Source organism: Ranitomeya imitator, chromosome 3, assembly GCF_032444005.1.
Source record: "Ranitomeya imitator isolate aRanImi1 chromosome 3, aRanImi1.pri, whole genome shotgun sequence".
NCBI lineage: Eukaryota > Metazoa > Chordata > Amphibia > Anura > Dendrobatidae > Ranitomeya > Ranitomeya imitator.
Genome location: NC_091284.1, coordinates 498,025,933 through 498,170,111, shown reverse-complemented (window position 1 = coordinate 498,170,111; position 144,179 = coordinate 498,025,933). Strand labels below are relative to the sequence as shown.

Sequence of the window (144,179 nt, the reverse complement as noted above, 5' to 3'; positions counted from 1 at the left end):
GGGCAACAACTATTGGGGTCTAATTTCTTTTGTTACCCTTGTGAAAATAAAAAATTGCTTGCTAAAACATAATTTTTGAGGAAAGAAAAATTATTTTTTATTTTCATGGCTCTGCGTTACAAACTTCTGTGAAGCACATGGGGGTTGAAAGTGCTCACCACAAATCTAGATAAGTTCCTTGGGGGGACTGGTTTCCAAAATGGGGTCACTTGTGGGGGGTTTCTACTGTTTAGGCACATCAGGGGCTCTGCAAATGCAACGTGACGCCCGCAGACCATTCCATCAAAGTCTGCATGTCAAAACGTCACTACTTCCCTTCCGAGCCCTGACGTGCGCCCAGTGGTTTACCCCCACATATGGAGTATCAGCGTACTCACGACAAACTGGGCAACAAATATTTGGGTCCAAATTCTCCTGTTACCCTTGTGAAAATAAAAAATTGCTTGCTAAAACATCATTTTTGAGGAAAGAAAAATGATTTTTTATTTTCACGGCTCTGCGTTGTAAACTTCTGTGACGCACTTGGGGGTTCAAAGTGCTCACTACATATCTAGATAAGTTCCTTGGGGGGTTTAGTTTCCAAAATGTGGTCACTTGTGGGGGGTTTCTACTGTTTAGGCACATCAGGGGCTCTGCAAACGCAACGTGAGGTCTGCAGACCATTCCATCAAAGTCTGCATTTCAAAAGTCACTACTTCCCTTCTGAGCCCCGACATGTGCCCAAACAGTGGTTCCCCCCCACATATGGGGCATCAGCATACTCAGGACAAACTGGACAACAACTTTCGGAGCCCAATTTCTCCTGTTACTCTTGTGAAAATAAAAAATTGCAGGCTAAAAAATAATTTTTGAGGAAAGAAAAATGATTTTTTATTTTCACGGCTCTGCGTTATAAACTTCTGTGAAGCACTTGGGTGTTTAAAGTGGTCACCGCACATCTAGATTAGTTCCATGGGAGATCTAGTTTCCCAAATGGGGTCACATGTGGTGGAGCTCCAATGTTTAGGCACACAGGGGCTCTCCAAACGCGACATGGTGTCCGCTAACGATTGGAGCGAATTTTTCATTCAAAAAGTCAAATGGCGCTCCTTCCATTCCGAGCCCTGCCATGTGCCCAAACAGTGGATTACCCCCACATGTGAGGTATTGGTGTACTCAGGAGAAATTGCCCAATAATTTTTAGGATCCATTTTATCCTGTTGCCCATTTGGAAATGAATAAATTGAGGCTAAATGAAATTTTTTGTGAAAAAAAAAAGTACTTTTTCATTTTTTCAGATCAATTTGTGCAGCACCTGGGGGTTCAAAGTGCTCACAATGCATCTAGATAAGTTTCTTGGGGGGTCTAGTTTCCAAAATGGGGTCACATGTGGGGGAGCTCCAATGTTTAGGCACACAGGGGCTCTCCAAACGCGACATGGTATCCGTTAATGATTGGAGCTAATTTTTCATTCAAAAGTCAAATGACGCTCCTTCCATTCCGAGCCTTGCCGTGTGCACAAACAGTGGTTTGTGACCACATATAAGGTATCGGTGTACTCAGGAGAAATTGCCCAACACATTTTCATATCCATTTTATCCTGTTGCCTATGTGAAAATGAAAAAATTCAGGCTAAAAGAATTTTTTTGCGAAAAAAAAGTACTTTTTCATTTTTACGGATCAATTTGTGAAGCACCTGGGGATTCAAAGTGCTCACTATGCATCTAGATAAGCTCCTTGGGGGGTCTAGTTTCCCAAATGGGGTCACTTGTGGGGGACCTCCAATGTTTAGGCACACAGGGGCTCTCCAAACGCGACATGGTGTCCGCTAAAGATTTGAGCCAGTTTTTCATTGAAAAAGTCAAATGGCGCTACTTCCCTTCCGAGCCCTGTCGTGCGCCCAGACAGTGGTTCCTCCCCACAAATGAGGTATCAGCGTACTCAGGACAAATTTTACAATAATTTCTGGGGTCCAAATTCTCTTTTTACCCTTGGGAAAATAAAAAAAATTGTTGCTAAAACATAATTTTTGTGACTAAAAAGTTAAATGTTCATTTTTTCCTTCCATGTTGCTTCTGCTGCTGTGAAGTACCTGAAGGGTTAAGAAACTTCTTGAATGTGGTTTTGAGTACCTTGAGGGGTGCAGTTTTTAGAATGGTGTCACTTTTGGGTATTTTCAGCCATATAGACCCCTCAAATTGACTTCAAATGTGAGGTGGTCCCTAAGAAAAATGGTTTTGTAAATTTCGTTGTAAAAATGCGAAATCGCTGGTCAAATTTTAACCCTTATAACTTCCTAGCAAAAAAAATGTTGTTTCCAAAATTGTGCTGATGTAAAGTAGACATGTGGGAAATGTTATTTATTAACTGTTTTGTATCACATAACTCTCTGGTTTAACAGAATAAAAATTAAAAATTTGAAAATTGCGAAATTTTTTAAAATTTTAGCCAAATTTCCATTTTTTTCACAAATAAACGCAAAAATTATTGACCTAAATTTACCACTAACATGAAGCCCAATATGTCATGAAAAAACAATCTCAGAACTGTTAGGATCCGTTGAAGCATTCCCAAGTTATTACCTCATAAAGGGACACTAGTCAGAATTGCAAAAAACGGCCAGGTCATTAAGGTCAAAATAGGCTGGGTCATGAAAGGGTTAATTCATAGTTTTGATGCCTTCCGTGTGAATTGTTATGATCCGGTGACCTTGGAGCAGCATGAGAACTTTCACTGGAGTAGGTGGTAACTATACTGACCGCAATCCTGAACTTAACACCGCAACTAGAAGTAGCCGTGGAGTGTACTTCTGGAGTGTACTTCTGGAGTGACAGAATTTTCTCTCCCAACACAATATGGGCCACAACAGCCACAACTCACAGAATACAAGTTATGCAGCCTGAGAGACCCCAAGTGCCAGCTTCAGAGACAGGAATCAGTCTACCCCACAACTATACCACTCCCTCCCTTACTTGTAATGGACCTACATGGGGTTATACTGTGCCTGTGACATGTGGTCCTCTCAGGAATACAATCTTACACCCACCTCCCGCCTAATTTACAATAGATCACGGGTACCCAGTTTTTCCCAACATATATATATACATATATCACAGTATATACTCAATGTATACGCAGTGCACTGTCTGATTGTTGAGTGCTCAGAGTGTACTCTTTCACAATACAGTATATGCTTCAATTGTAAATAACTGAATTTGTTATACAGATGTCCAGCAGCGGATTAAATAGGTATTTGAGCCACAAAATCTTCTGCTGCAGATCCAGATAAAGTTCACAAATAATTCCAGGAATATCCCATAGCCAGAATCGTGAAGCGCAGGAATCCACACAGTGTCTATTAGTTATCAGGCAATTCTTAATGCAAGACTGTCCTTAACCCCTTCATGACCCAGCCTATTTTGACCTTAAAGACCTTGCCGTTTTTTGCAATTCTGACCAGTGTCCCTTTATGAGGTAATAACTCAGGAACGCTTCAACGGATCCTAGCGGTTCTGAGATTGTTTTTTCGTGACATATTGGGCTTCATGTTAGTGGTAAATTTAGGTCAATAAATTCTGCGTTTATTTGTGATAAAAACGGAAATTTGGCGAAAATTTTGAAAATTTCGCAATTTTCACATTTTGAATTTTTATTCTGTTAAACCAGAGAGATATGTGACACAAAATAGTTAATAAATAACATTTCCCACATGTTTACTTTACATCAGCACAATTTTGGAAACAAAATTTTTTTTTTAGTTAGGAAGTTATAAGGGTTAAAATTTGACCAGCGATTTGTCATTTTTACAACGAAATTTACAAAACCATTTTTTTTAGGGACCACCTCACATTTGAAGTCAGTTTGAGGGGTCTATATGGCTGAAAATATCCAAAAGTGACACCATTCTAAAAACTGCACCCCTCAAGGTACTCAAAACCACATTCAAGAAGTTTATTAACCCTTCAGGTGCTTCACAGCAGCAGAAGCAACAAGGAAGGAAAAAATGAACATTTAACTTTTTAGTCACAAAAATTATCTTTTAGCAACAATTTTTTTATTTTCCCAATGGTAAAAGGAGAAACTGAACGACGAAAGTTGTTGTCCAATTTGTCCTGAGTACGCTGATACCTCATATGTGGGGGTAAACCACTGTTTGGGCGCACGGCAGGGCTTGGAAGGGAAGGAGCGCCATTTGACTTTTTGAATCAAAAATTGGCTCCACTCTTTAGCGGACACCATGTCACGTTTGGAGAGCACCCGTGTGCCTAAAAATTGGAGCTCCCCCACAAGTGACCCCATTTTGGAAACTAGACGCCCCAAGGAACTTATCTAGATGCATAGTGAGCACTTTGAACCCCCAGGTGCTTCACAAATTGATCCGTAAAAATGAAAAAGTACTTTTTTTTCACAAAAAAATTCTTTTAGCCTCAATTTTTTCATTTTCACATGGGCAACAGGATAAAATGGATCCTAAAATGTGTTGAGCAATTTCTCCTGAGTACACCAATACCTCACATGTGGGGGTAAACCACTGTTTGGGCACATGGTAAAGCTCGGAAGGGAAGGAGCGCCATTTGACTTTTTGAATGAAAAATTATTTCCATCGTTAGCGGACACCATGTCGCGTTTGGATAGCTCCTGTGTGCCTAAACATTGGCGCTCCCCCACAAGTGACCCCATTTTGGAAACTAGACCCCCCAAGGAACTTATTTAGATGCCTAGTGAGCACTTTAAACCCTCAGATGCTTCACAAATTGATCTGTAAAAATGAAAAAGTACTTTTTTTTCACAAAAAAATTCTTTTCGCCTCAATTTTTTAATTTTCACATCGGCAGTAGGATAAAATGGATCATAAAATTTGTTGGGCAATTTCTCCCGAAGGGAAGGCGCGCCATTTGACTTTTTGAATGGAAAATTAGCTCCAATTGTTAGCGGACACCATGTCGCGTTTGGAGAGCCCCTGTGTGCCTAAACATTGGAGCTCCCCCACAAGTGACCCCATTTTGGAAACTAGACCCCCCAAGGAACTTATCTAGATGCACATTGAGCACTTTAAACCCCCAGGTGCTTCACAGAAGTTTATAACGCAGAGCCATGAAAATAAAAAATAATTTTTCTTTCCTCAAAAATGATTTTTTAGCCTGGAATTTCCTATTTTGCCAAGGATAATAGGAGAAATTGGACCCCAAATATTGTTGTCCAGTTTGTCCTGAGTACGCTGATACCCCATATGTGGGGGTAAACCACTGTTTGGGCGCACGGCAGGGCTCGGAAGGGATGGCATGCCATTTGGCTTTTTAAATGGAAAATTAGCTCCAATCATTAGCGGACACCATGTCACGTTTGGAGAGCCCCTGTGTGCCTAAACATTGGAGATCCCCCAGAAATGACCCAATTTTGGAAACTAGACCCCCAAAGGAACTAATCTAGATGTGTGGTGAGGACTTTGAACCCCCAAGTGCTTCACAGAAGTTTATAACTCAGAGCCATGAAAATAAAAAAAAAAATTATTTTCTCAAAAATGATATTTTAGCCTGCAATTTTTTATTTTCCCAAGGGTAACAGGAGAAATTTGACCCCAAAAGTTGTTGTCCAGTTTCTCCTGAGTACGCTGATACCCCATATGTGGGGGTAAATCACTGTTTGGGCACATGCCGGGGCTCGGAAGTGAAGTAGTGACGTTTTGAAATGCAGACTTTGATGGAATGCTCTGTGGGCGTCACGTTGCGTTTGCAGAGCCCCGATGTGGCTTAACAGTAGAAACCCCCCACAAGTGACCCCATTTTGGAAACTAGACCCCCAAAGGAACTTATCTAGATGTGTGGTGAGCACTTTGAACCCCCAAGTGCTTCATAGAAGTTTATAATGCAGAGCCGTGAAAATAATAAATACGTTTTCTTTCCTCAAAAATAATTATTTAGCCCAGAATTTTTTATTTTCCCAAGGGTAACAGGAGAAATTGGACCCCAATAGTTGTTGTCCAGTTTCTCCTGAGTACGCTGATACCCCATGTGTGGGGGTAAACCACTGTTTGGGCACACGTCGGGGCTCAGAAGGGAAGTAGTGACTTTTGAAATGCAGACTTTGATGGAATGGTCTGCGGGCGTCACATTGCGTTTGCAGAGCCCCTGGTGTGCCTAAACAGTAGAAACCCCCCACAAGTGACCCCATTTTAGAAACTAGACCCCCCAAGGAACTTATCTAGATATGTGGTGAGCACTTTGAACCCCCAAGTGCTTCACAGACGTTTACAACGCAGAGCCGTGAAAATAAAAAATCATTTTTCTTTCCTCAAAAATGATGTTTTAGCAAGCATTTTTTTAGATTCACAAGGGTAACAGGAGAAATTGGACCCCAGTAATTGTTGCGCAGTTTATCCTGAGTACACTGATACCCCATATGTGGGGGTAAACCACTGTTTGGGCACACTTCAGGGCTCGGAAGTGAGGGAGCACCATTTGACTTTTTGAATACGAGATTGGCTGGAATCAATGGTGGCGCCATGTTGCGTTTGGAGACCCCTGATGTGCCTAAACAGTGGTAACCCCTCAATTCTACCTCCAACGCTAACCCCCCCACACCCCTAACCCTAATCCCAACTGTAGCCATAACCCTAATCACAACCCTAACCACAACCCTAATTCCAACCCTAACCCTAAGGCTATGTGCCCACGTTGCGGATTCGTGTGAGATATTTCCGCACCATTTTTGAAAAATCCGCGGGTAAAAGGCACTGCGTTTTACCTGCGGATTTTCCGCGGATTTCCAGTGTTTTTTGTGCGGATTTCACCTGCGGATTCCTATTGAGGAACAGGTGTAAAAAGCCGCGGAATCCGCACAAAGAATTGACATGCTGCGGAAAATACAACGCAGCGTTTCCGCGCGGTATTTTCTGCACCATGGGCACAGCGGATTTAGTTTTTCATATATTTACATGGTACTGTAAACCTGATGGAATACTGCTGCGAATCCGCAGCGGCCAATCCGCAGCCAAATCCGCACCGTGTGAACATAGCCTAATTCTAAAGGTATGTGCACACGCTGTGGAAAACGCTGCAGATCCACAGCAGTTTCCCATGAGTTTACAGTTCAATGTAAACCTACGGGAAACAAAAATCGCTGTACACATGCTGCGGAAAAACTGCACGGAAACGCAGCGGTTTACATTCCGCAGCATGTCACTTCTTTGTGCGGATTCCGCAGCGGTTTTACAACTGCTCAAATAGAAAATCGCAATTGTAAAACCGCAGTGAAATGCGCAGAAAAAAACGTGGTAAATCCGCCATAAATCCGCAGCGGTTTAGCACTGCGGATTTATCAAATCCGCAGCGTAAAAATCCGCAGAGGACCAGAATACGTGTGCACATACCGAAACCCTAACCCTAGCCCTAACCCTACCCCTAGCCCTACCCCTAACCCTAGCCCTAACCCTAGCCCTAACCCTAGCCCTACCCCTAACCCAACCCCTAGCCCTAACCCTAGCCCTAACCCTAGCCCTAACCCTAACCCTACCCCTAACCTTAACCCTAGCCCTAACCCTAACCCTAACCCTAACCCTACCCCTAACCCTACCCCTAACCCTAACCCTATTCTAACATTAGTGGAAAAAAAATTTTTCTTTATTTTTTTATTGTCCCTACCTATGGGGGTGACAAAGGGGGGGGTCATGTATTATTTTTTTTATTTTGATCACTGAGATATAATCTATCTCAGTGGTCAAAATGCACTTTGGAACGAATCTGCCGGCCGGCAGATTCGGCGGGCGCACTGCGCATGCGCCCGCCATTTTGGAAGATGGCGGCGCCCAGGGAGAAGACGGACGGGACCCCGGCTGGATCGGTAAGTATGATGGGGTGGGGGGGACCACAGGGAGGGGATCGGAGCACGGGGGGGGGGATCGGAGCACGGGGGGGGAATCGGAGCGCGGCAGGCGTGGAACGGAGCACGGGGGGCGTGGAACGGAGCACGGGGGGGCTGGAACGGAGCATGGGGGGGTGGAACGGAGCACGGGGGGGTGGATCTGAATGCAGGGGGGTGATTGGAGCACAGGGGGGTGACTGGAGCACGGGGGGAGCGGACAAGAGCACGGGGGGGAGCGGAGCACTGGATGGAGGGGAGCCGGAGCAGTGTACCGGCCAGATCGGGGGGCTGGGGGGGCGATCGGTGGGGTGGGGTGGGGGCACACTAGTATTTCCAGCCATGGCCGATGATATTGCAGCATCGGCCATGGCTGGATTGTAATATTTCACCCGTTATAATGGGTGAAATATTACAAATCACTCTGATTGGCAGTTTCACTTTCAACAGCCAATCAGAGCGATCGTAGCCACGAGGGGGTGAAGCCACCCCCCCTGGGCTAAACTACCACTCCCCCTGTCCCTGCAGATCGGGTGAAATGGGAGTTAACCCTTTCACCCGATCTGCAGGGACGCGATCTTTCTGTGACACTGCATATGCGTCACAGGTCGGATTGGCACCGACTTTCATGACGCATACGCTGTGTCACAGGTCGGGAAGGGGTTAATTAGGCTGTGATTCCTATTTAGCTATCCCTAGCTAACTACACAGTTGGTGACCGGTCACACTTCTCTGTTTACTCACAAGATTAGCTTTCTTGAAGTCACACAGTCCCAAAACAGGAATGCCTCAAGATCTGGATTGCCCACTCTCCATCACCGCGCTGCTTCTTCTCAAACGCCCAGAAACTCTCTCTGTGGTAACTGTCCTGTTTCCAGAATCTTCTTGTCTTTAAGGCTAGGTTCACATTGCGTTAAGGCAGTCCGTTTAGCGCATAGCGCTACGGACTGCGCTAACGCAGTGTCCCAAAAGGGATCGCGTTTGGTGATCCCGCTAGCGCAGACACCTGATCTGCGCTAGCGAGGAACGGACCTCGCTAGCGCGTGCCGAAAATGGCATGCACTAGCGATGCGCTAGAGATCCGTTAGCACATTGCCGTCAATGGGTGCGCTAACGGATCTGTTGCATGACGTTAATTGCGACAATTTCGCCATGTAACGGAGTCCGCTAGCGTTAACCCATTAACGCAATGTGAACCTAGACTAACGCATGCGTGGCCTCCGGCGGCTGAACACAGTTACTGTATCAACACTGTTTATCATAGAAAAAAGACATCACCACTTTACACTAGGATGTAATTCAGCTCATCCTAGAGTCTTGAATTTATTCATGGTAGCTAACTATTCCCTCACTTGCTATCTGCTGTGAGACAGCGCTTACTGCATGTGTTGGTGCTTGTTGTGTTCCATGGACATTGATGAACTGTTCGGTGTACGGTCACCCATGGTAACTGGACGAAGTGAGAAGTCCGGCATGTTTAGTGACTGTATAAAATGTATATAATGAACTGTGCATAACCTGGTTTAGGCTGCATAAAATAAACCGGATAGACTGTTTTGTGATAAAAACCGTGTCTATGTGCATTTATCCCGTTGCTAAGCTAGTGTCCCCCAACACATGCAGTAAGCGATATCATACATATGGTGCTAGACTGCGGGCAACAGTCCAGAAAGCACATGTGGAGTTACGAAGAGTTGCTGTGGATCGGCGGGTCCACGAAGTCTGCGGTGCAGAGCCTTGTGGAGAGGAGCTGCAGCTGCAGCAAAATGTTCTGCTGCAGTCGAAGCTGCAGTGGCAGCAGCAGTGGCTTGTGATCGGCAGCCAGAGGTGCCAGTGGTTTGTGACTGCAACAGGAGCTGTGGCAGTACCAGCAGGAGCTTGTAAGGTCTCATAAAAACATTGGTGGTCCAGGTTGTACAAACTCTTAAAGGGCCAGTGCAAGCCCAGAGACATATTGGTATACTGTGCGAACTGGGGCCTGAGAGTACTGTGGGGAGTCCACAGGGTGTACCCCAGGGAAGGGGTGGTGTCCCTAAAAGGGGTGGAGTCCCTAAAAGTTGGCAGTAACCCAAACGGGGATGGTTGCCCAAAAAGGTGTAGAGTTCCAAAAGGGGGCAGTGACCCAAACAGGGATGGTTGCCCAAAAAGTGGTGGAGTCCCAAAAGGGGTGGAAACCCGAACAGGGATAGTTGCCCCAAAAGGGAGCGGTAACCCGAACAGAGATAGTTGCCCAAAAAGGGATGGAATCCCAAAAAGGGGCGGTAACCCAAACAGGGATAGTTGCCCAAAAGGGGGTGGAGTCCCAGGGAAAGGTAGTTTCCCAAAAGGGGCGGAGCGTCCTGAAGGGGTGCTGCAGGTGAATTATTGACTGGGGCAAGTGCATTATGTGTTTCCAGTCTGCTATGTGAACTACCCACCTGGCGAGTGTTTATGGGGGTGTGCCCTGCGGATGCATGAGAAGGAAATGTGCGGACTTGTCGATTCTCGGAGCCCATTGACCATAGTGAGGGTTGCACTAAAGGGATTCGAAATACCCAATAGGAAGGTCAGGGTCACCTGCATCCATGGGTGAACTAAGGACTATGCAGTGGCCAGAGTGGTCCTCGAGACAGCCAGGGACAGTGCAATCCATGATGACGCTATAGTTTCAAACTTAACCTGTCCATTGGTAATAGGCTGGGACTCTGGGCTGTTTGCATACTTGTGGGAGAGGGGAGCTTCTCTACAGCAGGAAAATGGAGGGCTCTTGGCTGATGGGGTTGCGTACTTAAAAGAATTAATACCTTCCAAAATTGACGGGTCAGACATCGAGCTAACCAGAAGGAAGGGTGCGTCTGCCCAACTTACAGATATGATGTCACCTGAGGTGTACCAAAAGATGATGGTGGTAGCTATACCAGAACGTATGACCGGACGGAAGTGTAGTTCTGACCAATTCTGGGACTTGGCAGAGATGACCAAAGGTGTGACCGTTGAAGACAGGGAAGCTCTAGGAATGGGATCTGAAATCATTAGAAATGGGGGCTGCTGGTTCCAGGATGACCGATTGGGTGGTGGTGACTCCCATTCAGATAATGGTGTGGTAGATAAACAGAGTGGAGCTGACATCCAGATAGAGAATGACTTGGGGGTTCATCATACTGTGGGGTGTGACACAGACTCCGAGGGTGACTGTGACTCTTAGAACGTAAGGGAGTACAGTAAAGAAGAGCCCACAAGAAGGGCAAGTCTTCCCATCGCTGGAGGAGCAAGGGCCACAAAGAAGTTGTTCAAGTGACTCGGGCTGATCTTAGAAGGTCATGTACTTCTACCTCCTATGTGAGTTCTCTTTCAGACACTGAAGAGATCGGGAAGGAAGGTGACGAGTCGTTGCCCGTAGCAACCGCTAGGGCCAAGTATGGTGAAGGCTCCAGAAAACCTGATGTTGAGGAGCTGGAGTGTGTGATGTACTCTAAAGTCCTAGAGAAACGGGACGAAGCTAAGGATGTCACCACTGAGACCCAAGAGAGGGCTGATTATGACAGTGCTGAGTCCGAGGGTGCAGAAGTGGAGGAGGCTACCAAAGGAGTGGGGCCTGAAGCAGATACCTCTTCGAGTGAAGGAAGCTCAACCAATCCAGAGGTTGGAAGAGGCGAGTTAAGAAGGATCCAGGAGACAGGAGAAGCCCGTATGAAGCAAGAGGAGCTTCGGAGACAGGCTGCTGAGTGCCGAGTGGGTGCCTTGAAGAAAGAGGTGTCTAAGCTCAAAGGTCACTTGGCAATGTGGCAAACCATGACCAAGGCCCTAAGGGAAGATGTGGAAGTGCTCAGAGAAGCATTAAGAGGTCCTCTACAAGAGAAAGGGGTGGTGATCACAGACTTACCGCGGCAGTGCCAGAGTAGTAATGAGGTGGAGCTGCCAATGCCCATCATGCAGAAGATAAAGTAGAGGAAGAGTTGGCACTAAAAGCAGAACAAAACAGTCACCCGGTCGTGGCAGATGCCTTGATGGAAATATCCGAGGCAAAACGGGAGCCATCCATCCGCAAAGAAAGACCTCGCTCTTCAAGTGCATGATAAAGATACCTGAGGATGTGCTGGATGCATGTACTAGTGAGGGTGTGCATGAGGCCTTTAAAAAGGCAGTAGAGGCTGTTGTGAATTCTGTGGTCAAGCTGCCTCCTGTGGTCATGAGCGGTACTTCGGCTGGTTCTGTCTATGAGCTTCCTCTGGTGGATGTGAGTGGGGCTGCGGCTTCTGAGTTTCCTTCCTCAGGTGACGAGGTTAAGTCGTTAGGTGCTGCTCTATTTAACTCCACCTAGTTCTTTGTTCCTGGCCTCCAGTCAATGTTCCAGTATTGGTTTTGCTCTCTCCTGGATCGTTCTTGTGGCCTGTCTGCCCTGCATAAGCTAAGTTCTGCTTGTGTTACTTTTGTTTGCTATTTTTTCTGTCCAGCTTGCTATATTGGTTGGTCTTGCTTGCTGGAAGCTCTGGGACGCAGAGGAAGCACCTCCGTACCGTTAGTCGGTGCGGAGGGTCTTTTTGCGCCCTCTGCGTGGTTGTTTGTAGGTTTTTGTGCTGACCGCAAAGCTATCTTTCCTATCCTCGGTCTATTTAGTAAGTCGGGCCTCACTTTGCTAAAATCTATTTCATCTCTGTGTTTGTGTTTTCATCTTTGCTCACAGTCATTATATGTGGGGGGCTGCCTTTTCCTTTGGGGAATTTCTCTGAGGCAAGGTAGGCTTATTTTTCTATCTTCAGGGCTAGCTAGTTTCTCAGGCTGTGCCGAGTTGCATAGGGAGCGTTAGGAGCAATCCACGGCTACCTCTAGTGTGGTGTGATAGGATTAGGGATTGCGGTCAGCAGAGTTCCCACGTCTCAGAGCTCGTCCTATGTGATTAGCAACTATCAGGTCATTTTCTGTGCTCGTAACCACCAGGTCCATTGGGGTTCTGAATCACCTGTTCATAACAGTACTGGAGGCCCAAAGTACTAATGCTTCTCAATAGAGGGAAAAGAGAAGTTCTGAGACCATTTTTTTTTCTTTGCACTGTGTTTTGTCTTTCTTTTCCCCTTTTTGATAGATAATCTCGCTATAAGTGTACAGAACATTCAAGATTTAGTGGTTCAGAATCCTATGTTAGAACCTAAAATTCCTATTCCTGAGTTATTTTCTGGAGATAGAGCTAAGTTTCTGAATTTCAAAAATAATTGTAAACTATTTCTGGCTTTGAAACCCCGCTCCTCTGGTGACCCAGTTCAACAAGTAAAGATCATTATTTCTTTATTACGTGGCGACCCTCAAGACTGGGCATTTTCCCTTGCGCCAGGAGATCCTGCATTATGTGATATTGATGCGTTTTTTCTGGCGCTCGGGTTGCTTTATGATGAACCTAATTCAGTGGATCAGGCAGAGAAAATCTTGCTGGCTCTGTGTCAGGGTCAGGATGAGGTAGAGATATATTGTCAGAAATTTAGGAAGTGGTCTGTGCTCACTCAATGGAATGAATGTGCTCTGGCAGCAATTTTCAGAAAGGGTCTCTCTGAAGCCCTTAAGGATGTCATGGTGGGATTTCCTATGCCTGCTGGTCTGAATGAGTCTATGTCTTTGGCCATTCAGATCGATCGACGCTTGCGTGAGCGTAAAACTGTGCACCATTTGGCGGTATTACCTGAGCATAAACCTGAGCCTTTGCAATGTAATAGGACTTTGACCAGAGCTGAACGGCAAGAACACAGACGACGGAATGGGCTGTGTTTTTACTATGGTGATTCCACTCATGCTATCTCTGATTGTCCTAAGCGCATTAAGCGTTTCGCTAGGTCTGCCACCATTGGTACGGTACAGTCGAAATTTCTTTTGTCTGTTACTTTGATCTGCTCTTTGTCATCCTTTTCTGTCATGGCATTTGTGGATTCAGGCGCTGTCCTGAATTTGATGGACTTGGAGTTTGCTAGGCGCTGTGGGTTTTTCTTGGAGCCCTTGCAGCATCCTATTCCATTGAGAGGAATTGATGCTACGCCTTTGGCCAAGAATAAGCCTCAGTATTGGACCCAACTGACCATGTGCATGGCTCCTGCGCATCAGGAGGATATTCGCTTTTTGGTGTTGCAGAATCTGCATGATGTGGTCGTGTTGGGGTTGCCATGGCTACAAGTCCATAACCCAGTATTAGATTGGAAATCAATGTCTGTGTCCAGCTGGGGTTGTCAGGGGGTACATGGTAATGTTCCATTTCTGTCTATTTCATCATCCACCCCTTCTGAGGTCCCAGAGTTCTTGTCAGATTACCGGGATGTATTTGATGAGCCCAAGTCCAGTGCCCTACCTCCGCATAGGGATTGCGATTGTGCTATCAATTTGATTCCTGGTAGTAAGTTTCCTAAAGGTCGACTGTTTAATTTGTCTGTACCTGAGCACGCCGCTATGCAGAGTTACGTAAAAGAATCCTTGGAGAAGGGTCATATTCGCCCCTCGTCGTCGCCATTGGGGGCAGGGTTCTTTTTTGTGGCCAAGAAGGATGGTTCGTTGAGACCTTGTATTGATTACCGCCTTCTAAATAAAATCACAGTCAAATTTCAGTACCCCTTGCCGCTGCTGTCTGATTTGTTTGCTCGGATTAAGGGGGCTAGTTGGTTCACCAAGATAGATCTTCGTGGTGCGTATAATCTTGTGCGTATTAACCCCTTAATCCCATATGACGTACTATTCCGTCCAGGTGACCTGGGACTTAATTCCCATGGACGGGATAGTACGTCATATGCGATCGGCCGCGCTCACGGGGGGAGCGCGGCCGATCGCGGCCGGGTGTCAGCTGCCTATCGCAGCTGACATCCGGCACTATGTGCCAGGAGCGGTCACGGACCGCTCCCGGCACATTAACCCCCGGCACACCGCGATCAAAGATGATCGCGGTGTGCCGGCGGTGCAGGGAAGCATCGCGCAGGGAGGGGGCTCCCTGCGGGCTTCCCTGAGACGATCGGTACACGGTGATGTGCTCACCGTGTACCGAGCGTCTTCTCCCTGCAGTCCCCGGATCCAAAATGGCCGCCGGGCTGCATCCGGGTCCTGCAGGGAGCACTTCCGGGTCAGGATCAGGCTGCAGCTGCAGCTCTAATCCTGCCCGGCTGTATGTCAGATCACCGATCTAACAGAGTGCTGTGCACACTGTCAGATCGGTGATCTGTGATGTCCCCCCCTGGGACAAAGTGAAAAAGTAAAAAAAAAAATGTCCACACTTGTAAAAAAAAAAATAAAAAAAAAATTCCTAAATAAAGCAGAAAAAAAAAAATATTATTCCCATAAATACATTTCTTTACATAAAAAAAAAACAAAAAAACAATAAAAGTACACATATTTAGTATCGCCGCGTCCGTAACGACCCGACCTATAAAACTGGCCCACTAGTTAACCCCTTCAGTGAACACCGTAAGAAAAAAAAAAAAAAAACGAGCCAAAAAACAACGCTTTATTATCATAACGCTGAACAAAGAGTGGAATAACACGCGATCAAAAAGACGGATATAAATAACCATGTTACCTCTGAAAACGTCATCTTGTCCCGCAAAAAACGAGCCGCCATATAGCATCATAACCAAAAAAATAAAAAAGTTATAGTCCTCTGAATAAAGCGATGCCAAAATAACTATTTTTTCTATAAAATAGCTTTTATCGTATAAAAGCGCCAAAACATAAAAAAAATGATATAAATGAGGTGTCGCTGTAATCGTACTGACCCGAAGAATAAAACTGCTTCATCAATTTTACCAAACGCGGAACGGTATAAACGCCTCCCCCAAAAGAAATTCATGAATAGCTGGTTTTTGGTCATTCTGCCTCACAAAAAAATCGGAATAAAAAGCGATCAAAAACTGTCACGTGTCCGAAAATGTAACCGATAAAAACGTCAACTCGTCCCGCAAAAAACAAGACCTCACATGACTCTGTGGACCAAAATATGGAAAAATTATAGGTCTCAAAATGTGGAGACGCAAAAACTTTTTTGCTATAAAAAGCGTCTTTTAGTGTGTGACGGCTGCCAATCATAAAAATCCGCTAAAAAACTCGCTATAAAAGTAAATCAAACCCCCCTTCATCACCCCCTTAGTTAGGCTAGGTTCACATTGCGTTAATGGGTTAACGCTAACGGACAGCGTTGCACGGCGAAAATGTCACAATTAACGCCGTGCAACGGGTCCGTTAGCACAACCATTGACAGCAATGTGATTTTCAGGTGTAGCGCATCGCTAGAGCGTGCCATTTTCGGCTCGCGCTAGCAAGGTGCCATTCTTTTGTGGCGCGCCTCAGACGCTGCTTGCAGCGTCCGCGGCGCGCCCGAGGTCCGATCCCCGATCTTCCAGAGCGGGGACGTTAACGCGACCACTAAACACGACACCTAAAAAGACATTGTGTTAGCGCAATCCGCTAGTGCTAAACGGATTTCCCTAACGCAATGTGAACCTAGCCTTAGGGAAAAATAATAAAATTAAAAAAAATGTATTTATTTCCATTTTCCGGTTAGGGTTAGGGTTAGGGTTAGGGCTAGGGTTGGGGCTAGGGTTAGGGTTTGGATTACATTTACGGTTGGGATTAGGGTTGGGATTAGAATTAGGGGTGTGTCTGGGTTAGGTGTGTGGTTAGGGTTACAGTTGGGATTAGGGTTAGTGGTGCGTTTGGATTAGGGTTTCATTTATAATTGGGGGGTTTCCACTGTTTAGACACATCAGGGGCTCTCCAAACGCGACATGGCGTCCGATCTCAATTCCAGCCAATTCTGCATTGAAAAAGTAAAACAGTGCTCCTTCACTTCCGAGCTCTCCCGTGCGCCCAAACAGGGGTTTACCCCAACATATGGGGTATCAGCGTACTCGAGACAAATTGGACAACAACTTTTTGGGTCCAAGTTCTCTTGTTATCCTTGGGAAAATAAAAATTTGGGGGGCTAAAAATCATTTTTGTGGGAAAAAAAAGGATTTTTATTTTCACGGCTCTGCGTTGTAAACTGTAGTGAAACACTTGGGGGTTCAAAGTTTTCACAACACATCTAGATAAGTTCCATGGGAGGTCTAGTTTCCAATATGGGGTCACTTGTGGGTGGTTTCTACTGTTTGGGTACATCAGGGGCTCTGCAAATGCAACGTGACGCCTGCAGACCAATCCATCTAAGTCTGCATTCCAAATGGCGCTCCTTCCCTTCCGAGCTCTGCCATGAGCCCAAACAGTGGTTCCCCCCCACATATGGGGTATCAGCGTACTCAGGACAAATTGAACAACAACTTTTGGGGTCCAATTTATTCTGTTACCCTTGTAAAAATACAAAGCTGGGGGCTAAAAAATCATTTTTGTGAAAAAAAAAAGAATTTTTATTTTCACGGGTCTGCGTTATAAACTGTAGTGAAACACTTAGGGGTTCAAAGTTCTCACAACACATCTAGATAAGTTCCATGGGAGGTCTAGTTTCTAATATGGGGTCACTTGTGGGGGGTTTGTACTGTTTGGGTACATCAGGGGCTCTGCAAATGCAACGTGACTCCTGCAGACCAATCCATCTAAGTCTGCATTCCAAATGGCGCTCCTTCCCTTCCGAGCTCTGCCATGCGCCCAAACAGTGGTTCCCCCCCACATATGGGGTATCAGCGTACTCAGGACAAATTGGACAACAACTTTTGGGGTCCAATTTATTATGTTACCCTTGTGAAAATACAAAACTGGGGGCTAAAAAATTTTTGCGAAAAAAAAATAAATTTATTTTAACGGCTCTGCGTTATAAACTGTAGTGAAACACTTGGGGGTTCAAAGCTCTCAAAACACATCTAGATAAGTTCCTTAGAGGGTCTAGTTTCCAAAATGGTGTCACTTGTGGGGGTTTTTAATGTTTAGGCACATCAGGGGCTCTCCAAACCAACATGGCGTCCCATCTTAATTCCAGTCAATTTTGCATTGAAAAGTCAAATGGCGCTCCTTCCCTTCCGAGCTCTGCTATGCACCCAAAAAGTGGTTTACCCCCACATATGGGGTATCGTCGCACTCAGGACAAATTGCACAACAACTTTTGTGGTCTAATTTCTTCTCTTACCCTTGGGAAAATAAAAAATTGGGGGCGAAAAGATCATTTTTGTGAAAAAATAAGATTTTTTATTTTTACGGCTCTGCATTATAAACTTCTGTGAAGCACTTGTTGGGTCAAAGTGCTCACCACACATCTAGATAAGTTCCTTAAGGGGTCTACTTTTCAAAATGGTGTCACTTGTGAGGGGTTCCAATGTTTAGGCACATCAGGGGCTCTCCAAACGCAACATGGCGTCCCATCTCAATTCCAGTCAATTTTGCATTGAAAAGTCAAATGGCGCTCCTTTCCTTCCGAGCTCTGCCATGCGCCCAAACAGTGGTTTACCCCCACATATGGGGTATCGTCGCACTCAGGACAAATTGCACAACAACTTTTGTGGTCTAATTTCTTCTCTTACCCTTGGGAAAATAAAAAATTGGGGGCGAAAAGATTATTTTTGTGAAAAAATATGATTTTTTATTTTTACGGCTCTGCATTATAAACTTCTGTGAAGCACTTGTTGGGTCAAAGTGCTCACCACACCTCTAGATAAGTTCCTTAAGGGGTCTACTTTCCAAAATGGTGTCACTTGTGGGGATTTCAATGTTTAGGCACATCAGGGGCTCTCCAAACGCAACATGGCATCCCATCTCAATTCCAGTCAATTTTGCATTGAAAAGTAAAATGGCGCTCCTTCCCTTCCGAGCTCTGCCATACGCCCAAACAATGGTTTACACCCATATACGGGGTATCAGCGTACTCAGGACAAATTGGCCAACAATTTTTGAGGTTCAATTTCTTCTCTTACTCTTGGGAAAATAAAAAATTGGGGGCGAAAAGATCATTTTTGTGAAAAAATATGATTTTTTATTTTTACGGCTCTGCATTATAAACTTCTGTGAAGCAATTGGTGGGTCAAAGTGGTCACCACACATCTAGATAAGTTCCTTAGGGTGTCTACTTTCCAAAATGGTGTCACTTGTGGGGGGTTTCAATGTTTAGGCACATCAGTGGCTCTCCAAACGCAACATGGTGTCCCATCTCAATTCCTGTCAATTTTGCATTTAAAAGTCAAATGGCGCTCCTTCCCTTCCGAGCTCTGCCATGCGCCCAAACAGTGGTTTACCCCCACATATGGTGTATCAGCGTACTCAGTACAGATTGTACAACAATGTTTGGCATCCATTTTATCCTGTTACCCTTGGTGAAATAAAACAAATTGGAGCTGAAATAAATTTTGTGTGAAAAAAAGTTAAATATTCATTTTTATTTAAACATTCCAAAAATTCCTGTGAAACCCCTGAAGGGTTAATAAACTTCTTGAATGTGGTTTTGAGCACCTTGAGGGGTGCAGTTTTTAGAATGGTGTCACACTTGGGTATTTTCTATCATATAGACCCCTCAAAATGACATCAAATGAGATGTGGTCCCTAAAAAAAAATGGTGTTGTAAAAATGAGAAATTGCTGGTCAACTTTGAACCCTTATAACTCCCTAACAAAAAAAAATTTTGGTTCCAAAATTGTGCTGATGTAAAGGAGACATGTGGGAAATGTTACTTATTAAGTATTTTGCGTGACATATCTCTGTGATTTAAGGGCATAAAAATTTAAAGTTGGAAAATTGCGCAATTTTCAAAATTTTCGCCAAATTTCCGTTTTTTTCACAAATAAACGCAAGTTATATCGAATAAATGTTACTACTAAAATGAAGTACAATATGTCACGAGAAAACAATGTCAGAATCGCCAAGATCCGTTGAAGCGTTCCAGAGTTATAACCTCATAAAGGGACAGTGGTCAGAATTGTAAAAATTGGCCCGGTCATTAACGTGCAAACCACCCTCGGGGCTTAAGGGGTTAAACAGGGTGATGAATGGAAAACAGCATTTAATACGCCCAAGGGCCATTTTGAGTACCTGGTTATGCCATTCGGGCTTTCTAATGCTCCATCAGTGTTTCAGTCCTTTATGCATGACATCTTCCGAGAGTACCTGGATAAATTCCTGATTGTATACTTGGATGATATTTTGGTCTTCTCGGATGATTGGGAGTCTCACGTGAAGCAGGTCAGAATGGTGTTCCAGGTCCTGCGTGCAAATTCTTTGTTTGTGAAGGGGTCAAAGTGTCTCTTTGGTGTTTAGAAGGTTTCATTTTTGGGTTTCATTTTTTCCTCTTCTACTATCGAGATGGACCCTGTTAAAGTTCAGGCCATTTATGATTGGACTCAGCCGACATCTCTGAAGAGTCTGCAAAAGTTCCTGGGCTTTGCTAATTTTTATCGTTGCTTCATCAATAATTTTTCTAGTATTGCTAAACTGTTGACTGATTTAACCAAGAAGGGTGCTGATGTGGTCAATTGGTCTTCTGCTGCTGTGGAAGCTTTTCAAGAGTTGAAGCGTCGTTTTTCTTCTGCCCCTGTGTTGTGCCAACCAGATGTTTCGCTCCCGTTTCAGGTCGAGGTTGATGCTTCTGAGATTGGAGCAGGGGCTGTTTTGTCGCAAAGAAGTTCTGATGGCTCGGTGATGAAACCATGCGCCTTCTTTTCCAGGAAGTTTTCGCCTGCTGAGCGTAATTATGATGTTGGCAATCGAGAGTTGTTGGCCATGAAGTGGGCATTCGAAGAGTGGCGTCATTGGCTTGAAGGAGCTAAGCATCGCGTGGTGGTCTTGACTGATCACAAGAACTTGACTTATCTCGAGTCTGCCAAACGGTTGAATCCTAGACAGGCTCGTTGGTCGCTGTTTTTCTTCCGTTTTGACTTTGTGGTTTCGTACCTTCCGGGCTCTAAAAATGTGAAGGCGGATGCCCTGTCTAGGAGTTTTGTGCCCGACTCTCCGGGTTTGCCTGAGCCGGCGGGTATTCTCAAGGAGGGGGTAATTTTGTCTGCCATCTCCCCTGATTTGCGGCGGGTGCTGCAAAAATTTCAGGCTAATAGACCTGACCGTTGCCCAGCGGAGAAACTGTTTGTTCCTGATAAATGGATGAGTAGAGTTATCTCTGAGGTTCATTGTTCGGTGTTGGCTGGTCATCCTGGAATCTTTGGTACCAGAGATTTGGTGGCTAGATCCTTTTGGTGGCCGTCTCTGTCACGGGATGTGCGTTCGTTTGTGCAGTCCTGTGGGATTTGTGCTCGGGCTAAGCCCTGCTGTTCTTGTGCCAGTGGGTTGCTTTTGCCCTTGCCAGTCCCGAAGAGGCCCTGGACACATATCTCTATGGATTTTATTTCGGATCTCCCCGTCTCTCAAAAAATGTCGTTCATTTGGGTGGTTTGTGATCGCTTTTCTAAGATGGTCCATTTGGTACCCTTGTCTAAATTGCCTTCCTCCTCTGATTTGGTGCCATTGTTCTTCCAGCATGTGGTTCGTTTGCATGGCATTCCGGAGAACATCGTTTCCGACAGAGGTTCCCAGTTTGTTTCGAGGTTTTGGCGAGCCTTTTGTGCTAGGATGGGCATTGATTTGTCTTTTTCCTCGGCTTTCCATCCTCAGACAAATGGCCAGACTGAACGAACCAATCAGACCTTGGAAACATATCTGAGATGTTTTGTTTCTGCTGATCAGGATGATTGGGTGTCCTTTTTGCCTTTGGCTGAGTTCGCCCTTAATTATCGGGCCAGCTCGGCTACTTTGGTTTCGCCGTTTTTCTGCAATTCTGGTTTCCATCCTCGTTTCTCTTCAGGACAGGTTGAGTCTTCTGACTGTCCTGGTGTGGATACTGTGGTGGATAGGTTGCAGCAGATTTGGACTCATGTAGTGGACAATTTGACATTGTCTCAGGAGAGGGCTCAACGTTTCGCTAACCGCAGGCGCTGTGTGGGTCCCCGACTTCGTGTTGGGGATTTGGTTTGGTTGTCATCTCGTTATATTCCTATGAAAGTATCCTCTCCTAAGTTTAAGCCTTGTTTCATTGGTCCGTATAGGATTTCTTAATCCTGTGTCTTTTCGTTTGACCCTTCCAGATTCTTTTTCCATCCATAACGTATTCCATAGGTCATTGTTGCGGAGATACGTGGCACCTGTGGTTCCATCCGTTGATCCTCCTGCCCCGGTTTTGGTTGAGGGGGAGTTGGAGTATATAGTGGAGAAGATTTTGGATTCTCGTATTTCGAGACGGAAAATCCAGTACCTGGTTAAGTGGAAGGGTTATGGTCAGGAAGATAATTCCTGGGTCTTTGCCTCTGATGTTCATGCTGCCGATCTGGTTCGTGCCTTTCATTTGGCTCATCCTGGTCGGCCTGGGGGCTCTGGTGAGGGTTCGGTGACCCCTCCTCAAAGGGGGGGTACTGTTGTGAATTCTGTGGTCAAGCTCCCTCCTGTGGTCATGAGCGGTACTTTGGCTGGTTCTGTCTATGAGCTTCCTCTGGTGGATGTGAGTGGGGCTGCGGCTTCTGAGTTTCCTTCCTCAGGTGACGAGGTTAAGTCGTTAGGTGCTGCTCTATTTAACTCCACCTAGTTCTTTGTTCCTGGCCTCCAGTCAATGTTCCAGTATTGGTTTTGCTCTCTCCTGGATCGTTCTTGTGGCCTGTCTGCCCTGCATAAGCTAAGTTCTGCTTGTGTTACTTTTGTTTGCTATTTTTTCTGTCCAGCTTGCTATATTGGTTGGTCTTGCTTGCTGGAAGCTCTGGGACGCAGAGGAAGCACCTCCGTACCGTTAGTCGGTGCGGAGGGTCTTTTTGCGCCCTCTGCGTAGTTGTTTGTAGGTTTTTGTGCTGACCGCAAAGCTATCTTTCCTATCCTCGGTCTATTTAGTAAGTCGGGCCTCACTTTGCTAAAATCTATTTCATCTCTGTGTTTGTGTTTTCATCTTTGCTCACAGTCATTATATGTGGGGGGCTGCCTTTTTCTTTGGGGAATTTCTCTGAGGCAAGGTAGGCTTATTTTTCTATCTTCAGGGCTAGCTAGTTTCTCAGGCTGTGCCGAGTTGCATAGGGAGCGTTAGGAGCAATCCACGGCTACCTCTAGTGTGGTGTGATAGGATTAGGGATTGCGGTCAGCAGAGTTCCCACGTCTCAGAGCTCGTCCTATGTGATTAGCAACTATCAGGTCATTTTCTGTGCTCGTAACCACCAGGTCCATTGGGGTTGTGAATCACCTGTTCATAACAAGAGGCATATAGTGTGAACTGGGCACCAGAGACTAAACAGTTGGTGATACTGTCAACTAGGGAAGTCACAGTGAAGCGGGTGGCTATCCTGAAGGATATACACTTATAGTACCTCTGCATAAAACAGATGATCCTGTTGAGAAAAAAGGAAGCCACTCGACGTTTGGAGCAAGCCAGGAAAGCTCAAAGTCTGCTGGGCTTTGTGAAAGACATCATTCTGGTACCCAGAAATTTGGTGAGGAAGGTCAAGGGAAGATTTGGGAAAATGATGCAGGAGATTGTGAATAGATCCGGTGTGAAGAGACTGAGGATTCCGGCTGATGACGAGGCCCAGGTCGTGGGTGAAGATGGGATGATTCCATTCCTTGTTGTCGGGTCCATAGAGAGTCATGGGAATATTCAGAAGCTCCTGGGTTATCGCGTGAATGAAATAGAGCAGCTAACACTGGACCGACTGCAGGTTAATAAACAGCTGCAGAACATAAGGTGGCGGCCGCCTTCAAACAAGGCAAAAGGGAACAAAAGAGGCCCTTCAAATAATGGAATGGCTTACCGCCAAAGACGTTCAGAGAGACAAGGAGATCGAGAATCTAAAAGTTGCAGTACAAAGGGACTCCCAGTACAAAGGGACATGGACAGTAGCATACGTAGAAACGAAGGGTCAGACTCAGATCAGTCACTAGGCTCGACTGGACGGTGGACTCATGATCGCAACAACCGTGAGCGACAGCCAAGATCACATGAAGGGGTGCACTCGGAAAGTGTGGTGACTAAAGGTCTGGTGACGCAGACAGACTGTGACTTAAGGGCCAAAGCTCAAGGCCTACATGTTGACCGCTTAACAAGGGTGTGATGATGTATGATGCTCAAAACCGACTGAGATGGTTCTCTCGACTGGTAGGGCAAGGTAACGTGCGTGACCTGTCTCGAGACCACAGGTGTATGACAGATGTTCAACACCACAAGTTTGAACAAGGGGGGTATGTGATGCAGTGACCCCTGTAACAGCTAGGGGGCGCTGTAGGTGCTCCTCGGGATGTGCATGGAGGTGTATCTGTGATTATGATGATGAAACAGTGACTGGCAGGATTGTAAATGGCCAGTATGTGTCACAGAGGGCGTCTGCGCTGTAAACCTGAAGTAATGTTGTTGTTCTAGGACCTGTAGTCCTACAAGTATTTGTATAGTTTGTAAAGGGAGGCTTGCAGGGTTAGCTGGAGAGCTGGGCGGGTCTGGCTAACTACACACACCACCCATCTATGGGAGTAGTTAGAACTACATAATGTGACCATGGTGTGGTCACATGGTCTGTGATGGAGAGTGTGTAGATCCTGGACGGCTTGTGTGTTGGGAGGTCCTGTGTGTGGACCGGATCCCTGAATAGCGCACTGAGAGGCCATGGGTCTGAAGACTTGTGTGTTGGGAGATCCTGGGAGTAGGATCGGATCCCTGAACAGCGCACTAAGAAACTTGTGTGTTGGGAGATCCTGGGAGTAAGATCGGATCCCTGAATAGCGCAATGAAAAGCCTGTGTTGGAAGATCCTGGGAGTAGGATCAGATCCCTGAATAGGGCACTGAGAGGCCTGTGTTGGAAGATCCTGGAAGTAGGACTTCCTGAAGAGCATGTGGTAAGGCATGTATGCAGAATCTGTGGCACTGCTTTGGGGGAGCTACAACCCATCTGAGGATCTGGACTGTCAGGTGGCCTGGTGAGCAAGGCATTGCCCGGACAGTGATCCCAGTTTGGCAGCTTCCCTGGAAACAAGGACTGATGAGGCGTCAGGGTGTGGAACAGGAGCTCCAGAGTATGGGGAACTGTGTGCACTGACAGGGGGTCAGTTAATGAACTGTGCCCATGGTAACTGAACGGAGTGAGGTCCAGCATGTTTAAAGACTGCAGCCTAATATCATGTGTTGGTGCTTGTTGTGTTCCATGGACATTGATGAACTGTTCGGCGTATGGTCACCCATGGTAACTGGACAAAGGGAGAAGTCCGGCATGTTTAGTGACTGTAAATTGAAGTCGTTTAAAATGTATATAATGAATAGTGCATGACCCGGTTTATGCTGCATAAAATAAACCGGATAGATTGTTTTGTGTTAAAAACCGTGCCCGTGTGCATTTATCCCTTTGCCAAGCGAGTGTCCCCTAAACACATGCAGTAAGCGATATCATAACATGCTTATAGGTAGTGTGGATTCTTCTATACCTTCAATAGTACAGTGAAGATCAGTTGATGTTACATTTTCTTTCTGGGAGTAAACATATGCAAAATAGGAATTCAGACATCGTTTTTTACCACTTCTGTTGTGAATTCTGCTCTTGGGCTCCCTCTGGTGGTTGTTGATGGTAATGCAGTTATTCCTGAGCAGCAGTCTTGGACAGGTGTTTCTGCTAATTGCAATTCTGACTGGGGTATTTAGCTGTGCAGGACTCATTAGTCCTTGCCAGTTGGCCATGTTCCTTTGGAAGTGTTGGTCCTCTGCCTGGCCTCTCCTGCTTGCTGCCAATTCAGCTAAGATAAGTGTTTGCTTCATTTTTTAGACACACTGCTGTGTGTTTATTTTCTGTGCTTATCTTGTTTCTATTTTATTCCTGCTAGACTGTGCCTGATGTTTTTCTCAGTCTAGTTGGACTCGCTGGAGTCGCAGATGTACTCTCCACATCTTTAGTTAGGTGGTGGACTTTTTGTATTTTTCTGCTGTGGATATTTTGTAGTGTTTTATGCTGACCGCATAGTATCCTGTACTCTCCTTTCCTATCTTGGTAGAAGTGGCCTCCTTTGCTTATCCCTGTTTTCTGTCTGCGTGTGTCTTTTCCTCTCCTACTCACAGTCATTATTTGTGGGGGGCTACCTATCCTTTGGGGATCTACTCTGAGGCAAGAGAGTTTTCCTATTTTCATCTTTAGGGATATTTAGTCCTTAGGCTGTGTCGAGGTGTCTAGGTCTGGTTAGGCACATCCCACGGCTACTTCTAGGTGCGGTGATAGGATCAGGGTTTGCGGTCAGTAAAGTTACCACTGCTCCAGCGAAGGTCTTTTCATGCTGCTCCAAGGCTACCTGATCATAACAGTACTACTGGCCAACAATGAGTTAATTGCATCTCAGAAGAAGGGAGGAAAGATCTTGAGCCATTTTTTTTCTCCAGTCTGTTTTGTCTTCTCCTCGCTCTTTATCTCTGGGTGACTGAAGAGCCTTGTGCTAGCATGAATGTTCAGGAATTAGTTTCTTGTATAGACCAGCTTGCTGCTAGAGTACAGGGTATTTCTGATTACATTGTTCAGACTCCTGCTTTAGAACCGAAAATACCTACTCCTGATTTGTTTTTTGGTGACAGGTCCAAATTTTTGAGTTTTAAAAACAACTGTAAACTGTTTTTTGCATTGAAACCTCAATCCTACGGTGAGTCCATTCAACGGGTTAAAATCATAATTTCCCTGCTGCGTGGTGATCCACAGGATTGGGCATTTTCCCTGGAATCTGGGGATCCTGCTTTGCTTAATGTAGACTCCTTCTTTCAGGCGTTAGGATTACTGTATGATGAACCTAATTCGGTGGATCAAGCTGAGAAAACCTTGTTGGCCCTGTCTCAGGGTCAAGAGGCGGCAGAATTGTATTGTCAGAAATTCAGAAAATGGTCTGTATTGACTAAATGGAATAATGATGCTTTGGCGGCAATTTTCAGAAAGGGCCTTTCTGAATCCGTTAAAGATGTTATGGTGGGGTTTCCCACACCCTCCAATCTGAGTGATTCTATGTCTCTGGCCATTCAGATTGATCGGCGCTTGCGGGAGCACAGAACTGTGCGCGCTATGGCGTTATCCTCAGAGCAAATTCCTGAGCCAATGCAATGTGATAGGATTCTGTCTAGAATGGAACGACAAGGTTTTAGACGTCAGAATAGGTTGTGTTATTATTGTGGCGATGCTTCCCATGTCATTTCTGTCTGCCCTAAGTGGACCAAGAGGATCGCCAGTTCATTTACCATCAGTACTGTACAACCTAAATTTCTGTTATCTGTGTCCTTGATCTGTTCATTGTCATCATTTTCTGTCATGGCGTTTGTGGATTCAGGCGCCGCCTTGAACTTAATGGACTTTGAGTTTGCCAGGCGTTGTGGTTTTCCCTTGCAGCCTTTGCAGAACCCTATTCCTTTAAGGGGCATTGATGCTACACCCTTAGCTAAAAATAAGCCCCAGTTTTGGACACAGGTGACCATGCGCATGGCGCCAGCCCATCAGGAAGATTGTCGATTTCTGGTGTTGCATAATTTGCATGATGCTATCGTGTTGGGTTTTCCATGGTTGCAAGTACATAATCCTGTTTTGGATTGGAAGTCCATGTCTGTGACTAGTTGGGGTTGTCAGGGGGTTCATAATGATGTTCCTCTGATGTCTATCGCCCCTTCTCCCTCTTCTGAAATTCCGGAGTTTTTGTCTGATTTTCAGGATGTATTCGATGAGCCCAAGTCCAGTTTCCTTCCACCACACAGGGACTGCGATTGTGCTATTGACTTGATTCCAGGCTGTAAGTTTCCTAAGGGCCGACTTTTCAACCTGTCTCTACCTGAACATACCGCCATGTGGAGCTATATTAAGGAGTCTTTGGAGAAAGGGCATATTCGGCCATCTTATTCACCGTTGGGAGCGGGGTTATTTTTTGTTGCTAAAAAAGATGGTTCCTTAAGACCCTGTATTGATTATCGCCTCTTGAATAAGATCACGGTCAAGTTTCAATATCCTTTACCTTTGCTTTCTGATTTGTTTGCTAGGATTAAGGGAGCTAGTTGGTTTACTAAGATTGACCTTCGGGGGGCTTATAATCTTGTTCGTATTAAGCAGGGTGATGAATGGAAAACTGCGTTTAACACGCCCGAGGGCCATTTTGAATACCTTGTGATGCCATTCGGACTCTCTAATGCTCCATCTGTTTTTCAGTCCTTCATGCATGATATCTTCCGGGATTATCTTGATAAATTCCTGATTGTATATTTGGACGATATTTTGATTTTTTCCGATGATTGGGAGTCTCATGTGCAGCAGGTCAGGATGGTATTTCAGATCCTTCGTGACAATGCCTTGTTTGTGAAAGGGTCTAAGTGTCTTTTTGGGGTGCAGAAGGTTTCCTTTTTGGGCTTTATTTTTTCTCGCTCGTCTATAGAGATGGATACGGTTAAAGTTCAGGCCATTCACGATTGGATTCAGCCCACATCCGTGAAGAGCCTTCAGAAATTTTTGGGTTTTGCTAATTTTTATCGCTGTTTCATTGCTAATTTTTCCAGCGTGGTTAAACCCTTGACTGATTTGACGAAGAAGGGCGCTGATGTGGCGAATTGGTCCCCTGCGGCTGTCTCTGCCTTTCAGGAACTTAAGCATCGTTTTACTTCTGCTCCTGTGTTGCGTCAACCGGATGTTTCTCTTCCGTTTCAGGTTGAGGTTGACGCTTCTGAGATTGGGGCAGGGACTGTTTTGTCTCAGAGGGATCCTGTTGGTTCCTTAATGAAACCGTGTGCCTTCTTTTCCTGTAAGTTTTCGCCTGCTGAACGCAATTATGATGTCGGCAATTGGGAGTTGTTGGCTATGAAGTGGGCGTTTGAGGAGTGGCGACATTGGCTTGAGGGAGCTAAGCACCGTATTGTGGTCTTGACCAATCATAAGAATCTGATTTACCTCGAGTCTGCCAAACGTTTGAATCCTAGACAGGCTCGATGGTCCTTGTTTTTTTCTTGTTTTGATTTCGTGGTCTCGTACCTTCCGGGTTCTAAGAATATTAAGGCTGATGCCCTCTCTAGGAGTTTTTTGCCTGATTCTCCTGAGGTCATGGAACCAGTCGGTATTTTGACGGAAGGGGTGGTCCTTTCTGCCGTTTCTCCTGATTTACGACGGGTTCTTCAGAAATTTCAGGCTGACAAACCTGATCGTTGTCCTGTGGGGAAGCTGTTTGTTCCTGACAGATGGACTAGTAGAGTGATTTCTGAGGTTCACTGTTCTGTGTTGGCTCGTCATCCTGGCATTTTTGGTACCAGAGACTTGGTTGGTAGGTCATTTTGGTGGCCTTTTTTATCGCGTGATGTGCGGTCTTTTGTGCAGTCCTGTGGGACTTGTGCGTGGGCCAAGCCTTGTTGCTCCCGTGCTAGTGGGTTGCTTTTGCCATTGCCGGTCCCTGAGAGGCCCTGGACGCATATTTCTATGGATTTTATTTCCAATCTTCCTGTTTCCCAGAGGATGTCTGTTATCTGGGTTGTTTGTGACCGATTCTCTAAGATGGTTCATTTGGTGCCTTTGCCTAAATTGCCTTCTTCTTCTGATTTGGTTCCATTGTTTTTTCAGCATGTGGTCCGTTTGCATGGTATTCCTAGAGAATATTGTGTCCGACAGAGGTTCCCAGTTTGTTTCTAGGTTTTGGCGGGCCTTTTGTGCTAGGCTGGGCATTGATTTGTCTTTTTCTTCTGCATTTCATCCTCAGACAAATGGCCAGACCGAGCGTACTAATCAGACTTTGGAGACTTATTTGAGATGCTTTGTGTCTGCTGATCAGGATGATTGGGTGGCTTTTTTGCCATTGGCCGAGTTTGCCCTTAATAATCGGGCTAGTTCGGCTACTTTGGTTTCGCCTTTTTTTTGTAATTTTGGTTTTCATCCTCGTTTTTCTTCTGGGCAGGTTGAGTCTTCTGACTTTCCCGGTGTGGATTCTGTGGTTGACAGGTTGCAGCAGATTTGGGCTCAGGTGGTGGACAATTTGGTGTTGTCTCAGGAGGAGGCTCAACGTTTTGCTAACCGACGTCGCTATGTTGGTTCCCGGCTTCGGGTTGGGGATCTGGTTTGGTTATCTTCCCGTCATGTTCCTATGAAGGTTTCTTCTCCTAAGTTTAAGCCTCGGTTTATTGGTCCTTATAGGATTTCTGAGATTATTAATCCTGTGTCTTTTCGTCTGGCGCTTCCGGCCTCTTTTGCTATCCATAATGTCTTCCATAGATCTTTGTTGCGGAAATATGTGGAGCCCGTTGTTCCCTCTGTTGATCCTCCGGCCCCTGTGTTGGTCGATGGGGAGTTGGAATATGTGGTTGAGAAGATTTTGGATTCTCGTTTTTCGAGGCGGAAGCTTCAGTACCTTGTCAAATGGAAGGGTTATGGCCAGGAGGATAATTCTTGGGTTTCGGCCTCTGATGTCCATGCCGCTGATTTGGTTCGTGCCTTTCATCTTGCTCGTCCTGACCGGCCTGGGTGCTCTGGTGAGGGTTCGGTGACCCCTCCTCAAGGGGGGTGCACTGTTGTGAATTCTGCTCTTGGGCTCCCTCCGGTGGTTGTTGATGGTAATGCAGTTATTCCTGAGCAGCAGTCTTGGACAGGTGTTTCTGCTAATTACAATTCTGACTGGGGTATTTAGCTGTGCAGGACTCATTAGTCCTTGCCAGTAGTCAATGTTCCTTTGGAAGTGTTGGTCCTCTGCCTGGCCTCTCCTGCTTGCTGCCAATTCAGCTAAGATAAGTGTTTGCTTCATTTTTTTAGACACACTGCTGTGTGTTTATTTTCTGTGCTTATCTTGTTTCTATTTTATTCCTGCTAGACTGTGCCTGATGTTTTTCTCAGTCTAGTTGGACTCGCTGGAGTCGCAGATATACTCTCCACATCTTTAGTTAGGTGGTGGACTTTTTGTATTTTTCTGCTGTGGATATTTTGTAGTGTTTTATGCTGACCGCATAGTATCCTGTACTTTCCTTTCCTATCTAGGTAGAAGTGGCCTCCTTTGCTTATCCCTGTTTTCTGTCTGCGTGTGTCTTTTCCTCTCCTACTCACAGTCATTATTTGTGGGGGGCTACCTATCCTTTGGGGATCTACTCTGAGGCAAGAGAGTTTTCCTATTTTCATCTTTAGGGATATTTAGTCCTTAGGCTGTATCGAGGTGTCTAGATCTGGTTAGGCACATCCCACGGCTACTTCTAGGTGCGGTGATAGGATCAGGGTTTGCGGTCAGTAAAGTTACCACTGCTCCAGCGAAGGTCTTTTCATGCTGCTCCAAGGCTACCTGATCATAACAGTACTACTGGCCAACAATGAGTTAATTGCATCTCAGAAGAAGGGAGGTCCTGTGTGTGGACCGGATCCCTGAATAGCGCACTGAGAGGCCATGGATCTGAAGACTTGTGTGTTGGGAGATCCTGGGAGTAAGATCGGATCCCTGAATAGCGCAATGAAAAGCCTGTGTTGGAAGATCCTGGGAGTAAGATCAGATCCCTGAATAGGGCACTGAGAGGCCTGTGTTGGAAGATCCTGGAAGTAGGACTTCCTGAAGAGCATGTGGTAAGGCATGTATGCAGAATCTGTGGCACTGCTTTGGGGGAGCTACAACCCATCTGAGGATCTGGACTGTCAGGTGGCCTGGTGAGGAAGGCATTGCCCGGACAGTGATCCCAGTTTGGCAGCTTCCCTGGAAACAAGGACTGATGAGGAGTCAGGGTGTGGAACAGGAGCTCCAGAGTATAGGGAACTGTGTGCACTGACAGGGGGTCAGTTAATGAACTGTGCCCATGGTAACTGAACGGAGTGAGGTCCAGCATGTTTAAAGACTGCAGCCTAATATCATGTGTTGGTGCTTGTTGTGTTCCATGGACATTGATGAACTGTTCGGCGTATGGTCACCCATGGTAACTGGACAAAGGGAGAAGTCCGGCATGTTTAGTGACTGTAAATTGAAGTCGTATAAAATGTATATAATGAACAGTGCATGACCCGGTTTATGCTGCATGAAATAAACCGGATAGATTGTTTTGTGTTAAAAACCGTGCCCGTGTGCATTTATCCCTTTGCCAAGCGAGTGTCCCCTAAACACATGCAGTAAGCGATATCATAACATGCTTATAGGTAGTGTGGATTCTTCTATACCTTCAATAGTACAGTGAAGATCAGTTGATGTTACATTTTCTTTCTGGGAGTAAACATATGCAAAATAGGAATTCAGACATCGTTTTTTACCACTTCTGTTGTGAATTCTGCTCTTGGGCTCCCTCCGGTGGTTGTTGATGGTAATGCAGTTATTCCTGAGCAGCAGTCTTGGACAGGTGTTTCTGCTAATTGCAATTCTGACTGGGGTATTTAGCTGTGCAGGACTCATTAGTCCTTGCCAGTAGTCAATGTTCCTTTGGAAGTGTTGGTCCTCTGCCTGGCCTCTCCTGCTTGCTGCCAATTCAGCTAAGATAAGTGTTTGCTTCATTTTTTAGACACACTGCTGTGTGTTTATTTTCTGTGCTTATCTTGTTTCTATTTTGTTCCTGCTAGACTGCGCCTGATGTTTTTCTCAGTCTAGTTGGACTCGCTGATATACTCTCCACATCTTTAGTTAGGCGGTGGACTTTTTGTATTTTTCTGCTGTGGATATTTTGTAGTGTTTTATGCTGACCGCATAGTATCCTGTACTTTCCTTTCCTATCTAGGTAGAAGTGGCCTCCTTTGCTTATCCCTGTTTTCTGTCTGCGTGTGTCTTTTCCTCTCCTACTCACAGTCATTATTTGTGGGGGGCTACCTATCCTTTGGGGATCTACTCTGAGGCAAGAGAGTTTTCCTATTTTCATCTTTAGGGATATTTAGTCCTTAGGCTGTGTCGAGGTGTCTAGGTCTGGTTAGGCACATCCCACGGCTACTTCTAGTTGCGGTGATAGGATCAGGGTTTGCGGTCAGTAAAGCTACCACTGCTCCAGCGAAGGTCTTTTCATGCTGCTCCAAGGCCACCTGATCATAACACACTTCACCATTTTCATAATGTAAAAATCCTATAGCATTTTTTACTTTTACTTTTGACATACCCCCAAATCCTTTCTTATTACTTTTGATGTCTCTTGCAAGCTTTAGTTCATTATCAGCTCTAGATAATCTGATCCGTGCTATGCAGGTTCTACAGACAACATTATATTCTTCTTTAGATATGCCTCTATCTTCCCATTTGATAAATTTATTTCTTCCTTTTTATCATGTGTTTAAGCTGTATCTTCATTTATCCTTGTTCCCTTAAATTCTTCTTATTCTTCCCTCTTTTAAGGTACCGTCACACATAACGATATCGTTAACGATATCATTGCTTTTTGTGACGTAGCAACGATATCGTTAACGAAATCCCTGCAGGGAGATCGTTGGTCGCTGGGGAAAGTCCAGAACTTTATTTCGTCGCTGGATCTCCCGCTGACATCGCTGAATCGGCGTGTATGACGCCGTTTCAGCGATGTCTTCACTGGTAACCAGGGTAAACATCGGGTTACTAAGCGCAGGGCCGCGCTTAGTTACCCGATGTTTAACCTGGTTACCATTGTAAATGTAAAAAAAACAAACACTACATACTTACATTCCGGTGTCTGGTCACGTCCCTCGCCTTCAGCTTCCCGCACTGACTGAGCGCCGCCGGCCGTAAAGCAAGAGCAGAGCGATAACGTCACCGCTGTGCTTTACGGCCAGCGCTCAGTCAGTGCGGGAAACTGAAGGCGAGGGACGTGACCAGACACCGGAATGTAAGTATGTAGTGTTTGTTTTTTTTACATTTACAATTGTAACCAGGGTAAACATCGGGTTACTAAGCGCGGCCCTGCGCCTAGTAACCCGATGTTTACCCTGGTTACCTGGGGACTTCGGGATCATGTGTGACAGCTCTCCAGCGACCAAACAGCGACGCTGCAGCGATCGGCATCGTTGTCTAGATCGCTGCAGCATCGCTAAATGTGATGGTACCTTTAGGGATTATTAATGATTGTGCTTTGAGAAACACATTTTTCAAAATTTCTCATCTTTCCTGGACATTTCTGTCCTTAAGGACATCCAGCCATTGGATCCCTCCTATCCTCTTTCTGAGTCTCTTAAAATTTGCCTTTCTAAAATCAAACCTTAAAGTCTGAGTATTCACAGGTCTTCTTAGTCTAGTTGTCAAAAATTCAATGATAACATGATCGCTGCCTCCAAAGGTCCCAGATACCCTTACCTTTTCAACCATTTCCTCCCTGTTTATAATGATTAGATCACCATCCCCTGACGAAGGAATATCCGAAACGCGCGTCGGGGTGCGTTGTACTTGGGACATCGGGCATAAAGTTACAGTTGTGGCCAAAAGTATTGACACCCCTGCAATTCTGTCAGATTATACTCAGTTTCTTCCTGAAAATGATTGCAAACACAAATTCTTTGGTATTATTATCTTCATTTAATTTGTCTTAAATGAAAAAAAAACAAGAGAATGAAGCAAAAAGCAAAACATTGATCATTTCACACAAAACTCCAAAAATGGGCCACACAAAAGTATTGGCACCCTCAGCCTAATAACTGCGACCAACCGCTTCCGGTAACCATCAATGAGTTTCTTACAATGCTCTGCTGGAAATTTAGACCATTCTTCTTTGGCAAACTGCTCCAGGTCCCTGATATTTGAAGGGTGCCTTCTCCAAACTGCCATTTTTAGATCTCTCCACAGGTGTTCTATGGGATTCAGGTCTGGACTCATTGCTGGCCACCTTAGAAGTCTCCAGTGCTTTCTCTCAAACCATTTTCTAGTGCTTTTTGAAGTGTGTTTTGGGTCATTGTTCTGCTGGAAGACCCATGATCTCTGAGGGAGACCCAGCTTTCTCACACTGGGCCCTACATTATGCTGCAAAATTTGTTGGTAGTCTACAGACTTCATAATACCATGCACACGGTCAAGCAGTCCAGTGCCAGAGGCAGCAAAGCAACCCCAAAACATCAGGGAACCTCCGCCATGTTTGACTGTAGGGACAGTGTTCTTTTCTTTGAATGCCTCTTTTTTTCTCCTGTAAACTCTATGTTGATGCCTTTGCCCAAAAAGCTCTACTTTTGTCTCATCTGACCAGAGTACATTCTTCCAAAATATTTTAGGCTTTTTCTGGTAAGTTTTGGCAAACTCCGGCCTGGCTTTTTTATATCTCGGGGTAAGAAGTGGGGTCTTCCTGGGTCTCCTACCATACAGTCCCTTTTCATTCAGATGCCGACGGATAGTACGGGTTGATACTGTTGTACCCTCGGACTGCAGGGCAGCTTGAACTTGTTTGGATGTTAGTTGAGGTTCTTTATCCAACATCCGCACAATCTTGCGTTGAAATCTCTTGTCAATTTTTCTTTTCCGTCCACATCTAGGGAGGTTAGCCACAGTGCTATTGGCTTTAAACTTCTTGATGACACTGCGCACGGTAGACACAGGAACATTCAGGACTTTGGAGATGGACTTGTAGTCTTGAGATTGCTCATGCTTCCTCACAATTTTGTTTCTCAAGTCCTCAGACAGTTCTTTGGTCTTCTTTCTTTTTTCCATGCTCAATGTGGTACACACAAGGACACAGGGCAGAGGTTGAGTCAACTTTAATCCATGTCAACTGGCTGCAAGTGTGATTTAGTTATTGCCAACACCTGTTAGGTGCCACAGGTAAGTTACAGGTGCTGTTAATTACACAAATTAGAGAAGCATCACATGATTTTTCGAGCAGTGCCAATACTTTTGTCCACCCCCTTTTAATGTTTGGTGTGGAATTATATCCAATTTGGCTTTAGGACAATTATTTTTGTGTTTTTTCATTTAAGACAAATTAAATAAAGATAATAATAACAAATAATTTGTGTTTGCAATCATTTTCAGGAAGAAACTGAGTATTATCTGACAGAATTGCAGGGGTGTTAATACTTTTGGCCACAACTGTATATACAATCTTTATCCAATTCTTGTATGCATTTGGTGCGTTCACTTGGTACTTAGATGTGATGCATATGTAAGTATATATATATACACATGGTGTTGCTTTCATTTCTTTTTGGCACACTTTAATTATTTCTATATTTTTATATATAACGCACATATATATATTATTGCACTTTTAAGTCCCTCACACTGGCCTTTTTATAGTATCTTTTTATAACACTATGTGTATATATATATATATATATATATATATATATATATATATATATATATATACACACAGTATATATACACATTTCCTACACACTTTTTACTTTTTCTTTTTTGTATGCACATTTTATATATTCACATTATTTATGAATTGATTATATATGCACACTATTGCTATCCTCTTGAGATTGGTTTGTTTCACATTTATTAGTATTAATTTTTATGTTATATACACATAATATATATGCGCACCGTTGCATATTCTTTTCAGATGATTGTATAATACTTTATATTTATTATTCTTGACTTTTTTACCTTTTGTCCATTTTATCATTTTTATATTTATTGGAAAATATATTTTTAACCCTTGTGGTAATACTCCCAAGTACATGAACAGTTGTGCCACTGTCTGCCATAGTATATAATAAAGGCTTTTTTATTATACCCATTCTATATTTTGTTTTATATTCATTTGCATATATTTTTTTTTAATTCCTATATGACGGTTTTCTGTTTGTTGTACAAATTCCGAGTGGTTAGCCACTCTTCTTTTTAGTAACTTTAATTTCCTATGTCTGCTTTTTATGATATATATACATTCTTATTATTATTGGCTGGGAAATAGGGTAACTGTTATAATTTAATGATTAGATCCAAGGCAGCAGATCCCCTTGTTTTCTCCTCTACCTTTTGGAAGATAATTGTCAGCAAGAGAGGATAAGGCTACTTTCACACTAGCGTTTTCTGCAATCCGTCATAATGCGTCGTTTTGCAGAAAAAACGCATCCTGCAAAAGTCCTTGCAGGATGCGTTTTTTCCCCATAGACTTGCATTGACGATGTATTTGCGGCGGATTGCCACACACACACACGGATGCGTCGTGCTTTTGCGGACCGTCGGGAGAAAAAAACGCTACATGTAACGTTTTTTTCTCCTGATGGACCGCATTTTCCGACCGCGCATGCGCGGCCGGAACTCCGCCCCCACCTCCCCGCACCTTACAATGGGGCAGCGGATGTGCCGGAAAAATGCATCCGCTGCCTCTATTGTGCAATGCAGCAAACGCTAGCGTCGGAATCTCTCCCCGACGCATTGCGACGGGGAGATTCCGACGCTAGTGTGAAAGGAGCCTAAGAGTTTGCTGAACCTATTACTTTTGCCTGAGAGAGATTCCCAATAAATATCAGGATAGTTGAAATTCATTTTTTTTTTTTGAGAACTTGGCCATCTGATGCATAAAGAGTTCACACATATCTTCAGCTTGCACAGGCGGCCTGTAGTAAATGACTACAATGGTGTCCTTTCCATTGTTCTCTACTTGTATTATTGCCACAGAACTCCCAGTGTCTGAAGCTTCAATCTCTGTGGAGATACACGTATACGCTTTTCTAAAGGTACCTTCACACATAACGATATTGTTAACGATATCGTTGCTATTTGTGACGTAGCAACGATATCGTTAATGAAATCGTTATGTGTGACAGCGACCAATGATCAGGCCCCTGCTGGGAGATCGTTGGTCGCTGAATAAAGTCCAGAACTTTATTTCGTCGCTGGACTCCCTGGAGACATCGCTGGATCGGCGTGTGTGACACCGATCCAGCGATGTCTTCACTGGTAACCAGGGTAAACATCGGGTAACTAAGCGCAGGGCCGCGCTTAGTAACCCGATGTTTACCCTGGTTACCATGCTAAAAGTAAAAAAAAACAAACAGTACATACTTACCTACAGCTGTCTGTCCTCCAGCGCTGCGCTCTGCACTCCTCCTGTACTGGCTGTGAGCCGGAAAGCAGAGCGGTGACGTCACCGCTCTGCTTTCCGGCTCCCAGACAGTACAGGAGGAGAGCAGAGAAGCAGAGCGCAGCGCTGGAGGACAGACGGCTGTAGGTAAGTATGTACTGTTTGTTTTTTTTTACTTTTAGCATGGTAACCAGGGTAAACATCGGGTTACTAAGCGCGGCCCTGCGCTTAGTTACCCAATGTTTACCCTGGTTACCGGCATCGTTGGTCGCTGGAGAGCGGTCTGTGTGACAGCTCTCCAGCGACCAAACAGCGACGCTGCAGCGATCCGGATCGTTGTCGGTATCGCTGCAGCGTCGCTAAATGTGAAGGGGCCTTTACATGCAAAACGACACCTCCTCCCCGTTTATTAAGTCTGTTTCTTGCAAATAAGTTGCACATTGCAAATAGATCCACCGGATTATTTTTTATAGACTAAATAGTCATATTAATGGTTTGGGAAGAGTTAATGTTTCCGACAGGATCTCTTTAATGTGCTGTCATGATACGTGACTAAGGTAACTAATCATTGGCATTATTGCTCACATGCCATATTTACTGGCATCACTGTATATTACTATAACAGAATGGTGGGAGTGACCCAAGCTGACTTTTTAACTTGGGTCCATAAGCTCCGCTGGTTAGTATTTGTTTCAGAAATACAAATCAGAAGATGATTTTGTATTTTTTTATAAAGATTCAGTGATTCCATTTTTTCCACTAATTAATCCATGCCATTGAATACAATAATGGATTTGTGTGCTTGGTACAAAATATAATGGCTGGAAGAGTATCCTGGGGATTCCAATACTTTGATAGAGATTATTACATAGTAACATAGTAACATAGTTAGTAAGGCCGAAAAAAGACATTTGTCCATCCAGTTCAGCCTATATTCCATCATAATAAATACCCAGATCTACGTCCTTCTACAGAACCTAATAATTGTATGATACAATATTGTTCTGCTCCAGGAAGACATCCAGGCCTCTCTTGAACCCCTCGACTGAGTTCGCCATCACCACCTCCTCAGGCAAGCAATTCCAGATTCTCACTGCCCTAACAGTAAAGAATCCTCTTCTATGTTGGTGGAAAAACCTTCTCTCCTCCAAACGCAAAGAATGCCCCCTTGTGCCCGTCACCTTCCTTGGTATAAACAGATCCTCAGCGAGATATTTGTATTGTCCCCTTATATACTTATACATGGTTATTAGATCGCCCCTCAGTCGTCTTTTTTCTAGACTAAATAATCCTAATTTCGCTAATCTATCTGGGTATTGTAGTTCTCCCATCCCCTTTATTAATTTTGTTGCCCTCCTTTGTACTCTCTCTAGTTCCATTATATCCTTCCTGAGCACCGGTGCCCAAAACTGGACACAGTACTCCATGTGCGGTCTAACTAGGGATTTGTACAGAGGCAGTATAATGCTCTCATCATGTGTATCCAGACCTCTTTTAATGCACCCCATGATCCTGTTTGCCTTGGCAGCTGCTGCCTGGCACTGGCTGCTCCAGGTAAGTTTATCATTAACTAGGATCCCCAAGTCCTTCTCCCTGTCAGATTTACCCAGTGGTTTCCCGTTCAGTGTGTAATGGTGATATTGATTCCCTCTTCCCATGTGTATAACCTTACATTTATCATTGTTAAACCTCATCTGCCACCTTTCAGCCCAAGTTTCCAACTTATCCAGATCCATCTGTAGCAGAATACTATCTTCTCTTGTATTAACTGCTTTACATAGTTTTGTATCATCTGCAAATATCGATATTTTACTGTGTAAACCTTCTACCAGATCATTAATGAATATGTTGAAGAGAACAGGTCCCAATACTGACCCCTGCGGTACCCCACTGGTCACAGCGACCCAGTTAGAGACTATACCATTTATAACCACCCTCTGCTTTCTATCACTAAGCCAGTTACTAACCCATTTACACACATTTTCCCCCAGACCAAGCATTCTCATTTTGTGTACCAACCTCTTGTGCGGCACGGTATCAAACGCTTTGGAAAAATCGAGATATACCACGTCCAATGACTCACCGTGGTCCAGTCTATAGCTTACCTCTTCATAAAAACTGATTAGATTGGTTTGACAGGAGCGATTTCTCATAAACCCATGCTGATATGGAGTTAAACAGTTATTCTCATTGAGATAATCCAGAATAACATCCCTCAGAAACCCTTCAAATATTTTACCAACAATAGAGGTTAGACTTACTGGCCTATAATTTCCAGGTTCACTTTTAGAGCCCTTTTTGAATATTGGCACCACATTTGCTATGCGCCAATCCTGCGGAACAGACCCTGTCTCTATAGAGTCCCTAAAAATAAGAAATAATGGTTTATCTATTACATTACTTAGTTCTCTTAGTACTCGTGGGTGTATGCCATCCGGACCCGGAGATTTATCTATTTTAATCTTATTTAGCCGGTTTCGCACCTCTTCTTGGGTTAGATTGGTGACCCTTAATATAGGGTTTTCATTGTTTCTTGGGATTTCACCTAGCATTTCATTTTCCACCGTGAATACCGTGGAGAAGAAGGTGTTTAATATGTTAGCTTTTTCCTCGTCATCTACAACCATTCTTTCCTCACTATTTTTTAAGGGGCCTACATTTTCAGTTTTTATTCTTTTACTATTGATATAGTTGAAGAACAGTTTGGGATTAGTTTTACTCTCCTTAGCAATGTGCTTCTCTGTTTCCTTTTTGGCAGCTTTAATTAGTTTTTTAGATAAAGTATTTTTCTCCCTATAGTTTTTTAGAGCTTCAATGGTGCCATCCTGCTTTAATAGTGCAAATGCTTTCTTTTTACTGTTAATTGCCTGTCTTACTTCTTTGTTTAGCCACATTGGGTTTTTCCTATTTCTAGTCCTTTTATTCCCACAAGGTATAAACCGCTTACACTGCCTATTTAGGATGTTCTTAAACATTTCCCATTTATTATCTGTATTCTCATTTCTGAGGATATTGTCCCAGTCTACCAGATTAAGGGCATCTCTAAGCTGTTCAAACTTTGCCTTCCTAAAGTTCAATGTTTTTGTGACTCCCTGACAAGTCCCCCTAGTGAAAGACAGGTGAAACTGCACAATATTGTGGTCGCTATTTCCTAAATGCCCGACCACCTGCAGATTTGTTATTCTGTCAGGTCTATTAGATAGTATTAGGTCTAAAAGTGCTGCTCCTCTGGTTGGATTCTGCATCAATTGTGAAAGATAATTTTTCTTGGTTATTAGCAGAAACCTGTTGCCTTTATGGGTTTCACAGGTTTCTGTTTCCCAGTTAATATCCGGGTAGTTAAAGTCCCCCATAACCAGGACCTCATTATGGGTTGCAGCTTCATCTATCTGCTTTAGAAGTAGACTTTCCATGCTTTCTGTTATATTTGGGGGTTTGTAACAGACCCCAATGAGAATTTTGTTACCATTTTTCCCTCCATGAATTTCAACCCATATGGACTCGACATCCTCATTCCCTTCGCTAATATCCTCCCTTAAAGTGGACTTTAGACAAGACTTTACATAGAGACAAACCCCTCCTCCTCTCCGATTTTTACGATCCTTTCTAAACAGACTGTAACCCTGTAAGTTAACTGCCCAGTCATAGCTTTCATCTAACCATGTCTCGGTTATTCCCACTATGTCAAAGTTACCTGTAGATATTTCTGCTTCTAGTTCTTCCATCTTGTTTGTCATCTATTTTCTCTTTTCTGAGAAATTTCATCTTTGGATTCATCAGATCAAAAAAATGTTCCAATCATTTCAATTTCTTCAGTAATATGTGAACAGACTCTATTCTGCACTGTTGAATAAAAGTGCCTAGGGCCCATAGGAAAGATATATATCTTGGTACCGTGTTAGCCAGTGGATAGAAAAATATTTAGAATTGAGAGTCCTCAGTGATTGATACCTTTTAATGGCTAACTGAAAAGATGGTAACAAATTGCAAGCTTTCGAGACTACCCAGGTCTCTTCATCAGGCAAGACTAAAGCAAATTCTGAAGAATCACATACTTATACACAACACAGCACAGAACTGTCATTATGGGAGAGTGATAAGTGATAAACAGTTGTGTCAATAAATATTGGAAAGTTCCTAGATTAGGAGTGAATGTTTTGTTGTCCTCTGACTGGGGTCCGGTTCTGTTATGATGACCCCACATGGTATGAAGTGCAAATTCCTTAATTGATGTAAAAAGACATAAATCCATGCGACACATTCATTCCTGCACTAAGTGTGTCAAAGGTCGTCATAAGTTTATACTCCTAGATTCTCCTGTCTCTCTGAGATTTGAAGCTACAGTACCTTTCAATACAAGTAATTTCAGGTCCATGTCGAAAGCTTGCAATTTATTACAATCTTTTCAGTTAGCCATTAAAAGGTATCAACCAATGAGGACTCTCAATTCTAAATATTTTTTAGGGCCCATAGTAGACTTGATTCTAGTAACCCACACTTCACCCACATGCAAATACTTGTTAGGCATAATCCCCATTTGAGCTGAGCTTTGACTGTAAAATACAGATGGCTCCTGAGCTTCTACTGTGCTCACACCATAAATGTGATGTACACTAACGGTAGTTTACATTAATGTGGTGCACCAGTGAAGACAAGTTATCACCTATCCAAAGAATAGGTCATAACTTATTGGTCAGTGGAGGTCTGATCGCTAGGACATGCACCGATTGGTAGAACACGCATTTTCATCCCCATTTCAAAATTAAGTGGCAGGTTAAATGCCCAACCGCTGCTCCATTCCTTACAGATCCTCTATTTTATTGCCCTCATATAATATAAAATTCCTTATTGTACCCCCCATTCAGTATAATTTTCTACTCTGTTGCCCCAAAAGGTATAATGTCCCACTCTGTAGTCCCCATATAATATAATGTCCCTCTCTGTGCCCAGCATGTAGTATAATATCCCAATCTATAGCCCATATACAAGTATAATGTCACTCTTTTTGTCACTAATACAGTGGAATGTCCCCCACAGTGGCCCCTATACAGTATAATGTCGACCATTATGGCTCACACACAGTATAATTCACCCATCTCTGACCCCCATATATTATGATGTCTCACTTTGAGGCCCTTGTATAGTATATCTCCAATTCTTCCCCCACCCATAAAGTACAATATCTCCTCTGTAGCCCCCATGCAGTATAAAATCCCCCTGTGTGACCTCCATTCAGGAAAATGTCCCCCCCGTGGTCTCATATTATAGTGTCCCCCATTCTCACCCATCCATACGATATAATGTCCCATTGTGGCCTACAAACTATATGATGTCCAATCTGTGGCCCCAGTATAAAATAATGTCCCACAATGAGGCCCTTATATAGTCAAATTTCCTCATTCTGGACTCCATACAGTATAATGTGCCACTCTTTAGCTCCAATATAGTTTAATGTCTCAGTGGCTCATATACAGAATAATATCCTTCTCAACGGCCCTCATATAAAATAATTTCCCCTACTCTGACCCTTATACAGTATATCCCCCATTCTGAGCAGACCATACAGCATAGTGTCCTCCTCTGTAGCCTCTACACAGTATAATGTCCCTCTCTGTGGCCCACACATAATATCATTTTCCCTTCTGTAACATTCTTTACACGGAAATGTGAAGAAAAAAAAACAACAAAAACAATTCTTACCTGTTCCCGTTCACATAATGAGCAGCTCCTTCTTTTTCTATCACGCAGTACAATATAATGATGTCATTGTAAATCCTGAGATGGCCTGATGTCATCTTCTGGTGCTGTCCTCTCATAGGCAGGTGGTGTGTACAGGTGTTGGAGGGCAGGGAGGCAGTGGTTCCCTTCTCTGCAATAATTTTCAAATTTATTGTGCATCCAAGGAAGCACATGCAGCGGAAAATAGCACTGACACGGCAGGCCCCTTGGGACCAAGTGGCATCCTCTCTGACAATGACTGTCAAGCTCCAGCTCAGGCGCCTACCAAGGGATTTGTTCAGTAGGCCAGTATAAACCTGGCATTCTGTATAAAGGAGGCTGTTTGCAGTCGACTTTCTTCATGATAGCGTTAACTATATGAGCATGACTGCGCGACAAACATTGCTTCTGATTGGCAGTAAAATGATTACCGCCGGTCAGACAGCTGTGGTTCCCATGCTGTCAGATGACAGTGCGAGCCCACAGATGTGTTTAGAGGAATAAAGTTTACATCCAGTCCCTGGTGTCGGCTGCTGAGACTACTGCTTCCTTCAACCGTACGCCTGCTACCGTTAATATCAACGGGACCAGGAGTGGCTGATGGGAGTAAATAAGTTAAAACATTTTTGATAACCAGCCAGACAAAACTGATAGCTGGGGCTGCAACCTTGCGCTGTCACTGGTAGCAAGGTTGGTTATCAAGAATGGAGGGGTCCCCATGCATTTTTTTTAATTTAAATAAATAATTTAAAAAAGCGGCATGGGGTCCCCTCATTTTTCACAACCAGCAAAGCTAAAGTAGACATCTGGGGAATAGTATTCTCAGGCTGGTAAGGGGCCATGGATATTCCCCCCCCAGCCTAAAAATAGCAGCCTGCTGCCACCTAGAAAAGATGTTTCTATTAGATGTACCAATTCTGGTGCTTTGTCCGATCCTTCCCACTGGTCCTTTGGCAGAGGTAAGTGGGGTTCATGTCCCCTTTGTATTGTCCAGTGACATCAAGTCCATGGGTTAGTAATAGAGAGGCCTATAGTTGTATGGTAAATAAAAACACATCAAGTATAAAGTATTTTATTTGAAATAAAAACAAAACACATTTAATTTTGTATTTAAATATAACAAACACAGTTATATTCACCTAACACCCATTCCATTGAAGCCCTTGTCTCCTGTAATAATACAAAAATAAAAAAACAAGAATATGCCTCATCTGTCTGTTGTTCTGTCCCACGCCGTAATCCATGGCTGGGGGATAAACAGTTTTCAACCTGGACGATGCCAAGATGCAACCGAGCTGAGAACCACTGGGAGAATGAGCTGCTTCGAGTGCATCATCAGTTCGAGCCCCCCATTCAAGTGAGTGGGGTTCGGGTTCGTATTCGGATACTGTTCTGGTTCCCGAACCCAAACTTTTTTTTAAATGTTCAGCTGAACCTGCCGGATCCAAACATCCAGGGATCCACCCATCTCTAGTCCACACACTGTCCCCAATCATGCTCCTGCGCAGGCATACTTCATGCTACCCTGCTTAGGCCAGGACAAAGTACTGTAATGGGCATGCATTGGGAGAGGCCAAAGAGCACCGATGACTCAGAAGTGAAGCCGACGCAATGTGCATTACAGTACTATGCTCTATCCTCAGGAGGGCAGAGTGACGTACTCTTATGCAGGAGCTAGATTGGTGGCATTGTATAGATGATGAAAGACACACCATTCACATTCACAGGGAAGGAGGATGGCGATTGCAGGGATAGAGGAGTGATACTATTACAATATGTAGCAGATTTTCTGACACAAAAATCTGGTTGGCAACTTTACTGCAGTATAGTATCCATACTATGTAGCTTTTATAACTATTGGATAGCTTTTCACTAATACTTTCAGCAAAATAGGATCATAGGTGGAGGATCACATTATACTTATCTTTCCTCATATAATAACAGTACTTCTTAATTAGTTTCTGCAACCACTCACAAAAAATCTTTCTGGAATAAATGGTAATTGAAAGCTGAAAATCACCAGTAGAAATATTTTTACAAAACAAGCATTTTTTTTAGTAAGGAAAATAATATTTACTATTTGAAATGTTTCTGATACCTGGTCACATATTTGAATTTAGGGCAATTTAAATGTTATTCTGCATTTTGTACTATCCATTCTTCTGCTGGAACTCTGCAGATGCTTCTCGGAGTATAAGGACAGAACAGCTACTTACAGGAACTTATAATCAATAACCAATTAAACCATAGAGTTCAGACAAATGTATACTAAGGCTCAAGGAAAACAAATTCACAGGGTTTCCAACTATTTTGCTTTTCCTTTCCTGCACACATTGATCGAAACTTAGCAGAAGGTCAAAAGCAATAAGAAATCTGGCCTGTTGGTGCACATATAAAAATATAGATCAGGTTATTGAACATTATGAAAGCAGAAACCAGAATATGTTGCTTCATTATAAGGTTAACAGACCATATTCTACTAATTAAATGAAAAAAAAAATGTATTGGCAGGATATTGTCACTTTAATCAATAATCCAGAGTTATTGGGAGTCTTAGAGTCAGTTTATGATTCATCCACCGACTTGTCAATATTACCCTGTGCAGCAGAAATGCCGCTATGGGACGACATGCATATACAGGAATTTCAATAAACTTTTTTTTTTCTTAGAAGTTTATGAATCTAAGCATTAAATAGGCTCCATCTGTGCAGAGTAGAAAAGCAGGTAAATAGCTTAAATATGTCCTAGTTTACAACTACAAACTATAATGTCTTTGAAAGTAATAGATGGTACTGAACTGGATGGACAAATGTCTTTTTTCGGCCTTACTAACTATGTTACTATGTTACTAGGTATAGTTACAACATTTTAGGACACACGGTACCATTGAATGTAGATGCTTGCTAGTTTGTGTTCAAAATGTAACCACCATGTTCTGAGGGTGCACTATGTGGCTGGCACTGGTACAGAGGGCATTTGGGGCTGTATTAGTCCTATTTGTAAAAATATTTAAAGGGAAAAACCTATGCAGTAATAAACCTACTAAATGGATGTGGCAGCAGTGGATTATTGGATTTCTCTTTTCAGATCATCTATTGTACAGAGAGTGTTCTGATATGGAAAACTGTATTTCCGAGTAAAGATCCAGGTGGTTTGAATAGAAGGATAATATATTAAGGCTAAAAGTTACAATGAAAAACAATCGAGATAGATAAAGATAGGGGATTAAAGAAATGGAAGCAAGGAGACTGTATTGATAAAGGTTTTGCATGCCCTACAAAGTGTGTAGAATTTTAGCCAAAATTCTTCCATACAGCCATGAGGTTTCTGCACATGCCCAAGCCAAAATAAAATTGCATATTGCAAAGAATAAGTTTTGTAAAAACAATTACAAGAATTTCAAGGGTCATTATTACACCCAATATATCAAAATCAGTCTTGTTCTTCAGTTAGGCTATGTCCCCACGATCAGGATATAGCAGCGTTTTGGATGCAGCGTATTTTTGCTGGATCCAAAACGCTGCAGTCTAATCACAAAGGTAAATCCGCATGTGTTCATTGAATCATGCAGATTTTCCGCATCTAATGAATGGCTATGGGTGAGTCTGTGCAACTAATTGAGTGAGTCTACGCTGCAAATAATTAACATGCTAGGGCTCATAAAACCTGCCCTGTGGGTGAGTTTACTCACCATCAATTAGAAGCACAGTGGGCATGAGATTTCTATAAATCCCATCCACTGTGCTTGCAACCAAGATCGCAGCGTTTTGGATGCAGCGCAGGTGAGCTGCATCCAAAACACTGCTATTCCGGATTGTGGGCACATACCTGTCACAGAGTTACCACTACAGAACTGAGCCAGAAGACCACAGCATCTGATTACTCCTACTCCAGCACTGAGAAGAAGCACTTCTCCTTCATTTTAATGTGTTTATTTCTTCTGGCAGAACAGGGGTTAAGCGGCCATGTTGGAAATCTCTGTTCTCAGCTGTGCTCGGTTAGCCACTCCTTTTCCCTATATAATCTTGGCTCTGGTATTACGTTAATCCTCATCAGAGCTATCTTTATTGCTGCATGGCTAAAGGAGAGAAAGGAGTTGCTATGAGAATTAGAGTTGGAGAAGTTATTAGCGACTGTTGTTTGGTTTGTATTTGCGGTAATTCCTTATACTTCTCTATTTTGTTTTTTTCCCCCTTCCTGCACACCCCGGTGGATTCCTCTGTTAAATATGAGTGAATATTTTGTGTGTCTGGAGTTTTGCGTTAACCCTTGTCTGTTTCCCTGCTTGTCGAGTTGGTGTACTGCGGTGCACAGTAGCACCCCCTCTCCCCTAGTAGGGGAAGAGAAAAGACGGAGGGATAATTTAGGAGATAAGGCAAGAGCGGAGGCCGTGGCATCTTTGCCATCTGAAGTATCCCGGAGAGCAGGGCAAGCAAGGGCCCCCTAGTGTTAGGGTCACCCGACAGCTGTGTTGTGGCAATACCCTTATAGACCAGAACTCGGTGTGCACAGAAAGACCTGCAACGTAGCATAATATACAGTGAGGAAAATAAGTATTTATTTTATCAAGGATGCACTTCAACTGTGAGAGACAGAATTAAAAAAAAAAAACATCCAGAAAATGATATTGTATGATTTTTACATAATTTTGATTTTATTGTATGAAATAAGTATTTGATACAGTAGAAAAACACAACTTACTATTTGGTACAGAAACCTTTGTTTGCAATTACAGAGGTCAGATGTTTCCTGTAGTTCTTGACCAAATTTGAGAACACTGCATCAGAGATTTTGGCTCACTCCTCCATACAGATCTTCTCCTGCTCTTTCAGATTTTGGAGCTGTCACTAGGCAGAATTGAGTTTCAGATCCCTCCAAAGATTTTCTACTGAGTTCAGGTCTGGACACTATCTAGGCCACTCTAGGACACTGAATGCTTCTTATGGAGCCACTCCTTAGCTACCCTGTGTGTTTCAAGTCATTGTCATGCTGGAAGACCCAGCCATGACCATCTTCAATTTCTTACTGAGGGAACGAGGTTTTTGGCCAAAATCTCACGATACATGACCCCATCCATCTTCCCATCAATACGGTGCAGTCATCCTGTCCCCTTACAGAAAAGTACCCCCAAAGTATGCTTCATGGTTGGAATGGTGTTATTGGGGTTGTAGTCATCTTTCTTCTTCCTCCAAACACGGCGAGTGGAGTTGATACCAAAAAGTTCTACTTTGGTTTCATCTGACCACATGACCTTCTGCCATGTCTCCTCTGGATCATCCAGATGGTCACTGGCGAACTTCAAATGGGTCTGGACATGTGCCTTGCGCGCTATGCAGGATTTTAATCCATGACGGCATAGTGTGTTGCTAAAGGCAATGTTTGAGACTGTGGTCCCAGCTCTCTTAAGGTCATTGACCAGGTCCCCACGTGTAGTTTTGGGCCGATTTCTGACCTCTCTCAGAATCACCCTTTTTTTTTTTTAAATCACATGATTTTTATTCAACACAAATAACAATTACAACTTATACCATATAGCATTTCAAATTTTTTTTTTAATATAACATTATGTTAAAGAATCAATCGCCCCCCCCACCCCTCTCCCTCCTGTAGACAGCAATCGCATTATTCACCTCCCTGTGGGTACCCAAAAACAGACTTTGCAATACCCACTAACAAAAAATAGCAAAAAAGGCAGAGATGCTTACCTGCCTAGGCCTCCGAACAAATGCATTATCAGGATGCAGTGGACCCTGTGGTTAAGATGGCGGCAACACAGGTGCAGAAATACCAATAAGGCTGCCACTCACAACCTACCAAATTAATGGAGGGGGTGGCTGCTTGGCATATGACTGCACATTAGAGACTTGTATGTGGCACTGTTCACACAATGGGAATGCACAGCATCCAGGTTAACAGCCTATTAGTGACGCCCTTCTATTAGCTCAGGCGGGCTGCCCATGACAAATTTCATAAACAAAGGTATCATTTTAATCAGTAGAACGGCACCAACCTGACAATGTACATAGGTCACTAAGCACAATTCTGCTGACAGGTTCCCTTTAATCATGCCCCTCATGGGTAAGCCCGGCCCGTTGCGTAGTTGGTCTACACCCACTAGTGTTATACCTTGTCTTAAGTGGCACAAATTGTAATATTTGTTGATGCTGATTTGATATTTATTATGAACGAATATAAATAAAAGCAATTTTTGGAATTCTTAGAAGGGCTTTACACATGGCAATCATCAAATTAGCATTTATAAGTGTTCTTATTCACAAAGACAGGACTGTGTAAACATGCCTCTGTTCAGCAAAATGGTGTGGATCCAAAAACTTGTAAAATGTGAGTTTGTCAGCTGATTTGATCATTTACGACGGCCAATAAATCAATTTTTGCCAGCTGCATATCTCACTGTGAAAACTGAGGACTGTCTGCCAACAACAACATGCATGTGGTATGGTTGGTGACAGAGTAATAGTGTGAACAAAACTGCTGGACATGTAAGCAGACTTTTGCATAATAAATCCCCAAAATTTGCCAGCTAAAGAGGAAAACATCCTTCAGGAGAGACATACAGTAAGTCATCGCATAGCTGATCTGGATCTGAAAACCAACAGCTCTGATATGTGTCCAATAGAAAAAGCAGCATTACAGATGCGTTTGTTCACCACATAGTGTCTATTGAGTGCTATAAAACTTGGAAAACAGAAGCAGTGATGAATAGCTTCAATCTCTCCTTAGGGTCTCAGGTCTGCTAGATAGCAGAAGTGTTAGTACAAATTGATTCTACAGCACATTGCTCTGTTGAGGACGGGAGGCTGTTGACAAATTTGGCACATCTTCCATCAGGGCTCTGCTGTTTTAGCACTACTGCAGTTGTGCTTTAAAGGGAACCTCTCACCCCCAAAATGGAAGATGAGCTAAGCCCACCAGCATCAGGGGCTTATCTACTGCATTCTTTAATGCTGTAGACAAGCCCCCGATGTATCCTGAAAGATGAGAAAAAGAGGTTAGATTATACTCACCCAGGGGCGGTCCCGCTTCTGTTTGGGTCCGATGGGAGTTGTGGTCCGGTCCAGGGCCTCCCATCTTCATAAGATGACGTCCTCTTCTTGTCTTCACACTGCAGCTCCTGTGCAGGCGTACTTTGTCTGCCCTGTTGAGGGCAGAGCAAACTACTGCAGTACGCAGGCACCAGGAAAGGTCAGAGAGGCCCAGCGACATGTCAATAGCTGTAAACAAAGAGAAACTTATAAATAACTCATGAAAGAATAAAGTTACGTTAAAACCAAGCACACCATTGTTTCTCTTGTGAAATTCTTAATAAGTTTGATGTATCACATGACCCTCTTCCCATTGGAAAAAATAAAGTTGGATCCAAAATGGCCGACTTTTCCCCCTCCCATATACTAATATACAAACAGGAAGTTGATATCTCCAACCATTCCCATTTTAATTAGGTGTATCCATATACATGGCCTACCTTGTATATTTTGTTTGGATTTTATGTGATGTATCAACACTAAGTAGCAAGTATTTGTGAAGTGTAAAGGAAATGATACATGGCTTTAAGGTCAAAATAGGCTGGGTCATGAAGGAGTTAAAAATATAAATCTGAAAATTGGGAGGTGAATTTGTATTCAGACCCCTGAATCAATACTTATGGCTTTCTTTCAAAATGTCTTTATTCTTGCCACTCTTTCATAGAGGGGAGATTTGTGGAGTATACAATATACAACTAATAGTTGTCCTGGGGACAAATTCTCCCATCTGATTTGTACATTTTTGCAGCTCCTCCATTGACCTTTTTAGCTGCTTCTCTAATAAGTGCTTTCCTTGCTTGGGATGTCAGTTTAGGTGAACGGCCATGCCTCGCAGTTGTGCCATACTCCTTTCGTTTTTTGAGGGATAAATTGACGAGTGCTCCATGAGATATTCAGAGCTTGTGCTTTTTTTTTTTTTTTTTTTATAACCTGACTTTTCGATACTCTTCTCTACAACTTTATATCTGATCTGTCTGATGTGTTTCTTGGTTTTCATGATAACCATTTGATTCCCATTGTTCTCAAACAAACCTCTGAGGCATTCACAAAACAGCAGGTGTTATACTGAGCATAAATTACACACATATCGACTCAATTTACTAATGACATGACTTCTGGAGACAATTGGTCACTCAGGATTTTATTAAATAGAATCATACAATGTTAGAGTTGGAAGGGACCTCCTGGGTCAACATGTCCAACCCACTGCTAAATGCATGGTTTACTAAACCATCTCAGACAGATGTCTGTCAAACATCTGTTTGAAGACCTCCATGGAGGGAGAACTCACCACCTCTCATGACAGCCTTTTCCACACATTGATCATCCTCACTGTCAAAAAGTTTTTCTAATATCTAATCTGTATCTACTCCATTTTAGTTTCATTACATTGCTTCTCATGTTTCCATGTGCAAATGAGAATACAGATGATCCCTCTACACTGTGACATCCCTTCAGATATTTGAAGACAGCTATTAAGTCTCCTCTTATCCTTCATTTTTGCAATCTAAAAATTCCCAGATCCTTTAACTGTTCCTCATAGAACTACTCTGCAGTCCGCTCACCATCCTGGTAGCTCTTCTCTGAACTTGCTCCAGTTTTTCAATGTCTTTTTTAAAATGTGGTGCCCCAAACTGGACACAGTATTCCAGATGAGGTCTGACCAAAAAAGAGTGGAGGGGGATAATTACTTCACGTGATCTAGAATCTATGCTTCTCTTAATATATTTGTATTTTTTGCTGCTGCATCACACTGTAGACTCATGTGCATCCTGTGATCTATTAGTATACCCAAGTCATTTTCACACATACTGTTGCTTAGTTCTATGCCTCCCTTTCTGTAGATGTAATTTTTGTTTTTCTTGCCCAGATTTAGAATCTTGCATTAACCCATTAAATACCATTCTATTAGTCACTGCCCATTGTTCAAACAAATCTAGATCCTTTGCAATCCTTTTTTTGTCTTCTCTAATCTTAACTATCCCTCTTAGCTTTGCATAGTCTGCAAATTTAGTTTACCTTCAGTTCCCTTATCTAGATCATTTATAAAAAATGTTAAACAACAATGAGGACAGAGTCTTGTTGTACTCCACTTGAAACACTCTTCCAATTGAATGTGCCACCATTTATCACCAGTGTTTGAGTACAATCACTAAGACAGTTATGAATCCACCTAATCGTAACCTTGTCAATTTCATACTTGGTCATTTTTTCAATAAGGATAGTATGAGATACTTTATCAAATGCTGACATCGAGATATACTATATTTGGTGCATTTCCCTGATCCACCAAGTCAGTGATTCCATCATAGAAGGAAATTAAATTAGTCTGGAATGACTTGTGTGGTATAAACCAATGCTGGCTCTAGTTAATTACTGTATTCTTATCCAAGAACTTACATATATGCTGTATAATAATTTGATAAACAAATTAGGGGTATCAGACTATAGTAGGCTGAATAAAAATGCATGTCACAATTTTCAGATCTATATTTTTTAAATAATTTGAAACCTATGTATCATTTCCATTACACTCCACAAATACTGTCTATTTTGTGATGGTATGTGACAAAATCTCAATAAAATATATTTAAGCTTGTGGGTGTAATGTGAAAATTATGTGGAAAAGTTCACGGGGTATGAATATTTTTTCAAGACACTGTAAGTGATTACATATAAAAAGTAAAAAATGCATTTTGCTTTAATTGAATACACATTAAAGGAGTTGTCCAGTCTAAAATGAAAAAAAAAAGTCACAGAGTGATAGCAGACTTATTATTTTAAACCAGACAACCCCTTTAAGAAGATATATAAAAAATGCCAAAACACAGAGACACATGGAAAAAGTAGTTAGGAAGCCAACAAATTATTACATACAAAAATACATATGGTCTAACTGTTATCAAACATTATTGAGCTTCTTCACTTCTGCATCACTTCCATGACTTCTTAGGTTGCTTTCACACTGCACTTCACCCTACCCTACATTTACTGGTCCTGTAGGGAGGCTTACTTCTGACCCCCCCCCTACAAAATAGGATTGGGGTTTATGCGCAGATGGTGCAGACAGAATCAGATAGAAACAAGCAGGTTCCTATAAATGACTAAAAAATAACTTTTAATAATAACTAGTTAAAAATAGAGCAAACATATAGTGCTAACATAAGTGAAAGGTGCAAACGTACAACACGAAAACACATATAAAAACACACTTAGGCGTATCACCACCAGGGCAAACAGACCATCTAGTACCTCAGTTAGTAACTAGTGTCTAAAACAGGTTAAGCCGGAAACTGTGAATCCGTATCTGTCTAGATCCCACAGTTTTGGGCCTCCACCTATATAGTACAATGGGATAATGCACCAGAAGATACTGTATCACAACCTCCAGGTAACTGCTGTTGCAGTGAACATCTATCCCTAAAACGGTGGTGTCCTCATATATTGTTGCTCGTATACCAGCAGTTACCCTGTGGCCGTATAGATGCCCTTAGTGACAAAACATTTTTAGGCATAATACCACTAATGTCACGTGCGTATTTTATCAAGCATAATACTCATCTGCTCTCTGCCGATCACCCTCTGGACCTGGTGCAGTGCTGAGTATGAGTGGCCCGTCAGGTCGGTTTTCCTATTCACAACCGCATTATTTCCTCTGGGTCCACCTCACTGTAAAGTGCCTCCCGACGCGTTTCTTATCCACTATATTCATCAGGGGATTATGTCACCTTTACATTTCTTGGCTGAGCATGACGCTATGGCGGTCCGTCTCCCGCCCCTTTTTATATGTTGCTCACCGGCGTGTGTCACCTCACACTTCCGGACGCCGAGAGCCCCATTTCCGGTGTACTCGGAATTGTGCACCCTGAACAAATGGATCACACCTTTAGTTCCGGATAGATAGGCGTCCGTCCAGTGTATCGTAACGTCATATCCGGTGGGCGGGCATCTCTCCTGTATGCCGCCCATTCCTTTGTGCGTCCCTGCGCATTGTGCTCTCTATCATACAGGGGAGGGTACAGCCGTCACTCACACCTCTCCTGCATGACTCAGTTTATGTGGAGCATATTCTCATCTCCAGAGTCCTTTCAAAAGCATGTGCAGCCGCAGCTACCACTACACAAGAAATAATACCCCCATGGTTTGAGGTACAAAAAGAGCCTTCAGAGAAGGGCAAAAGGGTCACCCATCAAAATCTACACACACATCACAAAACTGGCCCAGGACCAAAATGTGTCAATCAACTGGAAAAGAATAAACTGAAAAAAGGGGGGACATAGTAATATTAATACTTAAAAGTAGAAAATGACAATGACAAAAAACGAAGAGAAAACATGTAGGCGACACAGCGGACCTCCACATGGTATGAAAGATAGGAAAGGGAGCAGCTGTTTTTGTCCCTAGGAACGCCCTCTCTATATTCGTCCCTACCTAACGCGGAGGTTGGCACCCTATACCTGCGCAGTGGCGCCCCCACTCAACGGTGGCTATCCCTATTACTAGGATACCCTGTTGCTCCCTATCTCTATAGGAAGGAAGAAAAGCTGAGATGATCGTTAAGACCCAATGGTGTCACGGTCTGGAGGCGGAAGATCCATCTACTTTCTCTCTGTAAAATACTTCTATCCCAATCCCCACCCCTCTGGGACTGGTACACTCCTTTTTAGGGATAGATGTTCACTGCAACAGCAGTTACCTGGAGGTTGTCATACAGTATCTTCTGGTGCATTATCCCATTGTACTATATAGGTGGAGGCCCAAAACTGTGGGATCTAGACAGATACGGATTCACAGTTTCCGGCTTAACCTGTTTTAGACACTAGTTACTAACTGAGGTACTAGATGGTCTGTTTGCCCTGGTGGTGATACGCCTAAGTGTGTTTTTATATGTGTTTTCGTGTTGTACGTTTGCACCTTTCACTTATGTTAGCACTATATGTTTGCTCTATTTTTAACTAGTTATTATTAAAAGTTATTTTTTAGTCATTTATAGGAACCTGCTTGTTTCTATCTGAGTCTTCTCTGGTTCTATTTGAGAGTCTGACTCTAGCTGGTTTTGTGCAGACAGAATCAACAAGATGTTCATCATTTTCTGCCATATATGCCTGCTGGACACGGAGAGACACATTCTACTACATCTGAGTGTCCGCATCCAGTAGGCGTATATGCCCAAAAATTATGTATAACAGAGCAAACATTGATTCTGCCGAAACCAATGGCCTCGTCAGGCCATACGCCCGAATCTCGTTTTGCCGTAAGCCCTAATAGTACCAATCAACATGGGACAAAGCAAAAGGGCAGTTAGGTAACACTATCCCTCAATGTAAGAGCTTACTTACATGGCCATACCCTATTGCCTGAGGCCTACACAGTAGAGTGTCACAGTTGTGTGAAGTTCATACCACTTGTGGAATCCTATAAAAGAAACCTTGACATGCTTTCTTATGAAATCCAGGGCGTACAGAGGTACATTAGAGTGATCATGGACAGCTATAGGACCTCTATTTCCACTGCTTGATACAAAGCAGTCAAAATGCAGCCTAACATATAATCTATTTATATAATAACTTTGTAATGTTTTAACCCCTTCCCGACCCATGACGCCACGTAGGCGTCATGAAAGTCTGTGCCAATTCGACCCATGACGCCTATGTGGCGTCATGGAAAGATTGCGTCCCTGCAGATCGGGTGAAAGGGTTAACTCCCATTTCACCCGATCTGCAGGGACAGGGGGAGTGGTAGTTTAGCCCAGGGGGGGTGGCTTCACCCCCCCGTGGCTACGATCGCTCTGATTGGCTGTTGAAAGTGAAAGATTTGTAATATTTCACCTATTATAACGGGTGAAATATTACAATCCAGCCATGGCCGATGCTGCAATATCATCGGCCATGGCTGGAAACACTAATGTGCCCCCACCCCACCGATCGCCCCCCCAGCCCCCCGATCTGTCGGGTACACTGCTGTGGCTCCCCTCCGTTGTGTGCGCCGCTCCCCCCGTGCTGTTGTCCGCTCCCCCCGTGCTCCAACCACCCCCCCTGCACTCCGATCCACCCCCCCTGCAGTCCGATCCACCCCCCCGATGCTCCAAAGCACCCCCCCGTGCTCCGATCCACCCCCCCATGCTCCGATCCCCCCCCCGTGCTCCCCCCCCACCCCATCATACTTACCGATCCTGCCGGGGTCCGTCCGTCTTCTCCCTGGGCGCCGCCATCTTCCAAAATGGCGGGCGCATGCGCAGTGCGCCTGCCTAATCTGCCGGCCGGCAGATTCGTTCCAAAGTGCATTTTGATCACTGAGATATAATCTATCTCAGTGATCAAAATAAAAAAATAATAAATGACCCCCCCCCCCCCCTTTGTCACCCCCATAGGTAGGGACAATAAAAAACTAAAGAATTTTTTTTTTTCCACTAATGTTAGAATAGGGGTAGGGTTAGGGTTAGGGGTAGGGTTAGGGTTAGGGCTAGGGTTAGGGTTAGGGCTAGGGTTAGGGTTTTGGTATGTGCACACGTATTCTGGTCCTCTGCGGATTTTTCCGCTGCGGATTTGATAAATCCGCAGTGCTAAACCGCTGCGGATTTACCGCGTTTTTCTGCGCATTTCACTGCGGTTTTACAACTGTGATTTTCTATTTGAGCAGTTGTAAAACCGCTGCGGAATCCGCAGAAAGAAGTGACATGCTGCGGAATGTAAACCGCTGCGTTTCCGTGCAGTTTTTCCGCAGCATGTGTACAGCGATTTTTGTTTCCCATAGGTTTACATTGAACTGTAAACTCATGGGAAACTGCTGCGGATCCGCAGCGTTTTCCGCAGCGTGTGCACATATCTTTAGAATTAGGCTATGTGCACACGGTGCGGATTTGGCTGCGGATCCGCAGCGGATTGGCCGCTGCGGATTCGCAGCAGTGTTCCATCAGGTTTACAGTACCATGGAAAACCAAATCCGCTGTGCCCATGGTGCGGAAAATACCGCGCGGAAACGCTGCGTTGTATTTTCCGCAGCATGTCAATTGTTTGTGCAGATTCCACAGCGTTTTACACCTGTTCCTCAATAGGAATCCGCAGGTGAAATCCGCACAAAAAACACTGGAAATCCGCTGAAAATCCGCAGGTAAAACGCAGTGCCTTTTACCCGCGAATTTTTCAAAAATGATGCTGAAAAATCTCACACGAATCCGCAACGTGGGCACATATCCTTAGGGTTAGGGTTGGAGTTAGGGTTGTGGTTAGGGTTGTGATTAGGGTTATGGCTACATTTGGGATTAGGGTTAGGGGTGTGGGGGGGTTAGTGTTGGAGGTAGAATTGAGGGGTTTCCACTGTTTAGGCACATCAGGGGTCTCCAAACGCAACATGGCGCCAACATTGATTCCAGCCAATCTCGTATTCAAAAAGTCAAATGGTGCTCCCTCAATTCCGAGCCCCTACGTGTGCCTAAACAGTGGTTTACCTCCACATATGGGGTACCAGCATACTCAGGATAAACTGCGCAACAATTACTGGGGTCCAATTTCTCCTGTTACCCTTGTGAAAATAAAAAATTGCTTGCTAAAACATCATTTTTGAGGAAAGAAAAATGATTTTTTATTTTCACGGCTCTGCGTTGTAAACGTCTGTGAAGCACTTGGGGATTCAAAGTGCTCACCACATATCTAGATAAGTTCCTTGGGGGGTCTGGTTTCTAAAATGGGGTCACTCGTGGGGGGTTTCTACTGTTTAGGCACACCAGGGGCTCTGCAAACGCAATGTGACGCCCGCAGACCATTTCATCAAAGTCTGCATTTCAAAAGTCACTACTTCCCTTCTGAGCCCCGACTGTGCCCAAACAGTGGTTTACCTCCACACATGGGGTATCAGCGTACTCAGAAGAAACAGGACAACAACTTTTGGGGTCCAATTTCTCCTGTAACCCTTGGGAAAATAAAAAATTCTGGGCTAAATAATTATTTTTGAGGAAAGAAAACGTATTTATTATTTTCACGGTTCTGCATTATAAACTTCTATGAAGCACTTGGGGGTTCAAAGTGCTCACCACACATCTAGATAAGTTCCTTTCGGGGTCTAGTTTCCAAAATGGGGTCACTTGTGGGGGGTTTCTACTGTTTAGCCACATCAGGGGCTCTGCAAACGCAACGTGACACCCGCAGAGCATTCCATTAAAGTCGGCATTTCAAAACGTTACTACTTCAATTCCGAGCCCCGGCATGTGCCAAAACAGTAGTTTACCCCCACATATGGGGTATCACCGTACTCAGGAGAAACTGGACAACAAATTTTTACAATTCTGACCACTGTCCATTTATGAGGTTATAACAATGGAATGATTGAACGGATCCCAGTGAATCTGACGTTGTTTTCTCGTGACATATTGTACTTCATGATAGATGCCCTTAAGTCACACAGATATGTCACACAAAATGTTTAATAAGTAACATTTCCCACAAATCTACTTTACATCAGCACAATTTTGGAAACAAAATTTCTTTTTGTTAGGGAGTTAAAAGTTGACCACCGATTTCTCATCTTTACAACACCATTTTTTTTAAGGCACCACATCACACTTGAAGTCACTTTGTGGGGTCTATGTGATAGAAAATACCCAAAAGTGACCACAATCAAGAAGTTTATTAACCCTTCTGGTGCTTCACAGGAATTTTTGGAATGTTTTAAAAAAAAAAAAATGAACATTTAACTTTTTTTCGCAAAAAAAATTACTTCAGATATTAATTTTTTTTATTTTCCCAAGGGTAACAGGAGAAATTGGACCCCAAAAGTTATTGTGTAATTTGTCCTGAGTATGCCGATACCCCATATGAGGGGGAACCACTGTTTGGGCGCATAGCAGAGCTTGGAAGGGAAGGAGTGCCATTTGACTTTTTCAACGCAAAATTGGCTGGAATTGAGATCGGACGCCATGTGGCGTTTGGAGAGCCCCTGATGTGCCTAAACAGTGGAAACCCTAAATTCAAACTCCAACCTTAACCCCAACACACCCCTAACCCTAATTCCAACCCTAACCATAACCCTAACCCTAATACACCCCTAACCCTAACTTTAGCCACAAAACTAACCCTAACTTTAGCCCTAGCCCCAACCCTAATGCGAAAATGAAAATAAATAAAAAATGTTTACGATATTTTATTATTTTTCCCTAACTAAGGGGGTGATAAATAGGGGTTTGATTTACTATTTATAGCAGGTTTTATGTTTGGCAGCTGTGACACACTTTATTGCAAAAAATAGTTTTTGCATCACCACATTTTGAGAGCTAAAATTTTTCTATATTTTGGCCCACAGAGCCATGTGAGGTCTTGTTTTTTATAGGACGAGCTGACGTTTTTATTGGCACCATTTTCAGGCACATGACATTTTTTGATCGCTTTTTATTCCAACGTTTGTGAGGCAGAATGAACAAAAAACAGCAATACATGAATTTCTTTGGGGGGGGGGGAAGGGCATTCATACCGTTCCGCGTGTGGTAAAATTGCTAAAAGTTTTATTCTTTGGGTCAGTACAATGACAGCGATACATCAATTATATAATTTTTTAATGTTTTGGCGCTTTTATACAATAAGAACAATTTTATATAAAAAATAATTATTTTTGCATCCCTTTATTCTGAGAGCTATAACTTTTGTATTTTTCCGGTGATGGAGCTATATCGTAGCTTGTTTTATGTGGGACAAGATGACGTTTTCAACGGTACCATGTTTATTTATATCTGTCTTTTTGATTGTGTGTTATTCCACCTTTTGTTTGATAGCATGATGATAAAGCACTGTTTTTTTACCTCGTTTTTTTTTATGGTGTTCACTAAAGGGGTTAACTAGTGGGACAGTTTTATAAACCATGTCATTACGGACGTGGCGATACTAAATATGTATACTTTTATTGTTTAGATTTTTTTATTGAAATATTTATTTATTGAGGGAATAAATACTGATTTTTTTTTATTATTTCTTAAAATACTTTTACAATTATTAATTTTTTTTTTTAAATTCATTATTACTTTTACACTTTGTCCCTTTATGGGACAATCATTTTGTGCAGCCTAATCGCTTCTATAGCATGCAGATCTGCATGCTATAGAAGCTGTCAGTGCTGCAGTTTCTATTACACTGACCTGAGAGACTTCCTAGCCATCACTGCACATGATAGGAAGTCACTCCGGTCTGGAAACACGGATGTCGTCATGATGACATCGGGTCTCCATGGCAGCGATCAGTACCCCCGCATCATGCCGCGGGGTCTCCGATCCAAAGGCAGAGGCCCCTGTGCCGACTCTGGAATGCTGCGATCATGTTTGATCGCAGTGTTCCAGGGGTTAAGGTGTCGGGAGCAGTCCGTGACCGCTCCTCATACTTAGAGCCAGGTGTCAGCTGTGAGAATCAGCTGATACCCGGCCACAAACAGCCACGCTCCCCTTGTGAGCGAGGCTGATTGCCTACAATGTCCTATTTCATCCATGGGAAATAAGTCCCAGGTCGCAAGGACGGAATAGTACGTCCAATGCCAGAATGTTAAAGGGGTTAACTAGCGAGACAGTTTTATAGCGCAGGTTGTTCCGGACGCTGTGGAACCAAATATGTGTACTTTTATTGTTTTGGTTTTTTTTCCATAAAAATATAAATGTTTGGGCACAATAAATTTTTATTCTTTTATATTTTTTTATTCATTTTGTTAATTTTTTTAAAACTTTAATTTGTCCCACTATGTGACTCATCTTTTGCACACTGATCGCTTCTATAGCAGAGGGATGCAGAAACAGTGAGCATCAGTGCAACACGGGCCCCCGAGGGCAGAGAGCATCAGTGCAACACGGGCCCCCGAGGGCAGAGAGCAGCAGTGCAACACGGGCCCCCGAGGGCAGAGAGCATCAGTGCAACACGGGCCCCCGAGGGCAGAGAGCAGCAGTGCAACACGGGCCCCCGAGGGCAGAGAGCAGCAGTGCAACACGGGCCCCCGAGGGCAGAGAGCAGCAGTGCAACACGGGCCCCCGAGGGCAGAGAGCAGCAGTGCAACACGGGCCCCCGAGGGCAGAGAGCAGCAGTGCAACACGGGCCCCCGAGGGCAAAGAGCAGCAGTGCAACACGGGCCCCCGAGGGCAAAGAGCAGCAGTGCAACACGGGCCCCCGAGGGCAGAGAGCAGCAGTGCAACACGGGCCCCCGAGGGCAGCAGTGCAACACGGGCCCCCGAGGGCAGCAGTGCAACACGGGCCCCCGAGGGCAGCAGTGCAACACGGGCCCCCGAGGGCAGCAGTGCAACACGGGCCCCCGAGGGCAGCAGTGCAACACGGGCCCCCGAGGGCAGAGAGCAGCAGTGCAACACGGGCCCCCGAGGGCAGAGAGCATCAGTGCAACACGGGCCCCCGAGGGCAAAGAGCAGCAGTGCAACACGGGCCCCCGAGGGCAAAGAGCAGCAGTGCAACACGGGCCCCCGAGGGCAAAGAGCAGCAGTGCAACACGGGCCCCCGAGTGCAAAGAGCAGCAGTGCAACACGGGCCCCCGAGGGCAGAGAGCAGCAGTGCAACACGGGCCCCCGAGGGCAGCAGTGCAACACGGGCCCCCGAGGGCAGCAGTGCAACACGGGCCCCCGAGGGCAGCAGTGCAACACGGGCCCCCGAGGGCAGCAGTGCAACACGGGCCCCCGAGGGCAGCAGTGCAACACGGGCCCCCGAGGGCAGAGAGCAGCAGTGCAACACGGGCCCCCGAGGGCAGAGAGCAGCAGTGCAGCACGGGCCCCCGAGGGCAGAGAGCAGCAGTGCAACACGGGCCCCCGAGGGCAGAGAGCAGCAGTGCAACACGGGCCCCCGAGGGCAGAGAGCAGCAGTGCAACACGGGCCCCCGAGGGCAGAGAGCAGCAGTGCAACACGGGCCCCCGAGGGCAGCAGTGCAACACGGGCCCCCGAGGGCAGAGAGCAGCAGTGCAACACGGGCCCCCGAGGGCAGAGAGCAGCAGTGCAACACGGGCCCCCGAGGGCAGAGAGCAGCAGTGCAACACGGGCCCCCGAGGGCAGAGAGCAGCAGTGCAACACGGGCCCCCGAGGGCAGAGAGCAGCAGTGCAACACGGGCCCCCGAGGGCAAAGAGCAGCAGTGCAACACGGGCCCCCGAGAGCAGCAGTGCAACACGGGCCCCCGAGGGCAGAGAGCAGCAGTGCAACACGGGCCCCCGAGGGCAGAGAGCAGCAGTGCAACACGGGCCCCCGAGGGCAGAGAGCAGCAGTGCAACACGGGCCCCCGAGGGCAGAGAGCAGCAGTGCAACACGGGACCCCGAGGGCAGAGAGCAGCAGTGCAACACGGGCCCCCGAGGGCAGAGAGCAGCAGTGCAACACGGGCCCCGAGGGCAGAGAGCAGCAGTGCAACACGGGCCCCCGAGGGCAGAGAGCAGCAGTGCAACACGCCCCCGCACATACGAGCACCCAGGTGAGAAAACATCAGAGGTACCCACGTGACAGGGACCGCTCACGCCCTTCACTCAAGACGCCTATGTTACGTCATGATACCACGGGACCGGATCCAGGAAGTGAGCGGGTTCAGTGCGGCGGCTCCGCAGCTCAGCATTGCGCTGGTGGTCACCGCTCCGGCCTGGTGACGTCACAGCTGCTCGGCCCACAAGCCGGAGAAGCAGCCTAGGGATATCAGCCGGTGTGCAGCCACCCCCCGGGCATGGAGTAGTGACCGCCCACTAGTGACTGGCTCTGGGGCATCCTCACCACCTGCACGGGGACATGGGAGATGAATGAGCGCAGCTGGCAGGTAGGATGAGTGTGTCGTCTCGTCAGTGAGGGCAGGGTTCAGAGGCATGGTGCGGGGCAGCTCTGACACAGGACAGTATGGCTGTCATATACGTGTATGCAAATCATCAGGGCAGGCAAGCCACGGGCCCAGCTGCAGGGCTGCCAGAAAGTGACATGGCGGGGGCTGACTCCACGTCTAGTGGTATGGTATCACGGGTGTACATCACACATGTGTATATGCATGTGCCCCCACAGTGTCACACACACCGTACTTTACACATGTGTACACACCCATATATAACTACATATGTGCCCTCACAGTGTCAAACACACCGTACATCACACGTGTACACGCACATATATAACTGTACATATGTGCCCTCACAGTGTCACACACACCGTACATCACACGTGTACACGCACATATATAACTACATATGTGCCCTCACAGTGTCAAACACACCGTACATCACACGTGTACACACACATATATAACTACATATGTGCCCTCACAGTGTCAAACACACCGTACATCACACGTGTACACACACATATATAACTACATATGTGCCCCCACAGTGTCACACACACACCGTACATCACTCGTGTACACGCACATATATAACTACATATGTGCCCCCACAGTGTCACACACCGTACATCACGTACATCACACGTGTACATGCACATATATAACTGTACATATGTGCCCCCACAGTGTCACACACACACCGTACATCACGTACATCACACGTGTACACGCATATATATAACTGTACATATGTGCCCCCACAGTGTCACACACCGTACATCACACGTGTACACGCACATATATAACTGTACATATGTGCCCCCACAGTGTCACACACACCGTACATCACGTACATCACACGTGTACATGCACATATATAACTGTACATATGTGCCCCCACAGTGTCACACACACCGTACATCACTCGTGTACACGCACATATATAACTGTACATATGTGCCCCCACAGTGTCACACACCATACATCGCACACTTGTAAACACAAAGTATATAACTGTACATATGTGCCCCCAGAGTGTCACACACACCGTACATAATACGTGTACACGCACATATATAACTGTACATATGTGCCCTCAGTGTCACACACCGTACTTTACACATGTGTACACACACAGTATATAACTGTACATATGTGCCCTCAGTGTCACACACACCGTACATCACAGGTGTACACGCACATATATAACTGTACATATGTGCCCCCACAGTGTCACACACACTGTACATACCGTACATCACACGTGTACACGCACATATATAACTGTACATATGTGCCCTCACAGTGTCACACACCATACATCGCACACTTGTAAACACACAGTATATAACTGTACATATGTGCCCCCAGAGTGTCACACACACTGTACATCACACGTGTACATGCACATATATAACTGTACATATGTGCCCTCAGTGTCACACACCGTACTTTACACATGTGTACACACACAGTATATAACTGTACATATGTGCCCTCAGTGTCACACACACCGTACATCACAGGTGTACACGCACATATATAACTGTACATATGTGCCCCCACAGTGTCACACACACTGTACATACCGTACATCACACGTGTACACGCACATATATAACTGTACATATGTGCCCTCACAGTGTCACACACCATACATCGCACACTTGTAAACACACAGTATATAACTGTACATATGTGCCCCCAGAGTGTCACACACACTGTACATCACACGTGTACATGCACATATATAACTGTACATATGTGCCCTCAGTGTCACACACACCGTACTTTACACATGTGTACACACACAGTATATAACTGTACATATGTGCCCTCACAGTGTCACACACACCGTACATCACAGGTGTACACGCACTTATATAACTACATATGTGCCCTCAGTGTCACACACTGTTTGTCACGTGTACACACACGTATATAACTGTACATATATGCCCTTAGTGTCACACATACCATACACAAGGAAAATGGTGTGCACTCAGGTCAGGGATAAGGAGGTGCTGGTAAACTGACCGTGAGGTCAAGTCAATCATTCAAAAAAGATTACCGCACACTCAAGACTGGTAAGATGCAAAAGGTGTATGCCAATTTTATTGAAGAAAACAAAACAAAAAAGAAGTGGTTGCCACATTCATATTCATTTGAAATAGACAAAAACACGACGTTTCGACCCTCCCGGGTCTTACTCATGGGGTTACTCAAGTCCTTTGACATACAGGTCCTTCTCAAAAAATTAGCATATAGTGTTAAATTTCATTATTTACCATAATGTAATGATTACAATTAAACTTTCATATATTATAGATTCATTATCCACCAACTGAAATTTGTCAGGTCTTTTATTGTTTTAATACTGATGATTTTGGCATACAACTCCTGATAACCCAAAAACCTGTCTCAATAAATTAGCATATTTCACCCATCCAATCAAATAAAAGTGTTTTTTAATAACAAACAAAAAAAACATCAAATAATAATGTTCAGTTATGCACTCAATACTTGGTCGGGAATCCTTTGGCAGAAATGACTGCTTCAATGCGGCGTGGCATGGAGGCAATCAGCCTGTGACACTGCTGAGATGTTATGGAGGCCCAGGATGCTTCAATAGCGGCCTTAAGCTCATCCAGAGTGTTGGGTCTTGCGTCTCTCAACTTTCTCTTCACAATATCCCACAGATTCTCTATGGGGTTCAGGTCAGGAGAGTTGGCAGGCCAATTGAGCACAGTAATACCATGGTCAGTAAACCATTTACCAGTGGTTTTGGCACTGTGAGCAGGTGCCAGGTCGTGCTGAAAAATGAAATCTTCATCTCCATAAAGCATTTCAGCCAATGGAAGCATGAAGTGCTCCAAAATCTCCTGATAGCTAGCTGCATTGACCCTGCCCTTGATGAAACACAGTGGACCAACACCAGCAGCTGACATGGCACCCCACACCATCACTGACTGTGGGTACTTGACACTGGACTTCAGGCATTTTGGCATTTCCTTCTCCCCAGTCTTCCTCCAGACTCTGGCACCTTGATTTCCGAATGACATGCAAAATTTGCTTTCATCAGAAAAAAGTACTTGGGACCACTTAGCAACAGTCCAGTGCTGCTTCTCTGTAGCCCAGATCAGGCGCCTCTGCCGCTGTTTATGGTTCAAAAGTGGCTTTACCTGGGGAATGCGGCACCTGTAGCCCATTTCCTGCACACGCCTGTGCACGGTGGCTCTGGATGTTTCCACACCAGACTCAGTCCACTGCTTCCTCAGGTTCCCCAAGGTCTGGAATCGGTCCTTCTCCACAATCTTCCTCAGGGTCCGGTCTCCTCTTCTCGTTGTACAGCGTTTTCTGCCACATTGTTTCCTTCCAACAGACTTACCATTGAGGTGCCTTGATACAGCACTCTGGGAACAGCCTATTTGTTGAGAAATTTCTTTCTGGGTCTTACCCTCTTGCTTGAGGGTGTCAATGATGGCCTTCTTGACATCTGTCAGGTCGCTAGTCTTACCCATGATGGGGGTTTTGAGTAATGAACCAGGCAGGGAGTTTATAAAAGCCTCAGGTATCTTTTGCATGTGTTTAGAGTTAATTAGTTGATTCAGAAGATTAGGGTAATAGGTCGTTTAGAGAACCTTTTCTTGATATGCTAATTTATTGAGACAGGTTTTTTGGGTTATCAGGAGTTGTATGCCAAAATCATCAGTATTAAAACAATAAAAGACCTGACAAATTTCAGTTGGTGGATAATGAATCTATAATATATGAAAGTTTAATTGTAATCATTACATTATGGTAAATAATGAAATTTAACACTATATGCTAATTTTTTGAGAAGGACCTGTAGATGCATAATAGTGGCAGTGGTAGGGGGTGTACGACCGATCCCTTTTTAAGGCACAACCTTATAATAAAGCCAGTCCGGGCAGAAGTGTCCCGGGAGCACAGAATCTGGGTGGTGAGGGCCGTTAGACACCTAGGGGGTCTGAAAAGGGTCCCTGGGAGGATTAGCGGCGCATCCCGCGCCTTGCTGCGATGTCCTGGGGGCGAGACTTTCCGGGTCTCTCGGTAAGGCCGGCTTCACACTCAGCGTATGAAAATACGGTCCGTATATTACGGCCGTAATACGCTGAAATGTCCCGAAAATAGTGGTCCGTAGCTCCTCCGTAGGCAGGGTGTGTCAGCGTTTTTTGCGCATGGCATCCTCCGTATGTAATCCGTATGGCATCCGTACTGCGTGGTTTTCTCGCAGGCTTGCAAAACCAACATACCGCTATAGAAATGATCCATGTGTCCCAAAAAGAAAAAAAAAAAAAAAAATATATATATATATATATATATATATATATATATATATATGTCATTAGACACATATATGTATATATATTAATATTTTTTCCAGCGCTATACAGCTTGAAAGCCGATAATTCAATTACCGGCTTTTTCTTTCTCCTTCCTAAAACCCGACATGATTTGAGACATGGTTTACATACAGTAAAGCATGTCTTCTCTCCATTTTTTTTGCAGATTTCACACTACTAATGTCAGTAGAGTGTATCTGCAAAATTTGGCCGTTCTAGCTCTTAAAATAAAAGGTTAAATGGCAGAAAAAATTGGCGTGGGCTCCCGCGCAATTTTCTCCGCCAGAGTAGTAAAGCCAGTGACTGAGGGCAGATATTAATAGCCTGGAGAGGGTCCATGGTTATTGGCCCCCCCCTGGCTACAAATATCTGCCCCCAGCCACCCCAGAAAAGGCACATCTGGAAGATGCGCCTATTCTGGCACTTGGCCACTCTCTTCCCATTCCCGTGTAGTGGTGGGATATGGGGTAATGAAGGGTTAATGCCACCTTGCTATTGTAAGGTGACATTAAGCCTAATTAATAATGGAGAGGCGTCAATTATGACACCTATCCATTATTAATCCAATTGTAGTAAAGGGTTAAATAAAACACAAACACATTATTTAAAATTATTTTAATGAAATAAAAACAATGGTTGTTGGAGTATTTTATTCTACGCCCAATCCAGTCACTGAAGACCCTCGTTCTGTGAAAGAAAAAACATAATAAACCAACAATATACTTACCCTCCGCAGATCTGTAACGTCCAACGATGTAAATCCTTCTGAAGGGGTTAAAACATTTTGCAGCAAGGAGCTTTGCTAATGCAATGCTACTCCTCGCTGCAAAACCCCGGGGAATGAGTCTAAATATAGATCAATGAGCTATATTTAGCTTCATTTGCGGTGAGGCGCCCTCTGCTGGCTGTTCATAGATCGTGGGAACTTTCCTTGAAAGCTCCCAGGCTTTCTAGGAAATTTCCCACGATCTATGAACAGCCAGCAGAGGGCGCCTCACCGCAAATGAAGCTAAATATAGCTCATTGATCTATATTTAGACTCATTCCCCGGGGTTTTGCAGCGAGGAGTAGCATTGCATTAGCAAAGCTCCTTGCTGCAAAATGTTTTAACCCCTTCAGAAGGATTTACATCGTTGGACGTTACAGATCTGCGGAGGGTAAGTATATTGTTGGTTTATTATGTTTTTTCTTTCACAGAACGAGGGTCTTCAGTGACTGGATTGGGCGTAGAATAAAATACTCCAACAACCATTGTTTTTATTTCATTAAAATAATTTTAAATAATGTGTTTGTGTTTTATTTAACCCTTTACTACAATTGGATTAATAATGGATAGGTGTCATAATTGACGCCTCTCCATTATTAATTAGGCTTAATGTCACCTTACAATAGCAAGGTGGCATTAACCCTTCATTACCCCATATCCCACCGCTACACGGGAATGGGAAGAGAGTGGCCAAGTGCCAGAATAGGCGCATCTTCCAGATGTGCCTTTTCTGGGGTGGCTGGGGGCAGATATTTGTAGCCGGGGGGGGGGGGGGGGGGCAATAACCATGGACCCTCTCCAGGCTATTAATATCTGCCCTCAGTCACTGGCTTTACTACTCTGGCGGAGAAAATTGCGCGGGAGCCCACGCCAATTTTTTTCGCCATTTAACCCTTTATTTTAAGAGCTAGAACGGCCAAATTTTGCAGATACACACTACTGACATTAGTAGTGTGGAATCTGCAAAAAAAATGGAGAGAAGACATGGTTTACTGTATGTAAACCATGTCTCAAATCATGTCGGGTTTTAGGAAGGAGAAAGAAAAAGCCGGTAATTGAATTACCGGCTTTTTGCTATATCGCGGCTGTATGAAGTAAGAATATATATACATATATGTGTCTCACTTACATACATATATATATATATATATATATATATATATATATATATATATATATATATATATATATATATATATCTATATATATCTATCTATCTATCTATCTATCTATCTATCTCTATTCTATGTGTACATATTTATTCTACCTATTCTAATGTCAGCTGTCAGTGTGATTTTACTGTACACCGCACTGAATTGCCGGCTTTTCTCTCTAACACCGCTGCGTATTCCTCGCAAGTCACTCTGCTGGTCCGTGTGTAATCCGTATTTTTGGGGCTTCCATAGACTTTCATTGGCGTTTTATTTGCGCAATACGGTGACAAACGCAGCATGCTGCGATTTTCTACGGCCGTAGAAAGCCGTATAATACTGATCAGTTTAATACGGCAGATAGGAGCAGGGGCATAGAGAGTAATTGTGCCGTATTTTTTGCGAGTTTTACGGACGTAGTTTCTGCGCTCTTACGTCCGTAAAACTCGCAAGTGTGAAGCCGGCCTAAGCCGAACCTTTGACGCCTCACTTTCCCTGACTCCACAGCACTTGTCACTACTGAGCATGTGCATAAAGTGCAGCACAGATTCATCTCCACTAACAGACGAGATCCTGAGATCAGGAACAGAACAGACATTAAGGCTATGTGCACACGCTGCGGAATGGTGTGCGGATTTTTCCACACTGATTTTGGTAAATCTGCAGGTAAACCGCACTGCGGATTTACTGCGGTTTTTGTGCGGATTCCACCTGTGGTTTTACACCTGCGGATTCCTATTATGGAGCAGGTGTAAACCGCTGCAGAATCCACACAAAGAATTGACTTGCTGCGGAACGTACAACTCTACGTTTCCGCCTGTTTTTTTTTTTTCTGCAGCATGTGCACTGCGGATTTTGTTTTCCATAGGTTTACATGGTACTGTAAACTCATGGGAAAACTGCTGCGAATCCGCAGCAAAATCCGCAGCTTGTGCACATAGCCTTATAGGACATTTCATAACTTTCCCAATTTCTTTTTCTTCTTCCTGCATTGTACTACTGTACCCAATGTATTATATATTTTAGGAGTCGGTCCATTTTATACCGTCTCTCCGACTACACAGCCCTGCTTACAGCATCAGTCAAACGTCTGTAGACACCTATTCATGCAATGATTTTCATTGCTCTTAGTGGAATGTGCACATTGTATATAGACACTAAAGGCAGCAAAATCGCGAAGGAACGTGTACGGAAGCCAGGAGTACACGTGCGAAACAAGCCAGAATGTGTTACATCTTCGATTCCTCACTGTGGTCCCTTTACTCTGTCAGCCTTACAGCCCCTTGACTTTCTTTCAAGCAGCTATTGTTTTCCTACCGTCTCAAAAGAATTCCCTGAAGTACAGAGCAATTTTTGGTCTTTGTCTTCACTCTGCGATCCATCTTAGTTGGGTTGAGGTCAGGTGATTGTGGAGACCATGTTACCTGACTCATCTCTCCATCCCACCCCTTCTTGGTCTCATATCCCTTACATAGCCTGGGGATGTGGTTTGGTTCATTGTCCTGATGAGACACAAATCATCACAAAGTGCAAACCAGATGGAATAGCATGCTCTGCAGAATGCTCTGGTAGCCATGCTGGGTTATTGGGTTTTGAACTTGGAATTTCACTAACAGTGTTACTGCCATCGCACTACCACGCCATCGCAGCGCCATGCCATCGCACCGCCATGCCATCACACCGCCATGCCATTGCACCGCCACGCTGTATATATCACACTTGTGCTGGACCAGACACAGGCCCTTACATATGTCACACAAGCTTTCATACACACACATAATGTTATATACTGAAGCTTGTAATGTGCTTACATCTTATGTGGTTTTATCTGATCAATCCATATGTGCCAGATGGTATGTCACTCTCCATAAGGAGAAACGATACCCCTTAGACCCCAGTCCAGAGCCTCTCACCTAGCCAAATTAGTTCTCATGCTTCGCACTGACGAGGGCCAACAGCCCGAAACACCGTATCTGCGAATTGAGATACTGATTTGGCTCTTATCCTAAGTCATATTGCACGACTCGTTAAAGGGTTCATTGTGACTTGTAGGATCGCTACTTCCAACAGGTGGCGCTATAGAGTTTAAGTCCTCTTTTTCTCAGAAGAGGCAATTTGCATACAATCCATATGTGAGAATTAAATACCGCCATCCCTTTTATTGCATAGACATGGAGAGCCGTGTACTTTTATAGACAGTATTTGGAATGTTGTAGCTGATAAATATTCCTGCCTTCTGTTAATCCTCTTGCTTTGTGTTCATGACTGATTGCAGTGCATTATTTGGGGCAAAGTATACGGCAGTCATGTTTCTTTCTGGACAGATCCCTGGAGCCAGGTGACTAGTGTACGTACAATTTTTGGGGGCTATTACAAGCAGGGCTGTGGAGTCGGTAAGCCAAACCTCTGACTGACTCCGACCCCACAGCACTGGTCACTACTGAGCATGTGCATAAAGTGCAGCACAGATTTATCTCAACCAAAAGCCAAGATCCTTAGATCAGGAACAGAACAGATAGGACATTTCATAACTTTCCCAAATTATTATTATTCTGCACTGTACTACTGTACCCAATGTATTATGCATATTAGGAGTTGGTCCATTTTATACTGACTCCACAGCCCAGGTTACCAGTCTGCAAAAGTTCATTATCATGTTTCTATCTGTACACACTCCATACAGCTAATATTCCAGTAGTACAATGGGCAACCTATGTTCTCACACATCTGATAAATATTGGAGCAGAGGCAGAGATGATTTACTTCTATTCATTAAAAAAAAAAAATGGCCTAGTTACTAGTATGGCACTGCCTGATACCACACTGGCATTTTGGAAATGCAGTCCAAGTAACCTCCCATGATTGGCTGGATAAGTGCTGTGCTGACATCAGAGCACTCGGCCTCATGGATCCATGTAGCAGACTGCAGTATTAAAGGGAACCTGTCACCCCGTTTTTGAAAGATGAGATATAAATAGTGTGAAATAGGGGCAGAGCTGGGCTTTACATTAGTGTCCTTTTGGTGCCTTTATTCCCCCGGGATGCTGCTGAAATACCTTTGTGAAGTGTCCGTTTTGTCCTGTCAGTCAAGTTGGTCAGGTCGAATGGGCGTTGTAAAATAGCGGTTCCTCCCCCACCTCATGCAATTCCCTGCGAAGTTTAGTTCCGCCGTTGGCGTTATGTTTAGCGCTTGCGCAGTGAATTTGCCTCCGGCAATCTGTGGGCAAAGCATAATTGACATCATTGCGCATGCGCGGGCCTTCACTTTAGCCGGGGTGCCCCGGAAGTTGTCATATCGGCAAAGTGTTATTCTGGATGCCGTATCTCATCCCACACTGCGAGCGTAAGTTTTGTGCCAAGATCGCTCGCCTGCCTTACGCTCGCAGTGTGGGATGAGATACGGCATCCAGAATAACACTTTGCCGATATGACAACTTCCAGGGCACCCCGGCTAAAGTGAAGGCCCGCGCATGCGCAATGATGTCAATTATGCTTTGCCCACAGATGGGCAAAACATAATGCGCAGGCGCCGGAGGCAAATTCACTGCGCAGGCGCTAAGAAAAAGCGCGATCTGTGCTATTCACAGATCGCGTTTACGAAAGACAAGCCGAGAATCAGGGGGAGGAACCGCTATTTTACAACGCCCATTCGACCTGACCAACTTGACTGACAGGACAAAACGGACACTTCACAAAGGTATTTCAGCAGCATCCCGGGGGAATAAAGGCACCAAAAGGACACTAATGTAAAGCCCAGCTCTGCCCCTATTTCACACTATTTATATCTCATCTTTCAAAAACGGGGTGACAGGTTCCCTTTAATAATCCGATTTTATATCTCACCTACTGTATCCTCACCCATCCCTTGTACATTGTGAGCCCTCGCGGGCAGGGTCCTCTCTCCTCCTGTACCAGTTGTGACTTGTATTGTTCAAGATTATTGTACTTGTTTTATTATGTATACCCCTCCTCACATGTAAAGCGCCATGGAATAAATGGCGCTATAATAATAAATAATAATAATAATAATAATATATAAATGTTGGTAGGAAGCTTATTTAATTTTTAATGTCTGTCTAGTAAAGTCCTCCTGAGGCCGGATTGTGCAGCTGCATAGAAATACATGCAGCTGAACGCTCCGTTCCTGAGTGCCGGCGGCAGTGTCTGGTATTGATGTGCGAGTTTCTCGCATCGCACTCGTAAATGTGACCCCGGCCTTAAGCTGAAAGTATTTGTATGTGTAGCTTCCATCACCAGTGCCCAGGACAATGCAGTTATTCTTCATTTGTGACTGGAGCCATAGTGATTCCTTGTTCTTTAGCTTCAGACACAGGCTCACATGAGAGTGAGGCTACGGTCAGACGGCCGTATATTCCCTCATCCGAGAGTCTGGCCGATAATGTAAATGACACTGAGTAGTGTGCGCTCAGTGTCATCATAGTGTGAGGCAATTCTATCGGGTGAGAGAGTCTGAGCACACTGTGAGGAGAAAATGGAGAACAAAATTAGTCTGTGGAAATTGGACCGCACTCAGATGTCATCCAAGTGCAGCTCGAAGTTTTCCATGTATCTATAGACTTGAAACAAATGCGACAGGACTACAAGGGGCCCTTCAGAAGGTGAGTATGTTTATTTTTTAACCTGTTACATATGTGGCTGGGCAATATACTACGTGCCTCTGTGCTGTATACTACGTGGATATGCATATTCTAGAATACCCAATGCATTAGAATCGGGCCACCATCTAGTTACCAAAATAAACAGCAAACTGCTCTGGTTATTTCCTTATTGCTGCGTTCCGTAATGCAGTTCCCCCCCCTTTTTTGTACGCGTCTTAGGTGCAGATTTGAGTCGGCAGGATCATTTTTCTCTCTTGTGCACCTTAAAAAGATGCATGTCTGTTTTTACATTTGTTTTTTTTTCAGGCTCCCAATAGAAGCCTATAGTATGAGTGTTGATTAAATCGTATCTATTTTACTTAAACTGTTAAAACACAGCACATTTTTCTACACAAAATAGCAGCATTGCGTGGACATGGCCTTAGAGTAAGTCCACAGCGACCGGAAAAGCTTTGTGTTACCTGAAGACTTTACAGAAGTGAAACCCACAGGGGATTACAGTAGCAGGTAAATTGAGACTTTACAAGTCTTAAGGTACCGTCACACTCGGCGACGCTGCAGCGATATAGAAAACGAGCCGATCGCTGCAGCGACGCTGTTTAGGTCGCTGTAGAGACGTCAAACACAGCAGCTCCAGAACGATGCAGGAGCGATCCTGTGATGTGACGGCGACTCACTTATCGTTGTAGCAGGTTGTTAGCTCCATGTAAAAACATTGCAGGCATTGTTGCTTTTGCTGTCAAACACGACGATACACGCCGACCTGACAACGAAATAAAGTTCGGGACTTGTAGCTCCGACCAGCGATGTCACAGCGGGATCCAGATCGCTGCTGCGTGTCAAACACAATGAGATCGCTATCCAGGACGCTGCAAAGTCACAGATCGTTGTCGTTCTCGTTGCAAAGTTGCTGAGTGTGAAGGTATCTTAAGTCACATGCTGTAACAGGAGCAGACTCTGCTGCACTTTGTGGCAAATTGGACTGTGTGGCCCCTCTGTTTAGCATGGCAGTGGGCATTGTAGGTGGTGCATCCGCAATCCTTGTTTTATAATGTATCTCAACAGAAGACCACCCATACATGTGAGTGGTAGTAGCAGACTTTGGCTATGTGCACACGTTGCGGATTAGGCATAGGAATTTCTGGTGCGGATTCTGCCTCTCCTGGCAGAAAACGCACCTGCGGATTTGTCACGTTTTTTGTGCGTTTTTGCTGCGGTTTTCTTGCGGATTTGCTGCGGTTTTTACCCCTGCTGTTTTCTATAATGGAATGGGTACAAAAACGCTGCAGATTCACAAAAAAAAAGTGACATGCTACTTCTTTTAAACCGCAGCGTTTCCGCAGCGGATTTTCCGCAAAGTGTGCACAGCATTTTTTTTCTCATTGATTTACATTGTACTGTAAATCAATTGCAGATCTGCAGCATTTCTGCACCTCAAAAAAACGCTGCGGATCCGCAGAGAATCCGCAACGTGTGCACATAGCCTTTAAGCCACCTTGGCTACTAGGTTCTTAGAATTGGCCCAACGTTCGTGGATTTCTGTCAGATCTCGGAGCGCATTGCACACACTAGCTGCGGCTCTTCCACCCCGAGTTTGGCAGCTACATACCGTGTATTTCTGAGGCTGTCACACTCGGGTCGGAGGAAACACGGCATGTCCAGGCATTAGCAGCCCCTGCTCAGACAGGGACGTCTGTACGAGTTCTTGGGCACTATGTTACTCCATAGAAATACGTTGTGTAAACATTTGGGTTTGGCCAAAAAATATTTACAGAATGACGCCTCATGGTCAGCAACGTGTACTGTAATGTAACTCTGGTATCATGTGTTATGTCTGTCAGCACAGATAACACTTCTAATATAAACGTAATGCTGTGCTGTATGTAAAAGGATGTTCACACGGAACCAGTGTTCAACCTGATTCTAGTGCATTTTCTGTGCTAAAAAGACATAGTAACATAGTTAGTAAGGCCGAAAAAAGACATTTGTCCATCCAGTTCAGCCTATATTCCATCATAATAAATCCCCAGATCTACGTCATTCTACAGAACCTAATAATTGTATGATACAATATTGTTCTGTTCCAGGAAGACGTCCAGGCCTCTCTTGAACCCCTCGACTGAGTTCGCCATCACCACCTCCTCAGGCATGCAATTCCAGATTCTCACCGCCCTAACAGTAAAGAATCCTCTTCTATGTTGGTGGAAAAACCTTCTATCCTCCAGACGCAAAGAATGCCCCCTTGTGCCCGTCACCTTCCTTGGTATAAACAGATCCTCAGCGAGATATTTGTATTGTCCCCTTATATACTTATACATGGTTATTAGATCGCCCCTCAGTCGTCTTTTTTCTAGACTAAATAATCCTAATTTCGCTAATCTATCTGGGTATTGTAGTTCTCCTATCCCCTTTATTAATTTTGTTGCCCTCCTTTGTACTCTCTCTAGTTCCATTATATCCTTCCTGAGCACCGGTGCCCAAAACTGGACACAGTACTCCATGTGCGGTCTAACTAGGGATTTGTACAGAGGCAGTATAATGCTCTCATCATGTGTATCCAGACCTCTTTTAATGCACCCCATGATCCTGTTTGCCTTGGCAGCTGCTGCCTGGCACTGGCTGCTCCAGGTAAGTTTATCATTAACTAGGATCCCCTAGTCCTTCTCCCTGTCAGATTTACCCAGTGGTTTCCCGTTCAGTGTGTAATGGTGATATTGATTCCTTCTTCCCATGTGTATAACCTTACATTTATCATTGTTAAACCTCATCTGCCACCTTTCAGCCCAAGTTTCCAACTTATCCAGATCCATCTGTAGCAGAATACTATCTTCTCTTGTATTAACTGCTTTACATAGTTTTGTATCATCTGCAAATATCGATATTTTACTGTGTAAACCTTCTACCAGATCATTAATGAATATATTGAAGAGAACAGGTCCCAATACCGACCCCTGCGGTACCCCACTGGTCACAGCGACCCAGTTAGAGACTATACCATTTATAACCACCCTCTGCTTTCTATCACTAAGCCAGTTACTAACCCATTTACACACATTTTCCCCCAGACCAAGCATTCTCATTTTGTGTACCAACCTCTTGTGCGGCACGGTATCAAACGCTTTGGAAAAATCGAGATATACCACGTCCAATGACTCACCGTGGTCCAGCCTATAGCTTACCTCTTCATAAAAACTGATTAGATTGGTTTGACAGGAGCGATTTCTCATAAACCCATGCTGATATGGAGTTAAACAGTTATTCTCATTGAGATAATCCAGAATAACATCCCTCAGAAACCCTTCAAATATTTTACCAACAATAGAGGTTAGACTTACTGGCCTATAATTTCCAGGTTCACTTTTAGAGCCCTTTTTGAATATTGGCACCACATTTGCTATGCGCCAGTCCTGCGGAACAGACCCCGTCGCTATAGAGTCCCTAAAAATAAGAAATAATGGTTTATCTATTACATTACTTAGTTCTCTTAGTACTCGTGGGTGTATGCCATCCGGACCCGGAGATTTATCTATTTTAATCTTATTTAGCCGGTTTCGCACCTCTTCTTGGGTTAGATTGGTGACCCTTAATATAGGGTTTTCATTGTTTCTTGGGATTTCACCTAGCATTTCATTTTCCACCATGAATACCGTGGAGAAGAAGGTGTTTAATATGTTAGCTTTTTCCTCGTCATCTACAACCATTCTTTCCTCACTATTTTTTAAGGGGCCTACATTTTCAGTTTTTATTCTTTTACTATTGATATAGTTGAAGAACAGTTTGGGATTAGTTTTACTCTCCTTAGCAATGTGCTTCTCTGTTTCCTTTTTGGCAGCTTTAATTAGTTTTTTAGATAAAGTATTTTTCTCCCTATAGTTTTTTAGAGCTTCAATGGTGCCATCCTGCTTTAGTAGTGCAAATGCTTTCTTTTTACTGTTAATTGCCTGTCTTACTTCGTTGTTTAGCCACATTGGGTTTTTCCTATTTCTAGGCCATTTATTCCCACAAGGTATAAACCGCTTACAGTGCCTATTTAGGATGTTCTTAAACATTTCCCATTTATTATCTGTATTCTTATTTCTGAGGATATTGTCCCAGTCTACCAGATTAAGGGCATCTCTAAGCTGGTCAAACTTTGCCTTCCTAAAGTTCAATGTTTTTGTGACTCCCTGACAAGTCCCCTTAGTGAAAGACAGGTGAAACTGTACAATATTGTGGGCACTATTTCCTAGATGCCCGACCACCTGCAGATTTGTTATTCTGTCAGGTCTATTAGATAGTATTAGGTCTAAAAGAGCTGCTCCTCTGGTTCTGGTTTTTGCAGTAGGAAATCTGCGTTGCAGACAACTTTCAGTGTGGATTTAGGAGCAGCATAAGGCCTCATGTACATGGCAGTTTTCTTGATGTACGAGAAAAATGGACCAAGTTTCTTTAGTGATTTTTACTGATGAGAAAAATTTTTTTTTCCACCTTTGCCAAACTGGCACCCTGAAAAACAAACTGCACACGGCTGGTATCCGAATGCTGTCTGATTTTTTTTTTTTTTTCTTCCATAGACTTGCATTGCTGACACTCTGATCAGTATCGGACATGTCACCGTGATTTTACATGGACTAAAAAAAAGTCCCGAATGACCCCATTAATTTGATTTGAAGTGCGGATTTTAAATTGTGCAGTCTAGTGCAAATCCTCCAAACATTCTGTATTGTGACATTCACAAATATAGGTGTTATTTTAGGTGTTTTCATTGCATTTTGTTGTTTGTAGGAATTTAGGGCTGCTGCGCACATCTGTGCAAACCTGTCCTAGCACAGACATAAACGCAATGCACGGACTGGCTGTGGCTCTCCTAGTTGACCCTGAGCGTGACTGCCTCATAGCCATATATAAAGCTGCTACGTTTGAGTCGGAAGACATGCGACCAGATGTGCATGGATGTCTGAAGCAGCCTCTTCCTCTAGGGCCGGTTTCACGCATCATTATATCCGGTACGCGTGGTGACAGTTTTCAGGTGTATCGGAGTTACTTACACATGTAGAACCATTCAAGTAAATGGGTCTGTGCACTTGTCGGTGTGTTTCCATGGACCATGTGTCCGTGTGACCCACATGTAGACATGTCCATCCGTTTTTTTACCTGCAGCACGAGCTGAATAACGTCCCGCACACGGATGATACACTGGGATATCATCTGTGTGACACGTGCTGGCGCCTGAAAAGCAGCATTACAGTAAGCGCTGTTTCCCGACTCCGGGTGCTGAACACGGCTCTCATCATTCTTCAATTGTCAATTGACATCTTTTATCGTAAGAGGGGTCCCATTGTTGTGTTTTAGTGGCTCCTTTGTATTGCAAAACTTTAATGCAGTGAGTATGCCAACACTATTGAGAGCACAAATGTCATATATATTAGCGGAAGCACAAGCACAACAGCCAACTGCCTAATCTGAACAGTCCACTCCATTAACTGACATTGATAGATCCTTAAGGGGTTGGTCCAGTGAAACAAAGGTTAGGTGTTACAATTTGTATCGACATTGTGCATGCCTGACCGCTGCGCCATAAATTCTCTATAAAAAGCTGAGCGTATCACAGTGCAGCTCCATAGAGAACTAATAGAACAGCGGTATAGCATGTGCACTGCCGTGTCAATATATAACTGGGATAAGATTAACGGTCCCAACCGTCGGGCCCCCACTTATTTTTGCCAGACAACTCCTTTACTCCTTTAAAGCGTTTGTAGTATTTATTTTTGTCATTTATGTATGGTCACCCTATTTGGTGTTCTCTATTTACCTCACAAGAAAAGTAGAATTTTGTTCCTCCTGTATCCCAATTGCTGCAGTGGCTTAGGGAGAATAGTAGGAAGTCTATACCATGCCACAACAGCGTAGAAACAGAAGGGGAGTTGAGGTTACTGCTTACCACACTGTCCCACATGCCACTGAAGTAGCCATCTTGGATGCAGCAGGACCAGCACGCCGGGTGGTACAGTTGGCAGTTGTGTGTGTGTGTCCAGTTGTTTAGCATAGGACTCGTGCAACATGTTAACGTGGGGTCAGCCATTGATCTCAGACTGGGAAAGAGGTGCTAGACAAGCAGTACAGGAATCTGCATTTCTGAGAAGCTTTAGCCGCTTCTTCGCTTTCCGAGCACTCTGTGTATGACCGTGCCTTCCTGAATTAGTAAGGTGTGTTTAGGGCTCGTCCAGGCAATGTGGTGTGCATGTCAGTGGTTTTACACATGGACCGATGGTCTGCGTTGATCCGTATTTTGGACCAGATTTGCTCCATTATGTTATTTTTTTCATGGACTAACATAGGAAACTGTACTTGGCCTTTCATTATTAAATTGTTCATGTAAAAACCAGATGCTGTATGGATGTCAAAAAAGGACTTGTGGATGAAAAATCATATATATATATATATATATATAAATATATATATATATATATATATATATATTTTCTTCTGCAGGATGGAAATGGCCAATTTTCCATATCTTGATACCTATGCCGATCTAAACAGTATCTCCGTTTTAGCACAGCTCAGAATTCTATTGATAAAAGGCTATGAAATACTGGTTGACAGAAAGCAGACATCTTTGAAATTAACCTGAATTTCTGTGTCTCTGAAATGATTATATACTAGATATTAAACCTTGCATTATCCTCCGTACTGAGTGCTCCTGGACCAGTCCCATAACGCTGCCTGTATGTAGTATTTGTGGAGCGGAGCGGCCCGCTTCCTAGTGTTTCTCTGTAGTCAGTTGTTACAAGTCCTCCAGGCCTGGAAGCCAGGGATCATTGCACATGGCGGTGACTTGTGACTTGCTTCCATTAGAGGCGGACTGACAGGCTTTGATGAATTGCTGTTATTTTGAGGAGGCATAAATGTGTGCTTCTTGGTATTTCGGGTTCTTCAGCTTCTTCTGCAGTTGCCGGATGGTATTCAGAGAGCGAGGTGAATTCAGTAAGGGCCATTGTTATTTGCTGTTCTTGCATGGTTTATTCTAGACCTTTAAATGCTGGGGTCAGTTTCACCCAACTGTGCAAATGTGCAGATTTATTAGCCTGACTCATTTCTAATTATATTGCTCCCCTCCAAAACCAGAAGGAGAGCTGCACAAATTCTCACACAAGCCTCTGTGTGTGGCGCAGAATCTGTCGCCATACAGGTTTCTGGTCAGGTGTATAGTAAGTATTTCATTAGGAGTTAGGACACATTCTATTTAATCACAATACAAAAGGCTTCTATTTAGGCATCACCCTTTATATTCTCATTTGTATTAACGGTCAGTTGCGTTCTCATAACAAGTGTATATCAGAGGTATACACCAAGGTATCTGCTAATGTACGGTATGTCTCAGACGGATGCCAGTGCATAGCCATACAGCAGCATGTGTCACCCATAGCTTTTTGTGTTCTAAATATACCTGAATGTCTCTGTAGGACATAAAACAGACTAGGATGTTTATTGACCTGACAAGAGGTTAAAAGGATGCAGATACAAGTTCACGCGTATACAGTGCGCCCCACTGACCACTGTGTTGTTGTTTGCACCTCTGAGTCCCCCCGCGAGAAAAAAAAAAGGAATCTGATGGAAATCTCAACCAAGCCATTCACTATTGTGAGGCTGTCGCAGCCACTTTTTCATCCATCCCTCTTGGAATTGGTCTTTAGATGTGGCAGACTATGCTTGTGGACCCTTAGAGTGGTTGGCCCGTGAACAAAGTCCATTTTAATCAATAGATATTGGAATAAAAAGAAGTTCCACGATTGGATGTGTTAAAAAAAAAAAAAATAATGTTCCTGTGCTGAGATAATCTTATAAATGTGCCCCTACTGTGTAATGACTGTGTCTGACCACGAAGGAACATGGTCCGATCATACTACAACTCATGGGCAGGGGAGAACCCAAAAGAGAGAGTATACAAATGACACTGCAGGGACTGATTCTTTCTGTGAGGTAAAACATTGTTCAAAAACAGGCAGGGAAATGTTTTACCTCACAGATTCGGCTGTCGTCCCATCGTCTCCTGTCTGTATACTATATTTTGTATTCTCCTCTGCCCAGGACCTGTGTCATGTTCAGACCATGTACCTGCTGTCATGGGTCAGCGCATGTCGGGTGTGTTTGGTTGCTGCGCCCATTTCATGTTGTCTGCCAGAAGCTGCACCATTCTATCCTTACATTGATAGCATTTTTACTTCAATAGTGTCTGCTGTGTTGGGACAACTGCCATGTTGAACGTTCTTGTCTTTTTTTAATCATGTTTTTCAGTAAGTTATTTTTTCCTGTACACATCTAACGACTGATGCAAAGGTCAATGGATCTCGGTTTGATCACGGGCTCTAATGCATAGACTGTCTGTGGCTCTCCCGATCCAAGCGTGTCCTCCTCATAGAAATACAGCTCTGGCAAAAATTAAGAGACCACTGCAAAATGTTCAGTTTGTCTGATTTTTTCTCTTTATAGGTACATTTTTGAGTAAAATGTGAATGGTTCTTTTAGTCTATAAACTTATGACAACATGTCTCCGAATTTCCAAGCAATAAATAAATAAAGTATTTTTTTTTCTGACAAAGAAAAATGGTCAAAATTAAAAAAAAAAAAAAAAAAAGTGCTTTTAGACCTCAAATAATGCAAAGAAATCAGGTTCATAATCTTTTAGAAACAACAATACTATGTTTTAACTCAGGAAGAGTTCAGAAATCAATATTTTGTGGAATAACCATGATTTTTAATCACAGCTTTCATGCGTCTTGGCATGCTTTCCACCAGTCTTCCACACGGCTTCTGGCGCAAAAATGTAAGCAGTTCTTCTTTGTTTGATGGCTTGTGACTATCCATCATCCTCTTGATTACATTCCAGAGGTTTTCAATGGGTTTCAGGTCTGGAGATTAGGCTGCCCATGACAGGGATTTGATGTGGTGGTCTCATAATTTGTGCCAGAGCTGTATGTGAAGCTGTCATTCTCCAGTCGGGACACCTGTGCCCAGTACATGCATTGCGGTCCGTGATCGAACAGAGATCCATGGACGTGTGCACGAGCCCTTATTCTCTGTAGGTTTGGGGTCACTCTTTCAGTTTTTTTTCCTCCAATAACTTTCATCATCTAAATATTTTAGACCTATTTATTAAAAAGCGGTTGCAAAAAAAAAAAAAACCGTTAAAGATAAAAATAGATAAAAATAGTGATTTTTAATTTGCACCAAATTCATGATCCCCATTTGTGATTTGGCGCAAAATAATGTCAACGAATCCCACAAAGCAAAAGGGACGTCAATAAATGGCAAATGATGAATTGTCGCTAAAGGCTGCTTAGATGGTGGCCTAAAGGAATCCAAAGTGTCTTTGTCTGCCTCATAATGGTGAAAGGCTCCGTCAGGCCTCTGTTTGGGTTTCCATTACAATCCTTAGTGTAGCTTTCCCGCTAGACTGATTGACCACAGCATTTACAGTAAATGTGCTCTATATTCTGGCCTCCTAGAGGAAGATGTGCAGTAAGGCTGCAGGGCTCCCTGATATGTTTGTGAAGCACTTGAAACTATTGGGCCACGTGCACACATCGAGTATTTGTTGAGTTTTTTTTACCTCAATATTTGTAAGTCTAAACCAGGAGTGGTAGGGTCAGAGGAAAAGAACAATAGAAACACGTCACCGCTTCTGTATTTTTATTTTTTTTTTTACCCACTTCTGGTTTTGGCTTAAAGATACGGAGCTAAACAACTCGCTAAATGTGCACGTGACCTTAGGCCAGGGAGTGTTTGGCGCATTTTTAACACAAATCATTTTTGCTGCACATAAAAAAAACACAATGCATTACAGTTCCAGCAAAGTTAATGGGATTTGTAACTTTTCGTGCCCACAGTTTTTGAAACCTGTCAATTCCCCTTGCAGTAAATGTGTTATTTGCAGATTTTCCCCATAGACTTGAGTGAGGTGAGAAAAATCTGCAGGTAAAACCATGCATGACTATCAATAAATGTTATCAAGTGTCAGGAAGTATTCTAAAACAAAGCAGTCTGACTTCAAACTACACATTCCAAAAGGAAATGAAAACCGCAGCAGGAAAAAACACAAAAAAGAACTACATTAAGAAAACACAAGTAACATCATTTAACGAACTACTGCAGAAAATCTGCTGTCTCAACGTGCCAAGTGCTCCCCAGTTCCTAAGATGAGTATATTCACTCTTTATAGATTACATACATTGGCCTGTGGTGCAGAATTAAAACCCACTCCATTATTTATCAATTTAGATCGTGGATTTTGACTGTGGAAATTGTACTTTGCAATCCAAAATCTGCAAATTCTAATCCTTGATATGTCTGCAGCAAAGTTCACAGCAGCAAATATATATATATATATATATATATATATATATATATATATATATATATATATATATATAATGTGTGTGTATGTGTATGTGTATGTATATATATATATATATATATATATATATATATATATATATATATATATATTTAAAAAGATGAGAGGCGTCTGTAATTTACATCATAGGTAGACCTCAACTATGGGAGACAAACTGAGAAAAAAAAATCCAGAAAATCACATTGTCTGTTTTTTTATCATTTTATTTGCATATTATGGTGGAAAATAAGTATTTGGCCAGAAACAAAATTTCATCTCAATACTTTGTAATATATCCTTTGTTGGCAATGACAGAGGTCAAACGTTTTCTGTAAGTCTTCACAAGGTTGCCACACACTGTTGTTGGTATGTTGGCCCATTCCTCCATGCAGATCTCCTCTAGAGCAGTGATGTTTTTGGCTTTTCGCTTGGCAACACGGACTTTCAACTCCCTCCAAAGGTTTTCTATAGGGTTGAGATCTGGAGACTGGCTAGGCCACTCCAGGACCTTGAAATGCTTCTTACGAAGCCACTCCTACGTTGCCCTGGCGGTGTGCTTTGGATCATTGTCATGTTGAAAGACCCAGCCACGTTTCATCTTCAATGCCCTTGCTGATGGAAGGAGGTTTGCACTCAAAATCTCACGATACATGGCCCCATTCATTCTTTCATGTACCCGGATCAGTCGTCCTGGCCCCTTTGCAGAGAAACAGCCCCAAAGCATGATGTTTCCACCACCATGCTTTACAGTAGGTATGGTGTTTGATGGATGCAACTCAGTATTCTTTTTCCTCCAAACACGACAAGTTGTATTTCTACCAAACAGTTCCAGTTTGGTTTCATCAGACCATAGGACATTCTCCCAAAACTCCTCTGGATCATCCAAATGCTCTCTAGCAAACTTCAGACGGGCCCGGACATGTACTGGCTTAAGCAGTGGGGCACGTCTGGCACTGCAGGATCTGAGTCCATGGTGGCATAGTGTGTTACTTATGGTAGGCCTTGTTACATTGGTCCCAGCTCTCTGCAGTTCATTCACTATGTCCCCCCGCGTGGTTCTGGGATTTTTGCTCACCGTTCTTGTGATCATTCTGACCCCACGGTGTGGGATTTTGCGTGGAGCCCCAGATCGAGGGAGATTATCAGTGGTCTTGTATGTCTTCCATTTTCTAATTATTGCTCCCACTGTTGATTTCTTCACTCCAAGCTGGTTGGATATTGCAGATTCAGTCTTCCCAGCCTGGTGCAGGGCTGCAATTTTGTTTCTGGTGTCCTTTGACAGCTCTTTGGTCTTCACCATAGTGGAGTTTGGAGTCAGACTGTTTGAGGGTGTGCACAGGTGTCTTTTTATACTGATAACAAGTCTAAACAGGTGCCATTACTACAGGTAATGAGTGGAGGAAAGAGGAGACTCTTAAAGAAGAAGTTACAGGTCTGTGAGAGCCAGAAATCTTGATTGTTTGTTTCTGACCAAATACTTATTTTCCACCATAATATGCAAAAAAAATGATAAAAAAACAGACAATGTGATTTTCTGGATTTTTTTTCTCAGTTTGTCTCCCATAGTTGAGGTCTACCTATGATGTAAATTACAGACGCCTCTCATCTTTTTAAGTGGTGGAACTTGCACTATTGCTGACTGACTAAATACTTTTTTGCCCCACTGTGTATATGTATGTATATACATATATATATATATATATATATATATATATATATATATATATATATATATATATATATATATATATATATATATATATATATATATAATGTACAAACCTTTTAAGAAACCTACTGGAGCGCCGATGTGTTTTCTTATCAGATGACATTGGAGAGGGAGATTAGTAAAGTCTCCTAGGACCCAACACCGACCTATATTTGCCAGAGGAAAACAACTTTGGGCAGAATCGGGCTGCTTTTACGCAGTTTGTGCTTGACCCCGATGCCCAGGGAGTAAGGGGATCATATACTTTTGCTGTCCTTCTCTGTACAGGTGTGATTTTCTGTATACAGGTCTCTCCTGGGTTATGGAGTACAGTAATAGTTGATTCTCATCTTCACATTCATGTAATGAAGCGTGTAATACTGAATGCGGTATAGCACATACACTAGTATGGTGAAGCCTTTCAGATTATACGTCCCAAGCAAATTTCACTTCCTGGATTTTCTGCATAGTAAAACAATGGCTGGAAGGGTGTGTTAGACATTATATCGTAGCACTACAATCCCGTTACACTTGGTTGTCTGGGTTATTTTGCCAGGGAAGGATGAGCTGAACAGTAAAGGTACCTTCACACTAAACAACTTTAGAACGAGAACGACAGCAATCCGTGACGTTGCAGCGTCCTGGATAGCGATCTCGTTGTGTTTGACACGCAGCAGCGATCAGGATTCCGCTGTGACATCGCTGGTCGTCGCTGAGAGTTCGGAACTTTATTTGGTCGTCAGGTCGGCGTGATTCGTCATGTTTGACAGCAAAAGCAACGATGCCTGCAATGTTTTTTCATGGAGCAACGACCAGCGAGAACGATAAGTACGTCACTAGATCGCTCCTGCATCGTTCTGCTGTTGCCGTGTTTGACGTCTCCTAGCGACCTAAACAGCGACGCTGCAGCGATCGGCTCGTTGTCTATCGCTGCAGCGTCGCTTAATGTGACGGTACCTTACGACACTTGGATTTGTGTGTGCCTATTTAGATTCTGTTTTACTTAAATGTTTGTACCTCCTTATAATGAGTTATTGTATCCGTAATATGCTTTTAAGATGTAAGACTGTGATTTGTGAAGTATTTAAGGGATTTTCTGTTTTTTTTTTCGAAAGTAAGACAGGGAAATGTTCTACATTAAAATAAATAATTACTATTGGCTTCTCAAATCCCCCGAGTTGGTGCATCTCCAGTGGTCACATCTGATATCAGAAGTAATCACATTCAGCCCATTATTTATGGGACCTCTGCATATTGGCAAGTAGTCAATGATTTGCCCCCCCCACAGCCACGTATCTGATGAATCGCCTCTGCTACTGACTGAAGCATCAGGAGGGGGCTTTCAGGGGATAAATAATGCTTATAATACACCCTACTCTTTGCCCACTCTTGAAAAAATGTGGAAAGCCCCTTTGAAAACCGTTGATATTATAGCTGGTCTTATATGTCATGGAATTGTATTCCCTACTGTTTCCTGCTTTGATTAAACAGAGATGTAAGTAAGCCCCAGAAAGGCAGTTTTGGGAAAGTGGCATTGCCTACTATTTCTCAGCAAACTGAAGGTCTAAACAGCGGTCTATAAAATGTCTGTGCCGAGCTGGCTATAGAGTAGAATGCGTACTTTCCCTTAGGCTGGGGTCACACTTGCGAGTTCAGTGCGAGAAACTCTCGTGAGACTCTCGCATCAATACCCGGCACTGCTGCTGGCGGTTTGGACCGGAGCATTCAGCTGCATAGAAATACATGCAGCCACACACTCTGGCCCCGAGTGCTGGCGGCAGTGCCAGGTATTGAAGCGAGTTTCTCGCATTGAACCTGCAAGCGTGACCCCGGCCTAAGGCTTCTTATCTGTAGCATTGGATCATCCCTATCTGGAAAACTAGGACCTAGCTTGAAAGCAGAAGAAGCCCAAAAGACCTGGCAGAACTTGGGAGAGTAAAGTCAGACCCGCTGCAGTGGTAGAAGTGAGAACACAGCTGGATCTTGTACAGGATCGTTTTTTACATCCCATTTGGATTGAGCAGACGTTTCCGTATGCTTAGAACCCAGTCAGAAGTAAGTTTTCCATGTAATATTTCTAGCCACGTATTTCATGGATAGAATGCGTACCTATTACGGTCTAAGCGGTGTTTACATGCCCATGTACGTCTTGCAGACTGAGTGCTCCACGCCGAAACATAGTCATATCTGAATTAAAAATTGAGTCACGGATCAAAGTCGCCAATGCCAGTGTATGGATCTGTGGAAGAAAAAAAATCAATACTCGGATGCCATCTGTGTATGGTCATGTTTGTCCTGTAGGAGAAGCTCGAGAAACCTTCTCTTATGCAAAAGAAATTCTGATTAAACTAATGGTAAAATTGGTTTTTCTTGCGTACCAGAAAAATGACTGATTTTTGAAGTGTAATTATAGTGCTAATAATCCTCGAAGCAGCAGCATTTTCGTCACATGTCTGGCACAATGTGCATCTGAATGGAAGCCAAGAAACCAAAGCGTCAAATTATTGTGCTGTTCAAGTTGACCTGAAATTATTTGTGGTAGTCTTCTTCTTTCTGTTCTTTCTGTCCACGTTAAATATTTTAAACAGAATTCACGTGAGCAAATTGCAGACATGACTGCGTTGTGTGCAGATCCGTACACTTTTCCACTAAGACCTCACTCTCACTTGCATAAAAATCAGATGAGTGCAATCCGATAAAAAATCAGATTGCACTCAGACCACTGTTATTCAATAACAGTGCAGATCTATTTTTTTTCTCTCGATTGTATTGTGATGAGAATTTTTTTTTCACTATATCGAAAAGTGTGAGGGGAAAAGAAATCACATGGACCATCAGTATGGCATCTGATTTTTTTTTTTCTTATTCATTACAATTCTGTAACATAGGAAACTGTAAATGGTCCTGTACAAGATTAATGGAGTTGTCCACAACTAGGACAACCCCTTCTTGATCTAAAGGTTCCGGACCAAAAAAATAAAAAAGCTTATACTCTCTTCCAGTGCTAGCGCCGTTCCAGCGATGTCGGCACTCACGGTCACGGGGCTCTCGTGCGGTTGTTGTGAGACATGAACCCAATCAGCGCTGGTGTCACTGTCCCCGCCTTCCAGAGGCGGGGACAGTGACACCAGCGCTTAATGGGCGCCGGGCTCACGTGTCACAACAACTGCACCAGAGCCCCGGGTCCGTGAGTGCCGACACCACAGGAACGGCGCCGGCATGGGAGGTGAGTATAGGCTTTTTTATTTTAGCAGCCCCAAACATTTAGCTCAAGAAGGGGTTGTCCTAGTAGTGGACAACCCCTTTAATAGCTGAGTAAAGAAAAAAATCAATTGCATACGGATGACAAATGTGTTTTTGACGCATTTTCGTGGCTGTGAGTATAATGGATTTTTTTATTTGAATATCTATGTAATTATTTTCCTTTTTTTTTATACTGTGCGCACATACGCCGGCTGATGAGACTACGCCTCCCATCAGCAATACCTGCTGTCACTGTCATTAGTGATGGGAGCAGTAGTCTCACCAGCCCACGCCTGCTGAACTGCGGTAAGCTATTTTATCGCGGGTCACAGTCACAGCTGCGGGGGTCACGCTGACATCTGCCAGCATGACCCTGCAGCACTCTGACCGACAGTCTTACCTGCGGTAGCGTTACCACCCATAAGAACCTCCACGCTGGTGTTTCCCATGCTGTCACACAGATGACAGTGTGAGAAACACCATAGGAAGTACATGAAAACGCAGAAACTCAGCAAATGCGCAAACCTTTTTATACCTGCGTTTTTGCTGCGGATTTGACTGAGGCTACTTTCACACTAGCGTCGGAATCTCCCCGTCGCAATGCGTCGGGGAGAGATTCCGACGCTAGCGTTTAGCGCATTGCACAATGGAGGCAGCGGATGCATTTCTCCGGCGCATCCGCTGCCCCATTGTAAGGTGCGGGGAGGTGGGGGCGGAGTTCCGGCCGCGCATGCGCGGTCGGAAAAAGCGGTCCGCCAGGAGCAAAAAACGTTACATGTAGCGTTTTTTGCTCCCGACGGTCCGCAGAAGCACGACGCATCCGTCGCTCGACAGATTCGACGTGTGGCAATCCGTCGCAAATGCGTCGTCAATACAAGTCTATGGGGGAAAAACGCATCCTGCAAGCACTTTTGCAGGATGCGTTTTTTCTGCAAAACGACGCATTGTGACGGATTGCAGAAAACGCTAGTGTGAAAGTAGCCTGACTCAATTGAAGTCTATAGTTGAAAAACACTGCAGAAATGCACAAAGAATGGACATGCTGCAGAAAAAAACGCACTGCAAATACTGAAGGAAAATTACTGATCATGTGCCCAACACTTCAAGATTGTCATTGAATTAGCTGGCAGGAGGATTCCGTAGCGCTTTTGGCCCATTTCCACACGGAAAAAAGGCGCAAAAATGCATCAAAAACGCACTTGCAAACACAGCCTAAGTCATAGTAATTTTAAAATGGGGCATAAAAAAGCAACATGCTCAGCAGAGTAAATGCATCCAAGTACCTCCCATAGCTATGAATGTACAAAGTGTTGCATATTTAAAAGCACAGCATAAGCTCAGTGCAAATATCACGCATAGACCTTGCATGTCCCTCCAATGGGTATATGTCCCAAAGATAACGCATACGTAAGAAAACTAAACTGTAAAGCGCTGCGGAATATGTTGCCGCTATATAATTTATTATTATTATTATTAATAAATGAAATTAATGATGGCATAAATAACAAAGTTCCTGAAACGATCTTGAAAGAAATTTTGGAGTGATCTTCCTGATCGCTCCCATTTTCCAGATAACTGAGCGGTGGGAATTAGTGAAGGGGTCATGGTTTTTCCCATGCAGTCAGTAAAGAAGGTGGAGGCTTGTGCTACAATAACAGACATACATACGGTAGGACTGTGAGGAGGAGCTGGTCATGTGACTGATCCGCTGAATCACATGGAATTCTTATGTATTCCTCTTTCTAATGGTAGCATTAGGTACTGATAGACATAGATTTCAGTGTTATTTGCCTGTGGTGTAATTTTTGTGATATTTACACTTCTAGTTGCAGTATTCCTATTGTTCTGGAATGGAAGCGTCCATAGTATTCATGGGTGGAGGGTTTCTCCTGCTAATGGACATTTTCTATTACCATGCAGAAGGGAGTACACTTTCAATCAGAGGCTGGAGAGTGGGGGGGGGGGGGTCCTGCAGCTTGTGAATATGGAGGACCCCTGAGTTTCTCCATCTCAGTGTGCAAATTGCCTCTTCTGAGAAAAAGAGGACTTAAACTCTATAGCGCCACCTGTTGGAAGTAGCGATCCTACAAGTCACAATGAACCCTTTAACGAGTCGTGCAATATGACTTAGGATAAAAGCCAAATCAATATCTCAATTCTTAGACACAGTGTTTCGGGCTGTTGGCCCTCGTCAGTGCGAAGCATGAGAACTGATTTGGCTAGGTGAGAGGCTCTGGACTGGGGTCTAAGGGGTATCGTTTCTCTTTCTGGAGAGTGACCTACCATCTCTGGCTTGTCAAGGTAAGGAGGCTTATTCGCCGTGCAATGCTCCTCTGGGAAATATAATATGCAAATTGCCTCTTCTGAGAAAAAGAGGACTTAAACTCTATAGCGCCACCTGTTGGAAGTAGCGATCCTACAAGTCACAATCAACCCTTTAACCCTTTATCTCAATTCGCAGACACGGTGTTTCGGGCAATTTGCATATTATATTTCCCAGAGGAGCCTTGCACGGCGAATAAGCCTCCTTTCCTTGACAAGCCAGAGATGGTATGTCACTCTCCATAAGGAGAACCATTGCCCCTTAGACCCCAGTCCAGAGCCTCTCACCTAGCCAAATCAGTTTTCATGCTTCGCACTGACAAGGGCCAACAGCCTGAAACACCGTGTCTGCGAATTGAGATACTGATTTGGCTTTTATCCTAAGTCATATTGCAAGACTCGTTAAAGGGTTGATTATGACTTGTAGGATCGCTACTTCCAACAAGTGGTGCTATAGAGTTTAAGTCCTCTTTTTCTCAGAAGAGGCAATTTGCATATTATATTTCCCAGAGGAGCATTGCACGGCGAATAAGCCTCCTTACCTTGACCAGCCAGAGATGGTACTTCGCTCTCCATAGGGAGAAACAATACCCCTTAGACCCCAGTCCATCTCAGTGAGCAGACTTCTGGCACACAACGCAGGTGACTGATAATGTAAACTACACAGACACCTAGTAGAGAAACTTTACTCAGCATGTTCGTCGCAGATGGTGACAAAGTCCGTTTCATATACAGTGAATATGCACACTGTCTTCATACACACTACCTTTGAACACCTAGAAATGACCCACATGCCTTGGCTTGTAAACAGTATTGCATAATACAGCCTGCTGCCATATAACTGCATGCAATATGTAGATAAAATATAATATCCATTTTTTAAAGGAATTCAAAGAATACATGTTTTCAAAGAATTCAGTTAGGTTCTTAGAACCCTTAGAATACATTGTCCCTTAAAGAGAATCAGTCACCAGGTTTTAGCTCCCCCATGTGAGAGCAGCATAAAATAGGGGCCCGAGACCCTGATTCCAGGGATACGTCAATAACACTGCATTTACACATCTCTAATTCACATACCGACCGAGGGTCTCCAAGCCTGAACTCGACAACCTCATAGACCTATAAGAGACTGTCATGGTGGCTTAGTGGTTAGTACTGTTGCTTTGCAGACCTGTGGTCCTAGGATCATATCCCACCAACGACAACATCTTCAGGGATGTTGGATGTTCTCCCCATGTTTGCTTGGGTTTTCCTTCTGGTGCTCTGTTTACTCCCACACTCCAAAAACACATATTTGATAAGGAATTGCTAAGGAATTTAGATTGAGCCCCACTGGGGACAGTGATGTCTCTAAAGCGCTGTGGAATATAATGCCGCTATATAAGCGAAGCATAATAAATAAGCAGTTCAGGTCAGGAGACCCGCAGCCAGTCTGTACTCTGACCAAGACACACACGTGTGTGAATCTGACCATCCCGAGGCTTTTCTTTCAGAATACACTGCCTTATTTGCTGCAGCTCTGCTAGTCTTCTTAATGATGAGCTCCTGTTAACGTAGTCTGCAATATTTATGCACTTCGACTATTCCCACACTCCATCATTGACAGTTTTGGTTATGTTCAGTGTAGACAGAAAACTGTCAAGCAATGGTGTGGGTGACGTTATACAAAGCTCTTTGAGAGGTCGAGCAGATGAAATACTGATGTCACCGAATTTACAGCAAAGAGTGTAGCCTAGTAAGTGACATGCTGCTGGAATCGGGGTTTCTATCCCTAAATTATGCTGCCCTCAGATTGAGAAGCAGAAACCTGGTGAAAAATCACTTTTCAGCAATCCTGCTCCTTTAAGCATGTAGCCTTAAACCACGTTCACACAAGTATTTTGGAGAGTTTTTACCTCAGTATTTGGAAGCCAAAACCAGGAGTGGGTGATAAATACAGAAGTGGTGACATCTATATAATTGTCTAAGGGTCACTTCCGTCTGTCTGTCTGTCACGGATATTCATTGGTCGCGGCCTCTGTCTGTCATGGAAATCCAAGTCACTGATTGGTCGCGGCGAAACAGCCACGACCAATCAGCGACGGGCACAGTCCGGAAGAAAATGGCTGCTCCTTTCTCCCCGCAGTCAGTGCCTGGCGCCCGCATACTCCCCTCTGGTCACCGCTCACACAGGGTTAATGCCAGCGGTAACGGACCAAGTTATGCCACGGGTAACGCACTCCGTAACCGCTGCTATTAACCCTGTGTGTCCCCAACTTTTTACTATTGATGCTGCCTATGCGGCATCAATAGTAAAACAATATAATGTTAAAAATAATAATAATAAAAAAAAACAAAAACCTGCTATTCTCACCCTCCATCGTCGCGTCCTCTCCTCGGGAGTGCAAGCGGCAGGTTCCGGGGCCAAGAATGGTATGCGAGAAGGACCTTCCATGACGTCACGGTCATGTGACCGCGACGTCATCACAGGTCCTGCGCTCATCCAACCCTGGGACCGGAAGCTGCCGCGTGCACCGCAAACAGGCGACAGGACTACAGGGGCTCCCTCGGAAGGTGAGTATATGTTTATTTTTTATTTTAACACTTTTTTTAACCTGTTACATACGTGTCTGGGCAATATACTACGTGGCTGTGCTGTATACTACGTCGCTGTGCAATATACTACGTCGCTGGGCAATATACTACGTGGCTCTGTGCTGTATACTAAGTAGCTGGCCAATATACTATGTGACTGGCCAATATACTACGTGGCTGGGCAATATACTACGTGGCTGGGCAATATACTACGTGGACATGCTGCATATTCTAGAATACCCGATGCGTTCGAATCGGGCCACCATCTAGTGTTTCTCATACTTTTCCTCTGACTGTCCCACTCCTCCTGATTTGGCTTACAAAACCTGTTCAACTACTGACCGTGTGAACGTGGTCTAGCACTGCTACTTATATTTCCTTTTACTGGAATGTGTCTCCAGCTACTAGGAAACCTCAGATCTGTAACACCATTCCTTTAGGCTACGTTCACACTAGCGTTCGGCTAGTGTGCGTCGCGCTAGCGTCGGGCGACGCAGCGGCGACGCACGCGTCATGCGCCCCTATGTTTAACATTGGGGACGCATGCGTTTTTGCTTGTTGCGTTTTCCGACACGTGCGTCTTTTTTGACGCTAGCGTCGGACCAAGAAAACGCAACAAGTTGCATTTTTCTTGCGTCCGATTTTCGTCAAAAAACGACGCACGCGTCGAAAAACGCAGCGTTTTTTGCGTGCGTTTGCACGCGTTTTTCGGTGCGTTGTGCGTCGCGTCACCGACGCAGCGGCGCACAACGCTAGTGTGAACGTAGCCTAACATACAAATACAGTGACTGCTCCTTGTGTATAGAAAGTGAACAGGCTTTTTCTTGCTGGTCTTAGAAAAGGGGCGACAACGGATGCCGCATTAATGGATCCGTTTCTTGATGACTCCAATGCTAAAAAAAATAAATAAATGGATCCGTCAGATCAATTAGTGAATAGAGACTAAAGTTGTCAGCACAACTTTTTTTTTTTATAACCGATTTCTGCTGGCTCCGATCTAACGGACCATTACTGCACACGTCCGCATAGCCTAAGTATATCTGGCACTCCTTTGCGTTCTAGGTTTTGATCTTTCGCAAAGCGAAAGTTTACACTGGTGTGTCCACATCTTAACCCAAGCCTGGCAGGTACATCCAAGCCAGTATTTTCTCACCCAAACAACTGAAGTGCGATCAGCTTCTGTATATGAATTCCTCATCCTGAAATATACTAAAGGACCCATATCCATAGATAGCTGTTAGCAAACGATGTCCGGCAGATCGTTACGCAGCCAGTTTTCTCTCCCGACTCTGAGAGTGCTGCAGTGAAGGCTCAACAGGCTGTGATTTAGCTCGCCAAGAACGAAAGGATAAGCAGTCCAGAATCTGAAATGCCAGATCCTTTTTTTCCCCAACATCATCCGTCATGAGACACCCTTACATGTTAGAATGTCTTCCAAGCCCACCGATTAATATTGGCAGATTTAGACGCTGTTAATCTAGTGTGTATTGGGGGCCTTTAGTCACCGCAAGCCCTGCTTGGTGGGTCTCCAAGGACTGCCAAATACAGATATAGTTAAGTTATAATAATAGTATTTGTTTCTGATTGATTTGCTTTTGTGTACAATCTATTGATGGGATATCTAAACAAGGAGTGTTTCTAACAGAGATTGTCCAAGCATGGACCTCACTTTTTAAGGCCAGATAAGAACTGGAAGACATAAGGCTGATGTTGGCACAGTTTGCCTATAGTTTTATGTGTATGGAGGCCTCCCAACTTTTCCCCAACAGGTGAAGTTAAGGGAGAGATCAATCTGACATATTGGATTTCCATAGGGGCCTATGAACTACTCCTCTGATTTCCTTTTGATCCTAGCTGTCATCTTTTCTTCTTCAGTCTTTGTGTTCCAGCACAGGAGTATGTGAGTAACTAAATCAAGTTTCCACATAAAATGGAGATCAAACCTAGCATTTCTAGGCAGCTGACTAACCTTATTGGCCGTTGCTTCACAAACTAATTTATTAGATCTGATACAATAAGTTCAGTGATAATCTTTATCAAAGGGGTGTGTGACTACTCCAATCCTATTCTTTGGATCTGTTGGGGTCTGACCCCTGGCACCCCAATTGATCAGCTGTTCTGCGCTCTTGTGGCGGCCATATTTCCACAGTTGCAGGGCTGAGCAGCGCCGCTCTGGGAACTGTTCAGTGGTCACTGTCGGGTATTGCCGATCCAATCTTGCACAACAGCATATTTGAAGAACATTGTCTTTAGGGTGCTATAGAAATGTCACTTGGTGCAAATGTCAAATCATTTTCTATACGCTTTTTTTTTCTGTATGTGAATACTTCCTACAATTTGTTTCTTTTTTGTTTGAAGATAATTTATAGAGAAACCCAAGACCTTTATTACTATGAGACCAGCATAGCTCACCGCTCCATCACAAGATAAAGACCTAGTATAAAAGAAATTACATTATTTTTGTCATGAAGATTTTATGTGCCTCTCAGTCTACATTGTTTCTAACTGCAAATCCAGAGATACGGTAATTATGTTACAATAACATTATTAGTTGTAGGCTACTTTCACACTGGCGTTTTTTGCCAGACGTCGCAATGCGTCGTTTATGGCAAAAAACGCATCCTGCAAAGTTGTTTGTAGGATGCGTTTTTGCCCCATAGATTAACATTAATGACGCATTGCGACGCTTTGCCACACGTCGCAACCGTCGTGCGACGGTTGCGCCATGTTGTGGCGGACCGTAACGTTTTTTGCTCCTGACGGACTGCTTTTTCCGACCGCGCATGCGCGGCCGGAACTCCGCCCCCACCTCCCCGCACCTCACAATGGGGCAGCGGATGCGCCGGAGAAATGCATCCGCTGCACCCGTTGTGCAGTGCGTTAAACGCTAGCGTCGGAATCTCTGCCCGACGCATTGCGACGGGGAGATTCCGACGCTAGTGTGAAAGTAGCCGTAGCGATGCGAATTAGTAGCAATATTGCTAACACTTTTTTTGTGTCCTTTTTTGTTTTGTTTTGTTTCCAATTTGTGGCAGAAAATGCCGGAAGGGTCTGAAGACCACAACCACTGGTGGGCGTTCTGAGTCCCCGTCCTTTACCATCTTAATCCAGCACACAACCGGAGATGGCACAGAGCAATCATCAGCTTGACATCCAGGTATTGAGTGATCTTCAGCAACGCTTCCCTGAGATCCCACTTGAAGTGGTATCTCAGTGCATGATGCAGGTATGTGCTAGTGTGACGACGGTTTCTAGTTTTTTTACTGTGTCTTTCCTTAATTTAAGTTTTGGGGGGGAAGAGGGGGTGGGGGGGAGTTCTTTGTTCTGAGAAAACATTTCAGACATATGGCAAAAGTCAAGCTTTTACCCTAAATCATAGATCTACTATATAATTGTCTAAGGGTCACTTCCGTCTTTCTGTCCGTCCTTCTGTCTGTCCTTCTGTCTTTCTATCACGGATATTTATTGGTCGCGGCCTCTGTCTGTCATGGAATCCAAGTCGCTGATTGGTCGTGGCAAAACGCCCACGACCATTGCCACGACCAATCAGCGATGGCCACAGTCCGGCGGCAATATGGCCGCTGCTTCCTCCCCGCAGTCAGTGCCCGCTCCATACTCCCCTCCAGTCATCCAGTCAGCCCTCACACAGGGTTAATGCCAGCGTTACCGGAGCGTGGTGTAAGGCAATCCGGTTACGCAGCTATTAACCCTATGTGACCAACTTTTTGCTATTGATGATGCGTATGCAGCATCAATAGTAAAAAGATCTAATGTTACAAATAATAATAATTAAAAAAAAAAATTTTTATTCTCACCCCTCCGACGTCGCGCCCTGTCCTCGGCAGTGCAAGCGGCAGGTTCCGGTGCTAAGGATGCTATGTGAGAAGGACCTGCCATGATGTCACGGTCATGTGACCGCGATGTCATCACGAGTCCTGCGCTACCAACCCTGGGACCGGAAGCTGCCGCGTGCACCGCACATAGGTGACAGGATTACAAGGGGCCCTCGGATGGTGAGTAAATGTTTATTTTTTATTTTTTAACCTGTTACATACGTGGCTGGGCAGTATACTACGTGTCTGTGCTGTATGCTACGTGGCTCTGTGCTGTATACTACTTCGCTTTGCAATATACTATGTGGCTGGGCAATATACTACGTGGCTGGGCAATATACTACATGACTGGGCAATATACTACGTGACTGAACAATATACTACGTGGCTGGGCAATATACTACGTGGCTGGGCAATATACTACGTGGCTGGGCAATATACTACGTGGCTGGGCAATATACTACGTGGCTGGGCAATATACTACGTGGCTGGGCAATATACTACGTGGCTGGGCAATATACTACGTGGCTGGGCAATATACTACGTGGCTGGGCAATATACTACGTGGCTGGGCAATATACTACGTGGCTGGGCAATATACTACGTGGCTGGGCAATATACTACGTGGCTGGGCAATATACTACGTGGCTGGGCAATATACTACGTGGCTGGGCAATATATTACGTGGCTGGGCAATATATTACGTGGCTGGGCAATATACTACGTGGCTGGGCAATATACTGCGTCGATGGGCAATATACTACGTCGATGGGCAATATACTACCTGACTAGGCAATATACTAAGTGGCTGGGCAATATACTAAGTGGCTGGGCAATATACTAAGTGGCTGGGCAATATACTAAGTGGCTGGGCAATATACTAAGTGGCTGGGCAATATACTAAGTGGCTGGGCAATATACTAAGTGGCTGGGCAATATACTAAGTGGCTGGGCAATATACTCTGTGGCTGGGCAATATACTACGTGGCTGGGCAATATACTACGTGGACATGCATATTCTAGAATATCCGATGCGTTAGAATCATTCCACCATCTAGTAATTGTATAAGAGAGATCTTTTTTGTTTTTCTTTTTTTTGTGAACTGAACCAGTCGGGAGAATCTCATTATACTGTCTGTCCACCTTTTATGAAATCACAAAAGGCAGCCATATTTGCTTTTAGAAGGGAAGATTCACACAACAAATTTTAGCAGGCTGCAGAAACCATAATGCCATTTGGTGGGGGGTGCGCAGAGGTTTAATTTAGTGGCTAAAAGCCACTTGCACATCCTTAATTCATGAGGGGTCTTCTTAGTATTACACATGGATATGAATTCCGTGAAGTGTACATCAGGTGGGCAGCCATGGACACTTTGTGAGGGTCGAAGACTTGGATGTTTACAATTCTTACATTCTTCACTATAGGGATATCGACAAGTTTGTTACCTGCCAATACCTATGGCCTTTGTGTCATCCTATAAACATTTCACACTTTGCTACAGTTGGTCTAAGGGTATGTTTCCACGTGCAGTAAACGCTGCGTGTTTGACGCTGCATAGAGACGCAGCGTTAAACACGCAGCGTCTAGATGTTACAGCATAGTGGAGGGGATTTAATGAAATCCCGTCTCCACTATGCGTGGTAACACGCACGCGGCGGCCCTGCGACTCTGGACATGCGGCGCATCTTTTAAGATCGCAGCATGTCCGTATACCTTGCGGTGACGCGTCGCCGCAAGGTATAACACAGGGCCCTATGCATGGGGTGCGATGAACCCGGATGCGTGCTATGAACACATCCGGCATCATCGCGTCCCAGAAGGGGACGGAGCTTAGCGCAGAGCGGGTATGCCGCTCCGACGAAACCGCCGGCCATCCTGATCGTGGACACATACCCTAATAGTTATGACACTACTACATGTCAGGATCTTTAAAGGGAACCTGTCACCTGAATTTGGCGGGCTCTGTTAATGGTCCGATGGGCGGTGTTTTCTGTTCTTTCATGCACCCCTTCCTTTCCCGCTGGCTGCAATATTGACTTGAATGTGATTCGGTTTCCTCCGTAGTACACGCGTGCGCAATGCAATCTCGCCTTGCGCACGCGCAGTATGCTTTGCCCAACTGTGGGCAAAGCCGAAAAGCATTAGTGCGCATGCGCCGGTGCACTATGTCCCAGAAGTATTTAGCTGTTTTCCGGGACATAGTGCGCCGGTGCATGCGCACTAATGCTTTTCGGCTTTGCCCGCAGTTGGGCAAAGCATACTGCGCGTGCGCAAGGCGAGATTGCATTGCGCACGCGTGTACTACGGAGGAAACTGAATCACATTCAAGACAATATTGCGGCCAGCGGGAAAGGAAGGGGTGCATGAAAGAACAGAAAACACCGCCCATCGGAACGTTAACAGAGCCCGACAAATTCAGGTGACAGAGTCCCTCTAAGGGCATTTTACACACCTTGATTATAGAAAGATTCAGAGCTGTAATACTTTTTAAGTATTAGTTGGCACTAATAATTCACAGGGACAATAGGAATAAGGGTATCCAAAAATATACAGTTGTGTGAAAGCGTTTGCACCCTTCCTGGTTTCCTATTCTTTCACGTTTGTCACACTTAAATGTTTCAGATTATGAAACAAATGTAAATATTAAACAAATATAGTGCAAGTAAACACAAAATGCAGTGTTTAATTGAAGGCCTTTATTATTAGGAGAAAAAGAAATCCAAACCTACAGGGCCTTGTGTAAAAAAAAAAAAAAAAAAAAAAAAAGTGATTGCCCCCCTCTCCCTTAAAACATATTAAATCACATCTTTTGGAAGCTGAGTTCAAATTCCCTAGACACATCCAGGCCTGCTAACTGCCACACCTGTTCTCAATCAAGAAATCACTTAAATAGGACCTGCCTGACAATGTTAATTAGACCAAGAGATCCTCAAAAGCTATACATTATGCTGCGATCCAAAGGAATTCTGTACTAAATGAGAAACAAAGTAATTGAGATTTATCAGTCTAGAAAAGGTTATATAGCTATTTCTAAAGCTTTGGGATTCCAGCGAACCACAGTGTTAGTCATTATCTACAAATGGCGAAAACATGGTGCTGTGGTGAACCTTCCCAGGAGTAACCTTCCAAGCAAATTTACCCATAAAAGACCCCAGAACAACTTCTATAGAACTGCAAGGCTCACATGCCTTAGTTAAGGTCAGTTTTCATGACCCCACCATAAGAAAGAGACTGGGCAAAAGTGTTCTGCATGGCAGAAGTTCAAAAGACTAAAACAACTGCTGAGCAATAAGAACATAAAGGCTCATCTCAGTTTTGACAGAAAACATCTTGATGATCCCCATTACTTTTGGGAGAATATTCTGTGGATTAATGAGGCAAAAGTTGAACTTTATGTAAGGTGTATGTGGCATTACATCTGGTGTATATGTAACAAATCATTTCAGAAAAGGAACATCATACCAACAGTAAAATATGGTGGTGGTAGTGTGATAGTCTGGGGCTGATTTGCTGCTTCAAGACCTCGAAGACTTGCTGTGGTAAATGGAACCATCAATTCTGCTGCCTACCAGAAAATCCTAAAGGAGAATGTTCGGCCATCTGTTCGTGACCTCAAGCTGAAGTGCACTTGGGTTATGCAGCAGGACAATGATCCAAAACTCACCACCAAGTGCACCTCTGAATGGCTTAAGAAAAACAAAATGATGACTTTGGAGTTGCCAAGTCAAAGTCAAGACCGTAAACTGTGGCATGACCTTAAAAAAGATGGTTCATGCTGGGAAACCCTCCAATGTGGCTGAATTCTAACAATTCTGCAATAATGAGTGGGCCAAAATTCCTACAAAGTGTTGTAAAAGACTCACTGCGATAACTGGCAAATGCTTGATTGCAGTTGTTGCTGCTAAGGGTGGCCCAACAGTTTTATGTTTCGGGGACAATCACTTTTTCATACCGGGTCCTGTAGATTTGGATTTTTTGTCCCTTCATAATAGAAGCCTTCATTTAAAAACAGCATTTTGTGCTTACTTGTGTTATCTTTGTCTAATAATTAAATTTGTTTGGTAATCAGAAACATTTAACTGTGACAAAAATGCAAAAGAATAGGCAATCAGAAAGGGGGCAAACACTTTTTCACGCAACTGTATATAGCAGAGGTGATCGGGTTAAGACAGCTCCTAGTCTCCCATGGATACTACTGAAGAATCTTAAAAGTAAAAAAAAAATGTTTTCAAAAATATTTTTAAAAAAAAAATTAAAGTTAAAATTACCCACCTTTTTCCCCATTCAAAATAAAATAAAGAAAAAAAATCAAACCTACACATATTTGGTATCGCCGCTTTCAGAATCGCCCGATCTATTAATATAAAAAAAGAATTAAACTGATCGCTAAACTGTGTAACGAGGAAAAAAGTCAAAATGCCAGAATTAAATTTTTTGGGGGCACCGTGACATTGCATTAAAATGCAACAACGGACGATCAAAAGATTATATCTGTACCAAAACTGTATAATTAAAAACGTCACCTTGACACACAAGAAAATAAGCACTCACCCAACCTCAGATCACGAAAAATGTGGACGCTACGGGTATCGGAAAATGGCACCATTTTTTTTTTTTTTTTTTTTTTAACAAAGTTTGGATTTTTTTTCACCACTTAGATTAAAAAGAACCTAGACATGTTTGGTGTCAGTGAACTCATAATGACCTGAAGAATCTTAAGGGCAGGTCAGTTTTCCCATTTAATGAACACCGTAAAGAAAGTAAACCAAAAAACAATTATGGAACTGCACTTTTTTTTTTGCAATTTCACCGCGCTTGGATTTTTTTCCCTGTTTTCTAGGCTACGACGGGAATGGTAAAATAGCAAAGCAAAATCTAATGTGGAATTGCACTTTTTTTTTGCAATTTCACTGCATTTTGAATTTTGTTCCCATTTCCCAGTAAACTATATGGCAAAACCAATGGTGTCGTTCAAAAGTACAAATTGTCCCGCAATAAACAAGCCATCACATGGCCTTATTGACTAAAAAATGAAAAAGTTAAGTTATAGCTCTGGGAAGAAGGAGAGCAAAAAACGAGTACTCAAAAATGAAAATAACTCTGGGGGTTAAAGGGATTGGGCCACCATAAAGAATACGTTTAACTAAGCAGAAAAGGTGGACATAAATGGTTTTGAAATTTGCATTTAATAAAAATTATGCTCCATTCAAAAAGTAACAAACTTTCGTCTTGTGAAGTATGCCCCTGGTGTTATTTCATTCCGTCCTCCCGCGCATAACGCGGTGTAACGTAGTCCGTTAACGCAGCCATAGACTGCAATGTCGGACGCATCGCTAGCGCACGCCCACAATGGGCGTGCGCTAGCGATGTGCCGTCATTTGAGTGACGGACCCGAGACGCGGGCTGCAGCGTTTCCGGGTCTGTCACTGCTAGCGCAGATGGAGCTAGCAGAAGCTCCATCTGCGCTAGCGCTGTGCAAAAGTCGGCACTTGCGTTAACGCAGTCCGATCAACGTATGCGTTGAACGGACTGCACTAACGCAATGTGAACCTAGGCTAAGAGTTCCCCCGAAATCTCCACCCCCAGTGTGCACAGCGCATGCTCGCTGCGCTCCCCTCACATAGGTCTAACAATGTGAGGGGAGCGCAGGAGCATGCGCTGTGCACACTGGGGTGGGGAGTTGGGGAGAACTCTGATGACAAGAACTGCGCATGCTCGGCCACTGGGAGGACGGAATGGTATAACGCCAGGGGGCATACTTCACAAGATGAAAGCTTGTTACTTTTTGTATGGAGCATAATTTTTAATAAATGTAAATTACAAAACCATTTATTTCCACCTTTTCTGCTTAACCCCTTCCCGACCCATGACGCCACGTAGGCGTCATGAAAGTCGGTGCCAATCCGACCCATGACGCCTATGTGGCGTCATGGAAAGATCGCGTCCCTGCAGATCGGGTGAAGGGGTTAACTCCCATTTCACCCGATCTGCAGGGACAGGGGGAGTGGTAGTTTAGCCCAGGGGGGGTGGCTTCACCCCCTCGTGGCTACGATCGCTCTGATTGGCTGTTGAAAGTGAAACTGCCAATCAGAGCGATTTGTAATATTTCACCTATTATAACGGGTGAAATATTACAATCCAGCCATGGCCGATGCTGAAATATCATCGGCCATGGCTGGAAATACTAATGTGCCCCCCCCAGCCCCCCGATCTGGCCGGTACACTGCTCCGGCTCCCCTCCGTCCAGTGCTCCGCTCCCCCCCATGCTCTTGTCCGCTCCCCCCGTGCTCCAATCACCCCCCCGTGCTCCAATCACCCCCCCTGCACTCCGATCCACCCCCCCCGGTGCTCCGTTCCACGCCTGCCGCGCTCCGATCCCCCCCCCCCCGTGCTCCGATCCCCCCCCACGTGGTCCCCCACCCACCCCATCATACTTACCGATCCTGCCGGGGTCCCGTCCGTCTTCTCCCCGGGCGCCGCCATCTTTCAAAATGGCGGGCGCATGCGCAGTGCGCCCGCCGAATCTGCCGGCCGGCAGATTCGTTCCAAAGTGCATTTTGATCACTGAGATATAATCTATCTCAGTGATCAAAATAAAAAAAATAATACATGACCCCCCCCCCCCCCCCCCTTTGTCACCCACATAGGTAGGGACAATAAAAAAATAAAGAAATTTTTTTTTTCCACTAATGTTAGAATAGGGGTAGGGCTAGGGTTAGGGGTAGGGTTATGGCTAGGGTTTCGGTATGTGCACACGTATTCTGGTCCTCTGCGGATTTTTCCGCTGCGGATTTGATAAATCCGCAGTGCTAAACCGCTGCGGATTTATGGCGGATTTACCACGTTTTTTTCTGCGCATTTCACTGCGGTTTTACAATTGCGATTTTCTATTTGAGCAGTTGTAAAACCGCTGCGGAATCCGCACAAAGAAGTGACATGCTGCGGAATGTAAACCGCTGCGTTTCCGTGCAGTTTTTCCGCAGCATGTGTACAGCGATTTTTGTTTCCCATAGGTTTACATTGAACTGTAAACTCATGGGAAACTGCTGCGGATCTGCAGCGTTTTCCGCAGTGTGCACATACCTTTAGAATTAGGCTATGTGCACACAGTGCGGATTTGGCTGCGGATTGGCCGCTGCGGATTCGCAGCAGTATTCCATCAGGTTTACAGTACCATGTAAACATATGAAAAACCAAATCCGCTGTGCCCATGGTGCAGAAAATACCGCGCGGAAACGCTGCGTTGTATTTTCCGCAGCATGTCAATTCTTTGTGCGGATTCCGCGGCGTTTTACACCTGTTCCTCAATAGGAATCCGCACAAAAAACACTGGAAATAGTGCCTTTTACCCGCGGATTTTTCAAAAATGGTGCGGAAATATCTCACACGAATCCGCAACGTGGGCACATAGCCTTAGGGTTAGGGTTGGAATTAGGGTTGTGGTTAGGGGTGTGTTGCGGTTAGGGTTGTGATTAGGGTTGTGGCTACAGTTGGGATTAGGGTTAGGGGTGTGTTGGGGTTAGTGTTGGAGGTAGAATTGAAGGGTTACCACTGTTTAGGCACATCAGGGGTCTCCAAACGCAACATGGCGCCACCATTGATTCCAGCCAATCTCGTATTCAAAAAGTCAAATGGTGCTCCCTCACTTCCGAGTCCTGACGTGTGCCCAAACAGTGGTTTACCCCCACATATGGGGTACCAGCATACTCAGGATAAACTGCGCAACAATTACTGGGGTCCAATTTCTCCTGTTACCCTTGTGAATCTAAAAAAATGCTTGCTAAAACATCATTTTTGAGGAAAGAAAAATGATTTTTTATTTTCACGGCTCTGCGTTGTAAACGTCTGTGAAGCACTTGGGGGTTCAAAGTGCTCACCACATATCTAGATAAGTTCCTTGGGGGTCTAGTTTCTAAAATGTGGTCACTTGTGGGGGGTTTCTACTGTTTAGGCACACCAGGGGCTCTGCAAACGCAATGTGACGCCCGCAGACCATTCCATCAAAGTCTGCATTTCAAAAGTCACTACTTCCCTTCTGAGCCCCGACGTGTGCCCAAACAGTGGTTTACCCCCACACATGGGGTATCAGCGTACTCAGGAGAAACTGGACAACAACTATTGGGGTCCAATTTCTCCTGTTACCCTTGGGAAAATAAAAAATTCTGGGCTAAATAATTATTTTTGAGGAAAGAAAACGTATTTATTATTTTAACGGCTCTGCATTATAAACTTCTATGAAGCACTTGGGGGTTCAAAGTGCTCACCACACATCTAGATAAGTTCCTTTCGGGGTCTAGTTTCCAAAATGGGGTCACTTGTGGGGGGTTTCTACTGTTTAGGCACACCAGGGGCTCTGCAAACGCAACGTGACGCCCACAGAGCATTCCATCAAAGTCTGCATTTCAAAACGTCACTACTTCACTTCCGAGCCCCGGCATGTGCCCAAACAGTGATTTAACCCCCACATATGGGGTATCAGCGTACTCAGGAGAAACTGGACAACAACTGTTGGGGTCAAATTTCTCCTGTTACCTTTGGGAAAATAAAAAATTGCAGGCTAAAAGATCATTTTTGAGAAAATAATTTTTTTTTTTTATTTTCATGGCTCTGCGTTATAAACTTCTGTGAAGCACTTGGGGGTTCAAAGTCCTCACCACACATCTAGATTAGTTCCTTTGGGGGTCTAGTTTCCAAAATGGGGTCATTTCTGGGGGATCTCCAATGTTTAGGCACACAGGGGCTCTCCAAACGTGACATGGTGTCCGCTAATGATTGGAGCTAATTTTCCATTTAAAAAGCCAAATGGCGTGCCATCCCTTCCGAGCCCTGCCGTGCGCCCAAACAGTGGTTTACCTCCACATATGGGGTATCAGTGTACTCAGGACAAACTGGACAACAATATTTGGGGTCCAATTTCTCCTATTATCCTTGGCAAAATAGGAAATTCCAGGCTAAAAAATCATTTTTGAGGAAAGAAAAATTATTTTTTATTTTTATGGCTCTGCGTTATAAACTTCTGTGAAGCACCTGGGGGTTTAAAGTGCTCAATATGCATCTAGATAAGTTCCTTGGGGGGTCTAGTTTCCAAAATGGGGTCACTTGTGGGGGAGCTCCAATGTTTAGGCACACAGGGGCTCTCCAAACGCAAAATGGTGTCCGCTAACAATTGGAGCTAATTTTCCATTCAAAAAGTCAAATGGCGCGCCTTCCCTTCCGAGCCCTGCCGAGTGCCCAAACAGTGGTTTACCCCCACATATGAGGTATCGGCGTACACGGGAGAAATTGCCCAACAAATTTTATGATCCATTTTATCCTACTGCCCATGTGAAAATGAAAAAATTGAGGCGAAAAGAATTTTTTTGTGAAAAAAAAAAGTACTTTTTCATTTTTACAGATCAATTTGTGAAGCACCTGAGGGTTTAAAGTGCTCACTAGGCATCTAAATAAGTTCCTTGGGGGGTCTAGTTTCCAAAATGGGGTCACTTGTGGGGGAGCGCCAATGTTTAGGCACACAGGAGCTATCCAAACGCGACATGGTGTCCGCTAACGATGGAAATAATTTTTCATTCAAAAAGTCAAATGGCGCTCCTTCCCTTCCGAGCCTTACCATGTGCCCAAACAGTGGTTTACCTCCACATGTGAGGTACCAGTGTACTCAGGAGAAATTGCCCAACACATTTTAGGATCCATTTTATCCTGTTGCCCATGTGAAAATGAAAAACTTGAGGCTAAAAGAATTTTTTTGTGAAAAAAAAGTACTTTTTTCATTTGTACGGATCAATTTGTGAAGCACCTGGGGGTTCAAAGTGCTCATTATGCATCTAGATAAGTTCCTTGGGGCGTCTAGTTTCCAAAATGGGGTCACTTGTGGGGGAGCTCCAATTTTTAGGCACACGGGGGCTCTCCAAACGTGACATGGTGTCCGCTAAAGAGTGGAGCCAATTTTTGATTCAAAAAGTCAAATGGCGCTCCTTCCCTTCCAAGCCCTGCCGTGCGCCCAAACAGTGGTTTACCCCCACATATGAGGTATCAGCGTACTCAGGACAAATTGGACAACAACTTTCGTGGTTCAGTTTCTCCTTTTACCATTGGGAAAATAAAAAAATTGTTGCTAAAAGATAATTTTTGTGACTAAAAAGTTAAATGTTCGTTTTTTCCTTCCATGTTGCTTCTGCTGCTGTGAAGCACCTGAAGGGTTAATAAACTTCTTGAATGTGGTTTTGAGTACCTTGAGGGGTGCAGTTTTTAGAATGGTGTCACTTTTGGGTATTTTCAGCCATATAGACCCCTCAAACTGACTTCAAATGTGAGGTGGTCCCTAAAAAAAATGGTTTTGTAAATTTCGTTGTAAAAATGACAAATCGCTGGTCAAATTTTAACCCTTATAACTTCCTAACAAAAAAAAATTTTGTTTCCAAAATTGTGCTGATGTAAAGTAAACATGTGGGAAATGTTATTTATTAACTATTTTGTGTCACATATCTCTCTGGTTTAACAGAATAAAAATTCAAAATGTGAAAATTGCGAAATTTTCAAAATTTTCGGCAAATTTCCGTTTTTATCACAAATAAACGCAGAATTTATTGACCTAAGTTTACCACTAACATGAAGCCCAATATGTCACGAAAAAACAATCTCAGAACCGCTAGGATCCGTTGAAGCGTTCCTGAGTTATTACATCATAAAGGGACACTGGTCAGAATTGCAAAAAACGGCAAGGTCTTTAAGGTCAAAATAGGCTGGGTCATGAAGGGGTTAATTAAATGTATTCGTTATGGTGACCCAACCCCTTTAATTAAAATGTACTTTTGTTTGTTTGAAAACTCCTTTAATGGGGTTTCCTGTGTTTTCAACTTGGGTGCTATCCTTTAAAAGATAGTATTCATAAGAGCCACCAAAATCTTGTTTGTATAATTTATATGGTAGTTCAAGTTCATCTAGTTTAGTCATCTTTGATTTTTCAGTTTAGCCTGAAGTTACACGTTGCCTTCTTACCCATAGTAGGCCGCAGGAAATTCATTACTACTTATTTGAAGCTTAAGATAGGCACATTATAAAAATGTAGTAATTAGCCCAGAATTTTTCTTGTTCTTTTTACTTATCCTATATACTGTATTTCCCCTCAATGATTAGCCTTACTTTTTTGCTTTTCTGCACAGTACTGCATAGCGTTCATTGTAATATGGAGAAGACTATCGGTTATTGAAATAACACACTTGCTGCATGTCCTGCTAATTCACGGTGCTGCTGCAGTGTCAAGTCTATCATGGTTCTAATCTGGAAGAAAAGATTCTTGTGTCCCTAATTAACTATCATAAATCTAATTATTTCCTGGCACTTTGGAGAACAATAGCTAGCAGTTAATTCATGCTTCTTCATTAGTCTGATGGCAAGGAAAGTTATTCATATTTACGGTACAGGTACAGCCCACAAATAAGTTTTTGTTTGTTGCATTGGAAAAACAGTAATGGTGCCAATAAAAAAATGAAGTACTGAAAACAGCAAACTTGGATAATTGGTCTAGTGCAAGATAGCAACTTGAAATTTGGCACTGAAATACAGGGACCATATGCTCACATCCTAAAAAATTGTTAGAAGGTAAAATGGTCAATTCCTAATGTTGTTGATATTTATTGTGCAGCATTATGTAGAATACTTACAAACAAAAAAATGGCACCATCCTGTTAAAGGTATGTCAGTCAACTGTTTCCATAATAGCTGAGGCCCCAGCACCAAGCACCTTGGCCATTACGGACTTCTGTTGTTGGAACAGCAGATGTTTTAGGAAAAAAAAAAAAGTGCCTAAGCACTAACAGTCAGGTAGTTGTTACCCACCTGTTTGTTGTGTTGGCTCTGTTCTCTGCCAGCAAAGAGCGGTAACAGACCTCGCTGACATCACATCAACAGAGCAGCTTTTTCTTTTCCTGTTGACAGGGCAGGACTACTGGTGTCATGCTGATTGACAGCTGACTTTCCGCTGCCTAATTGATGGAAGTCAGCTGCTCATATGCGGCATGAGCCCCACACAGCCTCCCCCATATGTGCTGCATGAGCCCCACACGCCTCCCCCATATGTGCTGCATGAGCCCCACACGGCCTCCCCCATATGTGCTGCATGAGCCCCACACGGCCTCCCCCCATATGTTCTGCATGAGCCCCACACTGCCTCCCCCATAAGTGCTGCATGAGCCCCACACTGCCTCCCCCATATGTGCTGCATGAGCCCCACACTGCCTCCCCCATATGTGCTGCATGAGCCTCACACTGCCTCCCCCATATGTGCTGCATGAGCCCCACACTGCCTCCCCCATATGTGCTGCATGAGCCCCACACTGCCTCCCCCATATGTGCTGCATGAGCCCCACACGGCTTCCCCATATGTGCTGCATGAGCCCCACACGGCCTCCCCCCATATGTGCTGCATGAGCCCCACACTGCCTCCCCCATATGTGCTGCATGAGCCCCACACTGCCTCCCACATATGTGCTGCATGAACCCCACACTGCCTCCCCCATATGTGCTGCATGAGCCCCACACTGCCTCCCCCCATGTGCTGCATGAGCCCCACACTGCCTCCCTCCTATGTGCTGCATGAGCCCCACACTGCCTCCCCCATATGTGCTGCATGAGCCCCACACTGCCTCCCCCATATGTGCTGCATGAGCCCCACACTGCCTCCCACATATATGCTGCATGAGCCCCCCACTGCCTCCCCCATATGTGCTGCATGAGCCCCACACTGCCTCCCACATATATACTGCATGAGCCCCACACTGCCTCCCCCATATGTGCTGCATGAGCCCCACACGGCCTCCCCCATATATGCTGCATGAGCCCCACACTGCCTCCCCCATATGTGCTGCATGAGCCCCACACGGCTTCCCCATGTGCAGCATGACGCCCCCATAGCCTCCCCATGTGCAGCATGACGCCCCCATAGCCTCCCCATGTGCAGCATGACGCCCCCATAGCCTCCCCATGTGCAGCATGACGCCCCCATAGCCTCCCCATGTGCAGCATGATGCCCCCATAGCCTCCCCATGTGCAGCATGACGCCCCCATAGCCTCCCCATGTGCAGCATGACGCCCCCATAGCCTCCCCATGTGCAGCATGACGCCCCCATAGCCTCCTCATGTGCTGCACACTCCAATAACCTCCCCATTCCACCCAAACATCCCATTCATATGGAAATATAGACCACCACATACTCACCTTGGTTCCGTTCCCCGGTGCTCTGCTGCTCTCTCTGTCTCCGGTGCGCTGACTATCCACAGTACACAGCTGACGCGATGAAATGACATCAGGGCATCAGCTGTTTCACACGCCGATTAGTAGAGGAAGTGGTCGGAGGCCCCTCCTCCACTACGCAGTAAGCGCAGATGGAGAGAGCGAGAGGGCAGGCACGGTGCGGCCTGTGGACCCCTGGTTTCCAGCCCCATGACTGTCTCGGGCCGCACTTTGCCCAGGTCTGGTCTAAGGCATTTTTATTTTAAAAACTTAAAATTGTGGGCTTTCACCCCGAGAGAAGCATAAAATGTTAGGGTCTCAACAAAGAGGAACAACTTGTTGTTGAGACCCTAAGTACCTTCAATTTTTAACATATTTTCTATGGCAGTAGTGCAGTTCCTATTCCTTATGTTTGGTGTTTGCATATTATTGCATTTCAGAGTGCAGCTGTATTTTCTTGGTTACATTAAATAGTTGGTGATGGCTTACATGTGTTCACTCTTGTCTTATTCTCTTTGGAGGTGCTGGTCAGGTTTTTTTTTATATTTGCCATAGTGGGAATAACCCTTTAACATGCCCTTATGTAGTTTGAGAACTGTACCTGTTAAAATGTAAAAATAAGATAAAAAAATTACATGTCTGGTTTAAAAAGACCTTCTTGCCTACCGGGAAATACGAGCCTGTTGAATATTCTTGCATTCTGTACGAATTGTTTCAATATCTACATTTTGATAAAATGGTTAAAGTCCATTTGTGTCCATTTGTGTGCAGTAATGCATGTATTTCAACATTCTCTACTGATGTACAATAATAAATTGTATTGTGGTACCGTGTTAGCCAGAAAAATCGATGTGAATACTTTTCTGCCCAATGATGACAGAAGTATTCTAGGAGTGATACCTTGGCTAACCAGAAAATAACCTCGTTTTCTCCTCTTTCAGGTAACATTGGCGGCTTATCTACAGCATTACAGAATGCAGAAGATAAGCCCCTGATGACGGTGAGCTTAGCTCACCATCGATTTTGGGGGTGACAGGTTCCCTTTAATACTAAAAGGTAATTTTAAGAACCACAGGGAAAGAAAAATTTGGGAATACAAACTAATGAATATGTTCAATTCGTTGACACTAGGACTCAATTTAACACCTGGATTTATGAGTCCCTACATGGATACAATTCACACCTCCACCTGACATACTCCAGATAACTAAGAACATTATTCCCACTGCCTCTCCATTTGTAAGAAAATGCCTAATTTGATTACCTTGGCTTATCTATGGACTCATCACACTTCCCACCCCCTAACAAATGTCCTACTGTAGTATTCTTTAGATGCTGTGCTTGTTTCTTATTAATCTATTTGTAATCATGCCTGAAGAAGGAGCCACTGTGCTCTGAAAGCTTGCAAACATATTATTTTCTGGTTAGCCAATAAAGGTATCACTCCTAGAATACTTCTGTCATCATTGGGCAGAAAAATATTCACATCGAACATTCTCTACTGAAAGCGTGTGCTGAATCTGGCTTTAGCCATTTCTAATTCTGATTTATTTTTTTCTCTATCAAATTAAAGAACAATGGTAACATTGAAGCTTGCTGCAGAGCTCTGAGTAAAGAAAGCTGCAAATACCTTTACATGGAGGGGCACAACCCTGAGGACAGTAGAACGAATGGCAATCTTTTGCACATCAATCTTGGTATTCATTCAGGCAGCAATTTCCAGGGAGGAGATGGAACACCAATGAATGGAAGACCTCTGGTTCATAGTTCAAGTGATGGGCACATTGACCCACAGCGCGCTTCTGGCAAGTTTATCTGTTTGGTGGAGCCCCATTCGGCGCCAGCAATTGTGGCACAAAATTTTAATCCGTTTTTCTTGAATGACCAGAGTCGAAACTCACCAACTCCACCCCCTCTTCAGCAGCAAGGTGTAAATTCATCTATGCAAGCGTCGCTGCCAACATACATGCACTTACCTCGCTACAGTCCAAATCCTATTACCGTAACAGTGTCACAAAATATACCTGCAGCTCACAACGTGCCAAGAGCTTTACAAATTGTTCCTCAAGTTCAGAACAATCCTTATGGGACTCCGAATTCTATATACATAAGGCAGTCGACACAAAATTCTCCAGGCAGGCAGACCCCACAGAACTCTCCTTGGGCACAATCTCCTTCCGTTCCTATGCCTAACTATAGTCCATGTCCTCTTCCTTTGTATTCTCAAGGTTATCAACCTACACAGTATTCTCCAAAGCAGTCACCGATTCCACAGCCTTCTTTCTGTTCCCCTCCCACATCTAAGTGCACGTCTCCTTATGGCTCTCCCCAGCATCAAGTGCAGCCCAATGCATTGGGCCACCAGACATCACATGTGTTTTTGCCTCCTAGTCCATCAGCATCACCTCATTCTTTTCAGCAAGCTCCACCTCCATATCCAAAGCAACCTAGCTTATCCTATCTTCCCTATGGATCTGGCATAAATAAGTCTCCCATGAACAAGATAGAAATCACAGTGGAGTCACCACAAAGACCTGGAACCGCAATGAATAGAAGTCCTTCACCAATAAATAATCAGTCTTCCCAGAGGAGTCATCACTCTGCATATGCCTCAAATGCACGGTCAGGGTCCCCATCAAGAGCTTTGCCTGGCCAGCCAAAGACTCCTTATGGTGTTAACCCATTGTATATTACATACACACAACCACCAGCCACCTCTGGCTCTCCAACCCCTTCACAACGTGTACTGATGTCCCCATCTAACCCAGCTTTTTTAAAAATTACTGTTGCACGGGCTCCTACGGAAAATCTTTTAAACATTGTGGACCAAGAGCATCATCCAGGAGCTCCAGAACCAATACAGCCTATTTCATTAATGCCAATACCTGGTATCGAAAAAGGTATTCCGAAATACCACAGAAATTCAAGTTCGGGCTCGGATGATTACGCCTATACACAAGGTAACTTTTTCTTTCTGTTTTAGTAAGTAAGTAAGGAATTAATAGTTACTATAAATTCACTTAGCTTTTGTTAAAGAGAACCATGAGCTGCATGAATCGGAGCCTTGCTGCACAATTACATTTTGGTATATTTTACTTTGAAATGCTGTATCGCTTTAGACTATATTGAAAGACTAAACCTAGGGAAGAGTCAGACGGCCGTATAACTCTGACGAGGATTGCAACGCAATGCTCAAACTCCCGACAGGAGCATGACGGCATGTATTTCTATGCAGCTGTCACACACTCTGGTCGGGAGAGCCGGCGGCCAGTCTGAACATTGCGTTGCGATCCCTGTCTGTTATACGGCCGTCTAACTCTTCTCTATGTCTGATGTGGCCCTTGGCTGTCTTCTCCCTTTAAGACTAATGCTCAACATTTTAGACCTTAACTTAAGGGTCATATGACATTTTACTCACGAAGGGCACAAATTAAGTTGAAGAGCAAAAATGCATTTGTATAAGACAGCAGGTGTCATATTGAAGTGCTTGTCCACTACTACCCAACTCCTGCTTCATCACATCACTGCCTCATAGGAAATTAAAGCAGTCAATAGTTGCCTGCTCCAGCGGCGCGGTTCCTGCGATTTCTGTTTTAGACTGAACATGTGATGATGTCTGCAACAGTCGTGACACAACAATCAGTGCCTGCTGATTAGCTGCAGACTTTACTGTTCCCATAGACTGAATATTCACTCTGATAGCTTAGTGAAAATATGCAGCCATTTGAGACCCCTGTCCTAAAGGGATCCTATTGCCTCGAGAAACACTTCCAGATATAGGGTTAATCTTCAGTTTAATAACTGCTTACTAAAGCAGCTACAGGGAAAAATAGTGTTATTCTCACAGTAGCCACTCTCTTCCCTTCATTGGTGCAGTAGAGGGAGGGATTGAAGGGAAGGTACCGCGTTTGTAGGTCATTAATAAATCACTGTAATGTAGCATAACATGCTGCTATAAGCAAGTTTGAAATGCATGTGAAACAGATTTCATGTGTTATATGAGTTTAAAGAATGCACTGGGGGCTGACATCTTGGTTTTGCAGCAGTAGCAGGGCACTATCAGTGTCAGATTACGGCACCCCATGGACATAGGGTCAGCACCGGTCTATTATCTCCTATCTGAAACATTGCATCAGCATTAGCAGTGAGCTGGGCACACCTCTGTGGGCTGCACAACTCACTGCTGTAGGTGTGACTAGCTGCCATTTTATTATAGCCCTGTGCTCTCTATCGCAGGACAGAAGAAGCCCTCACTGCTCCTCTGTACTCCAAGCAGGCACACATCCTCTGCTCCTCACACGCTGCCCTGTGTGCTTCTCCTGCTCTGTCTCCTCCTCCCCCTCACACACAGTCCCTGTCATCTCCAGTAAGCTGCACTCACAGCATGCAGAGAGGGAGGTGACACCTGGAGAGAGAGCAGGAAGGGCAGCTGACAGGACAGGGATTAAGGTGGGGGAAGGGGGATGGCAAGAATGTTATTCACAAAAATGCTGCTGAGCCCACTGTGTTCTGCTCCTCTGTAAACAAGCTGTGCCTCTGATGCAGTAACTGCTGGTGATAGCAGGTCACAGGGCAGTCACACACAAAATGGTACAGATATATAATCACTGCACTCGTACTATGAAAATGCTTGTTGCAGGTGAAAAAGTTTATTGAAACCAGTGTTGCAGTAAAAAACAGTGGTGATGCGATAGGCATAAATGACGTTTCGGCCAGCTCGTGGCCTTGATCACAGTATCGCCTAGTAGGAAAATTCCGTGTTTACTGCTGCACTACAGTGTTGCTAAGCGTATCAGCCAGAGAATGCGTACGGTAGTCTTGCCAATCTATGTTTCTACTGCTCCTCATACAGATATAGAAAATTAATTGATGCTGTACCATGGAGCATACATATAGTTGTGGCAGTTTAGTGCTCCTAATGTATAAAGTGTACCGGGCCGGTCGGCGTAGTATGGAGCGCACATATGGGGCTGGCGATTTAATTGTAGTACTATTCAAGCTATAATACACCGGATGTCCCCAGTATGTGGATGGTGCATAGGGATATAGCTGCCAGTATGTAGATTCCGTCCCAATACAACTGTATAGATCCTGTGTTCTGTATGCAATGAGAGCAGTAGTGTACATAGATTTAGATCCGTAGACCGCTGGTAGCGTTTGTGGTAGGGGGGACCGGCGTTGGTGGCCAAGTGGTGGATGCAGACACACACCGGGTCTTTGCCGCTCCTCTGCAAAGACCCGGTGTGTGTCTGCATCCACCACTTGGCCACCAACGCCGGCCCCCCCTACCACAAACGCTACCAGCGGTCTACGGATCTAAATCTATGTACACTACTGCTCTCATTGCATACAGAACACAGGATCTATACAGTTGTATTGGGACGGAATCTACATACTGGCAGCTATATCCCTATGCACCATCCACATACTGGGGACATCCGGTGTATTATAGCTTGAATAGTACTACAATTAAATCGCCAGCCCCATATGTGCGCTCCATACTACGCCGACCGGCCCGGTACACTTTATACATTAGGAGCACTAAACTGCCACAACTATATGTATGCTCCATGGTACAGCATCAATTAATTTTCTATATCTGTATGAGGAGCAGTAGAAACATAGATTGGCAAGACTACCGTACGCATTCTCTGGCTGATACGCTTAGCAACACTGTAGTGCAGCAGTAAACACGGAATTTTCCTACTAGGCGATACTGTGATCAAGGCCACGAGCTGGCCGAAACGTCATTTATGCCTATCGCATCACCACTGTTTTTTACTGCAACACTGGTTTCAATAATTTTTTCACCTGCAGCAAGCATTTTCATAGTACGAGTGCAGTGATTATATATCTGTATATTGCGTGGGACTTATGGTTCCGTTCACTTGCACCGTCACATCCTGAATAGTCGAGTGCTAGCCTTTCGTATTCTCTACACACAAAATGGTGGCAGGTGCTTCCCTGTGATGCTGCTCTTCATTCTGCCCCAGGGATATTAGACCACCCAAAAGGGGAGGGAAATGGTGATGTCAGCAGTTACTGCCCCAATTTTGCTGCTGGTAAATCTTACTATAGCTGCTTGAGGTCTAAAACGGAAAATGCTCCCCCTAGTGGTAAATATGTATATTTGTAGAAAAATATATATTTTTCATATAGAAATGTTTGCAAACAGTGCAAACATTGCATTAATACATTTTAATTACTATTTTAAGCTTAATTTCACAAAAAAACAAAATACAAGACAACTGGTGGCACCTTCCCTTTAAGGTCACTGCTCTGTATTCAGTGAGTGCAGTTGTAATCGCTCCTCGACACTTTGGCAGCCAGCTCTAAACACGCTACACACACTCTGTAGAGCAGGCTGTCAGTAAGTGTGATTCCAAAACGCTCACGGAATAGTGACTGCCAGGAGGGTAAAGTATGAATTACTGCTGCTCCAGTAACCCAGCTACACTAGTTACCTGCAGATTAACCCTATATCTTCGGGAAATCACTTTTCTTGAGGTGACCAGTTCCCTTTTTAAAGGGATTCTGAACAGTCAGTCTGTGCTGACAAGGTACAGGCGCTCGATGCAACATGGCAGGGCCAGTCATTTATGTGCACCTTCTCATCTCGTTGTTTTTCCTCTACTCTGATATCTCTGGCTTCATAGTCAGAAAAGGGCATAGATGGAAACCAAGCAGGTGGGAACGTGGGCTTATAGGGACTCTGTCAGCAACAGAATGACTGGTCAAACAAAGTACCCCCTTGAGGCCCAGCGGTGTGGCCAGTCATTTCCCCTGAATCTGCACCCCACCCACTTCTCTTTATGAAGGGTGGAGATATATGGAAACAAGCAGATGACAAGGTGTATATATTGCCCCGCCGTGATGCACCGAGCGCAGCCCCTTTTTAAAGGCCGAATAACAGCATCGGCTCTGGCTGTAATGTTTCAGTGGTGGGAAGTGTGCCCTGATTGTGTTGCTAGCAGGTCAGAAGTGTGCACTGTGCCTAATCCTTAATCCATGTGGGATTATGCTTCTAATGCTGAACAATAAATATGAATTGCATATGCATGGCGGGCTACTTTCTCTGGGCTTAGAAGGTATGTGTAAGTACAGTCTTTGCTGCTTATGGAAATAAGGTGTGCTAAACTGTTATATACCTCTGTATACCTTGTAATGCTAAACTGAAGCCTCACAGACATGCATAATGGGACTAATCTACTTGTCACATTAATATTGGGCTCATATGTCATTTATTTCTTCCCCAATTTTGTCACCAGTTTTCAGCTAAACAAATAGTGACAAAAATGCATTTTTCTTTGAATGTAAAGTTTGAAATAGTGTTTAGTCGCCAGAGGGTATCTCCTAGTGAGCAGCGGTACATGCATATGGAGGACAGAGGACTACTGTGCATTTGTAGTATTGGCTGGGAAAGTTAGTGACCATGGAGAGGCCTGTAATGTCCAGCTGGGAGGCACACGCCTCGGGCGGAGATTTGTTCACTTTTAGCATATGTTCACACTTTGCATTTTTTTTCCGCACTTTTTTTATGCAAATTTTCTGCTGCGTTTTACAGTTCCAGCAAAGTCAGATTTCAGAACTCTCATGCGCACACGTGTTTTTTTTTTTGTTTGTTTTTTCCCTGACTTGTTTTGTCAAAGAGCTGTGCATTTGCAAAATGCAGCATGTCGCTTCTTTCAGCGTTTTTCACCCCTTGCAAGCAATGGGTAGTGCAAAAAACACTCCAAAATCTGATGAGGCTAGATCAGATTATTTTTTTTGTGCACTAAACTTTACCAGCACAAGAGACAAATGTACCCTGATGCTGCAATAAAAACGCAGCACCCAGCAAAATCTGCTTTTTTAGCATTGCTGCTTTACTGCCAAGAGAGCAGGTTTTGCCTGCGGGAAAAAATGCATCAAAAATGCAACGTGTGAAGATTGCATTTAAGTTTAGATTAAGGCTGTTGTTTTGGTACCAGCAGCACAGACTCTTTAAGAACGCACAGTGAAAACTCGATTTAAAGTGGTTGTCCAAGATGAACCTTTATAGCTGTCTAGAAATCCTCATGTTTGCTTAAAATTGTATTTGAATTTTTTATCCATTTTAGTGATTTATTATATGCGGTACCCTTTGTTCTATCCTGTTCAGTAATATATAGAGTGCAGACAGAATTGAGAGATGAATGCACACTTGTATGGGATTTACGGAGGCAACAGTGCACACTGTGGGTATGCCATAAATATCTGCCGAACCTTAGGAAAATATAACTTACGGTGAATTTCTGGTGTCAAACTACATTAGAGACACTGGAGAATCCTGACCATGTAATATGCATGCTGTTAGGATTCCAGGCTGAGTTCCTGCTCGAGTTGCAGCCACATGTCCGCAAGTATGCCATTTGCATGTTGGCGACAATGTGCCGATTGGTTTCTCCTCATCTTAAACATTGGGAGAAGTAGGGAAAAGTCGCTGATCGACACCTATGGAAATGACATATTTGTGGTTGCATGATGACAGCTTGAGCAGACGACAGAAGTGATGTCCTGAATGTGACTATTGCACACTGTCCTTAGAGGCACTGCAGACATCTAGTTGTAGCCCAGAAAACACCTTTAACTTTAAATCGGCAAAACACACCTTCCAATTTGTTCACCTATATTACATATCACATCTATACTGGCAGTATGAACAAAGCATCAATTTAAAGTCTTGTTGGAATATTAGTGTTCTATAAAGGGCTGTATGCTGGTTCTGTTCACTCCGAGAGACTTACAAAATACTAGAAGTTCATGCAATATACATCAAGGAATGCAGCTCTCAGGCATCGGTAAGTTACATTCTAGCATGTCGCCAAAATCAGGTTCTTAAATTTACTGTCAGGTGGAGAGCCTAGAATAGTACTAGAAGGTTTGACAGTGTGAGGCTGACTATTGACTCCTGAAAAACCTGGAATAATACAGTCTGGTGTTCTTATACATAGCCTTATTGTTGCACCAGCGTGCAAGAATGGAAAGACTTGCAAAGGAACTAAAACTTGAAAAAGACAACCTGGAGATGTTGAAGGCTGAAGTGAATGGAATGGAGCACGATCTGATGCAAAGACGCCTGAGGAGAGTGAGCTGTACTACAGCAATCCCAACCGTAAGCTGTCTGCCATGCTTCCATCATATAAGCCTCTAAAATGGTTCTTCTAGATACATTGCGTAGCAGATTCTACTTGAAGTCATAAGTATGGGCTAGACACTGGCCACGCTGTGGGCTGCTCACATCTGTGCACTAGGAACACAGTGGCCTTCTCCGCCTCCATGGCCCGTGTAGCCATTTCAAGGGTCACTGCTGTAGAATCACATGTGATCCTACAGCGCTGACTCCATACCGGAGAAGACTGAGGAGACAGGACACGGTTTCCTACTGCATAGGTACACAGTAGCCCAAAGCACTGACCTTGGCTGGTCCATTATGACATTCAGGGAGTACAATCTCCTAAGTAAGGGTACCGTCACACTAAGCGACGCTGCAGCGATACCGACAACGATCCGGATCGCTGCAGCGTCGCTGTTTGGTCGCTGGAGAGCTGTCACACAGACAGCTCTCCAGCGACCAACGATGCCGGTAACCAGGGTAAACATCGGGTTACTAAGCGCAGGGCCGCGCTTAGTAACCCGATGTTTACCCTGGTTACCATCCTAAAAGTAAAAAAAAACAAACACTTCATACTTACCTTCCGCTGTCTGTCCTCCGGCGCTCTGCTTCTCTGTACTGGCTGTGAGCACAGCGGCCGGAAAGCAGAGCGGTGACGTCACCGCTCTGCTTTCCGGCCGCTGTGCTCACAGTGAGTGCAGGAAAGCACAGCGCCGGAGGACAGACAGCGGAAGGTAAGTATGAAGCGTTTGTTTTTTTTACTTTTAGGATGGTAACCAGGGTAAACATCGGGTTGCTAAGCGCGGCCCTGTACTTAGTAACCCGATGTTTACCCTGGTTACCAGCGAAGACATCGCTGAATCGGCGTCACATCACAGCAGGATTCTGATCGCTGCTATGTGTCAAACTGAACGATATCGCTAGCCAGGACGCTGCAACGTCACGGATCGCTAGATTAGTGTGACGGTACCTTTATTTCAAAGAACTGTGATTGTGCACACTCCTTCACCATAATTTTTCTTTAGATTTGGAGGAATGTTACAATTTTGATATTTTAGGGTATATGTCACTGACATATTAACATTTTATTTCTGAGGAAAAATGGAAAAGAATCAAGAGTTCCACAATTGTTTGTGTCTTTTTATTTTCGTAGTTAATTTGCTATTTTAGGCTGTGCACCCACTTGAGTTTTTGGTGAGTTTTTGACGCTGCGTGCTTACAGTTCCAGCAAAGTGGATAGGATTTATAGAAATCTTATCAACCTGTGATGCATGTTTCAAATCCGCAGCATGTCAATTTCTCTTGCGGGTACGCGGAGTATAATGTGCTGATTTTTCCCATTGATTTGTAGTAGATGCAGAAAATCCACAGGTAAAAAAAAAACGCACATGCATTTTTAGCTATTTTCGTCAGCATGTAATCTGCATATAACTATATCCATAAAGTTCTGTCAAAGCCGATAAAGTATCGAAAACAAAACCGCTTTGTTTAAGGCTAGGTTCACATTGCGTTAGTGGGTGTCCGCTAACGGACTCCGTTACATGGCGCAATTGTCGCAATTAACGCTACGTAACGGATCCGTTAGTGCACCCATTGACTGCAATGTGCTAACTGATCCCTAACGCATCGCAAACGTATGCCATTTTTGGCATGCATCTGCGATGTGCCGTTAGTTTCGGACGGAGCTCAAACGCTGCTTGCAGCGTTCAGGGTCCGTTCCTCGCTAGCGCAGATCGGGCATCTGCACAAGTGGGATTGCCGAACGCAATCCCTTTTTGGACATTGCGTTAGCGCAATCCGTTAGCGTATCCGCTAAACGGATTGCACTAACGCAATGTGAACCTAGCCTAAAAAATGACCTACCAAGCAAAGGGAAAAAAAAAGCAGTGATAAAAACGCACTAAAAAAACAATGAAAATCTGTAACCGAATCGGAACCTGTCAGCAGGATTGTGCATAGTAAACTACAGACAATGTCAGGTGGGCACCGTTATACTGAATAAAATGATACCTTGGTGATTAAAGCCGTCTTGTGGTTGTTTCTTAATCTTTATTTTCAGTTTTGTGTTAATGAGATTCTCTTGCCCTAAGGCGGTGCTGTGGTGTATGTGGTGCTCTGATTATATATTCATAATGCAGACTGCTGACAGGTCACTGATCACTCACTGACCTGCCCCCTAGTTTACATAATGAATATATGTACATACTGCTAAAAAAAAAAACCTTCTGCAGGCAGGTGCCGGCCGTGACACATGTGCTGCATCATAATCGCGTTTACTGTCCTGATAAGGACTGTGCTTGATGTTAGTAAGATAGAAAAAAAAATTTTAAATGGCGCCCACACACTAGCAGCTATCAGTGTATATAGCTGCGATCTTATAGCTGCCACTGCGCATGTGCCGGCGACGTTATCTTGGAGGAGGAAATATTTTTTTCTTCTCCAGCAAGATGCCGCCAGCGCATGCGCAGTGGCAGCTATCTGATCACCTATATACACTGCTACATAGCGGCTACTGCTCGGGCGCCATTTTAAAATTGATTTTTTTTCTATCTTAAAGGGAACCTGTCACCCCCAAAATCAAAGGTGAGCTAAGCCCACCGGCATCGGGGGCTTATGTACAGCATTCTGTAATGCTGCAGATAAGCCCCCGATGTATCCTGGAAGATGAAAAAGAGGTTATATTATACTCACCCAGGAGTGGTCCCGCTGCGGTCCTGTCCGATGGGCGTCACGGTCCAGTCCAGCGCTTCCCATCTTCTTACGATGACGTCCTCTTCTTGTCTTCACGCTCCGGCGCAGGCGTACTTTATCTGCCCTGTTGAGGGTAGAGCAAAGTACTGCAGTGCGCAGGCGCCGAGAAAGGTCAGAGAGGCCTCAACAGGGCAGACAAAGTATGCCTGCGCCGGAGCCGCAGCGTGAAGACAAGAGGACGCCATCGTAAGAAGACGGGAGGCCAAGGACCGCGACGGCCATCGGACCGCCCGCCCAGGTGAGTATAATCTAACCTCTTTTTCTCATCTTTCAGGATACATCGGGGGCTTATCTACAGCATTACAGAATGCTGTAGATAAGCCCCTGATGCCGGTGGGCTTAGCTCATCTTCGATTTTGGGGGTGACAGGTTCCCTTTAATAACATCAAGCACATTTATTATTGGGACACTAAACATGCGATTATGCTGCAGCACAGCCGGCCTGCACCTGCCTGCAGAAGGGTTTTTTTTCTTCAGTATGTGCAGGTATTCATTATCTAGGGGGCAGGTCAGTGAGGGATCAGTGACCTGTCAGCAGTCTGCATTATGAATAGCTAATCAGAGCACCACATGAAGACCCCCCCCCCTCCCCCACACGGCCCTGCCCGGGGCATGAGCATATCATTAACTCAAAACTGAAAATAGAGATTAACACCTTAATCCCATATGACGTCCTATCCCGTCGAGGTGGGGTGGGCTTTAATTCCCACCGACGGGATAGTACGTCATAGGCGATCGGCCGCGCTCACGGGGGTAGCGCGGCCGGGTGTCAGCTGCCTATCGCAGCTGACATCCGGCACTATGTGCCAGGAGCGGTCACGGACCGCCCCCGGCACATTAACCCCCGGCACACCGCGATCAAACATGATCGCAATGTGCCGGCGGTATAGGGAAGCATCGCGCAGGGAGGGGGCTCCCTGCGGGCTTCCCTGAGCCCCCCACAGCAACGCGATGTGATCGCGTTGCTGCGAGGGTCTCCTACCTCCTTGCTGGACCCAGATCCAAGATGGCCGCAGCATCCGGGTCCTGCAGGGAGGGAGGAGGTGGCTTACCAAGTGGCTGCTCAGACCAGGCACTTGGTAACGCTGCACTGCTCTCAGACAGATCGGTGATCTGTCAGAGTGCTGTGCAAACTGGCAGATCACCGATCTGTACTGTCCCCCCCCTGGGACAATGTAAAAAAGTAACAAAAAAAATTTGCAAATGTGTAAAAAAAAAATAAAAAAAAATATTCCTAAATAATGAAAAAAAAAAAATATTATTCCCATAAATACATTTCTTTATCTAAATAATAAAAAAAACAATAAAAGTACACATATTTAGTATCGCCGCGTCCGTAACGACCCGACCTATAAAACTGGCCCACTAGTTAACCCCTTCAGTAAACACCGTAAGAAAAAAAAAAAAAAAGAGGCAAAAAACAACGCTTTATTATCATACCGCCGAACAAAAAGTGGAATAACAAGATCAAAAAGACAGATCTAAATAACCATGGTACGGCTGAAAGCGTCATCTTGTCCTGCAAAAAACGAGCCGCCATACAGCATCATCAGCGAAAAAATAAAAAAGTTATAGTCCTGAGAATAAAGCGATGCAAAAATAATTATTTTTTCTATAAAATAGTTTTTATCGTATAAAAGCGCCAAAACATAAAAAAATGATTTAAATGAGGTATCGCTGTAATCGTACTGACCCGATGAATAAAACTGCTTTATCAATTTTACCAAACGCGGAACGGTATAAACGCCTCCCCCAAAAGAAATTCATGAATAGCTGGTTTTTGGTCATTCTGCCTCACAAAAATCGTAATAAAAAGCGATCTAAAAATGTCACGTGCCCGAAAATGTTATCAATAAAAACGTCAACTCGTCCCGCAAAAAACAAGACCTCACATGACTGTGGACCAAAATATGGAAAAATTATAGCTCTCAAAATGTGGTAACGCAAAAAATATTTTTTTTGCAATAAAAAGCGTCTTTCAGTGTGTGACGGCTGCCAATCATAAAAATCCGCTAAAAAACCCGCTATAAAAGTAAATCAAACCCCCCTTCATCACCCCCCTAGTTAGGGAAAAATTTAAAAAATGTATTTATTTCCATTTTCCCATTAGGGCTAGGGTTAGGGTTGGGGTTGGGGTTAGGGTTAGGGCTAGGGTTAGGGCCACAGTTAGGGTTGGGGCTAAAGTTACGGTTAGGGTTTAGATTACATTTACAGTTGGGAATAGGGTTGGGATTAGGGTTAGGGGTGTGTCAGGGTTAGAGGTGTAGTTAGGGTTACTGTTGGGATTAGGGTTAGGGGTGTGTTTGGATTAGGGTTTCAGTTATAATTGGGGGGTTTCCACTGTTTAGGCACATCAGGGGCTCTCCAAACGCGACATGGCGTCCGATCTCAATTCCAGCCAATTCTGCGTTGAAAAAGTAAAACAGTGCTTCTTCCCTTCCGAGATCTCCCGTGTGCCCAAACAGGGGTTTACCCCAACATATGGGGTATCACTGTACTCAGGACAAATAGGACAACAACTTGGGGTCCAATTTCTCCTGTTACCCTTGGGAAAATACAAAACTGGGGGCTACAAAATATTTTTTGTGGGAAAAGATTTTTTATTTCCAAGACTCTGCGTTATAAACTGTAGTGAAACACTTGGGGGTTCAAAGTTCTCACAACACATCTAGATGAGTTCCCTGGGGGGTCTAGTTTCCAATATGGAGTCACTTGTGGGGGGTTTCTACTGTTTAGGTACATTAGGGGCTCTGCAAACGCAATGTGACACCTGCAGACCATTCCATCTAAGTCTGCATTCCAAATGGCGCTCCTTCCCTTCCGAGCCCTCCCATGCGGCCTAACGGTGGTTCCCCCCCACATATGGGGTATCAGCGCACTCAGGACAAATTGGACAACAACTTTTGGGGTCGAATTTCTCCTCTTACCCTCTGGAAAATACAAAACTGGGGGCTAAAAAATAATTTTTGTGGGAAAAAATTTTTGTTTTATTTTTACGGCTCTGCATTATAAACTTCTGTGAAGCCCTTGGTGGGTCAAAGCGCTCAAAACACATCTAGATAAATTCCTTAGGGGGTCTACTTTCCAAAATGGTGTCACTTGTGGGGGGTTTCAATGTTTAGGCACATCAGTGGCTTTCCAAAAGCAACATGGCGTCCGATCTCAATTCCTGTCAATTTTTGCATTGAAAAGTCAAACGGCGCTCCTTCCCTTCTGAGCTCTCCCATGCACTCAAACAGTGGTTTACCCCCACATATGGGGTATCAGCGTACTCAGGACAAATTGTACAACAACTTTTGGGGTCCAATTTCTTCTCTTACCCTTGGGAAAATAAAAAATTGGGGGCGAAAAGATAATTTTTGTGAAAAAATATGATTTTTTATTTTTACGGTTCTGCATTATAAACTTCTGTGAAGCACTTGGTGGGTCAAAGTGCTCACCACACCTCTAGATAAGTTCCTTAGGGGGTCTACTTTCCAAAATGGTATCACTTTTTTTAGAATAGTGTCACACTTGGGTATTTTCTATCATATAGACCCCTCAAAATGACTTCAAATGAGATGTGGTCCCTAAAAAAAAAAAATGGTGTTGTAAAAATGAGAAATTGCTGGTCAACTTTTAACCCTTATAACTCCTTAACAAAAAAAAATTTTGGTTCCAAAATTGTGCTGATGTAAAGTAGACATGTGGGAAATGTTACTTATTAAGTATTTTGTGTGACATATCTCTGTGATTTAATTGCATAAAAATTCAAAGTTGGAAAATTGTGAAATTTTCATAATTTTCGCCAAATTTCCATTTTTTTCACAAACAAACGCAGGTACTATCAAAGAATTTTTACCACTATCATGAAGTACAATATGTCCCGAGAAAACAGTGTCAGAATCACTGGGATCCGTTGAAGCGTTCCAGAGTTATAACCTCCTAAAGGGACAGTGGTCAGAATTGTAAAAATTGGCCCGGTCATTAACGTGCAAACCACCCTCAGGACTTAAGGGGTTAAACTAGAACCACAAGACAGATTTCATCAACCAAGGTATCATTGTAATCAGTATAACGGTGCCGATCTGACACTGTATGTTACTGTGCACAATCCTGCTGACAGGTTCACTTTAATATGTGCCAAAATGGTGCAGAAAATCTGCGACATCAAAAGCTCACCAAAAGCTCATTGTGGGAATGTAGTCTTAACCACACAATTAAGTTTAATATTCCATAAGATAGCAGGAATATGGCATTAATTGCTTTGCAGAAAGGGGGTGTTGGAAGGTTTAAATAGCTGCATCCTGAGAACCCCAACCTGCTCCCTCCCCCTACTCCAAGCACACTTTTTTTTTTTTTTTTTAAGATCTTCTCTTTAGTCAGTGTAGTTGTATTAGGGTTGCTAAATAAGCTGCAATTATGCCATTGGGCAGTGGTCCCCAACCTTTCTGACCTTGAGAGCCACATTCAGCTTAGAGAGAGGGTCGCGAGCCACATCCAGCTCCCACCCCCTTCAAAGTAGTGTCAACCAAAGCCCCCAATTACAGGTATAATGATAACCAAAGCTTTTCCACAGAAATCACTCTAGAGCAGTACACTGAGATCCAGAGGTTCCCACAATACCCCCATTCAGTATTCTCCCAACACACTGTCACATCCAGCTTTGAGCACCTCCTCTAACAGGTAGTACAAACCTCCAGCGTATCATACCTAAAACATCTCTAAACCCCTAAGACCAGTAAATGTGCATCCATATCTGCAATTCTGTGCAGGGCTACTCACAAAATTCACCATTTTGAGATGTGTTTTTCACACCTGTTTGCTAGACCTGGACCTAATGCATCAAGCTGACAGACAGTCGCGAGCCATAATTCATGGGGCCGCGAGCCACATGTGGCTCCCGAGCTATAGGTTGGGGAGCCCTGCCATTGGGTTTCAGATTGTTTACTTTAGAGAAAATACAGGTTAAGAGAAGATTAATCTGGGGTTTGTATCCAGACAAGAGAGTTGTCCCCTATAGGTATTTCATTGTGGCACTTAAAGGGTTAAATGATCAGACTTTCTTGGCCTCCCATCATTGCCCAGTGATCAGCCTCAGGCAATAGAGAATCTGGAATGTGCAACACACCGCTGTGTAGACTTCTGTAGCCCCAAAATATAAAGGCTGTGCTTCTGACATTCTCCATAGCATCTGCCCTAAAAGCATGATGGGGTGCTCATTAAGAGGTTAGTTGTTAGAGATGAGCGAATGTGCTCGAATATGGAGTGTTCCCAGCATGCTCGTGTGCCAAGTCTCTTCGACGTGCTCGAAAAATATGTTGGATTCCCTGCAGCTGTTGGACGTGTGCAGGGATGGCCTAATAGTGGCGGGACGTGCAGCCACATTATTCGAGCATGCCGGGATAACACCCTGTAGGAGCATGTTCGCTCATCACTGTTTGTTACCTCTGCTTTGTTTCTTCCCACTTGCTGTACTTATGTTGTTATCCATCCTCTCAGCCAGAAGAAATGACCAGACTGAGGAGCCTGAATAGGCAGCTCCAAATAAATATAGACTGTACACTGAAAGAAGTTGACGTGCTGCAGTCCAGAGGTAACGTGAAAGAGCTCATACGTGGGAGTAATTGGGACATACATGTGTTTGAGTCAACAAAACTTGTGGTTTTAAGTTGTTTTTTTTTTTTTTTTTTTTTAAATGTATGTCAAAGAAAAATTAATTTTCAAAAAAGCTGCAGGAAATTTGTCGTGATTATCCCTTAAGTACTGTCTTCACGTTAAATCTGGTAATATCCTGTGTTTCATAGACTTGTTTTACTTGAAGTGTAGTTGATATTGAAGTGATCTCCAAGGCCCTTCTGCGAAAGCTTCCATCTCTTTGTATAATCTTTTTCTCGCTTGCTGTTACCCGCAAGTTAAAAGATTAGTTTAGGATGACCAGGGTGTACAATATGTGTATACAATTAAAGAGGATTACGCCCAAAGCTGTTAAAATGGCCACTTATTACTAACTCGGAAGAGAAAGTTTATTTTTTTTAATTAGTGGCCATATTAAGTTTTGAGCAGTAATCCTCTTTAATTGGAGAAGGTTTGGTAATTATGTTTTTTATATTTACCTACAGAGAGTGTCATTTTTATGTTTTGATTAGACGGGAACAGGAAGTGCTTATTTATTGATTGTCATATTTGGATTAGCTTCTCTGCTAATCTTTGCTACTGACTAAACATGCTGACAAAATGACAGTTTGTTGCCACTGTTTTTTTAGAGTTGTTTGTGGGGAGGTTAGAAAAAAAATATCCCAAAATGTTAAAACAAGGAACAATCTCTGTTTTCAGGTTCCGCTCCCGTTGTTATATTTCTGTTAACAAATCACAAGTATGCAAGAGACTAAATTACAAGCAGTTTTTCGATGGATTTTTTTTAAAGGAGATTGTTTCAAAATAAACACCTAACAAAATCCATACTTGTATAGTCCATTAATTCCTAAAATGCAATGGTTTTCTTTTCTTTTTTCTTTTTTTTTTAAACATAGGAGTAGGAAAACTTGATGCAAAGGCAATGAGCAACTTCTATGATAACATAGCTCCTGGTCCTGCTGTACCTCCCAACTCCTGTAAAAAAGGTATGTTATTTTAAGATTAAAATTATACTTTAAGTTAAACATTAAAGAGATTGCAATAAAAGTAGATCTTAACCTAATATTGCCTGAATAGTAAAATTAACTAGTGATGAGCGAATATGCTCGTTACTCTGGTTCCTCCGAGAATGCTCGGGTGGTCTCCGAGTACTCGGAAATTTAGTTTGTCGAAGCAGCTGCATGATTTGCGGCTGCTAGACAGCTTGAATACATGTGGGGTTGCTTAACAAACAAGGCAATCCTTGCAAGTATTCAGGCTGTCTAGCAGCCGCAAATCATGCAGCTGCGTCGACATAAACTAAATATCCGAGCATGCCAAAAAACTCGGGAGACCACCCAAGCATGCTCGGAGAAATCCGAGTAACGAGCATACTCCCTCATCACTAAAATTAACCCATTTGCCTGTGTGTTTAAGCTTATGTTTAGACACTAGATTTTTTTACGTGCTTTTTGTTTTTTTGTTTTCATTTTAAGAATCCTCTGAATCTTCATCAGGAGAGCGAAAAGCTAGAAGAATAAGTGTGACCACAAAAGTTGAGCCACCTGATATTCCTAATCCAAGTGCTGTAGACATTGGTATGTATTCCATTTTGAATACTATTTTCTTATGTATAGTGCCTTTTTGAATTGCAGCACGCTGTGCATGTAGTATAGTTCTCACTTTACAGGAAGTCCTCACAGGTTTTATTAGCTGCATGTTATTTCCATTAAAAAGTAACATGCCAAAATTGTCTTTCAAATTTCCTGCTCAAGGTAAGTCATCTAAGATGTGGTGTAAACTTAGAGAACCTGACATCTGATACATGCTACCTGATCCATGGGCAGCATATATTGGGCACTGGCTGAACAAACTCAGCCAGCCATGTTTAACTCTGAAAAGCTGTGGCATTTCAGAGAACAGCCTACTTTAATAACCAATACGCGCATATAAGCAGGTGTCTTTCAGTCTGGGGCAGGGAAAAGCCTCTGGTGATCCACCTGTCCAATTAGTCTGCAGCACTGCTTTGTCCCTGGTGGCTTTTAACCCCTTTCCCACCTTAGATGTATGGTTGCTTCTAAGGTGGGCTCCCTCTGTTTGCTGCGTGCTCCTGCACCTTTTCCGGCACATGTAAGCTAAGTTGAACAGCTGACATGTGCCCCTAACAGACACGGATGGAATTGCAATCCACCAGCGGCTGTTAACATGTTAAATGCCTCTGTCAATCTGACAGCGGCATTTAACATGCTCGCGCCGGAAGCGCGTCACTAATCCCACCAGTCAGCTCCCATGTCACATGACCGCGCGTCCTCAATTGGTTGGCATGACAACCCGGGGTCGGCAACAGACCCCTGTGGTTGTCATTGCCGGATATCTATGAGCGCCGCCCAGCGGCCAACGTTCATGGCAAACGAGCATTTTAGCTACATAGAGCAGGACTTCAGCCCTGCCCTGTGTAGCACAAGCGATCAGAAGATTGGAACTTCTAGTCTCCCTGAAGCCGTAAAAAGTAAAACAAAAAATAAGTTTTAAAAATATTAAAACAATATAAAAGTTCAAATCCCCCCCCCCCTATTTGCCCCATTCAAAGTAAAACCATAAAGAAAAAAATAATACACATTTAATCCAATCGGAAAACGGCATAGCGAGAAAAAAGTCAAAATGCCAGAATCACTTTTTTTTAATGTAATAACAGGCGATCAAAAGATCGTTTCTACACAAAAATGGTATCTCTAAAAATGTCAGCTCAGCGGGCAAACATTAAGCCCTCACCCAGCCCCAGATCACAAAAAATGGAGATACTACAGGTCTCGGAAAATGGCAGCTTTATTTTTTTTTTTTTAAGAAACTTTGGTTGTTTTTTTTCACCACTTAAATAAAAAAGAAACCTATACATGTTTTGTATCTATGAACTTGTAATCATCTGAAGAATCATAATGGCAGGTCAGTTTTAGCATTTACCGAACATGGTAAGATAGCAAAACAAAATCTAATGTGGAATTGCACTTTTTTTTGCAATTTCACCGCATTTTAAATTTTGTTCCCATTTCTCAGTAAACTATATGACAAAACCAATGGTGATGTTCAAAAGCACAACTCCTCCCACAAAAAACAAGCCCTCACATGGCCATATTGACGGAAAAATAAAAAAGTTATGGCTCTGGGAAGAAGGAGAGCAAAAAAAGGGAAAAACCCAAGGTGGTGAAGGGGTTTAAAGCAGGGTTGTCAAACTGCATTCCTCGAGGGCTGCAAACAGGTCATGTTTTCAGGATTTCCTTGTACTGCACAGGGGATAATTTAATCACCAACTCATTATTTCTGTAGGTGATTAAATTATCACCTGTGCAGTACAAGGAAATCCTGAAAACATGACCTGTTTGCAGCCCTCGAGGAATGCAGTTTGACACCCCTGGTTTAAAGTACCATATTTTGCAGATTATAAAACGCACCTAAGTTTTAGAGGAGGAAAATAGAAAAATAATTGAAGCAAGAAATGTGGTCATGTAATGGTAGTGTAATGCAATCTGCTCCATCCTGGTCTATATGGCTCCCATCCTGGTGTTTGTCCCTTATCCTGTCCCCCATCCTGATATATATATATATATATTGTTTGATGACTAGATAGTCCTATATAAAGTTAGCTGCTGAGTATGATTGGAACAGTGATTTCTCTCCGGAGTGGAAAGATTGAATACACTATCTGCTAGCGGTAAAACAAACACATTAGCAGTACTGTACATAACATCTTTGTTCACTTGCAGTACTGCTTATGGTCATCTGCTATATAACCTGCTGCTCCCTGTGCACCAGGTTGTCAGCTAAGTGCTAGTGTGTAAAGGGTAAATTAAGCTAACTGTCCTCCAGAAGTCTGTCGTTGCCTGACACATCGGGAGTATTAAGGAAAATGAATAATCACTGCTCCCCACGCCCATAGTCTTGCTCACCTCTCCGTGCCGGCTTCAGTGCAGAGAGGTGGGCGAGCTTATGGGCACAGGAAGAACTGCATATTCATCTTCTTTAATTGCAGGCACACGGGTCGGCCTCAGTGCCGGCTCCTGCCTCCTGTGACCCGCTGCTTTGCCGCATCTGACCCCCAGCCACAACCAGGTACATCTGGACCATGACACACACCCACCTTCCTCCAAAAAATTTTGGGCAAAAAATGCAGCATTTCAGAGTCGTATGTACCTGGCTGAGTTGTGAGTTGATTCAGCCAGTGCCTGATGCTTGCTGCCCCTGTATCGGGCAGCATGTATCCGCTGTAAGATTCTCTTTATTTTACACCAACTAACTAACTTTGAGCCAGAAATTTGTACCACAATTTTGTGGATTCATATGTAATCTGCAGCAGAATCCCAAGAAAACAAATATATTCAGGTTTAAGTGCTGGTGTTTTTTTCTCCTTTTTGAAGTCAGTGGAGAAAATCTCCAAACGATCGAACATGCTGTGGATTTAACCCCTTCCCGACCCATGACGCCACGTAGGCGTCATGAAAGTCGGTGCCAAGCCGACCCATGACGCCTATGTGGCGTCATGGAAAGATCGCGTCCCTGCAGATCGGGTGAAAGGGTTAACTCCCATTTCACCCGATCTGCAGGGACAGGGGGAGTGGTAGTTTAGCCCAGGGGGGGGTGGCTTCACCCCCTCGTGGCTACGATCGCTCTGATTGGCTGTTGAAAGTGAAACTGCCAATCAGAGCGATTTGTAATATTTCACCTATTATAACGGGTGAAATATTACAATCCAGCCATGGCCGATGCTGAAATATCATCGGCCATGGCTGGAAATACTAATGTGCCCCCACCCCACCCCACCGATCGCCTCCCCAGCCCCCCGATCTGGCCGGTACACTGCTCCGGCTCCCCTCCGTCCAGTGCTCCGCTCCCCCCGTGCTCCAATCACCCCCCCTGCACTCCGATCCACCCCCCCACCCCCGGTGCTCCGTTCCACCCCCCCGTGCTCCATTCCAGCCCCCCCGTGCTCCGTTCCACGCCCCCCGTGCTCCGTTCCACCCCTCCCGCGCTCCGATTCCCCCCCGTGCTCCGATCCCCTCCCCCGTGGTCCCTCCCCACCCCATCATACTTACCGATCCAGCCGGGGTCCCGTCCGTCTTCTCCCTGGGCGCCGCCATCTTCCAAAATGGCGGGCGCATGCGCAGTGCGCCCGCCGAATCTGCCGGCCGGCAGATTCGTTCCAAAGTGCATTTTGATCACTGAGATAGGTTATATCTCAGTGATCAAAATAAAAAAAATAATAAATGACCCCCCCCCCCCCCCTTTGTCACCCCCATAGGTAGGGACAATAAAAAAATAAAGAAATTTTTTTTTTCCACTAATGTTAGAATAGGGGTAGGGTTAGGGTTAGGGTTAGGGCTAGGGTTAGGGTTTCGGTATGTGCACACGTATTCTGGTCCTCTGCGGATTTTTCTGCTGCGGATTTGATAAATCCGCAGTGCTAAACCGCTGCGGATTTATGGCGGATTTACCGCGTTTTTTCCTACGCATTTCACTGCGGTTTTACAACTGCGATTTTCTATTGGAGCAGTTGTAAAACCGCTGCAGAATCCGCACAAAGAATGTAAACCGCTGCGTTTCCGTGCAGTTTTTCCGCAGCGTGTGTACAGCGATTTTTGTTTCCCGTAGGTTTACATTGAACTGTAAACTCATGGGAAACTGCTGCGGATCCGCAGCGTTTTCCGCAGCGTGTGCACATACCTTTAGAATTAGGCTATGTGCACACTGTGCGGATTTGGCTGCGGATTGGCCGCTGCGGATTCGCAGCAGTGTTCCATCAGGTTTACAGTACCATGTAAACATATGAAAAACCAAATCCGCTGTGCCCATGGTGCGGAAAATACCGCGCGGAAACGCTGCGTTGTATTTTCCGCAGCATGTCAATTCTTTGTACGGATTCCGCAGCGTTTTACACCTGTTCCTCAATAGGAATCCGCAGGTGAAATCCGCACAAAAAACACTGGAAATCCGCGGAAAATCCGCAGGTAAAACGCAGTGCCTTTTACCCGCGGATTTTTCAAAAATGGTGCGGAAATATCTCACACGAATCCGCAACGTGGGCACATAGCCTTAGGGTTAGGGTTGGAATTAGGGTTGTGGTTAGGGTTGTGATTAGGGTTATGGCTACAGTTGGGATTAGGGTTAGGGGTGTGTTGGGGTTAGTGTTGGTGTTAGAATTGAGGGGTTACCACTGTTTAGGCACATCAGGGGTCTCCAAACGCAACATGGCGCCACCATTGATTCCAGCCAATCTCGTATTCAAAAAGTCAAATGGTGCTCCCTCACTTCCGAGCCCTGACGTGTGCCCAAACAGTGGTTTACCCCCACATATGGGGTACCAGCATACTCAGGATAAACTGCGCAACAATTACTGGGGTCCAATTTCTCCTGTTACCCTTGTGAATCTAAAAAAATGCTTGCTAAAACATCATTTTTGAGGAAAGAAAAATGATTTTTTATTTTCACGGCTCTGCGTTGTAAACGTCTGTGAAGCACTTGGGGGTTCAAAGTGCTCACCACATATCTAGATAAGTTCCTTGGGGGGTCTAGTTTCTAAAATGGGGTCACTTGTGGGGGTTTCTACTGTTTAGGCACACCAGGGGCTCTGCAAACGCAACGTGACGCCCGCAGACCATTCTATCAAAGTCTGCATTTCAAAAGTCACTACTTCCCTTCTGAGCCCCGACGTGTGCCCAAACAGTGGTTTACCCCCACTCATGGGGTATCACCGTACTCAGGAGAAACTGGACAACAAATATTGGGGTCAAATTTCTCCTGTTACCCTTGGGAAAATTAAAAAATTCTGGGCTAAATAATTATTTTTGAGGAAAGAAAACGTATTTATTATTTTCACGGCTCTGCATTATAAACTTCTATGAAGCGCTTGGGGGTTCAAAGTGCTCACCACACATCTAGATAAGTTCCTTTCGGGGTCTAGTTTCCAAAATGGGGTCACTTGTGGGGGGTTTCTACTGTTAAGCCACATCAGGGGCTCTGCAAACGCAACGTGATGCCCACAGAGCATTCCATCAAAGTCTGCATTTCAAAACGTCACTACTTCACTTCCGAGCCCCGGCATGTGCCCAAACAGTGATTGACCCCCACATATGGGATATCAGCGTACTCAGGAGAAACTAGACAACAACTTTTGGGGTCAAATTTCTCCTGTTACCCTTGGGAAAATAAAAAATTGCAGGCTAAAAGATCATTTTTGAGAAAATAATTTTTTTTTTTATTTTCATGGCTCTGCGTTATAAACTTCTGTGAAGCACTTGGGGGTTCAAAGTCCTCACCACACATCTAGATTAGTTCCTTTGGGGGTCTAGTTTCCAAAATGGTGTCATTTCTGGGGGATCTCCAATGTTTAGGCACACAGGGGCTCTCCAAACGTGACATGGTGTCCGCTAATGATTGGAGCTAATTTTCCATTTAAAAAGCCAAATGGCGTGCCATCCCTTCCGAGCCCTGCCGTGCGCCCAAACAGTGGTTTACCCCCACATATGGGGTATCAGCGTACTCAGGACAAACTGGACAACAATAAGGGGCGTGGCTTGCACGGGCTAGGGAGCAGACCTGTGCCTGGGTAGCTCCTGCTAAAACCCGTATAATAAGCTACTAATAGCTTACATCTGGGGACTAAACTCCACTTAAACCTGCCTAAAGCTACCTAGAACAGCACAGAACGCTTGCAGAGCCTCTCTAATGATGGCAAATATAACTAAAGGTCACCTAAGATCCAGCAGCGGCCTCCCTGCAGGCCCGCACATTCAGAGGGCCAGAAAACCACAGCCAAATAAGCCCTCAGGCTTCAACCCGGACCCAGACAAAGGAGGACCACCTGGGAGACCCGCTGTGACACCCGCACTGAAAACCGCGGCTTCCAGGACACCCGCTACCCGGCCCGGAGCTTCCTCCGTTCACAGGCCTGAAGCCGCGGCCTTTCCTAAGCCTCCGGAGCCGAGGTTCGGAGAAGAAGCCTTAACCCCGCCCTCGACTCCGCCTACACTGCATAACAAATCTGCGGCCGAGATAAAAAAAAATGGCGGCGCCGCAGCGAAAATGCCGGGGAGACTCACACACGGACCTGCACAAGGGGTGAGTCCCTCCCGGAGACACTTGGGACCCGGCACCCAGCTTTCCCGAGCTGGCACAGCGGCAGGGACTTCACCGCGAGCCGCGACGCTGCACACACCGGCGGGGACAGGAGGTGAGCGAGACGCCGCGGCCCCGCCCATGACCCCGCCTACCGCTCGCGACGATCCGGCTCCTACGACTCGGAGAATCGCGGCGGCCCCTCCACCCGCGCTCGCTGCCCCGAACTCCCCGAAGCCTCTGGCCGCTTCCACACAGCTGGGAGCGGCCGCAGGGAGAGGACACAGAGCCGCGGCACTATTCAAAAAGGCGGGACTGAGGCATAGAGGAAACGCCGAGGCTCCGCCCACCACTCCGCCCACGGCCGGCCACGAAAAATACGCTGGGAGCCGGAGACAGTGTCTCGGCTCCAATAAACTCATCAGCCCGGCCCGCAGTACAAAGAGAAACAAAAACATTAACCACTCACTGGCCGAAAGAGCCCGAGAAGGGGCGCAAAGGGGCACAGGGGAGTTCACCTGGATGGGGGAGAAGTAAACAGGATGAGACTCCTCCCCCAACTCCGCCCACTGACCACAGCTACCCAGCTTTCCACAACACCAAAAATGATAGTGCAACCCATACATTAAGGCATGATGCCCCTCCATTCTCTCCACAGACCAGACCCCACTCACAGACAAAATCTCAATTCCACTGTGAGCAAATAGTCCAAGAGGGGGAAGGCTTTACTCCAAATATACCATGTCCACTAATTGATCCAATGGAGGCAATAATAAACAAAAAACCACTTCTCAAGAGAGACTTTGACCACTTTATGGAACAACTCAGCGAAAGGTTAGATGTTGCTTTTGCGAAACGAAGTATGAACCTCGATCGAATTTTCTCTTTTAAATTATCCTCCATAGACCCAGAGGGTTCAGAGACAGTGTCCGAATCCTACGTAAAAGACGCACTTTCTTCTTTAGCTGAGAGCATCGGCTCCTCCTCATCGGCCCCCTCCTCGAGTTCCTCCCAAAGTGATTGCACATCGCCCACTCACGACCCATACCTACCATCTGAATGTTTATCCGACACCAGCGTAGAGGATCTTTCATACAGGAGCATGGATTTCACTTACCCGACCAGCTCAAGGTCCCCCTCTATACTGGAAACTAAAATTGACACTCTTCAAAAAGACTTAAACAACCTAAAAAATAATATAGCGCATCTCGAGGATCACAGAAGGAGGAGCAATGTAAAAATAAGAGGAGTTCCTGAATCTATTGAACCACCACAGCTGAAGAGTTATATTCTCAAAATGATCCACAAATTCATACCTGAGGCCAGTGAACCGAACATCATTGAAAAAGCCTTCCGAATCAAAAGACCTGCGTCTCTCCCACAAGACGTACCAAGAGACGTTATCGTCTCCTTCTTCCCGTCATGGATCAGGAACAAACTATTCGATCTCCCCTCCGATAAGAACTTCCAGCTTTCTTCTTTTGGTCAACTAACTTTCTATAGGGACCTATCTAGAGCCACCCTGAAGAGACGTAGAGACTTTGCACACATTACACAAGAACTCCGGAGGGCGCATTTTTCATACTCATGGTCCCCTTACTCTACTCTCACAATAAAACTCTTGTCGGGTAGCGTCCATGTTTCAAACCCAGCGGAAGGCCTATCCTTTCTTCAACACCACGGCCTAAGTCCTCCGAGAATGTCTAGCCAACATGTCCTTAAACCTGGTAAAGCATACAATGTTTCTGAATAAAATGTAGTTTACCCCTCATACTTTTTCTACCTACACAATACTGTCTTACCCAATAGGGGTCTTAGTTCCCAACGATCAGCTTTAATCTTGAGCCATTTATTTTTGCCCACAGAGCCACAGGTACATCTTAGATGTTCCCTGTTACAAATCATTACACATCATACAATAAGCGAAACTTCACATTAGGCTTTCATAATCTACTACCTACCAGTTAACCACTACAATATGAAATACTTAATGACACCTCAAACGTCTAATGTTTACTATATATGTGTATAATGTACTATTTTGCTTTGTTTATTTTGCTCAACGGTATGTTTGCCTATATCTCCCCCTATGTCAGGGGGTTGTTCCTTGGGGGGTCTAGTTTCCAAAATGGGGTCACTTGTGGGGGAGCTCCAATGTTTAGGCACACAGGGGCTCTCCAAACGCGACATGGTGTCCGCTAACAATTGGAGCTAATTTTCCATTCAAAAAGTCAAATGGCGCGCCTTCCCTTCCGAGCCCTGCCGAGTGCCCAAACAGTGGTTTACCCCCACATATGAGGTATCGACGTACTCGGGAGAAATTGCCCAACAAATTTTATGATCCATTTTATCCTACTGCCCATGTGAAAATGAAAAAATTGAGGCGAATAGAATTTTTTTGTGAAAAAAAAAAGTACTTTTTCATTTTTACAGATCAATTTGTGAAGCACCTGAGGGTTTAAAGTGCTCACTAGGCATCTAAATAAGTTCCTTGGGGGGTCTAGTTTCCAAAATGGGGTCACTTGTGGGGGAGCGCCAATGTTTAGGCACACAGGAGCTATCCAAACGCGACATGGTGTCCGCTAACGAGGGAAATAATTTTTCATTCAAAAAGTCAAATGGCGCTCCTTCCCTTCCGAGCCTTACCATGTGCCCAATCAGTGGTTTACCCCCACATGTGAGGTATTGGTGTACTCAGGAGAAATTGCCCAACACATTTTAGGATCCATTTTATCCTGTTGCCCATGTGAAAATGAAAAAATTGAGGCTAAAAGAATTTTTTTGTGAAAAAAAAGTACTTTTTCATTTTTACGGATCAATTTGTGAAGCACCTGGGGGTTCAAAGTGCTCACTATGCATCTAGATAAGTTCCTTGGGGCGTCTAGTTTCCAAAATGGGGTCACTTGTGGGGGAGCTCCAATTTTTAGGCACACGGGGGCTCTCCAAACGTGACATGGTGTCCGCTAAAGAGTGCAGCCAATTTTTGATTCAAAAAGTCAAATGGCGCTCCTTCCAAGCCCTGCCGTGCGCCCAAACAGTGGTTTACCCCCACATATGAGGTATCAGCGTACTCAGGACAAATTGGACAACAACTTTCGTGGTTCAGTTTCTCCTTTTACCATTGGGAAAATAAAAAAAAATGTTGCTAAAAGATAATTTTTGTGACTAAAAAGTTAAATGTTCATTTTTTTCCTTCCATGTTGCTTCTGCTGCTGTGAAGCACCTGAAGGGTTAATAAACTTCTTGAATGTGGTTTTGAGTACCTTGAGGGGTGTAGTTTTTAGAATGGTGTCACTTTTGGGTATTTTCAGCCATATAGACCCCTCAAACTGACTTCAAATGTGAGGTGGTCCCTAAAAAAAATGGTTTTGTAAATTTCGTTGTAAAAATGAGAAATCGCTGGTCAAATTTTAACCCTTATAACTTCCTAACAAAAAAAAATTTTGTTTCCAAAATTGTGCTGATGTAAAGTAAACATGTGGGAAATGTTATTTATTAACTATTTTGTGTCACATATCTCTCTGGTTTAACAGAATAAAAATTCAAAATGTGAAAATTGCGAAATTTTCAAAATTTTCGCCAAATTTCCGTTTTTATCACAAATAAACGCAGAATTTATTGACCTAAATTTACCACTATCATGAAGCCCAATATGTCACGAAAAAACAATCTCAGAACCGCTAGGATCCGTTGAAGCGTTCCTGAGTTATTACCTCATAAAGGGACACTGGTCAGAATTGCAAAAAACGGCAAGGTCTTTAAGGTCAAAATAGGCTGGGTCATGAAGGGGTTAAAATTCTGCTCCACAGAAAATGTGCACAACATATGTATTCGTTTTTTGAAATGTTGTCTACTTGCCTACTACTCTAATTCACTGAGAATATTACCTGTGCAAATTTTCACCATGTCTTTATTTTTTTTTTATTTTTTTTTTTCAAGGAAAACCGCTTAATAAAGTTTTTGCTTTTTGTATATTGTCGTGTTTACATTTTACATTATCACATTGTCTGTCTGTTTTCCAGTTAATCGAAACAGGTCCAGTCCGAGACCAGCAAGAGATGAAGATTTTGAGGGGTCTCCATGGAACTGCAATAGCTGTACTTTTCTCAATCACCCGGCACTAAACCGCTGTGAGCAGTGTGAGATGCCGCGGTTCACCTGAGCTCGCTGCCCACTGCTTCACTTTGCTTGAAGTTTTTATCAAGATACTACTATCTAGCATGCACAAGGAAGTAAGGGACCTTACTCTTAAGTTAATCCGCAAGCTGAGCCCAGCTCCAGTGCTGCAGTTAGAGACACATTGGTCACAAGTTATATTAATGAGTGGCAGGACAGTTTTGTTGCTGATCCACCAAAACCCTTTCTGCAGTTTTGTGCATACATGATGGAGGTTTCAAAATGCTGGTCATTTGGTTTCTTCTCCAGAAGATGACATAATGGAGGGGCACGTGGGTATGGAGATTTGTAGATCAATTAATTGGATTTATGGAGATGGAATGATCAAGAAATATTCTTTCTGCTTCCCAGCATTATCCTACTGAATGAAAACTTTGGCAGGGAGCAGGTGTTGTAGTGTAAAATATCCTATAAAGCATATTCACAGAGACATAATTGCTGCTTTTTTTCAGGGTAATTAAGTCAATCCAAGCTGAAAAATGCTGTTCTAAAATGTTGGTGAAAAGAAATCAAGGTTTTAGCCTTATCTTTTTAGAGCACATTATCTGATGTGATGATGCAGTCCTTTTTCCCCTCCCCTCCTCTTACTTCTTTTTTTTCTATCTTGGTCTACGTTGTGTCAGGCAAGATATGTCCTCAAACTACTGGTTATGTTCACAATTTTAATATATACCAAGCTGAAGATGGAAATATTACTGCATGTATAAAGTCTGTATTCCTATTGAAGTGATTCCCCAAAGCTGTTAGGCACATTAACTGTGACCATCTTGTATGATTATTCACGGCACCTCTGCCAAGCGCTGATTTACGTTCTTTGAAATCTATACACTAATATATATCTATATATTGTATATTTATCAGCAGTTGAGAGCAAGAAGTAAATAGTCCACCTAATCCTGATGTGTACTACAGCATTATTTTATCTGTTCTCTGGAATGTGATATTTCACAAGAAAAGTGGACCTGTGGTGTATGTGCGTATGGATACACATTCTGTCTCTTCCATTGTCCACGTCTTTTCCTTATTCACCCTAACCTTCTGTTAAGCTTCCCTTTTTTGTGAAAATTGCTTGATGTTTACAGCAAAGAAGGTACTTTGTGCCCTCGATGGACCCACTTGACTTTAATTAAAATAAAATGCCAGACTCAAAATAGCTGTGTTATTTGCACATTGTTAACAAGCCTACTTATAAAAAGTGAGGGCAGATTTAGAAATGTTGTACACTGCATAAGTTTTTTTGTTTTTTTATTAAGGTATTTTTAATTTTTTTTTCTTTTTTTGTTAGTACAAAATACATGGGAAAAATATCTGGGTGGAAAATTCATATTGGTACTTTTAATGCATCTAAAATCCTGTATTGTCAAGGTGATTGGTTTGCATCATGCAAGTGGCTGACAAAATAAAGCACCCAATACTTTTGTGAGATGAAAGAATTTGAGTTTTCCCTATCGCCCTACGACAGTAGCTGTGGAGAGGCTGCCTCCTCTGCCTCTGGACTGGAGACTACAGGTTTAGGTTGTAGCAGGTTTAGTTTTCTTAACCCCTTAATGACCACCAATACACCTTTTAACGACGGCCACTAAGGGACTCTTATCAGCTGCAGGGCGGCAATATGCATTTAAAGTCCTGTGGGTGACGGCTGCACATGACATCTAACACCCTGTGGTATTGGCCCAGCCGGTTTTGAAGCCTATCCGAGCAGAATAAACTCTTAACCCCTTAGTGACCGCCAATACGCCTTTTAACTGACCTGAGATATAAGAGACTTATATCCCCATACAGGTGACAATCCAGCAGCTGTCGGCTGTCAACTTGCTGCATCAGCCATGATCGGTGTTTGCACCATCCAAATCTATTTAACCCCTTATATGCTGCTGTCAGTAGTGACTACATCATTATAAATGGTTAACAGACTGTGGGGGCTTCCTCTTTATCCCAATTGGTGGTCTCAGATCATGGTTGTGTGGTCCTGATGTTTGCCATGGCAATTCATGACCAAATAGCGGATTTAGATTCTGACGGTTGTAGTATTCTGTTCAGAAGTTAGAGGCATTTAGGTGGTAAAAATACACATTTTCATTTCTGTCATAACACTTTGCATTAATTCCTGTAAAGCACCTGAAGGGTTAACAAACTACCTGACTGCAGTTTTCAATATGTCAGGGGGTGCTGTTTTTAAAATGGTATCACTTGTGGGGATTTCCCTATATATAGGACCCCCAAATTCACTTCAAACATGGATAGGTCCCTAAAAAAAAAATTTTTGCAAATTTCCTTGAAAAAAATTAAAAATTGCTGCTACATTTTTAATCCTCCTAAAATGCTACCAAAATAAAATAACATTTTGCAAATGGTGCTCATGTAAAGCAGACATGTGGGAAATATTATTTATTAATGTTTTGCTGTGGTATGACTATCGGGATTAAAGGGATAATCATTCAAAGTTTGAAAATTGCTAATTTTTTAACATTTTTTTTCACATTTCTGATATTTTTTATAAATAAACACAAAACATAACAACCTAAATTTACCATTATCATAAAGTATAATGTGTCATGAAAAAACAATCTCAAAATCACTGGGCTTTGTTGAAGCGTTCCAGAGTTATTACCACATAAAGTGACACTGGTCAGATTTCAAAAATTTGCCTCGGTCACTAAGGGGTTAAATATGGCTGTCAATTGCAACAGCGGCATCTAAGTGATTTAAAAGACCCCCAAGATCAACCTCTCCCCCTGTGATCATAATCACGGTGACTATCACTACCATGGTACCCTGAGGTTATCTGCATGTAAGCTGGGTCTTGTAGGCTCCGTCATTGACTCACCGAGACATCTCCAGCACTGCAGTACACGAGTACTGTAATGAATGAGACCAACAGTTAAAGGAAAAATAATACATGCCCCACAGTGAAAAAGTAAAGAAAAAAAAAGTTACATAAAATATGTAATAAAATAAAAGATACAAGAAAAATCGTTTCACCACTAAAAACACAGCTCTTGTGATAAAAATAAAAAATAAACAAAAGTAAAGTACATGTAATTGGTATCGCCGCTAACGGAATGATTCAATCTATCAAACTGTATTTATTCCATATCGAATCAT

General features: G+C 44.0%; 1 protein-coding gene across 1 annotated transcript; it reads left to right on the top strand.

The window, feature by feature from the left end:
• The first annotated feature begins 62,849 nt into the window (after positions 1-62,849).
• TAB3 (TGF-beta activated kinase 1 (MAP3K7) binding protein 3) lies at positions 62,850-142,507 on the top strand. Its single transcript, XM_069757651.1, has 8 exons — positions 62,850-63,114; positions 97,287-97,477; positions 112,887-114,273; positions 120,286-120,446; positions 128,679-128,772; positions 129,710-129,799; positions 130,289-130,390; positions 140,921-142,507. The coding sequence occupies exons 2-8, from the start codon at positions 97,376-97,378 to the stop codon at positions 141,058-141,060; spliced, it is 2,076 nt and encodes a 691-aa protein (XP_069613752.1). The 5' UTR covers positions 62,850-63,114; positions 97,287-97,375; the 3' UTR covers positions 141,061-142,507.
• Positions 142,508-144,179: the final 1,672 nt, after the last annotated feature.

Excerpts from the sequence above, each read along its gene's own strand:
- TAB3 (XM_069757651.1), top strand. The coding sequence starts at position 97,376 with ATGGCACAGAGCAATCATCAGCTTGACATCCAGGTATTGAGTGATCTT. Across the intron at positions 129,800-130,288 it reads TCCCAACTCCTGTAAAAAAG|AATCCTCTGAATCTTCATCA; the intron begins GTATGTTATTTT and ends TTTCATTTTAAG. Across the intron at positions 130,391-140,920 it reads TCCAAGTGCTGTAGACATTG|TTAATCGAAACAGGTCCAGT; the intron begins GTATGTATTCCA and ends TCTGTTTTCCAG.